General features: G+C 38.8%; 1 protein-coding gene across 4 annotated transcripts; it reads left to right on the top strand.

The window, feature by feature from the left end:
• Positions 1-32611: 32611 nt before the first annotated feature.
• On the top strand, positions 32612-122596 carry SLC36A4 (solute carrier family 36 member 4). Of its 4 annotated transcripts, XR_005257098.1 has the most exons (12): positions 32716-32860; positions 41127-41250; positions 41786-41876; positions 42884-42972; positions 44244-44339; positions 45557-45641; positions 54200-54427; positions 55123-55221; positions 69886-70055; positions 76158-76327; positions 85927-86025; positions 119622-119738. XR_005257098.1 is itself a non-coding variant. In XM_038138414.1 (11 exons), the coding sequence occupies exons 1-11, from the start codon at positions 32833-32835 to the stop codon at positions 119927-119929; spliced, it is 1488 nt and encodes a 495-aa protein (XP_037994342.1). In that variant the 5' UTR covers positions 32612-32832; the 3' UTR covers positions 119930-122596. The 4 variants fall into 4 exon arrangements, 3 of the variants coding, with proteins under 3 accessions (XP_037994342.1, XP_037994319.1, XP_037994332.1); XM_038138414.1 differs by lacking the exon at positions 85927-86025 and having other exon boundaries at positions 32612-32860; positions 119622-122596; XM_038138391.1 differs by lacking the exons at positions 32716-32860; positions 85927-86025 and adding an exon at positions 32889-33273 and having other exon boundaries at positions 119622-122596.
• Positions 122597-144179: the final 21583 nt, after the last annotated feature.

Below are 144179 nucleotides of genomic sequence, written 5' to 3'. Positions count from 1 at the left end.
ACCTGATCAGTTTATAAAAAGTACAAGAAGTATGCAGAAGTTCTCTCATTAGCTACAAATCCAGCATTAAATGTGTCAAGAGATCACAGCACTAGTGCACCACACACCACATAAATACTGACATGGATGAATATTTTGCTAAAATATACCTGTATGATTAACTGAATTCTTGAGTCCTGGGCAAACATGAACCAGAAAAACTAAACTGAAAACAAACTACCTCTCAGTGGGCAACATTGATTCTAAACATTTGGAGTTGTAATTTGGTCTGCAGATGTGGTTAAATTGGCTTAGGGAAAGTGTCTTTTGCTCCCAGGTGAAACCTGCTCTCAGACATAGGTTATCCTCATAAATTATCATTGGGAGAGATAACAGGACATTGATTTAACTTTTTAGGGTGCTTGGATGGCTACTGTGGCTGGTTATGTGATTTGTGCTGGAGAGTTGGCCAACTTTGCGCCTGGTGCTGGAAGGGAAATGGGGCTGCTCCTGTGTGAAGAGTTAAATGCTTGCTGTTTGCTGCTCTCCTTGCACTCATCACTCACTGATGGATGCCTAGAAAAGATTTCTGCACTATTTGCAGTATGCAATAAATACCAGCACAAAAACCTACAAGACAGAAGAAATTATTTTGCTGTTTTCTTTCTTAGCATATTTTCTTACATCTGTGTGTTGAATATGACTTTAAATGATGTTGTAGCACATAGAAGCCAGCCAGGTAAGTCTGCAGGCTCTGTCACTGGTACAAACAGAAAAGTCACCCTCTTCATCAAGAGGGCGATTGTGAGATATATGCATGCCCAGAGGAGGGGAAGCAAAGGGGATCATGGTGATGGTCTGAATGCTTATGCTGCACAGCAGCTCAGCTTCAGCAGCTGCGATGGGTACGCATCACTGGGACCAGCTTACACTTGTGCTCTTTGCTCAGGCGGGGGGCAGACTTGACAAACAGACTTGCCTGTCACCATTGGCTGGGCTGGCCATCCCTGGGCTGTGGCTGACACCAGTCCCTGTCCCTTTACATACTGTGCTTTTCTGACTGGGTGCTGTGAGACATGAGAAGTTGTGGATGTCCCATCCCTGGGAGTCTTCAAGGCCAGGCTGGGCACCCTGGTCTAGTGGAAGGCATCCCTGTCCTCAGCGGGGTTTTAGAATGAGGTGATCTCTAAGGTCCATTCTGACCCAAACCATTCTGTGATTCTATGATTCTGTGGTCAGGAATGGCACTGCCCTTGCCCTCACTCTCACTCTGAGACCCCATCTCTCCTGCCCTTGCTGCCCCCCTGCCTGACACTCTGAGGAACATCTCAGTCTATGCAAGGTTTTTGGTATATGTCTGTGCATTAGAAATTGCCCTGCTGACTCGAACACTTCAATGAGGATGAGTAGGTGCTCCTTTCCCACAGAGCAGACTTGCATGACTACTCACTGTTTGCCCTGTGGCACAGTCTCCAGCAAAGTATTTTGGAGGAGCCAGCTTTGCTATCAGCCACGTTCTACTGTGGGTTATCCATCCATCCATCCATCCATCCATCCATCCATCCATCCATCCATCCATCCATCCATCCATCCATCCATCCATCCATCCATCCATCCATCCATCCATCCATCCCTGCAGCCTCAGGGCGACTCCTGAGGCGTTAACACACCAGCACCCCCCAGGTTTTGAGGTGAGGTCCTTAGACTTCAGGCTGGTTTCCACTTGATGGCAGCAGAGCCCACAGCAACGGCAGCGGGCAGGTCTGAGAGCAGGGCTGCTTATTACTGATGGCGAATGGCAGACACTGAGCCCTCACAGCAGAAAGGTTGAGAAGAATATTCAGTACATTTGGATAATATGGATTTGGATCATTTGGATATATAGATAATAATATGGATTGTGAATGTAGAGTGTCAGTGGGACCAGCACTGACAAGAACTGGTGTCCTCCTGCCTGTTTCCCAAGCTGGGAGGCACAAATACAGGGTCTTTTGCAAGAGGTGAAATCTCCCGTACTGTAACTATGTATGAGACCAGGTGTCATCAAAATTTCTTAGAAAATTCAGTGAAAATATTTAATATTTCAGGTTAGTTTTGTCTACTTTCAGTATAAAAGGTTTGTTCTGAATTTTGGTGTGCTGTGTAATTAGAAGGCAGCCAGAAGTTTATCATTTATGAGGCTGAGCCAGTTTTTGGCAGCGACTTTACACTTCTTTTCAGGGAAGTGTCCACAGAAGAAGTGAAATGATAAGAATTTCAGAGAATAAAAAGAGAAGTGCAACAAGGACACAGATTTACAGAAAAAGCATTTTTTGCAAGGTAGTCAGCTGCTCTGTAGGCAAGTCAGGATTTTAATTAGGTTTACATTTGCAGGTGTTTCCTAAGAGCCTAATCATCTTCGGAGGAAAACATCATTTGGAGTAAACTAGAGGAGCTTGAACTTTTCTGAGTCCTATATCCCACATGTCACCTGACAGCTGCATAATTTACTGTGTTTTTAAACTCTTCTGGCATACTGCAAGGTCTGAAATGGAGGCTGCTTTTTTCATTCTTGTCTTTGTTCTAAGGTTACATTAACAGAATAACTATATGTATTTTTCAAATCACATCAGACACCAGTATAAAAATGGATTAAATATTATTCTCATCATCTTGGAAATGTTTGCCATTGCTATTTAATGTCTCTCCATTTTCCTGCAAGGATAAATAATAGTTTTTAAAAGACTTAGTTTCTCATTGTAAAGTTATATACTCTGTAAACTGAAGGAAAGAGCCAAAATGTCAACTCCATTGGACATCTCTTTTCTTGGATGCTGGTGGAAATGAAAGTGCCATGTTATTTCTGCTGCTTGGAAAGCAGGGCAGAAAAACTTAATGGAGGAAATCAGAAGTTCACAGAAAGCCCATCTACAGCTTTCCCTGATAAATCCATTCCTGACAATGCTTACTCTTTTTGAAACAAAATACAATATACCACCCCACTACCTTGTGTCCCTTCAAAAGAATAAAAACCCCAAAAAACCAAAGCCATGATAAAAAGCACTTTGTTACAAAAATCAAAGAGGTGAACAGGTGTGTTTATAATCCCTTGTTTCATCTTACATCTGTTTATCTTTCAGCTGAAATTCTGGTGTTTCACATACTTCAGGGGCCATAGAAGGACTTAGGAGGAATAGCAGTGATATTCAAGACTGAGTTACTTTCAAGTTCTTCCTCTGCTTATCATGAAATGACAAGGGAAATGACATAAGACCTTATAGAGTGGACAGCTTCTGCTTTCATTTTTTATTTCCTGCTTCAAGTACCCCACAGGCCTAACTTTACAGAGACAGTGAGAGGTTATGTGAGGTGGAATGATGATCAAGGGAGCTGTCAGAGACAACAGAGGCACAAAGAATGATGCTCACTTTCTTATTCTGAACCTTTTAAAAATTACTGCTTCCAAATGTCTTTCCCTATTTTATTATTTTTAATTTAATGAAGGATATGTTTGTGGTTTAGTAACTTCTGTACACTACAGGTATCTGTTACTCTAGTAAATGTTAACTCTGATTTGCTAATTCACTACTTTGAGACAGGACTGTGTGAGAAAATGTGTTCATCATCTACATTGATATGCACTGGTTTTTGACCAAAATTAATCTGTGGCTGCAGTACCTGACACATTTTTAAAATTCCAAGAATCACAATTTATTATAATCTTTGGGGAATGCGGGAAAAATGCTACAAGCCTCTGACACAACCATCGCTGCCAGGAATGTCAAAATTTTAAACTGGTTTAGATTATGTTCCTCAAAGGTTTATTCAAGAATTAATAAATTATTAACCATTACAAATATACTACAGTTGTAAATCAAGCACAAGCACATCAAAAGTGTTTCTAACCTGTAGTCATGGATAAGCATTCACTTACTGGAGTCACAAAAGAATGCTGCATTTCTTGAAATAATAATTTGAGCAAAGCAGGCCTCCACTTGCAACAAAAGGAAAAAAAACTTTATTATTACACAATTACAATAAAATTAACACACAGAGCAGAATGGAAAACCTTTCAAACATTTCTCCTCCCCCCACTCAATTCTTACAGAATATCACAAAACCTTAGATCTTAATCCAGTCCATCACCCTTCAGATAATCAACTCAGTCCATCTCCACCCTTCCGACAATCACCTCTCATTTCATCAAGGAGAGAAGGAGCCCTCCTTGTGCCACCACAGGTAAATCCCCGTCACTCCGCAACTGCACGTCGTGACTTCTTCCTTCCATGTTCAGTGCTCTCACCACTGCACATGGACCAGAGCTGCTTTTAGGGTTTCCCCTTTCAAGGTTGCCTTGCCCAGTTCCAGAAGAGAACGACAGTCTCACCTCATTTCGGGACACCAGTCCCCCCCAATATTTCACCCCCTGGGGCCGAGGGGTCTCACCAGCACTTCATCACCTGTCGTCTCCGCTCACATCACTCCTTTGGCGCAGCCTCCCCCTAAAATGCAGTCTCTGTATTACAGGAAAGGTTCTATCCATGGCTATACAAGAAAAGTCCAGCCAAAAGCCACTCCATCATCTCCTCCACCTAGGATTCTCTCAACTTCTCCCAGTCCTTCTTCACTTGCACCACTCTGCATCACACTTGCACATTCCTTCTTATCCGTTTCTCTCCTCCCTCAGCTCCCGGAGGATCAGCATTTGCAAGGTTTTCCATCGTCTCACAGAAGGGTTAAAATCACAGTCTCTGCTTATCTTGAACTCCGGGCACTCTTCCCTTGTGGGCCCCCCCCTTCTCTTCCCCGGCCAGGCCAGTGCTATCGAATTTCAAGATAGCACTGGCACCTCTCTCTCTCTCTCTCTCTCTTTGAGAAAGGGGGGCTGCCCACTACCTCTCCGAGTTCTTCCACCCTTCCGTTTCTTCCAAGGCTCTGGCCTACCTCCCTCGGCTGCGTGGTTTTCCCCTCCCCCAATTAGGACATTTATTACACATGCAGTAATGTCTGCAGCCCTCTCTTTGCAGGCAACTTTGATTTAGATTTTTTTCCTGAAACATCTGAACTTTCTTGGTGACAATTTCTGTGAAATTTCCCCTGAAGCAATCTCCATTGTTAGCAGTAGACCCCAGGATGGAGTGGTCACTGCAGCTGCACTGCTTCTGCAGCAGCTGAGCTTCTGAGCAAACACTCCACACTCTTGCCAGTGAAACAGGGTCAGATTAAAGGCAGAGCTGGTGACAGATGCCAAACAGTAACAACTGGAAAAGACTTTTTTTTTCTCATTTGCTCTATTGACAGATTAATTTGTTACCTATAAATAATTGCTTAGTGTTTCTTGCTATATCTGGCTATATTCCCACCTGAATAGTTGCTGCTTCTTGGTGAATATCCAGCTATTGTTGTGAATTTTACTATTCATTAAGACATGCAGGATTTTCATAGGTACCATTTGATTCTCATTTAAATCAAAAGAATGAAATAATAAAGATTTCATTTTCCATGCAGTATAATCTACTTTAAATGTAATTATTGCTCCATTTATAGCATCATAATACTTAATTTAATTAGATCTATATGTTCATTTATGTGGCTAGTATCTTTGATATTATTTTGAGAGTAATAGTGGAGTGGACAGATTTCTTATTCACAAAGTTTTGAAATTGTGATATGAATTGGAAAGTGGTTTGCAAAGGCATTTGGGTTTGATGTCACTTTTCAAATAGATATGCAAATCTAATAATAAAAATCAAAACAAACAGCTTATTTTCCACAAATGTTCATATCTTTTGAACCCTTTATAGTTCTTCATGTTTCTGAAATTTGTGAAAATTTGTCAAGATATTTGGAGAGGTTTTTTTTAAAATTCAGCACCGAAATAGCAGTTCGGGAACTGCGAAAAGCTCTGCTGGATCAGTGGGTCCAGGTTCTCATGGTACAGAAAGCCATCTTGCCTCATCCTCATTTTTAACCAGAAAATTGAAAAGTAGGTTTTATTCAGCCAGAGTTCAAAGACGTTCCTCCAATTTGAAGATTAAAACTTATTCATAACCTGTTAAAGCTGCATGTTCTTGCTTTACCTTACATATATTTTCTGCTCACTGTTTATCTTCTCAGCCAGCTATGTCTCAGCTCTTGTTTTGTTAGACTAAACAAGCCCATCTCTGAGTTTTCTCCTCAACTTTTCTCCTCCTCTGGCTGAAATGACCATCTTTCAAAGCACCTGTTTCTGCTGAATTTAGCCTTCTTGGCCTGTAGCACACAGGGGTTTAGACGACAGTTCACAGTGATTTCTGCAGTGCGATTACCACCTTTCTTTCCTTGCTGCCTGATTCACCTAATACTCAAGCTGAATGATGCTGGGAGAACAAAACCTGCCACGCTGCATTTGCCTGTGACAATCAAACACAAGGAATCTTGACAGGAGCTTCTTAATGAATCCACGTGAGATGGATGTGGGTGCCTCCACTGGAGAGAAGACTAATTCTGCTCACAGAGACCTCTCCTACTGTTAAGTCATCTTTTGGAGATAGATTTTTTTCACCTTGTTTTCAGAAGCAAATATTGCTGAAGGCCATGACTGAGACATTTTACCTGGGAAATGAGTTTCAGATACTATTGGGCAGCTTATTTTGAAGTGTGCTATGGAGACTGGGCCACCTGCATTTTGCTTTAACTCTGTTTTGGTACGAGGTGTCCCAGGTATTCCTCAGAGAATGACACAGCCTTTCCTGTGGAGAAGTATGAGGCTGAGTGGAAGTGGGAAATAACAGTACTTTGACACAACTTCTCAGCATCTTGTCTTGTCTCCTTGTGCCACATGCAGAAATCAAGACTTTCTGGGTACTTGTTGGCAAGTAAGCAGAGCTGCTCTAACAACTCAGTGCTACCACTCCGACAAACTGTGGTATACCCTGATGTTTATTGTTCCACACTCTACCTAACATCTGCATGAAACAGAATAAAAATGTGTAATCTGGGGCTTGGTGTGGTTTGGTCACTTTATTTACGAAGGGTTTGAAGGTGCTGTGCATGGGGAGTTAGAAGTACTTAATAGTGGATGAAAAGGTGAGGTCTTTGACTATCAGTCAGACGTGGGCTCTGAGCTCTGCTGCTGGAACAGCTCTTGAATAAAATGCCAGTAGACTTTCTACCTCCTTGATTGCTCAGTGTGACCTGGTAAAGACACTGATAGAAACACCACTGCTTAATGCATAATGGTTACCAGACTCTGGATCCCTGGTATCTCAGGGGGGGACTGCTGCGATAGAACAAGGCAAATTGAGGGTTATTCCGCATAATGGCAACTGCTAGTTCTTATGCAGGGCTTTGTTTGGCCATTTTCTCAGAGATGGGCAGAATCTGGGCTCTGCTGTCTTACAAAATCACATATTTCAAACCTTTCAAAACATTACACATGACAATCAGCCATTCAGATCTACCCAGAAAGGCAAGCCCTATATTTGGCAGCTTTTCTTTGCCAAGTATGTAATTTTCCTGTCAGACTAGAATCTTCCTCATACACATGCATGCCCACATACACACATAGAAATCCCTTCTTGTAAACTTCTTTATTCTGGAAATAATTACTTTTATTTTCTTTTTAGGAATAGCCTAAATAGCCTAAGCATTTATTTTGTCACTTACTTACTCCTATGTGGGAGGTCTTAATTATCTTCTGATTCCAGCTTTTAGGGGTGAAATGTTTTTGAAGTTTTGTATAGTGACAGAGATATGAGAAACACCTAGGTTACAGCTAGAAAGTTTTGGAGACTAAATTTCTTTATTCAGCCATTATTATGTCCAACACTTTCAATGATTTCTGTGTAGATTAGGCAAGAAAGTTTCAATTAAACATAACAGAGACTACCTTATGCTCATGCAAAGTCCTGAATAGAGCAACAGGAGGAGGAATAGAAATTACAGAAGTTATTCTGGTCAGACTGAAAAGAATACTGCAAAGAATCTCTGTATCAGCCTGATTTCCTACAGATTCAGCTGGATTCCTTCAACTGCGGGTGGGTTATCTCTCCTCATTTAGACATCTATTGATCTCAACAATTAAACAAAAACCACTTATTTTTTTAACTTTTAGAAATAAAATGTGTTAGAAGTTTTCATCATTTTGACAATATTTTATTTCTCCTCTTTTCCTCTTCTGACATGAAATACAATAGAATGAACGATCCTAACAGTTTTCAGATTTATTCTTTGCATTTTCTAAATTGAAAAATAACAAAGCAGCTTGGCAAGAGGGAAATGAAACTCTTCTGAATACAGAGAAGATAAATTTAGAGAAAACAAAAAGAAAAAGGTAGAAAAATGATAAAAACTTCCTGTGAAACTTTATTCCACTGAAGGTTTATGTCAACAAACCAAAAATCTTCTCTTTTCTCCCATTCCCATGGAGAACTCCACTCGATGTAAAAGCTGCAAGTCTCAATGTGCATCTCTCAGTCTCCTTTCCACCTGCTCTAACTTTCATGCAGGAGTGATGTAAAGTGCCTCCAACCAATGTGCAACAAATATAACTGAGAAGGAACCTTTGTTCTACTTTTAGTTAGAGAACAAGAATCCCTCTGCTGGTCTCTTCTACTTTCAAGGCTGGAATATCTGTCTGACCTTCAGCTGTACTTGGGAAGAGCAAGACAGCCATAGGAAAAGATCATTTACCATTAGAATAATAGACCTACACATGTCTAAAGATGCTCTGACAAAACTGTTCTCATGTAATTCCAATCATCTATATTTTTAGACCATTATTAGCTTTTAAGTCTTAATTGATGCCAGATGTGTCCATCATGTTACCTGTTATATCATCTGGCTGACAATTTAAAAGAAATATAATGGGACATAAAAGTTTAAAATTAAAGACTGCTTAATGGTACTTAATGTATAGATCTAAAAATAAGAAATCTCAACGAAAAAATAATACCAATTGGTCTAACTCATAAGAGACCCATACCATCAACCATGGATATGTCTAAAGAATTGATGTACTTTCACAAAGAGACCAAAGCAGCAGCTGGTGCAAATCAGTACAGGTCTGGTTAGTTCAGCAGAACAAATCTAGTACTCATGCAGAAACTTATCCTTTAAACAAGGTGTCAAGGTGCTACTAGAAATGGTTTATATTATGTAGTTCTACTTCTGGGCTTACAGCCTGGTAGGGTAGTTGTTTTCCAAACAACTAAAACAATTCTTTTTGCTGTAGAAAGCTTCACCATCTAAATGAAGAATAAGTTTGAAAATAAAATAGTTAAACTGTACAAAACTCCAAAACTGAAGATGCAACCTTAACTTAGCAGTTTTGTCATGCTTTCTGATTCAGCTGCTGTGGATCTCCTAGAGGTGGTCTACAAGTTTTGGTAGTAACTTGAAAGTACACTTAAATGTGTCCTCAGGCCATGAAGAGGGCTGCATTTCTGAGAGCTACAGCTCATTAGCATCCAGACTGTATGCTGAGGGCACAGTCACACAATTCAATGAGTGTGGCTCTTGGCACCCTTGGCCAAGCCCACCCAGCTGAAGGCAAGTTGTCTGTCAGCACCTACACTGCCTTAGACTGGGACATGGGTCTCCTCTGGATGATCTTTGGCGCCCCTGTAGCCCTGCAATGAGGTTACTCTTCTGCATATTCACATTTTGAGGTGTCTGTAATGGTGTCAGAGCTGATTCTGAATCAACTGGTGCAGCATCTTCAGCACTTGAAACTGCAGATACATGTTGCCAGTGGGACACAGGGCTTGAGGGCACTTGGGAGCTGTCAGCTTTTCTTCCCTGAAGGAACAAGGCAAAAACTGGTGCAGTCTCACCCACTCTGTGTTTTGGGAGCTGTGCTGGGGGATCTTTCTCAAATCCTCTTGAATATTGCCTGGCAGAGAGCTAGCTGGAATTTTTCCAAATATCATTGGCAGGCCAGAATCAGCACTATAATCAGAACCACACTCTTGCACACTTTAGGCTTCAGGAGAGCTGTAGAAATAAGGCTTCAAAACAACCTCAGTACTTGAAAAGGACCAAAAAATACTTGACTGTGTATTTTTTGGGCCTAAATGGAAGCTAAGCTATTTTGGAAGTCTGTTCTTGGGTAAGATGACATGCAAGTACAATTCTATAAGAACACCAGTTGCTTGTATGTACCCAGTGTCACCACTCTGACAACCTTACACATGCTTTATGGGAATTCTGAATCTCCAGTCCTCAAATCACATCTATTGACTTCCTTTACATTTTTTTATTCCAGACAATAGTAACTGAAAAAGTTATTGATCCTGTGAGAGTCAGGTCCCACCATATTTTAAAGGAAAAATTTAAAATTACCATTAATTATGTTAACTTCCTTTAAGATTGAAATTGATATTTCTAATTCTATGGGTTCCAGACTTAAAATTAAGTTCTTTCAACAGTTTTGTTAGAACAGTAAATGAGGAAAAGAGAACTGTGATAAATAAAAAAGACACAATCACTGTATATCAGATGAGTCTCACCAAGTCAAGCACTAACTTGATAAGATGTTTTCATCTGGAAATACTGCAGCTATCTTTGTTGCATTTATCTTCTACTAATTACTTAGGCCAGTGAATTTAGTCTGGTTCAGGCAAATTTGCACAGAAAAATATTACTTCATTTGCTTCCTTTCACATTGCCAAATCAACAGTTAATCAGATGGGCAATGTCTTTCCCCACATATGTGGAAAGTTCTGTTTCAGAACTAGAATCAGAAGATTTTTAAAAGAAATGGAAATATAAACCCCAGACTATTTGCCAGGGTAATTAGGAGAATAAACTGGCTCAACAATTTTAAAGTAAAATGATCTAAAGAATAAAATCTTTCTCCAGTACTGAAGCTCTTCACATTTTAAAACTTGGATGGATAGTGTCAGCTTAACTTATGAATACTCTTTGTTTGTCTTATGCAAACACTGCAAGATTTCAAAATTAGCTGTCAAAATCCAATGGCTGAGTGAGAAATGTCCTCTCATTAAGCACTGTCAAATCATTCCTGTCAGCTTCTGCCTCTCCACTCTTGGGTGATCTGATGCTGAAGCAGCAGCAGAAGACTCATCTAGCCTAGTCCCAGTCAAAAAATAAATGATACCAAAATTTCCTTCACTTTTTTATGCCAAGCAGAGCTTCACAGTTCCAGGTTCAAACAGGCTTCACTTCTTACGAAGCTCAAATCTAAACCCATATTTTAAAGGATTCTTACAGGCCTGAAAAGATAAATAACTATTTGGATCTTCATTTGCTCTTAGCTGCCTCATATCTTTTTATTGCCATGATAATTTCAAACAGCAAGCTAAGATACATAGCTATAAGGTACATGGTACATATTATGTGCTATGTAGCATATATTATATATAATATAGCTGAAGTCCAGTCATGGCTACTGAGAAATGAAAATGTGAATTGACTAATATCCTGGGTGCAGAATCTGGCCAGCCCAGAAACTCTTTCAGGGAGTAGCTACTGCAAAATTGACCAATCTCTACATAGAAAAAATACCTGCAAATAGTGTGAACCCTTCCTACAGGAGGGGAATTGGTCACACAGAACCATCTTCTGTAGTCAGTTATGATAGAGAGGGGAGGTTTCTTACGCTGTGTCAGGAGTGATGGGTTTCATGTGTGCTGTGGTGGTGATGCAGCAGCACAGGTCAGCTCCGTGTGTGTGAACATTATACAGCTTTTACAGTTTGCTTAAAGGCCACTTTCACTGTCCTTTTCTGTGATCAGTTTGTAATTTCCTTGTAGTGACTATATTACTCTTTCAGAAAGGGCATTTATACCCCAAAAGCTCCCCCCACAGTAGCACACTAGTACACATGCATAAATGAAACTTGGACAAACAATTTACCTTGTGCTTGAAGACACATTTTGGGCAACTTACTAGGGATGCTGATTGCTGTCCAGGCTTCTCCAGCCTTTTTCCATTTACCTTTGCACACTGCTGTCTCTTCTTAGTCTGCTCCACTTTCTTTGACTGCTGCAGGCTCAAACAGGGCTGTTAAGCAGTTTTTGGTGCCTCAGCTCCCTTGTTCAGAAGTGGCTCTGGTACCTCTCATGCCACTGAATTATGTTTTTGAGACCAAACCAGTGAACTCCATGGGATGGGCTTGAGCATTTCACCTGGCTGTATTACTTCATTCTAGTACCTCCTCTCTGGAGAAAGGCTGCCCTGTTACATCTGTCTCATACTCTCTAAAATGAGGACAATAAAGAGACAAAAAAATGTGTAAGGGTAAAAAGGTATCTCTGGAAGGCAGGGAGCAAGCAGCTCTTCTTTTTGCTATCCAAAAGCACTTCTCAGTCCTCACTGGACTTCTCCTGAAAAGCTCTTCAAATTAAAATCTGACCACCAGGATTCTTCAGAAGGGAACAGTATAACCTGCTACACACTTCTCTGTATCACAGAGTTATCAGTTTGGGCATCTTTTGCTGGCAATCAAATCCTTGACTTGGGTGAGTGACTTGAACTGTAGGCAGGGGTTGGATAACAAAGCAGTAGGAAGCATGAGAACAGATGATTCTCGTGTGCATTGCATACCTGATGTACAGTGAAGCAGGCTGGAGCCCTTCCCTTGTTTCCTGTAAGACACAAAAGACCCATTCACCAATATTGCCTGCCTGACTCTTTTCACTTTGCTTCTAACTCGAGGTATTACTCCACAAGGCTGTGGGCCATGTGGTATGTTCTGGCAAGGAGCACAAGCTAACCCTAAAGATTAACTCCTGGAGGCCTCCAGCATCCCTGCTCACACAGATGCAGAATTCATCACTGGCATTTGGGCTCTCTTTTTGGCTTTGGCTCTACCAGCTCAAGCCATATGAAAGCAGCTGTGCCTTCTGGGCATCAGACTTCTCAGTGGTGTTAATTAAACCCTACAGGCTAACCTATGTCAATATAATTTCATTCCATCCCATTCTAAATATGGTCAATAAACAGTGAGCAGGAAAGGATTTTTTTTTTCTCAAAGGGGTCAATTAGAAAAAATAATTTGAGCATTGCCCCCAAGAACAGCTGAGAAGGAAATGACATTGCCATTATTGGCAGATTTCCACCATTCATCCGTATTAGCCATGTGTTGGCTTTTGTCAATAAGATTTTATTTTTGTCCAGTTCTTCCTTATAGATATTGGAATTCTTTACAGCCTGCTAGGCTACTGTGAGACATATTTAGAAACACAATTAGTGATCCTAAGGCCCATTCCTCTGTCCCCAAGGGAACTCTATTGAAAATGTTTCAGGTTTAGGGCTGTGCAGCAAAATAACATGGCTTATCACATGGGGGGAAACATTTCGTGCAAATAAACAGAAATTAAAAAGTAGTCAGTGAAAACTGCATTGTCCCCAGGCACAAAGAGACAAATGATTCTGTGGCCAGTGTTGTAAGAAATGTGCTTCCAGAAAGGAAGCTAGAATCAAACAGAACTAAAATGCAAAAGCTGTATAAGAGCTTAGTTTCCACTCCATGTTAGCCTGGAAGACTGTATTTTAAAAATTATTTCTGTCCAAATAGCTTCTCACCTACTTTTTCAATGAATATTTGGACTCTATCTAACTTACAAGGAGTTTTAGAACATAATACAGAGGACTAAATAGCATGACCACAGCATGACTCCTCTGTCATCAGTGCTCTACAGCTTGTCCCCTGTGTGGCTTTCAGCTCCAATCTAAGTCACAGTACAGGAGCAAGAGCCTAGGCTGTTGTGACATATCTACTGCAGACCTTCTGTTGGTGAAAGACCAGTTCACTAAGTATTAAATAACATAATCTGTTCTAAAGCCAGGATTTTTAATTTGCAATGACAGTTCTCACTGTTTAGAGTAGAACTGGACATTTTGTCATTCATCTCTAGGAAGGGTATGGTAGATACACCAGGGAAATATTTCTTCAGATGTTTCAAACTGCATACTAAACACACTGTCTTTGCATTTGTAGAGGAGATATTTTAATTTAAAAGTAGATTCCTCAACCTTTTTTTTGTTGTTTATAATCCCCCACTTTTTCTTAATGAAAAACAAGGCATTTTTTTCAGCACGCTTGATTGTGAAATTGAAGTGGTGCTGTTCTGTTACTTTGGATAACATTACTTTGTCTATTTCCACTGGTTTTATTGATTTAAGGGATCAGTTCCTTTCATTGATTAAGAGATCATATTTTTGAAAAGATTACTTAAGAGATCATATCCTTGGAAAAAGGGGGGTGATCCTCTCAATTCCTGAAGGAGCTGAAGATGCTTTCATTGTTGTACAATGTTCCCATGCCTTCCCACGGAGCGAGATTATCTTGGTTGATGAAGTTTTTTAAAGCACTTCTTTAAAAATAAGAATCATGGGCAAATGGCCAGGGGCTGTTGCTGAGTGTGACTTATCGGCCTGCTTCTTCCTGAGTTCTGTGTTTCAGTAGTGGCGATGCTGACTTACCTGCACTCTGAGTTCAGGAAAATGCTGACCAAAGAAATACAGACTTGCATGCAGATTTGACTCTTCCCATTCAGCAGACTGGGACAATCCTCCAAGAGGAAGCAGCAGGGGAAGAAATCTCGCTAGATTATGACTGAGCTCAATAAGTTTGCAAATGGCATTAAATGACAAGTCCATTTCATGACTGCAGGTAGCCCAAATGGGTGGCTGATCCCCTGTCCTTGTTAAAAAATATAACAGAATCAGATAAAGAAAAAAAACAATGTTGTTTATTGACTTGGTAATGGTTTTGTTCACCTGCACCACATTAGTAATTTGGCATAAGCTTCCCTTGATGCTTATGATCCCATTGTAATCACACCAGATCACTGATGACAGGATAGGGTCCTCACTGCTGTCACCGAATGGCACCACAGAGCAACATTGTTACCAGCTGTTTTCTTCCACATTAGACATTCGCCATTTTGGTCTAATTTTCAGAGTTTAATTACTCTAATAGGAGCCATGCCAGTATTTCATTAGGACTGTTCCTTAACCAGGAACTCCTCGAGGAACACAACCTTAATAAGCAGACATAGCAGCTAAGAGTGAACAGTCCCATTTATTGTTTAGTTATGTCTTCACCCGGTAGGGATTAAACCCATTGAAATATTATCAAAGAAACTGGCCTAGCTATGGCTGAACATTAATACAAGCAATTGAAAAAAAAACAAACCAAAAAACAAACCACCCACTCTTTAAATAAAGGCAAATGTTTATTTAAGCAAACATCACTCACACAAATGCCATTAGAACCTCCAACCAGTCTTCTCCCAGAAAAGTATCCAGATACATGCTTTGGAGGTACTATTAACTTACTAACTTACATTAAAACATATTCTGTTACCATCCTGTCCTGCTGTAGCTAAATAGCATTTAGACGTGTGCTCTCTAACCAGGAATATTTAGGCTTTTTTCTCCCTGCTTAGAAATTCTCCCCTCTTATGAGACCAACTGGAATAGATAAAGACACTTGCGTTCATTATGAAATGGTAAACCAACCAAGTCTTACAAGCCCGAGAATGGATACAACTATTGGCATATTTATTATTGACAACTCATTGCTGAATGGAAACTAATCTCGAGATCACACAAGGCCTGAAAATTTTGGTTTTTTCAGGATTGCTTAAAATTATCAGGATGGTTATGTGTGGATATTGCAAAGGGATCTTTATGATGATGCAGAATACTTAGAAGGGTTACACTGACTAGTGCTGTTACTTGCCTACCCATTTCTCCTGCTCCAACTGTCCTGAGTTTGAAAAGGAGCAGCTCAAGACTTAGAGATGTACAGTTCCTGTACAGAGACATTCTTTGCAGAATCTGTGTGTACCTGAAGTAGTTATTAACTTTTTCAAGCAGAAGAAAGGCATTGAGAAGGGCATGTACACAGCTCTTCACACAGTCCTCATCAACCCTGTGCTGGCCACAACACTACTGCAAGCAGCACACATGAGAAATGTGCTTTGATACAAACAAGTAACAGCCCATCTCTAACATCTGCTTCCCAAACTACCCTCCGTGGACCTGTGAGCATCTTGCTGTTTGCACCAGAAAAATAAAATGGTCTCCTGTGTCAATTCCACCAGTGATTCCCAAGAGTGCAATGTGAATTAATTATGTAACCAAGACAAACACTAAGGTCATAATATCTTCATAGTGATACAAGGAGTTAAAAAGACTTCTGTGCTAATTGTTTAGAGGCAGCTATAAAGGTTATTAGAGTGTAGTATAGTGATATATTTTCTCCTCTGTGGAATTAGCATTGCTTATCTATATTTGCACTACTGTACACATTAACACAGAACCATGATCATCACTAGAAAGCTGGGTACCATTTAGACAGGCCTCAAAATGTAGCAAGTTATATGCTTTGGATACAAACTCAATGGGCTTGAGGTGCAAAATAGCTTGATAACTGTATGCTATCTTTGTGCAGGCATCACACTAAAGACCTTCATCGGCTGAAGTCTGCAAGTATCTCTTATTTTACAAAACTACTACCTGAGACAAAGACACAGCTTGGACTTGGTTGCCAGGGAGATTTCAAACTGTATCTCAGGCACAGCACCAGTCACACCACAGCCATCACTGTAGTATGATGTCTAAAATAATGCTGTTTCTAGAAAAACAGCTTATTTCAGTGGAAAAAGGAAAGTATGTTATGATGATTTTTAGCATACTTTTAATTTTTTAAACAATATCTTCTGTGACCTAGCTCTGGACATTGCCTACTACAGATTTACAGATTTGCACATCCATTGCTCAGTAGTGGAAACAGGGTTCAAGATCCTTTAGGTTTTAAGGATCTTTTGCTCGGGTACTCTGCCTGAAGCATAATTTATTAAACAAATATGGTTAGCATTTACGATGATAGTGTATTTCCCTAATCTTGCTTGATTACGCTTCTGCCTTGGATCAGTTATAATAATATTTATTCCAATGGGATCTCATTAGTTTCAGTGCAGGAAATCATTGCTAAATTAACTGGCTCAAAGTATTTTTTCAGCATGTATTTATAAAAAGGGTTGTGTTTAAATAAGTATAGAATTCTTTATTAATTGATACATCCATCCATATTAGTACTTCAGGCTTTGAGATCTGTCACTATTTAGGGCCTCACACTAAAATTATTTAAGTTATGGGAAGGTTACCATTATCTTTGTCAGACTTTGGATAAGACTGCCTATGGTGAAGCTCCTTTATATCATATTGGATGTAGAAGTGAATAAGGGTTGTAAAAGAGACTAAGAATCAGTCCAATCCGTTTGCAAAGCTGCTATTTAACTTGTAAAGCAGAAATAGCTCAAGTGAGATTTGAAAAGCGAAAAAAGGGGTGATTTTTGGAATTAAATTTAATTAGGTAATTCCTCGGGGAGTTTTAGAAATTTTAGCACATCATTTTCAGGCAGTACTTTTGTTTCTTTCAGGCTGCTTGTACTTCAGATAGTACTTTTTAAATCGGGATACCTGGAGCATTTAAGAGCCAGTAGTTAGAGGACTCTGCAAATTTCCAACATTTTGTGCTTTCACTTATAATCACTCAATATTAATTCTTTACATACCATTGGCACACTGGTAACTCCTGTAATTCTCTAGGTAAAACACATTTTTTTTTTCTTTCTGCATGGTCTTCATGATGTATACAGCCTAATTAGGACTGGTTAAAAATGCCAGACACATTCTCAGAGTTATTAGTTACAGCTCTTTGGAACTGAAATTAACTAAATTGAGCTTATTAGTTAATATTTGTTAAGTTAATATTTGTTTAAAAATTGTGCAGATTAGTTAATTAACTAATTATTTGATCTATGATTAATGCCCAGGTTGGATTGGGCTCTGAGCAACTTGGTCTATTGGAAGGTGACCCTGACCATGAGAGGGGGGTTGGAACTGGGTGATCTTTAAGGTTCCTTTCAACCCAAACCACTCTGTGATTCTATAATTTGTTGACTTTATCAAGGAAATGCTTCCCTATACCACTATTCTGCAAAGATCCAGAGCACAATTCTTAGTCAAGAATAGACACCACCAGGGAATTTTTGTATTTTATTTAAAGAACAGCAAAACAAGTAAGAAACTAATTCTACATTTAAATTTCAGTATTTCCTTGCATTCTTAGGAGAGTGGAGGATTTTTATAAACAACTGCTCCAAATACTGGTAGATCTTTCGAACTCTTGAGCTTCTTACTGAAAAAAAAGAAAGAAAAAAATCATCATGCAGCCCATGATGAGGGGAAGCTGTTTATAAAAGTTCCTGAAACTCTATAGCTTACATATTTAGGGGAACATTATTTAAACTTTTAGTCTGCTGCTTTTATTTCCCAGCAGCATGGATGTAGCCAAAGGCAATGCTTATAGTACCACGTTAAATGACTTCTTTTGCACAGGGGCCAACTTTCAAGCCCTTTTCCCCTTCAAAACAGGGAGACAATTTAATTGAGAATGATGCATGGCATATGCCAAATCCTAAATTATGCCTGGGAGCTGTTTAGGAAACTTTGAGCATAAAAATACCCCAGGCTCTATCCTAACAATTAAACAGTTTAAACAATCACTTGCTGTGTCTAAAGACTGTGCCCAGACTTTGTTTAATTTACTGTTATTGCTAGTAGAAGTACATGCTGGTAATATAAAGTATCTCAGACTTTATCAATTCTGAGCTGTGTTTAGATGCTGAATACCATCCAGAAACAGATAGGTCCTCTATTGAAATAAACTCAAAAGGGGATGTTTCCCACTGAAGTACTCCGAATGCCAGCATATTTTCACATGGGATAACACCCTGCTTTGTATTCTGCCTGCTGTATTTGTCAACAAGATGGATGATTAATATTTATGGATGTCCTATAAAAGTAACAATCCCAAATGGATGAGTTCATTATTTGCTGTCAGCTGCACCAAGGCTGCTCCTGCCCCCTAGCAACATCTCTGCTTTGCCCTCCCTTCCCCACATACAGCACTCTCTACACTACAGATACTGAGTGGCATTTTTAGCTGCTGCCTTCCTTGAGGGCACACATTTGCTTTTTGGGAGCAGTGAGGAGCCAGGCTCTGCTGTTTGGCCTCTTTCCTGCCACCTCCTTGCTGCAGCTCTGTGTGAGCCACACTCAGGTGTGACTTCAGCCCTTCAGCTCTTTGTTCAGCTCTTTGTTCATGTGATGTAGCTACAGACTCTGCTTCCTCTGGAGATGGCTTGTGCAAAACAGGAGGGGGTTGGCTCGTGGTTGGAGGGAGGGAATTCCTTGTTCACCGGAGGTTTTCAAGACATGACTGGACAGGGTCCTGATCTCACGGAGGCTCCCTGTCCCATGAAAGGCTGGACCACAGGATCTCTGGAGGACCCTCCCAGGTTCTGTGGTTGTTGCAAGATGTAAAGTCAAGAGTCTGTGCTCACTTTTGGGATTTTATTCTTCTTCTTTCAGTCCCCTAGTGTTTTTCCTTACAGGCTGCTGTTCTGGAGTTCTCCACACAAGATTTTAACCTCACTGTTGGAGATGAGAAGTAAGCTTTCTGTTTTAACATCGGCAGTGAAAGGTTTGTGAACACAGCTTCCTCACAGGGCTCACACTCACAGAGGTAATAGAAGAATTCCATGTTCAGATTTATATTTTCAATCTCCTAGCTCTGAGGGTCCTGTAGTGACTTTGAAGGAATCAACAATATTTGAGTAACTGAGTTTACTGAAGTTACTCCAAAAAGTTGCACAAAGTTACTTAGAAAATTCTGAGAATGCGGGTTAATTTCTTACTTTATTCTACTGCAGAAAAGATTCTTACTTGTTCAGTACCTTAATTAAAAAAAAAAATCTGAATAAACTATTTGCTGCATGGATGCAGCCACTAGATGGGAGGCAAGAGCTGGTTAGGAACTGGGAGCATGAACTGGGGCTGCACTTAGGGAGCTCCTAACATCTGCCACTGCCGGCTGTGACATGCCCACATGTCACCCTGGGGCTGCACACTAACACATCTGGGACCACTTTGACCAGTGTACACAGGGACGTTATTCACTGAACTGCATTTTTTTTTGTTGTTAGTTGATAGTGGTGGTGATGAACTGTTGAAGGAGTGGGATATTTGAAAAAATAACTGTGTTAATTCTTGGCCTCTAAATGGCTTTGCCATAAGAAATTCTCCCCTTTCATCTGCAGTGCTGATGGAAACGAACACTGTTCACATTAACTGATCTACATGAGGTCTGTTACAAATAAAACTGCCAAAGGCTTTTATGGGGCAGGAGTGGTATTAGCCTATGTGCTAGGAGGATGGAATTCAAGTCCTTCCAATGTTGCAGAACTTCTGCGTAGCTTTAGGCAAGCTGATTTTTTTCTCTGTATTTAAGTTCTTCCTCAGCTTCTCTTTTTCCCCCTATTGAAATGGCATATAATGGAATTTCATGTCTTTCCCAGTGGACATTAATACTGTGCTAATAATAAGACAGTGCCATCATAATACTACACAATACAGAAGTGTCTTTGAGCAATTTGTGGATACATTTTTAACAAGTAAAAGCTGCAATTTTTCAAAGCTTTGTTTGGCTTCTTATATTTAACTTTAGCCAGGATAACAGGAATCTGATCCAGCCAGCTACCTAAAACTATTTGTAGAAGCTCAAATATTTTGACAAAGTAAAATATTAAGATGTTGAATAATTTCAAACAAAGAGCCAAAAAGGGTGTGGTTTGAGTAACCAGAGGACTAGGCTGGTAATGTAAAAAACTAAGAGCATCAGATGAAGAAAGTAGGAAAAAACTCAGTTTAACCCTAGACGCTTTGCTGAAGCTTTTAATATAACGACACAATCAGTATAATTTGGACCTGTGACAAATGACTACTGTAACATCCAAGTAGGACCTGGAAGTGGAATCCAGTATGAGTGTGCTGGCATGTCCCATCTTGGGAGTTAGAGTAACTTTCTTCAGACAGACAGAGGGACCCAAAAGATCCCTCATCTCCACCTTTACCAGCTTTAGCAACATCTTAATATTAGATCTGGAGCTTCTTTTGCCTTTTTCCCTGGCTTGTACCTTTTTTGTGTCTTTTATTCTTATCTTACTTCTTTTACTCCTTTAGCCAAGAAAGTGTGTTTAGTAATGTTGCTGACAGAGTTGGCCTGTGCACAGAGCAGCTGACTGAATCATACTAGCATTCTTCAAAGAAAGAACAAATAAGAACACCAAAAGCGGAACGATACACCAAGTCCTTGTTGGAGTCTGGCTGCCTGTGCTCAAGGGCAGCTCTGACGTGGCCTCATCACGCTCAGGGCCTTGCCCTTGGTTTTTTGTGGATCCTGCCCTGCTGACTTGCTGGCCCTGCTCAGCTCCTTCTGGCTGGGTGCTGTGAGAAGGGGCCATGTCAGGGGGACACTGTCCTGTCCCTCACTGTCACCTGTACCTTATGCCTCACCTGCTCCTGCTGCTCCCTGACACTGTATTTTCCATCCTTGCTGCTTTCCTTGCTACTTCTTTTTTCTTTTGAAAATTTGTCTTGCTTTATCCTGAAGAAAACAGGACAGCAACACTAACAACTTCAGACCATCTCCCAGTGAAATAGTCTTTCATCTTCTCCCTACAAAAGATGATCTAAATGATGTCCAAATGTGGAAAGTTTCCATTTAAAAAACCCCTCTCTTTTACAAAAGAGAAATACATTAACTCATGTTGTTAAAATTAAAACTAAGTCAATATTGTCACAATTTCTCCTTTAAGAAGTTTTAATAATGTTTACCATGAGATGAAGGAAGCCCAAATCTCAAATCTTGACTGATCTTCCTACCATTTAATATTCAAACGTTAGCCTCAGGCTGAGTCTTACCAGTGCTTTTAACTTCTGTACCCATTTGGTCCACCAAAAATACCATAAAACTGATTATTTATCAAAAAACCCCAAGAACTAAGCACTTTTCCCTGCCTGAGAAGGTACTTTAACTTTTTTCATACTGAAAAGATTGGTAATAGATCGTGCATACCTGAAATTGTGCTTTAAATATGCTACATGGAGAAGGTGGATTTTGCTGTGGAGAAGTAGGAGCATATTCTGGCAGACATAAATTTGAGCTTCCAAAGTTTAATCCTCTGACATGTACAGTCCAGTCCTACACTCCAGGTATTTTAGTTGCCCAGGTGCAGTCCAGTATTAAGAGTAAGGGTTGGCATCCCTGAGATCACCCCTGCAACCCTGTTGTTCAGTGCTGTTCATTATTTGCTGCTGCCCAAATTGAGACAGGTGTGTCTGCACCCCCAAAAGGAGTAAGTGCCTTGTCTGACCCTGGAGCTCCAAACTCAAATAATTCTGTAGAAGTTAGAGCCTGATTAAGGATATATGGAGATGTCCCAAAGGGGCTGCTGTCCCCTGTTGTACCTGTGATATCTAGGACGGATGAGGCAGACACTTCTGTTACATGACCCACTGTGCTGCTAACACAGGAGCATTAGCCTATGTTAAAAAGCCTTCTGTGTCCTCAGCACAGAGTTTTAAAATCTTCATGGAGGACTAAATAGCATTTAAAGCCCATGTACTCTGACTAGGCATTTAGATATCCTTTCCTCTCTGACCCCAGGTTCTTAAACCAGCTTTATTACAGAAGGAAGGGAGGATTTGTCCAGGATAGTTTCCTATCTCATCGATATCTAGTCTCCTCCTCTGCTTCTGCCTCTTCTTTCCTACATTAACAAACAGCCTTTCACTAGAAAAATGTTAGAATCATAGAGTGGTTTGGGCTGAAAGAGACCTTAAGCATAATCTCGTTTCAATCCTACTTCTGGCTAAAATTTGACAAACTACCACATACCTAGAATACAGATACATAAATAGACATTGCTCATTTGCTTCTCTCCCCTCCACTCTGCAAGGAGTGATAGTCTTTCTCCATGGAGTCTCAGGATGCTTCCTTGGCCTAGAATATTCCTTAAGAGCAGAAGTGTTGTGCTGAATAGGGGAACAATTTACACAACACTTTAATTTGTGAAATGCAATTGAACTGCTACCAATTATACTGCTGCAGTGTGCAGAGGGGAAGCTGACTCAGACTGAGTGAACTGAGCAGAAATCACATCCATACTTCCCTTCAAGCCTCCCACTGCAGTGCCACCAGAACCAGATGGTAAATGTCAGCAGCTAATATTTCTGTTTTCATACTGTCTTAATTTGTCTGAATAGGCCAAGGAAAAAATAACTGTGTCCCATTTTCATTAGTGATTATCACTGGGTCTGGTGCTGTGGAGCAAGCTGTGACTGAAAAAGGACATTGCAGGCATTTTTACTCGGAGTGGCAGGGAGAACTGGACTCAGAAGATTCTGGCATTCATTTCTGTGTCCATTGGCTACACCAGACATGGTTGATTCACAACATTGCTTTACACAGGAAAGAAGCACCTTGCACAGCAAACATCTGCTTTCTCTCTCCCCCTTGCCCATGCTCTGCTCTTGTTCCAGCTACAGACAAGAGAGAGTCTACAACTTCTTGGTTCCATCAGGAACCACGTGCTTGTTGACCCCCTCTTCAATGCATCTACACCAGAGAACAAATTCTGTACTTCTAACCAAAACAGGGCATGATCCCTTTTTTTTTTTGAGCATGAGTTAGGATCCCATGTACTTAAGGGATCCTAACTCATGCTCAAAAAAATGAGATTGCCACATCCAGCCTTGTTGGGAATAGTACGTGTGCCAGTTGTGCCTGGGAAAATGCAAGCTCAGCTCTGAATCATGCCAGGTTTTGGATTATAATTTAATATATATGATCACAGAACACTGATTTTACTCATCATCTAACGAGCTTTCTGGTATAGTCACTCTATATGCCTATTTTTTGGGATATGCAGCTTACCCACAAACCAGGACTAGCACACATGGACCAGGATATCACCTTCTGGATTTCGAAGTCATGATTGCCCCTGCTAATCAATAGCAGTCTCCACAAAAACTTTCCTATTTAGAATATAATTTGGTGATGTAAATGGATGGATTTCCAAATCTATATCTATATCTATCTATCTACACACACACAGAGATATATCTCTACATATATATATACACACACATATATATATACACACATATACACACACATATATATATACACACATATACACACATATATATATATACATATGAACTATTTCCAGACTGTATGTAAACCTTTGATGCAAACCAACAGGGGCAGAGACCTGACCAGAAGCAGAGATCTTACTATGAGCAGCCATGGCTTCCATGAAGCAGCTCTTTGTCACCTCAGTCTCTCTTTGTAGTCACACCTTTATTTAACTGTTAAAAGTTTTGCTATTTTTGCTGCTGATATCATGCTTATCTCAGACTTTTCAGCTGAGAAAGGAGGAGGAAGGACAAATGAAAAGGGTTAGCAAAAAGGAAAAAAGGGATAATGTTAATGGTGTCATTTCTTTTTATGCTACATACAGAACTCTATCTGTAAATGGGTACCAGTACCCATTCTATTGTTAGAAGTCCACAGCCAAGTATAATACTCAACATTAAATTGATATGAATTATTATTTACCTCAGTGTAAATGTGCAGCACTTGTAAAAGATGGATATGCTCATTATTTTGAAAACGTCTTTGTGTAATAAAGAGCACAATGAACTTCTGTCTGGAAGGGGAGGTGTTCACTGTATTGATAAATACCATTCAAAGTCAGTACTCCAGAAAAAGACAACGTTGTCAGTGCATCCTTTCGTTCTGGTAAATGCTTCATTTATGGGGTTTGGGATGGAGTTTTATGCAACTGACAATTCAAAAGCAAACACGGCAGTCAACAAAGAGTTAGATCTTTAAGGAGAAAAAATGGTTTTTGTCAGGTTGTACTAAGATTGGCTTCTAATTACAGCGTAGCAGAACTTCTCCATGAATGGAAGACACCATTTCATTATGTTTAAACAGAAAGATGAAACAATGGCTGATAATTTGTGACACTGACACTCCATGAATGGAAGTAAGTAAATATTTTACTCCTCTCCTTTACCCTCATCCTGGGAGTTGAGTGCAGGAAGAAAGGAAGGCTGGGAGAAAGGTGGTTTTAGATTTTTTTTTCTTATTTCTCATTATCTTGCTCTGTTCCATTGACAAAAAATTAAATTAATTTCCCCAAGCTGAGTCTGTTTAATATGTGGTGGCAAAAGCTGACTGATCTCTTCCTGTCCTTATTCCAAGTCACAGACCTCTTATCATATTTTCTCTCCTCTGTCCAGGTGAGGAGGGTAGTGATAAAGTGGCTTTAGTGGGCATCTTTAGTGGACAGCAAAGGTCCACCCACCACAGTGGGCTGAGCATTACCTCCAACGTGTGAAGCAGAGCAGCTCAGAAGAGAGGCAGAACCCGAAACCATGCTTATGCACATCCGGTGGGCAGGAGGCTGCATGCAGTGGGGGAAATCATGGCTGTTCTCAAGCACAGCAGCCAAAGTGCAGCTGTCCCGACAGGCGATTGCTCGCTTGCACATTGAAAACGTTACACAGACAGAAACAGGCCATCAGTTATTTTCTAAACTACTCACATTGGGTTTGGTTATAAAGACAGTGTGTGTCATTGATTTTATGCTGCTCTACAGGGTGGCTCCTGTGGATGAAAGGACAGCTTCTAAATGCTTCCTGAATATGAGTGGCTGACCTGAGTTTCTAAGTTAAATGCCAAATGGTACACTTTTGTTTTCACAGACATTAAATAAAGCTCAGAGCAGATGAGAAAGACCTTGATTACCATGTTTACTGAATAAATTATTACCAATGTAGGTACTTGTATGTATACAGCAATTGCAAATTTCAGAGTAAGAAACTGATCCTAGGAAAATCCTACAGATGTCCTTACTCCAGTGCTCAGTTGTCTGAATGATCATAGATTTTATAACATCTCATGCTTTCTGACCCTTTCCAGGAGGCTTCTTTTTTTTTTTTACTGGATGTGATTTGTCCTCTGAAGTAAATTGAAATTATCTATGCAGCTATTTTTAAATTCCTATAGCTAACATTTCCTGCAGCTTTAAAAAGTATTTGCAGTACAACCTTTTAATCACTAACTGGCTATGGTTTTACGGTGTTCTGCAACTGCTTTTACCTCACGAAGCTCAAGCAGGCAGATGATCATCCTCCTCTTCACAATCCTCTTTGAACACTGCTTCACAGGAATACAAGGGCTGTACAAGCCTTGCAGCTGGTGGAGGGAGAATCCTCCCAAGATACATGAAAAAAGTCCCTGCAGTGCATGCTGCAATGTGGATTTTCAGTTGCTCTGAACTGCAGTTCTCTAGAGTTTTCTAATGAATTAGAGCAGACTTGGGAGTAAGGCTTTGTGCCATGGGCTGTACTCGTTTCCAAAGCTGATGTGAATCATAGGAGTGGGAGGGTGGCTGACAGCTACCTTAGGGCTCTGCTGGTGGGCCATGACGTTTTGTGATATTACAGCTATGGGTACCAAGAGACCTATGCCAATGGATTATATCCAGCTGTGAAAAACTATGAATGGTAGAATTTTTAAAACAGGAATGGTTTGTCTTACACCATCACAGTTCTTCTCCCCTCTCCTGTCATCTCTTTTCAGTTCTTGTGGGTATCATAAATGCACTAGAAACCATTACATGAGGACACATGAGCTGTTTGAAGGTGTAAAGCCTGCTGGAATACTATGGGGGAACTGGGGAAATTGAGAAAGACAGATTTTATACATTCTTGTCCACAGTGCTTTTTGGGAGCTGATTGAAGAGGCCTGTTCCCTGACAGTCCTGGGACATAGTCTCGGGGAAATCTGGTAAGAAGTCCAGAACAGGGCCATGACTAAGACCTCCCTGATCCTTTCATTTGTGGATACTCCAGGACAAGACACAACTGACCATAAGCTGGAGTGAGATGTCAAGATTTGACAGTGTGTCTGGTCATGAGCAAAACTACAGACATCTACCTAATTTAACAAGCATCAGGATAAGTCTATGCAGATGCTTAAGAGTATATGGAGAGTTGTATTTATTGGACACCTCAGAATTCAAGCACTATTTTTCAGACTGTAGGACTCGTGAAGTTAGGAGGATAATATGGAAAAGTGTTGTGAATCTCAGGCACTGCCCAAAATTATCATATGATCTCCTTTAGTGCAACTTGGTATGTTTACCATGCAGTACACCTGTTTTTTTATTTAAAGATAAATAAGAGCTGACAAAGATTCACAAGTATCTGAACATTTGTGACATTTTCCCGAGTGACCTACTTATTGAAGGGATGCTGTACTTTGACTTTGAAGTGTACTGAAACAAAGTTGACACTGGCAGCCCACCAAATTAAACAACAAAAGCAAACCTTGATGTTGGCAATGCTTGAATGATAAGTCCCAGCACATGCAGATCTACATGCAAATAAAGATATTTTATTTTCATTAAGTGACAGATAAAATATTTTACTTTACTGACATGAAAATGATTCATGTTGGGAAAAATCCTGGCGGCTTTCTCAAATGTTTCTGGTATTTTAAATGTGCTGATAATTTCTATTTGAAGTATGAACCACACCAGCACTTGTGACAGCTGCAGTATCCTCTATAATCATATTTATTCTTCATCAAAGCTTAGGGAGAGTCAACACACCCCAAGCTTTTAACATTTTGTTACCAAACAGCTATGCTTTATGGATTCCAGTGGGGGCCATCCAACATTTCTGTGTTACAGCTGTAGCAATCAAACTTCTGAGCAGCAGTTCTGGAGTGTGAAGCGTATTTGTTGAACACAATGTGCCTTTTGTGATCTGTGTTCTTAACTGGTGACATTAACAACATGCCTGCCGTCTTCAGCCACACACCTCATGAACAACCACAGGCACCAGTGGATGCTGGGGCCCACCCAGCTGGGAAGCAGCTTGGCAAGAGAGGAGCGGGGACCCTGGTGAGCATCAAGCTGAATGGGAGCCAGCAGGGAATTCTCAATGCAAAGGTGGCTGGTGGCATCCTGGGCTGTACTGGGCAAAGTACTGGCACCATGGCAAGGGGGTTGACCAGTCTTTCCCCTCTGCTCAGCACCAGTGTGGCCTCACCTGCAGTGCTGTGTTCAGTGCTGGGCTCCTCAGAGCAAGAGAGAGGTAAACAGACAGGAAGGAGTCCAACCAAGGGCCACAAGAATGGAGTGGAGCATCTCTTCCATGAGAAAAGACTGAAAGAGCTGGGACTGTTCAGCTGGGAGAAGAGAAGGCTCAGACAGATTCCATCAGTGTCTACAAATAACTGAAGGAAAGTTGCAAAGAGGACGCAGCCAGGCTCTCATAAGTGGCATTCAGCGCCAGGACCAGAGGCAATGGGAACAAACTGAAACACGGGATATTTTCTCTGAATATCAGGGAACACTTTTCTCATGTGAGGGTCACCAGGCACTGGCACAGGCTCTCCAGAGACACTGTGGAATCTCTGGACTCTCTTTGGAGTCTCCCTTTATGAAAAAATTTAAAAGCTCCCTGGATAGATACACCTGGCCATGCTTTGTCAGGGTGGTGGGACCAGATAATTTTCAAAGATCCCTTCTAATCTCAGCCATTCTGTGATTTTAGGAAATACAATGGAAATCAACATCTGGATCGCCTTCCAAAATTTCTTCATGGTGAAGAAAGGCAAGCATCACAAGAAACTTCATATCAAGATATTACAAAACAAGATATATACATCAAACCAAGTCCTTCTAAAAGCTTAAGAGTCTCCTATCAACTGCAATTTTTTAAAGCAGCATTTGGACACTGAGTTTTTAAGCACAGGTTAAGATGTTCAGATGCTCAATTTTTGTACCAAGAGAAAGAAGGAAAATAAGAACCCTTGGGAATGGGCTGTTACAGACCAGCATACGGATCATAAGGAACTGCTGTGAAAGGAAGCTCACACTTGTAACTAAGGAAATGAAAAGAGATAAAGAGATATACACATGTTTTCAGATTGCATAATTATAGAGTCATAGAATGGTTTGGGTTGGAAGGGACCTCAGAGTTCCAACCTGGCATGATGCTGAGTCAGGGGAGGTTTAGGTTGGGTATTAGGAAAAGGTTCTTCACCCAGATGGTGGTTGGGCACTGAAACAGGTTCCCCAGGGAAGTGGTCACAGCATCATCTGGACAGAGTTCAAGGAGCATTTGGACAATGCTCTCAGGGACACAGTGTGACTCTTGGGGTGTCCTGTGCAGAGCCAGGAGCTGGACTTGATGATCTTGACCGGTCCGTTCCATCACAGAATATTGTATGTTTCTGTGACCCCCCCTGCCATGTGCAGGAAGTCATTCATTGGACCAGATTGCTCAAAACCCCCATCCCAACTCTCCTGAATGCTACCAAGGATGGGGCATCCACAGTTTCTCTGGGCAGTCTGTTCCAGTGCCTTATCACCCTGCCAGTAAAGAATTTCTTCTGTATATCTAGCCTAAACCTCCCTCTTTCAGTTTGATCCCATGATGTTCAGGGTAAATTAACAGGAGGTATTGCTTAAGTAGTTTGCTATCCAGGATCTCATGAAATGTAGATGCCATATTCAAGGTGATTTCAAAATGTGCTCTTAGATATAAAGCAGCGACATAAATCTTAGGGGAATGTCAATCATTTGCCAATCAGATAGAATTATAGTCTACAGGCAGATGGATGGCAACATAATTGAGGCCTACCAATGGCTCATTAAAAATCATGCAAAGTAATCACCTTGCAAAGTAGTACCTGAGTAAAAGCAAAAATACAAATTATTACAAAAAGCAGGAGAGAAAACCCCTCAGACATAGGTAGAGGGGTTTTAGTGGCTTTGTATGGCTGCAGTTTGGGCATCCTCAACTGCAGCTGAACATGGGAGATCTAGAACTCATAGAAGAAGGGAATAGAAATTAAGGAAAGATGGAATGGCATGTCTATCAAGGGAGATTAAAATAAATAGTGACTCTGCAGCCTGGAAAAGATACAGGAGAGAGTATGGCAGTGATCAGTCAAGAATGACCTAGACAAGGTAAATGCAAAAATTATTTTTATGTTGCAAGACTAGAGATTATCATGTAGTAGGCTCAAAAGGCACATTTTTTTGTACAAGGCATGCGTGAATTATGGGACTCGCTGCCAATGGAGGGTCTGGAAGCCAAATATATAGCATCACAAAAGGAAGATTCCCTGAAGAAATGGAAGCCCCTCAAGACTTGAGCAGCCCCAAAGCTAAAGCTAGCCAGCATCTGTGTAGACAGATTGTATATTGAAACAGTATTTATGTATATTTTATTGGTTCTTGTATTTTTTTTCCCTAAATAAGTGTGCAAATTTAGCCAGAGTATAATTTGTATTCAGATAGACCTAGCAGAGCATCTAGTCTAACAAGGGGGATTTAAGCAGACCAAAAAAAATTTACTGAAAATGGCCCTTAAAGATTTCAGGGTTAGCTTTTAATTTAAAAAAAAATTAAAAATGGAAGAAGCTGGGTATTGTACTCCATCTGGCCTTGCTCTGAACCAACAGAAACTACATGGGTTGAATTCATGATTTCTAAGAGATGCTGTATATGCTATTCAGAAAATTAAGTCTATGGTAAACAAGTGTTTGGTGTCTGCAATATTCTCATCATAAAGTCATTTTGCTTTGATGGATGGATGTCTAGAATTTAACCAGATGCACACATTAAAGCAAATCCTTCTATTCTTACCAAAGAGAAAAGAAATGCAGATTACAAAATCACTAATTGCTATCACATTATAGTATCTTCCATGTGATTTTGAATATTCATTGGTCACCACTGGTTACTCACATGCTAGATATAACTTTGGGAGCATATTAGAAAAATCTCTTTAAGCACATAACAAACCCAGAAGAAAGATTTTTTTATGTTAGTACCAGCAAGTAGTAGAAATGAAGAGTTTTCCATTGAGTAGGATGTGAAATAAAGATGTATCCTGTCCTTAACATCTCTTCAATGTCTACACAGGATTTAGTGAGTCAAGTCCTGAGATGCAATGATGAGGTAGAAGGAATGAACACTCAACTCAATACACTTTTTAAAGATCTGTTAATTATGTATTTTCTTGAACAAAGCTTGGCATTGTTAGAAACAAAGTAGAATATTGCATAAATGCTTGACACAGATATTGTAATTAGTGAGTCAGTTCCTTAAATCAATAACCTGCAGTCATGGATAGCCTACTGGGAACCCTTTTCTAAAATAAATTTGATTATAATAGCTCACACATGGCTCATTTTTTAATGAAAGTTTGGAGGAGTATTTGGAATACACATAAATTTGACAATTGAAAATGGATGCTTTCCCCCCCTGGAAATTCTTCATCATAGATAAATTAATTAATGATGTATGTCTGAAGATGACGGAGGTTTATGAGAAGCTTCAGAAGACTGCATTTCTCTTGTGTAGAAAAAAAAAATCAAATTACTTTATCCTATATTTTCCATGAAAAAAAGTTATTGTAGGAAAGCAGCAGCTGGAAACTTTATTACTTAAGTCAAATCAGCCATAGATATAGGGAGTTCTGCTGGAGAAGTACTGGCAGGAAAGAAGAAATACTGGAAAGCAAGCAGCATAACAGTTAGGTAAAGGTGGAGATGTTAGTGGTTAATCTCCAAGCATTCCAGCTCTCCAGCTCTGCTGAACTCTCCACACTCATCCCTGTTTGCAGTCTTTGCCGATTAATTATGGCTCAAAGCTTGCCGTGCCCCATCCAAAGCCGGGCTCCCCAGCCCTGCCAGTGTGAGATACAAAGCTGTGTTTCGTGTCAGGTACATACAGGCAGCATGTGTGCTTGTGATTGTGATATGTGTGGAAACTGATCATAGGACAATTAAAGGATGAATTCCAAAAAAATAACTGAGGGAGTAAAACATGGAAGAAGGCCTTTGAACTTATCCTTTGTTTGCAATTAACTTTTATAGCATCTGAATTAAAGCTTTAAGGATGTTGCTGCTGGACAGGAACTTTTTGCACGTAGCTAAGCATTAAACAGCTTTGCAATAATAACCTTTTGAAGTATAATTTTAGAATATTGCTTGTGTAAGGAACTTTGAAAATATAAGTTTAGAATATGTAAAGGAAATATGCTTATCTCAACACCTTAGCAAAACAGTAAAAAGCAGCTTGAGAAAGGAAGATAAACATCAACCCAAGGATTAATAGCTTCAACCAAGGGAAGCTGGACATCACTGCTATGAGATTTATAGTCCTTGCAATTAAAAGGTGGGCCCACATCTGGAGTCTGGACCGCACCAGCTGGAAGACCTCTTTCTTCTTTCGGAAGTCGGACCCCACCATCTGGGAATACTCCTTTCTGGGGTACATCCTGAGAAAAACTAACTCACAATAGTGTATAGAATTGTGATGTAAAAATTGGGAATAGAAACTGCTGAAAAAAGCTTATGTGTGCCCCTATAAATATCTGTATGCCCCAACCATCATTGTGCAGTTGGAGGGAAAACTTCCCCCACTGTACCCAGCGCTGTTTTGCTCATACTTTACCACATTAATTAATAAATTGATTGCTGCTTGAATATTGGCCTAGTCAAGCTTCTTATTTATAACACCAGGGGCACCGCTTTACGGAGCCACCACAGCTGGGGCCGCAGCAAAGCCCAAGGGCATCCCTGAGGATGATAATGATGCCATGGCTAAGGAGTGTCTGGACAGTGCTCTTAGTCACACGGTTTCGCTTTAGGGGCTCCTACGTGGAGCAGGGCGTTCAACATCCCTATGGGTCCCTTCCAAGTTGAGACACTCCACGATTCTACGGGCGGCCGCTGCCGGGGCAGGATGCCGAGGAAGGCGGCGGAACCGCACCAGGAGCGGGCACCGCCTCTCTCAGCCGCGCAGGGCCCGCCTGCCCGTCGCCCTCCATGGTTCGCTCCCGCCGGGCGCATGCGCCGCGCCGGCCGGCTCCACATCGGCGGAAGGGCGACCGGAGCCCGGTGTGGCGATGGCCGGCGCGGGCAGGGAGGAGCTGGGTGAGGCGACCCGAGCCGTGCTGCCCGGCGGCGGCGGGATGGCGGCTGGCTGCGGGATGGGGAGGAGGGGGCGTGAGCGCCGGGACCGGCCGGCCGATCCCTACCCCCCCTCCGCTTCTGGAGAGATGGTTCGGCCCACCGGGGATGCGCTGCGGCTCTCGGCGCACCGAGGCGGGCGGGATGAACCATCCCACCTGGGGTGGGGGTGGGCGCAGTGCTGCGGTATCTCCGCCTCGCCGGGGCCGCGGAGCTGCCGGGGCCGGGCGGGCTGAGGGCGGCGCTGCCCGGGGCTCTGCCGGGCGGCACGGGCCGCTCCCCCGGGGCGTCAGTCGCACCTGGCTGGCGCTCGGTTTCTTGGTGAAGTCACGGCCTCCGTAGAAGTTCATGGAAATAGGTTCTCTTTGCATCGCTAGGTGATGCATTTTTCTGTCCTGGAAGGCTGGGTTGGGGTTTCCCCGGGGCGTGTGTGTCTATATGGTAGCGGTATTGTATTCGTTGCATTTACAGTATATTAGTCTTTCCACCTAGATGTTCATCGCTTACTTTTTCTGCCCGTGGGTGTACAAGTTAGCGCGTAGTAGGTTTAGTTACAAAGTACAGTTGTGGCTGGGTTGGACACGTGGAAAATTTCATCTCAGAGCTGTGTTTTCAGAATCCCAGAGTGGGTCAGGTTGGAAGGGACCACAGTGGGTTCACGTGGTCCAACCTCGCTGCTCAAGCAGGGCTGTTCCAGAGCTCGTGGCACAGGATTGCATCCAAATGGTTTGTGAGTATCTCCGGAGAGGAACAATCCACAGCCTCTCTGGGTTACCTCTTCCAGTGCACGGTCACCCACACCATAAGGAAACTCTTCCGCTTGTTCAGGGAGAACTTCTTGTGGATCAGTTTATGCCCATTGCCTCTGTCCTAGTGGTTGGCACCACTGAGCAGAGCCTGGCTCCATCCTCTTTAAATAATTTTATATATTGGTGAGGTCTCCTATAAGCTGCCTCTTCTTGAGGCTGAACAAGCCCAGCTCCCTCAGCCTTTCTTCATAAGAGAGATGCTTCAGTCCCCCCATCATCCTTGTTCCCCCTGCTGGGAATCTGAGGTTTACAGTTCCACTGTAATCTGCGGATTTTGTCCTATCCCGTGGCAATGATAGGACTTGGAAGACACGCTTCAAATTTTGTTGTCCCCAAGGCTGATCCATCTTGCATTGAGAGATTGTCACTTTGGAGAAAAGGTTGCTGAAAGAAATTTTAGAGCTTTTTTTTTTTTTTCCCCCAGAAGTTCACACATTGGACAGTTTTTTCCTGTCAGAACCCATAGAAACTGGATTTTCTATGGTATTAACTGTTTAAAAATGGAGTTCCACACCTGATAAGAATTCCAAAATCTTTTGCATAGTTCAGTGCTATTGAATATTTAATAAAACTGAAGTTTTGCCAATGTGTTGTCACTTAAGAGTGTGTTAATTGTAGAAATGTGTGGCTTGGTCTAGACAGGATAGTGGATTATTTAAGACTAGTGTCTGTCCAAATAAGTGATCCATTGTGGGTTGGGGTAAAATTGCTCCTCTGTAAGTGTGCAATAGCTATGCAGACCAGTGTGCACTTTGGTTTAATAACTGCAAGTGTGCTCGTTTTATGAGCCTTCTGGATCCGACAGTTATGATGCAAAAGCAAACACTTCCTCCTGCTTATTGTGAGGCGTTATTGACTTTCAACATTTGCTTAGAAATAACCATTCTCAAGATTAATACTGTCTACCACAAAGCTGAATAAATCTACTTTATTAAGTTACAGTCTGTAATGGAGAGAAATAAATGATCTGAGATTTATTTTCCAAAGAGAAATAAAAAGAGATGCAAATAACTGCACGAAGCATAGCTTGGAGTTCTTGACAAACAAACACAACAAAAGCTGATGCTCACTTTTACTGTTTTGGAAATGTAATTATTAGTATTTAATAGTAATTTTTAAACCGGATGAGATTTTTCCTTTTCAATTTTCAAACGGAATAATATATTTTATTTTGAACTTTTTTTTTTGTTTGTTTTTATGCCTCTTACATTCAACAGGAGTAGCTGCAGTGGAAAATAAAAAGGGAGCTGGCTTGTGCATGGTTTAATGGGGTTATCTGTTACTTCCCCCTTGAGCTAGGAAAATTTACAAAGGTTTATCCATCTGGGCCAGCATGCCTCTAGCAGTACCATTCATGGTCACTTTGTCTTGCCCTGTAATTTCTTTGGAGGTGGTGGAAGCATGTGACTTAGCCGATCATGTGTGCTTTGTGTACAAAGCTGTACTGTACCGTGAGATGTCTTCTGGAGAAGTGCTGGGAGGGTTATTTGTAGACTAAAGTACCCAAATATCTAAACAGCTATTTCCTTCTGTGGTTGAGGGAGTAACTGAGCATTACTTTGAAAATAATTAGTCACAATGTTTTCTTTGTAATTAAATTTGTCTTGAGAGCCCTGGTTCTGAATGCTGAATTGAAAAGCCTCCATCTGGCAACTGAATGCAGTTGCTGGGAGCACAGAGACTCTCCTGTTGTCACAGGTGTGGTTGCTGCCAGATATAAATGTTTCTTCTGTATTAACACTGCAGTGAGGACTCCTTGAATGTGTCTGCTTGTTTATAATTCAGTCACTTACTTTGTCCCATAAGAGCAGCCAGCCCAGGTTGGTGACAGAAGCTCTGGGTATGCCCCCAGGATCATGAATATGTGACTCTACATAGCCTGTGGGAAAATATCAGCATAAACCTGCATTTTGGGCTAGTGTAAAGATGATGTGGTGCTGATTTTCTCTTTTATGGAGCAGTCAAAACAGCTGCTTGCTAAATTGAATCTTAATCCCAATTACAGAGGCACGGGGTCACCCTCTGTTTAATAAACACAGTTCACAGTTTGTGAGTCTTGGGCAGTGTTTCTGGCCCTGTGGGCATGTTCTTGTGTAGGAGCTGACTGAGCAGTGAAGTATGTGCAAGACCTCCTCTGCCTGCTGCTTTTTGCTGAGCACTTAATATATGTGTGAAGTGTTGCTCCAACAAGACCTGTGTGTTCCCTCTCCCATAAATGAGTAAAAGCATCTGATGCAAAAGTTGTTATGCTGTATCCTACCCCAAATCTTTATATGCTTGTATGTCAAATCCAGTTCACTCCATTTACTGATGCTGACTTCAAAAACCTGAAGGGAAAAAAAACCCAAGCAAATTAAAACCAGACTGTATTGTTAAATTGGATTTGGAAAAGGGGTTTTAGACATAAATTTGTCTGGGGCATGACCTTCTCCAAAGGAACATTAGAAGATCGTACTTGGCTTTTATTTTTAATATCCCCTGTAGCTTGCTATGCCTGCCTGGCACTGCTTCATTCTTTTGTCACTGTTTCTTCCATAAAATGAAAATGATGGAGATCAGTTTTATCTCCTGTGGTGCTGAGTGGTTCAGTTAAATTTGGAAGTGTTAATTGCTTGAGCAATATAGAAAAATTAACGGAAGTTCTTGGTGAAAATTAATTTCTTTGATGAAGTTTTGAACTAGAGGATTTCTTCAGTGTGCTCGAAAAGCTTGAGAATGAAGTAAATTTAGTAACAGTTCAAAGGTTTCTTTGGCAGTATGTCCATAAGTGTTGACAAGATGCTGGCAAATTCTAGGGGATAGAACAGTACATATGAAAACACAAAATTGGGAATAGTAGTCGTAACAATTTTAACACTATGGATTTGATCTCCCTGTGTTACTGGGGGCTGATTAATGATTGAAATTTGGGTCTTTGAGGATACAGTGTTGACATTTATGCATGATTATAGTGTGATGTGTAGCTGTAATGAATCAGAGATTTCTCTCTCCAGTGGCTTAAGGAATTAGTTTCAACATTGCAGTGATAATGCTGGGAGAAGATGAAATGCACTTTGTGTTGCCTTGGTTGATAGTGGCAGTACATGCAGAGCTTTTTGGCGCCCTGCTTGCATGGGTGTTCACAGAAGAAAGCAGAAACAATATCAATTTAATTAACTGTTAAAGACAGTCAGAAGACAGCGTTTGATCTGAAAAGATTTTTGTGGCGCAAGAAGGAAAAAAGAAATTCATACTGGGCGATGGAAGGACAGGGCTGAAAACTGGCTGGTGCTTTGTCTAAGTGAAAACAAAAGGGTGTGCAAAAATGAATTTCCTTATTTTTAGTTGTGCTGTATGCTGATAATGCAAAATTTTCAGTGAGTTCCATGGCTGAGCACTGGGTTGGATTATTCATAGTGTGTTTGGCTGCAGCCAGGACAGTTTGGTGGAGCATGGATCTAATGTTGGCTGAGGTTTGCTCTGTACCGTGTGCTTTGTGAGAGCAGCAAGACAACTTCATCTCTGATTCAGGTATGACATGCATATGCTGTTCTTGTGCTGCAGTTTGAGATTGTATTTAAATTGCACATACTGGACCTTTGTAGGACAGAATTAAAGTAAATGTGGGGGTATTCAGTGTCAGTTTTCTGGCAGTGATTGTGGATGTTCCAGAAAAATTAATTTCAAGCTAGATCCAAGTATGGAAAGCTCAAGTGTTTTTGTCTCATGTGCTTTAGACTACAAGTTTGGACCCATTAAATGTGGATGTTACACAAAGCTGGATGTTACTGTGGGTGTGGACTGGGACACAGCCACACTATTCCAACAGTAGAGATCTATTATCAAATGAAAACCCGTGCTTAGAAAGTTGCATGATCCAAACCTTCCAATAATGTCTCAGTACCATTACTGTTAATGGGTTCACATATTTAGGCCAAAACTGTACAGCAGTCATGGGATGAAGGAGGAATGATAAGGAAAAGAGGCAATTCAAGAGCATTTTTATGGCTAGGATAGAGACCAGATAGCATTCTTGGAATGTTTTATATAATGCAGTATTTCAGAGGAACCCGTAGTTAGGCATAACCTGTATAGTTATGACAGTGTGAGTTGATGATGTTGCTGTAGCCTGTGTTTTAAAACTTCAAATGGACTTTATTCTCAAATGCATTATTACATTAGAATAGGAACAGCGAATTCCCAGCCTTAGTGTTTATATTGGAAGTGGATATTCTTAGGTCTAATTTAAGTCATTTCTGAGAAAGTGGGTGAATGGGTCAGTGGGACAGTGGTAACAGTAACCCTGAGATGACTAGATGGCTTTAAGCATGGGGACATGACTTTTCAGAAGAAAAATAGCTTGTGTTAAGTAAAATTTAATTACTTGAAAGATGAGGGAATGCTTGAGTAAATCTGTTCTTAAAGGACTACCTTTGTGATCGGAAGATGGGTCAGGAAGTTGGAAGAGAAAGTAAAATGGGATATCTAAATAAAGTTCAGAGTCTTCTGTGTGTCATCTGGCAGCACGGTAAACAGTGTCAATGTATGTATATACCAAACGTTCCAGTCTCAGGTTGCAATGAAAGAAGAAAATTTTACTTTCCTCCCTTGACTGAGCAGTTGCTGTTACTCACCTAAGCTGTTGGTCCTATGGGTCATGCTGGTCCCCTGCTACTGCTAAAGAGCCTTACTTGCTGTGTGTTGTCATTATTGTTTAGCATTATGAAGAGTATCCTACAAAATGTGATGGAGACAAAAATGGAAAATTAATTTAAGTATTATTTCTTTTATATGTTGTTGAATTTCATGTGATCACAGACTTGCATGCTTGTAGTTTGGCTTGTTTCTTCAGATTGTTCGTTTAGAATCAATACTTTAAAGAATGAAAATCAGCCTAATCAGTTGCTCACTGGGTGAAACTTCCTGCACCCTCTGATCCCTGAGGAGGCAAACTTTTACTCCAGAACTAGAGTATGCAGGTCTTTGTGAGCATCACATATGCCCAACAGGGACTCAGAGCTGAGGGGGAGGATGGTCGTGGCATCCTCAAGAACTAGTCAGCACAATGCTGTGGGAGCAGAGGGAGGGAACTCTGGTGATCCTTCTTTTGATCAATTCATAGATTATGTGCCATGTACAGAAATGTGGTGAAGTCCACTCTGACTTGTTTAATTAGAATATCACTGAGTATAAATTTGTTTTACAGTGTACTTTCTGGTTGAGTCTCTGACCTCTGGTTTTTGCTCTTGATTGGGTATTTTTGCTTCTGTCAACTGCTTTTGTTGCTGGCTTTCAACTTTTCAGACATGAAATTTTGACAGCCCTTTGGTGCTTGCAGGAGAGTTTGAGCTATATGATTTAATGTTAATGATTTGGATAAGCTGCCTTCTGCTTTGTGGGATTTTTACAGTTATTCTACAGTTTTTCTTTAGAAGTTGTTTAGCACTGGCTTCAGTGCTCTGCTGGTGGGTTAGACATCTCCAAGACTTCATAAAAACCTTGATTTGTTTAATGGCTGTGGTGGGTTGACCCTGGCTGGATTCTGGGTGTCCACAAAAGCTACTCTATCACTCCCCTCCTTAGCTGGAGAAAATATAACAAAATGCTTGTGTGTGGGTTGAGAAAAGGACAGGGAGAGATCACTCGCCAATTACAGTCATGGGCAAAACAGACTCGACTTGGGTAAATTAGTTGAATTTCTTATCAGTCAAATAAGAGCAAGGTAATGAGAAATAAGAATAAATCTTAAAAAAACTTCTACCCATCTCTCCATTCTTCCCAGGTTCAACTTCACTCACAATTTCTCTACTTCCTCCCCTCCAGTGGTGCAGGGAGATGGGGCATGGGGACTGACATAGTGGTCAGTTCACTACCTTGTTTCTTCTGCTTCTTTCTCTTCAGTGGGAGAACTCCTCACACTCTTTCCATGTTCCAGTGTGGTACATGTTTCCATGTTGCAGTTGGAGCATGTTTCCATGTTCCTCTCCCATGGGATAAAGTCTTTGGAAAATGCTCCAGTGTGGGTCCCCATGTGGCCACAAGCATGCCGGCAAACCTGCTCCAAACTTAGATTCTTCTCTCCATGGGGCCACAGGTCCTCTGCCAGGAAGTCTGCTCCAGTGTGGGCTTCCCTTGAGCCTTCTTTGGACATCTGCCTCCTCCACTGTGGGGTTCTCCAGGAGCTGCAGGTGGATCTCTGCTCCACCATAGTCCTCCATGGGCTGCTGGGGCACAGCTGCCTCACCATGGGCTGCACCACGGGCTGCAGGGGGATCTCAGCTCTGGTGCCTGGAGCACCTCCTGCCCTTCCTTCTGCCCTGCTCTTGGTGTCTGTGGGGCTGTTCCTCTCAGTCCACTCTCCAGCTGTAGCTGCTTGGCAGATTTTTTTTTCCCTTCTTAACTCTGTTATTGCAGAGGTGCTGCCATCACTGATGGGCTTGGACTTGTCCTGCAGCAGATCTGTCCTGGAAGCAGCTGGCATTGGCTCTGTTAACGTGGGGGATGCTTCCTGCAGCTTCTCACTGAAGCCACTCCTGTAGCCCCATTACTAACAAAACCCTGTCATGCAAAGGCTGCTTTGTAATGTAAATGTAAATGTGGTGTGGTTTGTTTTATTTAATATAAAATGTTAACATTACAGGGATTTCTCTTTTTTTTTTTTTTTTGATGAATGTTACGGAACTTGAGACTTATTCAACGTATTTTATGAATGGATACTGTGGTAGGCAAGTGTAGGGTAAATAATCTTTTTGCTCTTGGCAGGATTTGCTTTGCTTAACTGTAGTAATTTAAAATGGTTATAATTTCCTCAACATTAAACTGGCATAAGATGTTAGTTTTGCCTGAAAGGCAATTTTGTTCACTACTGACTGCTGTTACTTGGTGCTGTTACTTAGCTGGAATTTTATGCCAATTTAAAAGGTTCAGGAAATTGCAGCTTTCAAAGTGTGCAACCTGATTCCTGTATTTTGGTTCTTTCTTAAATGAATGGAGATACTTTCTGTGGTATATGCCTTGCCTCTCTGAGTGCAGATTTAGTGTTTAATTCTGAAGTAGCTACCAATGTTTAAGATTAATCTCACCCTTTTGTAATGATGGACGACTTTTCTGTTTTGCTTTATGTTGCATTAGCTTGCAAAGTGATTTAAACCAATGACATTTTCATGATAGAAATTTGCTTTTCTTAATGAAAAACTGTAGAGTTTGGCCATAATAATAATAATAATAATAATAATAATAATAATAATAATAATAATAATATGGTGTACCACTTTAAAGAGACAGACTATCCTGTGCAAACTGGTCCTCTATATATCTGCTTAAATCATCTTTGTATTTATGAACATGTTAAAACCTCGTCATATGGAAAGTTTGAATCATGTCTTACTTCTGAACTGTAAGCTTGTTTCTAATGCTAATGTAGTGTTAACTCTGTTGTACAGGCATGGAAGTAATGAAGCCTTTAATTGATGAAGAAGACTCAGATGGCATCTCAGATGAAGAGCATGAAAATACTTTCCTGCCAGTTAAGACGCACTACCAGCTTGATAATGAAGAAGGCATTACGTATGTGTTAATCTTAAGCATCAGCTTGTTCAGATTTCTTGACTCTGTCTTGTTTCTTATGAGCAGTTTTCTGAACTGTGAAAAGGTCTTCTTGGACCTGCAGAACAGTTTTGTGGTTATAGATAAGGACTTTGCATAATTCTCCCAAAAAGCAGCCCATTTTGAGTAGGTTCTCACTTCTTTTGAAGCTAACAATGTACTGGCTGTAAAATATTTCAAGGTTCCTATTTGTAAAGTGATTAGAACTATGAAAAGAACTATGAAAAGAACTACGAAATGGCTGAGAAATTAACATGTCACAAGCTGGAGTAAAGAACTGAAGATCAGACTTGTGTGTTCTATTTGAGGGTGCTCACATGTAAGGATGAATAAAAATATTATTTGAATGTGTTGCACTTCCTTTAAAATAGCTGGACCAGCGAAAATTTTAAGTTGAAACTTGAAATTTATCACTTTATTATAGAGAAAGGGTGAGGTTTTGTTTTTGTCCTCTACCCCATCCATGTGTACTTCTAATGGGACATTTTGTCCTCAGGTTTATACAAACACTGACTCACCTCCTCAAGGGAAACATCGGAACTGGGCTTCTTGGTCTTCCGCTTGCAATTAAAAATGCTGGCATAGTGGTAAGAATTCCTTTTTCATAGACTAGAAAAATCATCTAGAAAGATTTACAGATATATGTCCTGGAAAACTAAAACCTCAATGCTTATTTGTCACTACCATATTGATAGAATTGTGCCATTTCTTCTCTTCGATTTGGGGAAATTAATAATGAATATTAAGATCTTATTGTTTTAAAGAAAGTTACTACTTCAGCCATTGCGTAAGTTGCATTTTTGCTTAGGCAAAGTATTTTCCTTGTCCAAACAAAAGGTTTGTCAGAAAAAAAAGAAATATTTTGATTTACTCAGACTACTGTGATGTCTCATGGGAATTGTTTCTATGGGGTTGTCTTTTCTTTGTACAGACTTCTCTAGAGACAGATTGCATGTCTTAGGATGAAGCATCATCTTGTAAAATAAATCAAGTGCTTCTGCAGAAATAGGGTATAGCCCAGGTTGTTTGTACCTGGTAACAAACAATGCATTTCCTAAGGCAGGGTAAACTTAATCAAATGAAATTTTCACCTTCCGACTAAATAATCCTGTAATTCCATAGTACAGGTTGTTCAGTTTGAGAGTGAAAGTTGCATGTGTGTAAGGCAATTCCTTCTGTGAAGACTTGTGGTCATGCTTCTATTCTGAAGCAAATTATTTAATTTCATAGTTGTCTGGAACTTGTAAATTTTATTCTCTTTGCCATTCAAGTGGTTCAAACTACTGAATTGTGCAGTCTATCCAGTCTTCTTTCTTGACAAACTTTTTTGGCAAGTGAAACAATTAGAGGAGTGATGTACTCATTTGGTACTTACGCCTTGATCACCTCTGAATAGCCTTCTCTTAAGTAGTGAACTGAAAATAAGGGATGACATGAAACATCAGCAGCAGCACCCCACTGAGGGGGAAAAGTTTTTAATTATTACTTTATTTGCTACAATGTGAAATTTTTTCATGTAAAGATTTTTCCCCAGCATATTTCCATGAAAATTTCTGTATCTCCAGTGCCATCCCTCTTTTTTTTTCCATACCAGGTTGGACCAGTCAGCCTTGTGTTAATAGGAGTTATATCTGTTCACTGTATGCACATCTTGGTACGTTGCAGCCACTCTCTATGTCAGAGGTAAATGTGGAACTACTCATTCAGTTGCTGAGTTTGAAGTAATTTTTTTTTTTAATTCCTCTTTTCTTTTTGTGATTTTTGGTCTACAAAATACCCTGGTGCTCTAGCAGTTTCTTCTGTCAATTTAGAATCTTCTTCTCAAATTCTTAGTGTGTACCTAGTAATGATAGCTATGCTTTGTGCAACACATTGGAAAAACATATTTGTTCTCTGCTCATACACAAAACGAGGTTGGTTTAGCTTGTTTTTCCCTGTACCTTCTTCCCTGCTGGCAAATAATCAGGTCTTTCTCTTGGCAGTTTTAATTGCTTATTTTAAGTCCTTCTTTATATTCATAGAGCTTCTGAGTCTTCATAGCTTTGAAAAATGTAAATAATCTATGAATACCCAGTTTATAAGTACTTTATATGAGTAAAAGATAAACTAAGAAATGCTGTTAATGTCTTTCATGATTATATGTGAGCTCTGTCTCTGAGTTGTGGCAACTTGATTCTTTGAATTTGTAGTGCTAAAAGAATGTGTTAAAATGATGTATTGAGCAGATAAATATTAAATATTCCTCCAAGTGAGATGTGTAGTACTGTGGGCAAGCAGTTACTCAGATTTGAATGACAGAGAATTTTGATTAATAGTGACTTTCATTAAACATTTTTATTGTACTGTCAAGTGTTAAAGAGAAGCAGTGGGAGGGTCTCATGTTGCAGAGTGCAATGAACTTTTGAATGGAGTAGAATCACAAAACTATTAATGTCCCTGTAGCTGTAAAATCTATTTTACCAGATTAATATGATATTTTACTGTGAACAGACCCTGTCATTCCTGAAATTTTCCTGTGTAGTTTTGAATGGTCTTTAAAGCTGATGACTGAAATAAGATCATTGAATGAATTGGGATTAACTGCTTGTGCATCAAGAATTGAATTCTGTTTAAGTTCTTTGTAACTTTTAGATTTGAGATTAATTTCTTAAGCTCATATAATAAGAATATGATTTTGGAGTAGTTTATCCAAAAAACCCTGTGTTTTGTAAGAAACTCATTTAATACTGTTGAACTGGGGGGAAGTAACACTGTGTTTCACATGCTTGCAGAGTGGTAAATAACCCTTCCTGGGGTAAAGAAGCCCAAACCATACCTCTGAAATTCAGCAGCAGAGTGTTGCCACTGGTGAAAACCTGGTATAATCATGGAAGACCAACAGTATTTTCAAAGTAGAGATCTGGGTCATCATAGCTTCTGGTAACTCTTGTTTTTTCTTCACTTTTTGATTTCAGGATGAAGAAGTCCTCCCTGGGGTATAGCGATACAGTCAGCTGTGCAATGGAAGTGGGGCCTCTGACTGCTCTTCAGAAACGAGCTTCTTGGGGCCGGTAAGATTCAGCTAGAATTTAATTGAGTAAATTCATTTTTAAAAGTTAATGGCTACACTTGGAATGATTAGGAGATTTCTGTTTTTCTAAGATTTTGCCTTCCTTAAAAATGCTCTTATGCAGTGTTATTTGTTTTTTCCTCCTGCCACCTGGTAGTGGTGAGATGGGAGGATGTTTGACTTTATTAGCTATATCAATTTTCAGTTCTACAAGAGCTCTGAAGAAAATGAATTCAGTTTAGTAATATAGGAAGAGATGTGTTGTAACCAGAAATGCATTCTGTGTTGTCTAATGCAGTGAAGTAGTTTAAGTTTTCATTCTCTTTTCCCAACATTTCTCTGCATTGCAGGTTGACATTTGAAATGTTAATTACTTTAATGTATGTATTCTGAGGGGAAGCAAAACAATTCTTTGGTTCCTGTTTATAATATAACATACAAATAATGGAGAAATATTTACTATTTTTGCAATAATGACATGAAGATATAAATGGCTTGTTGTGGCTGTTAAATATTTTATCCCTCTTTTACAAAATACACATTATTTTTTCTTTGCCATCTGTTGCTGTTTGTAGAGTTTATGGTATGACTGCACAGTAGTGAAATTGTGAATCTGAAACAGACATGTTGCTCAGATTAATTTAAAATGGTTTTTACCTCACTTGTGGAATAATTTTTTATATTCCTGTTACTTTCAAGGATGCAGCATCTTGCTAGTGAGCTAGTGTTTTAAGATATGTTGTGATGGCTTCATTGGGATGGAGTAGAGCTCAATTAGAGGGAAAATTGGTTTGTTCTGATCTATAATGATATATAATTCTGATAGATTTTTTAATATTCTGATATATAATTTTCTATTGCACCAAAGAGTTACAAGCCTCAAATGAACAACTGAGTCTCCAGAGACTCTGTGCTAGAGCAAATCCATTCTCTGGGGCAGATCTCTGCTCTGGGCTTGACTCTAGCAGAGTTTCATTGCAGTCTGTCTTCAGGCCACCATTGAGTATCACTTTTTTCAAAAACAGTCTGAGCCACAGCGTTCTTTCAATGATCACCACCCTGTTTTGACAGAGGAGGAACCTTCACTGCGTTGATTAATGTGGCATTTGAGTCTAGCATTTTGACTACTCTAAAAAAGAGCAGTAACTGCATATTAGGTAGCAATGGGATAATTGTTTGGATCTTAAGTATAATGTATGTTTGTTTTTACTTCCTCAGGTATATTGTGGACTTTTTCCTAGTGATAACACAGCTGGGATTTTGTGGAGTTTATGTTGTGTTCTTGGCAGAAAATGTGAAACAAGTGAGTAATGCCGCCATATGAAAGCAGTTATGGGTTTAGATTCATTTTCCCTCACTTTTATTTCCTATAAAGCTTTTGGTTAAAAAGGACAGTGGGCAAGGTGAACTAAATTCAGCTCTTGTGAAAGTGTATATTTCCTTCTGACTTGTTTGTTGAGTTTAAAAATTAGTTGTGGAAATGATGGAAAATAAGGCATAAAATGGTGTAGGAGCCAGTTGTCCCAGAAATTTTTTTTTGCTAGGCTATCTGCTGACTTCCTTTTTTTCTCTCCAAACTCCTGGGCGTATTTTATCCTTTTCACATAACAATTTTTTTTTTTTTTTTTTGGTTCTTGTTTAGTCCCTTCTATTCACAGAATCCACTGTATCTAAATGAATCCTGATTTTTGTTCCAAAAAATGCCTGACATTGACATTTCTACAGCTTCCTCAGTAGTCAGTTCCAATGCTTTCTTTATCTGTAAGACAGCTGCTTCTTTATAGAAGCTTCAGATTTCTTACTGATATTGTAAGTTCTTTTTTTTTTTTTTCATGTTCTAGCTATAAGTAATTTATTCTTTTCTATTTGTGGACACCTTTTATATTTTTGAATATTTTTATCCTGTCTCCTTTCTATCTAATAGAGGGGAGACATGATATAATCTTAAAATTGTTTTTGCTCTTCTGTGAATGCTTTGCTTTTGGTCACATCTCTTTCTTTCAAGTTTTATGCCTGAAGTTGCTGAAGTCAACTAAACATTGAAAATGGATCCCCATAACCACAAAAACCTTTACACATTGCAAGCAACCCCAAACCTTTTAATAAAACCTGATAATCCCTTGTCTTCCCTATAACCATCCAGCACTGACAAAAGCAAGCAAAACCATGCCTGGCACTTTTGTGACACTGCTCCTGCTTTCTTTACCTGCTTTGTCTCTTGCTCTCCAGTCCTTCCAAGCTCTTTCTCTTTGGGGGATTCTGTTGATGGGGTCCTGGTGGGTGTTGGTCCTTCCTTGGGGTACACTTGGCAGTTGCAGTCAGCAGTTTGTGTGTCTGAGCACGTGGTCCATGGAGGGTCAGCCAGCACAGGATGGATGCCCAAACACAGGCATGTTGGGCTTGTGGTGCTCTCTCTTCACAATTCCAGGACAGTACTGATGTGCTCTGCTGTGTTTTCTGCTCAGGGGGCTATGGTCAGTCAATTGTCATAAAGCTTAATGAGTCTGAATCTCACTGGGCCTCTATCCATACAAGCACTGCTGAGGCAGCACCTCGAGTTCTGTGTCCAGGTCTGGGCCCCTCACTTCAAGAAAGACATTGAGAGGCTGGAGTGAGTCCAGGCAAGGGCAGCGAGGCTGGGGAAGAGACTAGAGAGTAAGTCATATGAAGAGTGACTGAGCGAGCTGGGGGTGTTAAACATGGAGAGAAGGAGGCCCAGGAATGACCTCATCACTCACTGCGACTGCCTGACAGGAGGGCGTAGCCAGGTGGGGGTGGTTGTTTTCTCTCAGGCAGCCAGTGACAGGATAAAAGGACATTGTCTGAAGTTGTGCCAGGGAAGGTTCAGGTTGGACATCAGGAAGAATTTCTTCATGGGAAGGTTTGTTAAGCATTGGAACAGACTACGTGGGGAGGTGGTGAAGTCCTGGAGGTGTTCAAGAGCCAACTGGATGAGGTACACAGTGCCATGGTGTAGTTGACAAGGTGATGGTTGGTCAAAGGCTGGACTTGGTGATCTTGGGAGTCTTTTCCAACCCAGATGTTTTTGTGCCTCTCTGATTCTGTGTATGATCCCGTGAGTAGTGAAGTGAGGAATAAGGTGTGGTAGGCTGCTGAGCATTAATTGTATCTATGGATCTATGGATTCTTACTCTACTCATAAGGTAGGCAACAGGTGTCTTGGCATAGCTTACCTTTATTTAATTAGGAAGAAGAGTGTCCCCTTGGGCAGTCAGCACATAGAAGATGGTTTCAGTTTTTCATCCTGTTGTGGATGAGTATTTTTATAGTGTTTAAGAAGTGTTCCAAGCTCTGTGGATGATCTATCAGAATTAGGCAAACTTGTGTATTTGGAAGCTGGGTACTCCACAATTTGTATGTTGTAAGGGAAAAAAAAAACAAGCCAGCCTTTAAAACTACACTCCTACATTCAGAATCTGTCTCTAAAGCTAAAAATACTATCTGATATCATTTTGCTGACATTTTGAAATGAGATCTTTAATGCATGCTTTGTAATGTAAATTTAAATTAAAACCTTTCTTATCAAGTACTTACCTGATGAGCTGGTTATGTATATGCTGTGGCCTTAGGCAAAAGATGAGACTGAATACTTGCTGACCTTGGCTTTTGTAGATTTGGGAAAAAAAAACCCCTGAAATGTTTTTCAGGGACTTTTTGCTTTCTTGAGGAAACATTGAAAGCTCCTACAGGAAGGCAACTTCTGCAAAAGCAGTAGCTGCAGAGACCTGTAACATGGACCCTATGGATGGGTGGATTAAAGTCATTAGCAATTCAGAAATTCCACGTCCAAATGTATTTGATTTGGACTGTCCCGTGCTTGCTCTTCTCTGAGGGAGAACTCTGGTTTGTTTCTTCCTGGCGACTTTCTATTGCAGAAATCAGTCCCGTAGAGGGCACCAAAGAACAAAAATTGGTACAGCCTAAATCTCTAATGATTTGGGGTGGTGAAAGGATGGGGAAGGTGGATGGGGGGAGCAGGGTGGGGGAGAACTGAGAGAAAGGAAAATCATAGTAAGAGTACTACTGATAGCACACCTTGACCAATACATCTGCATTCTAATCTGTACTTTGCTGGTCATATTTGCACATTGTTGTGTGCAAATTAAGCCCGTTGAAACTGGTGCAAACTTTTACTGAGATTTTTCTGCTTTACATTACAATTTCCCAGACACTGTGATGCAAGATCCTATTTTCAGTTATACTGAATAGCAAATCAAGCTTTTCCTAAGGAAAAATACTTTCCAGGAGCACCAGAGAAACTTAAACTGGTGACAAAAGTTGTGGTTTACTCTGTCAGGATGTAATAAGACTTATGGGTGAAAGTGTTTCAGACTGGAAAGAACGGTAAGGCTGGAACAAAAATCTTGAGGGCTGACTGCAGCAAGGCTAGGGAAGGAACACACAGGGTTAGAAAAAAGAACCTGTGCTCAAAAAAACATAGTTCCCTGTCATTCCATAGTTGCTTTGCATTTCCTGCTAGGACAGCAGAAGACCCTGTGTCAAGAGTCCTGGCATTTCATAGAGTCATGGAATTGTGAAGGTTGGTTTTGCCAAGATTTTTATCAAGATCAACCAATACTACCATGTTCATCAATAAACCATGTTCTCAATTGCCACATCCACACATTTCTTGAACGCTTAAAAGGGTGTTGGTTCCAAGGCTTTCTTGGACAACTTCCAATGCCTGACCACGCTTTTTAGTGAAGAAAAATTTATCAGCTTTCTCATGCATGTTCACTGAGTTCTTTGCATGAGTGAACTCTTTCATCGTTTGCTGATAAAGCTAAGAAATGAAAACATGTTCTTGCTTTTTGTGAGCATTTTTTTTGATCTTTAGCACCCTGGAGATGACCCATCAGTAGCCTACTATGTAGTGGAACTCTGATTTTTTTTTTCTATTCTTTTAGGGAAAAACCTCACAAAATTTTGAATTAATTAAAATTAAAATTGTGCTTAGTCATAAAACTGGATGTGTTAGAAATGCTGCAAAGTACAATATTAAGTTGCAGGGAAGTGCCAGAAGTAAATGAGTTGTGAAACATTTATTTGGCTTGTTCTTGCAAAAATACAGGGTTATAATATAGTCTTTATCTCTCTGATAACATAATGATTTTGTCCCAGATCTGGCCTTGAGTGTTGCCCTGGCTGTTGATCTGAGCTAAGGAAGAAATTAGGAGGAACCAGTGAGTTCAAGGACTTCTGTTTTGAGCTCACTAGATGTTGAAAAGTTCATAAAATTGCATGACCGAAAGAGTGTGGTTTGGGATACAGGCAAGGAAACAGTGGTCTCAGTTGAAGAGACTAAGGAAATGGAATTATTTCTTCCTTCTGAGATAGTTCCTGTAAGAAGGAAGCGTTTCATTGTTTCAACTGAATTTTTTGCAGCCTCTAATTGTGCATTAGTTTTCTGAGTGGAGAAGGAACTTGATATCTAGATTTGCACAATGTTTGATCTTCTTGTATTCAGCTGAAGCTGGTCAATGCTATGCTTGGGTAGTGTAAATTAGTGAAAAAAAACTTTTTCAGACATCACACCAGCGTGGTAAATTAATGCTTGAGTAACTGAAGTAACTCCTGATGAAATCTTTTGTCTGGAGGCATCACTATGCTTAGTGACTTCAGTGTCTGTGTGCTTCCTTTCTGAAACCATAATGATATTTCCTCATTGGGGAAATGTTTGACACCAGGTCATGTTGCTTTGTTCAGGACAAAGACATTTACATAGAGTGTTGGTTCTTGGCTCAGCATGACTGACATAGGCAGTAATGCACTAGCAGAGAGCAGCAGAGGATTGAAAGTGATTATTGTCCAGAATAGGAATCTGAGGTAATATTAATTCCAATATTTAGGAGACTAGGAAAGATAGAAAGTGCATCGTAGTCCATCCTAACACAATCAGCAGTAGATTTGCACGGAACTAAACAGCACATGAAAAAGTTTAAAAATCCAAAATGCTTCTTTCTGTTTTGTATTTTGGTACTTTTGGAACAGTTTTAAGTATTGTCTGATCAATTTTTCAAAGGAAAATTTAGGAAAACACTTTTGAAATCATGATGATGTTAGCCTTAAAAAGTCAGTATAATCTCATCTTCATTAGAGTTTTCCTTTGTTACTCTGCTGTCAGATCTCCCACAGCCATTGCTCTATTTTAAGGGAGAGAGTAGTGATCCTTACTTTCTATAACTTTTGCATTTTACTTTCCAACTCAGCTTTCTTCTACCTGTCAGTAACACGTGCCTGTTTGTTTAGTTCTCCCACAAGATTAACCCTTGCTGGATCTTATCTGATGTGCCTCTTCTGAGTTAATGTATAGGATCCCATTTTTGTCACATCTCAAAATCCACCTTTGCGGGATATTTTCTCTGGTCTTGCCTAACCCCATAAGTGTCACTGCTCTGACTGGTGGTGTTAAAGCTGCTCTCTTGATACAAAGTTGATTTAAAGGTGTATATATATCCACAAAACTGTGTCCTCCTGTGCATTTTTATCAGTATGACTGTGTCTGCGAGTCTGAATTTGTACGTGACGAGAAAGCACTAGATGCCAGTTTGAATTTAGCAAGTTTTTCCATGCTGTCTCTGACAATATCCTTGTATCCAAATAAGGTTGTTATGGGATGGACGGATGGATGAATGGACAGCTAGCTCCTGGGGGGAAATAAAGCTGTTTGTGTCATCAGATTCAGCGGGTAGTGGTCATGATCAAGAGCCAGCAATGTTCCCTGAAAGCAACAGCATCCTGTATGAACAGAATTGCTGGTAGTTGGAGAGAAGTGATTGTCATCCTTTACTACCTATTTGTTAGACCATATCTACTGAGTTTTGATATCCTCAATGCTGGAATGTCATTGACAGGCTGAAGTGAGTTTAGGGGAGCCTGCTGAAATGATTGGGGCTGAGGCACTTGTCCTGTGAGAGCTGCAGAAACTGGGCTTTTTCAGCTTGGAGGAGTGGCTTTTGGAGGACTTAGGAGCAGCCAGGACTGCAAAGGGTTTGTCTTGAAAATAAAGTCAAGTTCTGCACTTGGTGAGGTCAAATGGGAGGACAAGAGAAAGTTGTAAAAAAACTTGTATGCAAGTAGGTGCTGTTCCTATCTCAGGCTAAAGACAGCTGTGACTGCAAATCTGGTTAATGCAGAATAGTAATCTGTACTGAGCAGGTTAAGAATTTCATCATTTGTATAGTTGTTATTTTTTTCCTCTTACAGCTAGAATGTCTTTGATCCTCTGACTTCTTTCTTTAACTGTATTTCAAAGAACTGGACCTGCTACAGGCTCCTGCAAGTCATGAAGTTTTTGAGAATCTGTTTGGCCTCCATTTCCTTCTCCAGAGAATTCTGGAGCAGGCAGCAATGTAGGGAGAAGGGTTACCATGCTTACTGTATTGTAAAGCAGGTTATAAGGTTGTGATTTATTGCAGGAATATAACTCATTCTGAAAGGTGCAAATGGGAGGTGGGAAGGTAGGGCCAGGGAGGCACCGTCTGAGAATTTTAGTCAGCTGTGTTTTGCTGGTTGTGCATCAGTATCCATTCACCTGATGAAGGTTATGGAGAGTTGGTGTGTACCTGTAGTATGTTCTTTCTCTGGGCTTCCCTCAGTACTCTTGTGAAAGTAAAAGACAGATAATTATAAAGGCTATTTTGTATGACCACACTTACCTAACAATGTGGAGGTGTGATTTTATCACACCCATCATTAGGGCAGCTGATCACAGTCGGCCAAAATTTGAATATAATTTTATAGAGTATTGTATATTGCATTTTCCAGCTGTATTAGCCAGTAAATTCCTGTTGAATTTCTAGTTGGAATTTGTGATGGTAATAGGAAAAAAATATCTCTGACTTCAGGCACCTTCTAATGGGGTTTATGTGTACTAAGGGAATGCTTCTGTCTTTAAGAGAAGACTGAATGTTTGAATGCTTGAAATTATTTGAGTAGAAGCTGGTTTATACTGTGGTGTTGTAAAGTTTTAGAACCTGAACTGTATCTTCCCCACTAGTTTTTTGTTTGGTTTGGGTTTTTTAAGGAATTAATGTTTTATTTATTTTTTTCTAGTAGCTCATCAGGCTACAGATATTTGTATAAATTGAAGACATGCTGGGCTAAATATTTATTGTAGCAGAAGGTTTATGTGCTCAAATCACTTTGTGATTATTAGAAGTGCTTTTACGTGTCCTTGTGTGCAGAGCAGCTTGGACTACCTGCAAGAGCATGCAAGCAAGTAAACACACAAGACCTGTTAAAGTGAAAGGCCTGAAGTGCTTGTTCTGCATTTCTGTTTTAAGTGTGGTGGGAAAGCAGGAAGCTTCCACAGAGAGCTTTACTTCATGTGGCATTAGGGAAGTAATTTGGTTAGTGTTTGACTTACTGCTTGGCAAAGTCAAGTTATTGTAGCAGTGTGAATTCAATTCTAACTGTAATTAGAACTTCTTTGTAGCTTTCTAAAAATGGTATCTTAATGAAAACTACCAGATGTTAAATGTCTTGCACGTGACACTTTAGATTATTGCAAGGTAGAAACCATCAGTGTTTCCATAATGACCAGTGATGTTTTCATATAAAGTGAAATTTCTGGAAAACATGCAGTTGCAGAATTGTATCATTTAGCTTTCCCTTTTTCATTGTGGAAAAAAAAAAAGTACAGTGCTTTTGGTTACAGACAGAATAGTTTTAAGTTAATTCTCACTTTCTGAATTTGTGGGTTGTTTAAAACAATGGAAATCAAGCAAGTTAGTTCTGTATCAGTTTAGTATTTTTGTTTGTCTCTGTGCTATAAGGAATTTTTTTTACACTGTTTAGGTATGTTTTTGTAGCCATCAAGCTGAAGGCTTTATGTAGCATGAGCAGATTAAGTACAGTCATAGGCTAATTAGTAAAATGGTAAATGCAACGGTAGAGAAGGAAAGGATACCTAAGGGAAACAGCATGATGAGATCTAGAACAAATTGAACTGTTCTTGTTTTGCAGCAAGCAGAATAACCACCAGCTCTGGATGTTTTGATTGTGGTGTGCACAGCACAGACAGCTGTGTAAATTTCCACAAAACAAATTTTTGGCAGTTGCAGCCACACTGACTTTTTCCCAAAAGAAGCAATGAGAGTCATGAATAGTTCCAAACTCAGTCTTCTGATTTGCACTACATGCAGCTATGGTAATGTTATGTCGGAAAAAACTTAATGCACTTTCACATTGTGTACTACTCTTAATTTATAGGCATTAATTTGTATCAGTTTATTTGGTACAGGACTCTCAAGTCTGTCCGAGCTCATGATTTATAATGCTGAGTTAATGTTCATTAATAAAAAAGTGAAGAGTGAAAAAAAATTCATTTGAATTAAATGAAAGACAGGCATGTCTTTCATATTCTAACATTATTTTGTATGTATGCTGCTATGATGTGCATGGTGAAGGCATAAGGTCGTTAGGCACTGAACTCAGGTGCAGTAGCATTTTATCATCTAACCCACTTACTCTCCCTTGGAAAATTCAAACTCCTAAGATTTAGGCCCAGATCTGTCTGGCTTGCTTCCAGTTTACCAAACTGTCCCTTTCTGAAAGGACTCTGATCTAAACTGCGTGTGTGGATTTCCTCTTCAGTCAGTGGTGGGATAATGATGCTTTCAAGCCCTGATCTCATAATTTGCCTTAAGTATGAAACACTTGCTGGAAGTGCCTTGTCTTCCCCTCTGCACTGAGTACACATACAGGGATCTCAAAATTTCTGTCACTCACCAGGTGGAGCAGAGAGACAAATTTCCCTGTAGGAAAACAGCAATGTGACCATATACTCACTGCTACCACTGTTTAACATGTTGGCTTTGTTTGTTTGTTTTAATAAAGGTCCATGAAGGATTCTTGGAAAGTAAGATTGCTCCCATGAATGTTAGTGCCACTAGCAGCTCCTCTGAGAAAAGGAATACTGATTTACGAATATACATGCTGTGTTTCCTGCCATTCCTGGTCCTTCTGATCTTCATTCGTGACCTTAAGAGCCTGTCCTTGCTTTCATTGCTTGCCAATCTGTCCATGGCTGTCAGCCTGGTGATTATTTACCAGTATATTGTGAGAGTGAGTATAAAAAAGTTTATTACCTGTTTTTTTCAGTGTGGCAAGTTATCTTTGTTGAATGTGGCAGCTGGTTTCTGACAGATATATACTGACTGACAATTTCTGAAAGGCAGCCTTATCTCATATTTGAGGCACCTTAATTTAAGATAATGAAAATATATATTTTGATGAGTGGGAAGTGGAACATAGGGAGAAAGGCAATGAGACTACAGACTGGGCAAGGAGGCAGGAGAAATTATGAAAAAAAATGGATAATTAATATTAACAGTAATTAATCATTCTGCAGAACTTTGGCTTGTATTAAAGAGATGTTATTTTAGTGTCCCTTATGGTTATGAAGAATATCTGTGCAGTATGAAAGCAGGTTAGAAGGAGCAGTACACTAAGATATTTGCAGAAGATAAAATTTGAGAAGGGCACTTTCCCTTCTGTTTGAATTTATGCTCTCTGATACTTTGAATGGGAAAATTTCTAGTGACAGTGATAGAACCTAGAAGAAATACATCTGCAAGTTTCTGTGTGGGAAGGTGGCTGTAAAAGTGTATAAAGGACTAGGTTTGGCAGGAAAACCAGGGATTGTAAATTGCAACATATACACCACTGTCAACATGTACTGAGTTTTCTTTCGTATAACATAATGCATCAAGCAAAATTGTAGGAAGAGCTAATGCACTGTTTTGCTTTGTTTTCTTCAGGATCTAGCAGATCCTCGAAAACTGCCACCTGTGGTTGGCTGGAAGAAATACCCACTGTTTTTTGGGACTGCAGTATTTGCTTTTGAAGGAATTGGTGTGGTAAGTGCTTTTCACTGAGTCTTCAAAATCACTGTTTTTGTGCTGGGGATACAGGCAATTTTACTCCTGTTATTATTTTGTTGGTTTTGTTGAAGCACTAATCTCTTGTGGTATGAGAAGGATTAATATGTCTGGTCAAATAAGGTGAAAATTGTGGATGCAACATCCCCATGGCTTGGATGCTTAACCCTGTCCCAAACTGCAAAAATGCTTTTACAGTCCCAGATAGTTAGTGTCAGGAAAATCCGCAAACAGCTGAGGTTTATGTCCAAAAAGGAGACAGAGGAGTCCTGCAATTTTATTTAAGTAAAGGGAGAGAGTCCTCTGGGGCACACACCTGCGGAGTTTTCTCTCTCGAGGTTTCAGAGGGCACAGCCTCCTTTTATCCCAAACTCCCTGCTGCACGTTGCCCTCTTCCTTTCCCCATTGCTGAGGTACTTGGAAGGTACAGCCTTTCTGAACTGCCTACCACATATCTCCCCCTTGAACCTACTATTTTACCCCAAAGTTTAGAAGTTAAGGCTTGTGCAGGCCCACTTGGTTGTTTCAGGAGCCAAGCTGTTGGGGCTCTGTAATGAACCTGCTGCCCAGCGTTAGTAGAGACATTAAGACCTATTTCAAAGGTATTAACACCCATACTTTCATCCATCAAATTATTTGCAAAGACATTAGCTTTCCTCTCATTAGTTAACCACTTTTGTTCCACATGATACATTTTAAAAAGTAGCCAAAGAGGCTTCTGGGAATGGTAGGTCATAAATTGTTGGGGAAATTTCTGTATATACTTTATTTGTCATATATTTACATATTTAAGCAAGTGTTATGCTTAAAGTGTATGCTTAAAATTAAAAAACGGTCAACTAACCCCTCCTTCTGTCCTCACCCCATCCCCCCAAAAAACCCCGAACAAACCCAAACTAAAATAACTCCAAAGCAGCATGCAGTTAATCTGAAATGATTGTCTGTCACTCATATAACACAGAAGATTTTCAAATCTCTTTTCTTTTTTGGATTTGTCAACTCTGACTTAAACCAGATTATTTTACCTTGCTGCTGTGTTATCAGTGGCAGAAGAGCTGAATAAGAAAACCTTTTAACTTATGTTACACAAGTATGTTTTCCAACTATTTTCCATTGTTTCTCACTTATGAACTGATTTATCCAGAGGTTTAGCTGCCATATATCTGAGTGTATCTGAACTTCTTTCCTTTTGTCATCTGGAAGTTTCATTATAGGAAATCAGCTGTTTGTCTGAGATTATTTAGTGCCTGCAGATCGTGGGCAAAAAAACCTTCCCAGGCTCAGAGAATCAGACTGGACTACACTAAGCTTGTTACTTTTAGGTTATATAGTGTGCCTGGGACAGACTACCCTTGCTGTGTGCGTCACGCACAGTAGATCTGGTGCATGTCCCAGTTTTATCAGGTTTGCTCATGTACTGCATAGCACACAGGTATTTGTAGCCAGGGAATCCCAAGTGAGAGTTCTGTAAGCTTCAGGAAGGTGGTGAAGGCTTATCGTTTGGTAGCAGTAGTTTACTGAATTATAGGTAGGGAATTGGTTTATAGTAATTATCTTCTGGCACATTAGATCCCAAATTAGACAGCTCCCTAAATTTACGTCAGTAGTGGCAGCATTGACTTCTGATATAAACCTCTTAAAGAACTGCCCAGAGCATTTTGCTTGTTTGACTCCCTGGTTGTTACTAAGGTCATCTTTAATAACACCAATTTTTTTTCTCTCTTTTATTCAAGAGCTTAATGATGGAGGGTTTATTCTATTTGTACCTTTAAAATGTAAAAATGCTACTTTATATTATTAGATATTAGTGTTATGTATGCTACTGTATACTTGCAATAGTATGTATTTCTGCATAGGCTGTCTCTATTTTTTACTTGGTCATAATTTATTCCCTCTTCAAAACAAATGGAAAGCATGGTTAAGTTTTCACCTTGTTATTAGTGTTTACAAACTAATTAAATGTTTATGCTTATTATGGTTCAATACACTGTGTGTGTGCTTACATTACACAAAACCATTAATATAACATGGCTACCTTTACAAACTGAAATGAAAGTGAAAATCTATAGCTTAATGTCTGTTGATTATATGCAGCATGCTATTAAGATGCCCCTGCCTCTCAGGGGTATTTTGGGCATGCAGAATGTTTGCTGTGCATGCTTATGCTGTATTTACATTCACTATAGAGAAGATCGGAAGTAAAAATTACTTCATATATTTGAATAATCAGAACTAAACAAAGTTGTTGAAGCATGAAATAAAAAAAAAAAAAAAGATAAGTGAAGCAAAGCAAGACAAGACATTTGCTCTTTACATAATTAGTATTTCATGTAATTCTTGGTGAATGATTTGATTGATAACTAGTTATTACAGCTCAGGAAGTTGCCATCTTATACCTGTTGAGTAGCTTGCATGTGGTAACTTTGTTACCCCCCTTCTTACTGTCCTTCCTATATGCATGGTTGAGTTGTTCTGGTAAGGAAAAAAAAGCTCCATTTAATTAGATTGGCTCCTTAGTCTACTCTGTCTGACTGCAGGCACTTAAAATGGATTTACGTAATCTTGGTCTTGTTTTAAGAGACTTGATTTTAGGTTCTGTTCTGGAATGTCTTGCAAATATCTAATATTACTGTGAAGCTGTCTGAACATGGCATTATAAACAGATGCCTTAAGGTCTTAATTCTCAGAAAAGTTGATTTTGATTGCTTAATTTTATACAATAAGTTGGCATAACAGTTATGAGGTCTCATTTTTCCTTTTCCTTGAATCTGAGTGTGTGTCATGCCAATTCTCATCTTGAGAGCTGCCACATTACTGGGTATAATGAAAAAGGACAATGAAATTCTGAAGTTTTGGGCTGGTGCAGTCATCTTAAGCAGAAGGTAACAAGAGAGAAAAACTGCCCTCAGTGTGTTTGTTTGGGGTTTTTTTCATCCCATTGCTACAAAAAATATATATCTTAATTTTTTTTTCTTTTGGTTTAGCGCTTGTCATTACTTAAAATATGGTTGTAGTTCATTAGTAACTAATAAAAATTAGTGACACTAATAAAACAGAGGACCTGTTCACTAAATGGAACATGTTTCAGAGAGCTGCAGTGATTCAGCAGATTCCTGCTAGAATTTTCTTCTTGATCTTGAGAGACCATGTTTGTCTTACAGATGATGAGTGTATGAAGAAGGGTTTTGGTTAAAATCTGTCGTTATCTTAGGACTGATTAGCTGTCATAGCGTTGTAAGAAAATTAACAGTATGGATTTTGGAATATTGTTGCTTTGGCTATAGTTGATCCCTAAATAAATATACTTGAAGAACTTCAATTTTACTGACTTGAGTCTGTAATAACTCAAATGTGGACTATTTATAATTGAAATATAGGATCTCAAAGAAACCGAGGTAGTGCCTAGAAAGTAACACTTGGGTGGTACTAAGAGCTAGTTTAAACATTTCATCAGCCAGTATTATAAAACTATTTTGAGATATATTTCATTAAAATAAAAACAATTAATATGATGAATTGATGATATTAATGTGATGAATGAAGCTGTTCATATCTCCCTGTGAGATCCATCTAGACTCTTACTTGATGGCAGGTTTGAGCAATTTTGGCAATTTGCTAAAGTCTAGGCAAATTGGTTTTTTGTTGCTACAATTGCTGTAGCAGGAATAAGGTTAGTGCTACTGAAGAGCTGATTAATATTAATTCATGCTACACTCTGAGTGATGCTTGTAACAGGATTAAGAAGTGCTGCAGTCAGTTGCTTGTGCTGTTCATTTAGTTGCTGCCACTTAGAGATGTCTGTAAAAACGGGGTTACTCCAGACTGGTCTAAGGTTGCTGCTGCAAATGATGGCTGTCTTGACAGCGGGGTGGGGATCATTACTGTGTGGGAACAGGAGAAGTTGGCAGCAGGGGCACACAGTGATCCTGAGGTAGCAAACAGCAGCTGAGAACTCAGTACTGTCAGTCTTGGGGTTACCATTCATAGTGTTGAGAGTTGCTTTGGGATTTCATCACTTGTAAGTTTAGATTTTAAAATGATCAGGGTGACCTTGTGAAAATCCTACTGACTGGTGACATCGGTTCAGTTTGTGGAACAGCAGTGACAACAGAAATGCAGTACTCTTAAGTGGATGTGACAAACCACTTAAGATTTGGTTTTGTTTAAGCCTTCAAGTGAAGATTTTAGTTCAGGGGCCAGAATGTTGATTTCGAAAAATGGAGAAAATGTATCTTCAGCCCTCAGTGAACCTTTTTGAATATAGGACTGTGCTGGGGCTGGGAGATTGGGCAGCTGCTGCTTTCCTTCTGTAGTTTGGTTCTCTCTGGCTGTGGGTTCCCTGTGCCAGATGATGCTGCCTGGCAAAGCACGGGGCTGGTGTTCAGGCCACAGAACAGAAGAGAGTGCCAGTGGTACTCCTTGAATACAGGAGCTGTGGGTGATGTAGTAGAGTGAAGATGTCTTTCACAGAACATGTAACATTATTTTGTAAGAACCACGTTAGAGTTCCTCTTTCGTATTGCAGAGGTGAGTAGGCCTGATTTTAAAATCAATGTGAGATTTTCTTACTGAATTAAAAGTAACTTCAGACTAAGTTTGTCCAAAATGAAATTAAGAATCTTGAACGCCCTTTTTAGAAGGGTGTAAACCAACGCCTTCAGGCTTGGCTCTGTCTGTAGCATTGCCATGTGCAGGTAATAGCTTTGCATAATGTTGTGTTTATGTAATAGCGGTTACACTTAATGAATATTTTGCATCAAAAGTCTGCTTGGGTTACTTGTTCTATATATAAAAAATCAAATCCAAATGTGAAAGTGATATTTTATAATAAGCTTCAGGAGGAAGAAGGCTGCAATAGAATCATAATATTTAAACAAGAAATACAATTTTCCTTCTCAATTACATATAAATATGCTAAATTAACTGCAGTTTTTACAATTGAGTATGATTTTTTTCCCTCCTGTTGAGTGCTGCAGACAGATTAGGTAGTGAAGAGAAAAACATTACTTTCCAACATTAATTTCAGGTTTGGAAAATAAGACTTCTTATAATTTTGGCCTGTTACTTGAAGATGTCTATTCAAACTGCTTTTGAACTTGGATATCACAGCTTTGCAGCCGAAGATAGGGTGGTATTTGTATACCAGAAGACAGGCTCTGGAGTCACATTAGGCAGCAGCTAACCAATTCCAGAAGATTTAAAAAGAGAAAAGTAAGTGGATTATCATTTTAAAATGTCATTATTTGGATTTGGAAAGTAATGCAGATGAGCTTGTTAGGCCTGTGGCTTTGAGATAAAAGCCTCTCATTGTCAAAAACTCTTTTGACAGATTAGTACTGTCCTTAAAAAAAAAAAAAAAAAAAAAGAAAAAGAAACCCAATGGCATGCTTCCCTTGTCCTTAAGACCAGACTGGATTTATCAGAAGCAGACATTTAACAGGTAACCTGACACCATCTAAATCTACTTGCAGCATCAGCTCTTTGGACCAAGCTATATCAATTCCATTGGTGTTCTTTTTGATGATGCAAAGGTGTGTATCCTCGAAATATAAAAGGTGGGCGTTCTCTGAGGATGTTTTTGTATTTGGACTGGATTTGATGACTGTGGACATGGCCTACTACTAAACATACATGGTAAATGTGGACTTCAGATGTTGTGTCAGCAACAAGTGTGTTGTAGCTTCTCTGCAAAGTCAGAAAATGATGACCAAATGTGTTAGAAACAGAGAATGTTGTTAGATACAGCAGATAGAAAGATGTTGTATGAGAAACTGTTAAAAATATGCATCTGCCCAATTCATATGAATGTTGATAAAGTATCAGACAACTTGATATCACCTCTTTACCAAGTTAAATATTCCTTACCAGTAATCTGCACTTCCTGAGAATGGAGAAATTTGTTTTCACCCTGGAGAACCCTTGTTTTTTACATATTGTACTTTTATCACTTCTTATTTTAAAGGCAATTCTTAATGACACAAACAGAAGGCCCCTAGGATAACATTCTTTCAGGGAGCACCCCACACACATGCTTGCAACATTCAAATGTTTCTTTTTCATTAGAAAATGTAAGATACACATGCATTTACACAATTGCAGCACAAAGGCATTTTGAGTTTACTCTTTACTTGCTTGAAAGTATTCTTAATCATTATGTGGTTGGTGACATTGGATAAGGGGGCAAAGAGCAAGTGACAGAGTAGCCAAGTTGTTGTGCTCTGCCTTGCCAGCTTAGGGCAGGTGTGTCTTGGGGTCTGAGACACAGTTTCAGTGAGGTACAGAAGGTAATTTGCTGCACTGCGTCCTCTCTACTCCCCGGGCAAGGGAGGAGATCTGGCTCCGGCTAGCCCAAGACGCAGCTAGCAGCGGGGGGCACTCTCCAGATGCGCCTCGACTGGATGTGCGGAAGCAGCGACAGGCCGAGCAAAGAAAAGAGTGGATTCCACTCGGGGGCACAATCCAGAGTTTATTGCTCCAGGCGAGCCAACTGGGCGAAGACAAAAGGGGAGGGGTTACAGGGGCTTATAAAGGGCGAGTATGGAGGGGGTGTGGCTAGCAAGGCAACCAATGGGAGCAAATAGGGGTGTGAGTGGGAGCTTGAAGGACAACAAAAGGAACCAATGAAAGCAAGTTGTGGGTGGGGCCCCAGCCCTTGAACCAATCACCTGGCAGCCTGTGGAGAATGTTCTAGAAGGAAGGGAAAGGCCACCGAGTGACGGACAGGGGTCTGGAGGAGGGGTCGGGAGAGTGACTAAGTGGAATTTGGGATAAACCAACCAGGGAAAACAGGGGAGAACAAGGGAACAGGTGGGAAAGGAAACTTGGGCAGAGCCAACTATGGGGGAAACTTACATTAACGAGAATACACATCAAAATCAAAACATATCACAACAGTAATTTTCCTTTTAGATGTGAAGGAAAGACTTGTCTTAGATAGAAGACTTGTCTAACTTAGTTATACATGCAGTAGAGGTAGAGTGATGCCCATACTACTTATGCTGATGTTATGTATAATTAAGAAGCATAATTAAATAATTTTAGGCAGGAATATTTATCCAGTTTATTTTGCTTTTTTGGAGCCATATTTTTTGTTCCCCTGGCTCATTATTGTGTAAGTCTTCTAAACTGCAGCTTTTTTGAACTTAGTTGTGGTGGTTGAATAAGATTTCCTTTCTGTTATGTTCTGAGTGAGCATTTATTGGCAGTGCATGGAATTCTCCAAGTAGTATTTAAATGTAAGTCTTCATGATGTGAGAAAGGTTTTGACTATAACCCTGAAGATGCAGAAGTGTTAATAACTTTTCCTGGAGAGAGCAGCTAGCTAGAATAAACGCTTGCATCCTTGGTTTTAGACTTTCATGTCTGTCATTTAATCAGCAGCATCTTAACTTTACCATCTTTAATAGGCTCTGTGCAGGCTTTTCATTGATGAAAGCAGCATTGCAGTGTGTGCACAAGCTTGTGTCTATATGTAACAGTAAATAAAGTTTAAGTTCTAGTTTGCCTCTTAAATATTTTGCCAACATGTTTATTTTTTAAGTTAAATCTGTTGTGAATCATGAATAATTTACATTTATTGAATAAAGGATGATGGAGACAGCAGCTGCAAAAGAAATTATTATATGGCTGAAAATACTAGGTATTAATAAACCTATCATTTTGTCAAAGGAATTTTTAACTCAGTAATGTTCTTGAATGTTCACTGAAGAATGCCTTTCCTAAACCCTAAACTTTTTATTAACACATGTTCTCCCAGAGTTGAGACCCCCTAATAATGTACTGCTGAACACTTCTGCAGGCATCAGTAATGGCTCTCTAATAAACATTGTGGTTGAAAAATGATACTGATTTCTCAGAAGAAAGCAGAAGCCGCAGAAGAAAGAATCCTAAAAGAAATGGGAGAGGTGGAAAGGGAAAATGTTGCAATGGTGAAGGTATTTGGAGTGAGAAGATTATAGCAGGAAGTGATGTGGTGTGTGTCCTTCAGCTTTGTGTATTTGCCTTGTGTTGTGTTGGAGCTATGTGAGTGTGTCATGGGAAAGGTGATGAGTAGTGCAGCTGTCAAGGTACTCTCAGGGCAAGCCAAGTTTTATGGAACTGTTCTAAGGAAAGTAAAATCATCAGTGTCTTCTCTTCCTTCTGTTTGGATTGATTGGGGTTTCTTTTCAGAATTGAATGGTTATTTCTTTCGGTGATAACCACGTAAAATGTAAGATGTGACATGCAAAACACCTTACGTGTTGGGGTCCTGTTGTTTTTTAACTGGTGATCCAGGAGTGTATATGTCTGTATTTTCAGGACTCCTTCTCCCAGGGCAGAGAAATTTCTGTATTGAGTTGTAAAATTTTGTAGGTCCTTAATCCCATTTATTTCCTGTCATACTCAATAATCCTCTGTGGAAACCATTGTAATTTATTTTGTCACTTCTACAGTAATGAAATTTGCACAGCCCCACGCAGGACCTTTCAATATGTATATATTTTGTTCTGCATCCCCTTAGAAACTAAAGCAACATATGGGTGGAGGAGCATTTCAGGTAAAAGATAAAAGACCTTTTGGGAAGACATTTTATTTTAAACCATTTTCATTTAAACAGATTGAAATTTGTAAATTTTTTGCCTACAAAGAAGCAGGTAGGGATAGGTGAGAACTTAGTAATCATAATAACTTATTTTGAGGGGACTTAAATTCAATGTGAGTTTGATCATTGCCTGGCATAAAAATTTAAAAGTAGTTGCAGCTTTGGGAAATTTCATTTTTACCTCCCGAGCCAGAAAGAGTCCAGAAATACACAATCAAATCTTTATGTACAATATATCTTATGTATTTTTACATCTTTATGTATTATTGTAGTAGATTGAAATATACCCTTTAGCAACACTTGCATTTCTAAGTAGTTTTTCTTTTATCACTTACCTTGTGGAGATTTTGTAGCATAAGTTACATAGAACATGTTAGACCATAGTACTCTATAGTCTGTAGGCTGCAGTCCAAGTGGCTGGGGGCTGGAACTATCTGATAAATTAGAAATGTAATTTTCTATTAACATTTATCTTTTGCTGGATAAAACTACTTACTATTGTAAAGGCCAGCAAAGCATATAACACTTCAGTGATTTTGACAGGACAGATATTTGAAAATATTTTAAAATATTGGTGACTGAACAAAAATGCTCCTTTATCATTATCAGTTTTCATTGGAGAGAAATTTTTTTGATTTGGTCAAAGTCACATAGGACATGATAATACACAAACTTGCAGAACTTCTGTTAAATTTCAGAGCAAGCTAAAGATTAAATAAATGCAATAATAAAGTGATAAATAAACTCTTGAACATAATAAAAGAAAAAAAAAAAGAACCCCTGGAGAGTGTGAAGTTTGGACAGCAAGCTAGGTAAGATTTACACAATTCCTTCAAGTGTTGTTAAATCAAGGCCGTCAGAATAGGGTGGTAGATTGGGTTTGGTTTTTTTGTGTAGGTGAGTAATTCTTTTTCCTGGTGAAGCAGGTGGAAAGGGGCTTTACTGGAGTCTGAGGAGATTGGTTTTTGGAGTGATTGGAATTGCTCAGCAGATTTCAGAAGGTAGTGTGTTCTGCAGTGAGAACTTGCCTTCTGGATTTATTTATTTCATATAAAACTTTTACTATAAAAATTGATGTACAGTCACCATTTGGCTTGCATTTTTCCTTGGGTAATAGTAGCTGCCCTTTTGTTTGCAGTCATGAGGGATCTGTTAAGGAAAATTGGAAAATTGTACGTGTTCTAAATAGTGATGTTCTGTAGCTTAGTAAAGAGGATGAGCTTTAAAAATGTATCTTAAAGTGATGGAATAGAAGCCTGTTGCTCAAAATATTGCATGGCCTTTTTCTGTGCAGTGCAAGAGGAGGTGCACTAGGACAGGCAACCAAACATGGTAATATAATAATGATGATGTTGTTATTATTATTTTACTTGAGGTAACTGTACTTTTTCTGCAGACAGTTCCCCCCTAGGCTGTGTGGTTGTAAATCCACCTTTCAGTCAGCAGATTAATTCATTGGTACCTTCTGAAGACAAGAAGGAATGGGCCAGGATTGCGCTGCATTTGTCTGCTGGGGATTTAATATTTTATCTTTGGAGGTCAGGTAGTAGAATTTAGGTTTACATATCTTGAATACCTTTGATAACAGTTTTTTTGCTTTGACTGAACAGGGCTTTATTTTGCTGCTGTAGGGCATGATTAGAGATTTATTTTTTTCCCCTGAGTAAATGGATAAATATATTGGTTTTAATTTTCCAAAATTCTTGAGTTGTCTCTAGCTTAAGCCAGTCAAAACTTCTATATACCTGTCTACCTGATATACTTACTTTAAAAGTGCAGTGGATAAAGGATGGCCATTTTAGTGGGATTTCCTGAGAAATGGAATGGTGACTGCATGTATTTAAACATTAGGCATGTCTCCTCTTAAGCTATCCATTACACGATTAGCTTTCAGAGGCTATGAAAATTAAATAAAAGTTTATCTGATTGATTGCAGGTCGAATTCTCTTGTGATTTTTTTTTTTAGTGCAGTTGCATGAAAAGTACAGTAGAGATTTCTGATTAAAATTAGGCAGTCCCCTGCAGCTTATTTGCAGGAAGACTGTGAGTATAGCAGGATATTCAAGGCAAGGGATGAGGAGGCAATGGTATTACTGGGGATGTTTGTACCTACTTCAAGCAGCTTGAAATGAAGGGGAAAGCACTTTGCATAATGGATGATATCAGATTAGCCAGGTTATTTCAAACATTCAGTTATGATTCTTTGCCAGTTAATTATGGGTAGTTTTGAATTAATTTGGTGGATGAAAGCAAGATGTACTGTGCATGTTCTGCAATTATAAGAAACCAAAGGTTGATTGTAACTGAAAGAACCTAGTATTAAGTTTCAAGGAGTATAATAGTAGGGATGTGTGCAAATGTCTCAAAAATTGTAGGAAAAACTCAGTGAAGCAGCTGACAGAGAAAAATGATAGAGAGTTTACTCAGTGAGGAGGGAAAAAAAGGATGGAAGTTGAGAAATTATGAAAAGAATAAGCTTAGTCTAAAATATCTGATTTCATAGGTTGTTTAGGGCTATGACAGGGACTAGCATGAAGTGAAGGGGAAAGAGCTTGAAGGAAGCACAGCATGGAAATCAGAAGCACAAAAGAGAGTCATTAAATAAAAAGGTAAAAAATGTATCTTTGAAACAATCTTATCTCACCTCCTGGTTCTAGAAAGGAAGCAGTAAAACCAGAACTAAAAAGCTCTTGTGAAAAAAACCTTGTCTTCTGCCTTCAGATGAGATGTTAGGTTTTCTGAAGTCATTGCAAGAGGAGCTGTGCAGGGACTGGAAAGAAATTTTACAGTGGAGATCTATCCAGTACCTCCCCACCAGTGATTCAGTGTCAGAGCAAGTACTGGCTCACATCATATCTCCTGGCAGCCTCTGTCTCCTTGTGGACACTTCACTGATCTTTTGGATACTGGTGAGCTTCAATGGCTTAAGGACCTGGGTGATTTTGGTAATATACGTGTAATTGGTTGTTACTCAGCGTCATGCTAATCCTGTGAGTTACAGAACTTCTTAGCTTGTTTGGAGTGGGTGATATTGGATACTCTGTCAAACCTGGCTCAAGTTCTTTGCATAATTTCTTTGGGGAAGTTTTACTGAGGGAAGCATCTCCTGCAATGACGCCTGTCTTGAGATTGCTGCTGCTCAGAGAGGGTACTTGATCCTGAGAAGGTTCGTGCTGGGCTGGGCAGGGACACTCTCACCTGGACTGAGTGATGCACAAAAGGCTGCATTAACATTCTCATCTGTTCAGCCTGGAGGCCCATGTAGCCCTGATACTAACTCAAGGATAAGCTGGGAGGAGTTAGCATTTTTAAATATAATTTATTTCAAGGTCTACATATGTTAATATGTCTCTCACTGCCAGTCTTATTATCCTGTATTTCTTTCAGTGTCTCATTTCCTTGCACTCAGCAAAAATGAGAGTTGTAACGTTAAAGAGAGGATGATGATACGAGAACATGAGTTTAAATGGGTATGTTTTATTCTGATTTACCCATAAGTATACAGGAAATGATATCATTGCATTTAATGAGTAAACTTGGTTTTGTGGATAGTTAAAAAGCAGAGAGCATGTATGCTTAAGAGCATTGTCCTATAATGGTTTTAAATGGCTTTTAATTTTTTTTAAGTTTTTGTTTTCTTGGAGAACACTTGGGTGTTCTGGTTTAAATGCTAAACTGGTTGGGTTTAAATGCTAAGGATGAAAAAAATGCTGTATAGTTAAAAATTTAAATAGAAAATTTCAGTGCTTCCTTTGGACTCAAGAACATTGAGCATAGTGTGTGCCACTAATCCTTTACTTCATTTATGAACTAATTTTCAGATAGACAATTCTGTGATAATCTAGTCTGCCTGTGAAAAGAACTTTGTTAAAATATGAAAGATGTAAAAGGCAGATATCCTGGTCAGAGTCTGTTACAGACCGTGTCTCTTTCTGTATTATTCCTGCTGGTCAACACTCATTTAAAAATTGATTTAATTTTTGAAACTCTTCTTTGTTTAAGTTTTACATTCCCCACCAGATCGAGTTAGATTCCAAGTTCAGGTTCTTTTCTGAAGGAACAACATCAGCATTGGAGGCTCTGAAATATATAAAGAAGTTAACATGTATAATGCATTTTAATGGAATGAAAATTGCCTCTAAATGTGCACCTTTTTAGGGACCTCTCGGTTCCCAAGTGTAAAATTACTTTTTGGGATTTGAAATATAGAAGAAGCAGGGCCATGTGGTATAGACTGGCAGTGATGTTATGCTCCTACAAGTCAGGAAGTAAATGTCAGTGGGTGACTAGGAGGAAAGGAGTAATTACCATATAGAAAATAAAATGCCAGCAATTCAGATATATCAATTTGTTAGTTAATTAGTGGATGAAATCTGTTTTTTTCATAACTCATATTGCTTAAGTAGCAAATATTCAGTCAATTAAAAAGCAATTTTGTATGATGAACACTAGCTTTTACAGGGCAACCTTATTGCACTGAGACTGTTTGTCTGCATTAGATATGACTTAAGTGCTAACCAGGGATGACAAGCTTCTTTAATTAACTGTGCCATCATCAAATATAACCTGCATGTCTACTAAAAGATAAGCTGAACTGTGAACTTTATTCTACTGTCTGTATTGCCTTCATTAGCTAATTTCATCATAGTGATGCCTTTTTGGGACCACCTGAAAACAAAGGCCAGGAAAAATTAAGAGAATAAAAAGTGGTTAGATTTATTAAAGGGCCTTCGGGTACATTTAGGGCAGATGAAGCCCCCCACAGGGGCTACATCCAAAAATGAATGGGTCATGGGTTTCCATACTTTTCTAAGTTTGGTCCATTTGCATATTGGGGATTGATCTTCCAATTACAGCTTCAGGTAATGAAGTAATTTTACCCCAAGTTTGGTGCTCCCCAAGTCACTTTTGTTTACGTCTCTTGAGGCTGAGACAGGAAGGTGTCCTTGATTCCCAGGCATAGAGAGGAATTGTTTTGTCTGACCAAACTGGGAAAACAGTAGCTAGCACTCTATATGGAGTTTAGAGTTAAACCCTAAAGAATTGCAGGATTACAAATATATGAAAAATAGATAAGCTGAAATCCTAAGGCATCAATAGAAGCTTGGGTGTTTCACTTAGATGTAGACATACAGTATTATGTGTCTTAATCTTGGACTATGTCCCATATTCAGTATTTGAGATGACTGTACAGTTCTCCTGAAAGAGGTGAGGAAAGTGTGCTTGTCTAGGAGTATCCATGTACCTTCAGATGATGTTTTAATGATCTGTTTTGCTAGTGAAATGGAAGGTGGGAAGAGCAATGTGTGAGCTTGTCAGTTGGTTTTACTGCCTTGCCTGGAAATTTTGTCTGGGTGTTTAAAAACTTAAATTGAAACTCACTGAGAGTATTTTTCTGAATGCTGTAGAGTACAAGTAGAAGGCAATCCCCAGCCAACTTCATGCAGTAATGGTTGCAATGCATGTGTTTTCACTTTGAAGTGAAATGGCTTGACTATGTGAGGCTCAAAGCACTATGTTTAGGAAAAATAGGGCTTAGTGTGCCTGGCCCTGTTTCTGTCAGAGAGATGAGAAAGAGCATGGGACTGCATTTGGGTAGTCATGGACTCCAGATTCCTTGCTGGGAGGACTGAGGCTGTGTGCTGAGGCTGAGCTTGTGTGTCAGTAGTTTTGTCTGTGATGGAGGCTGACAGTGCAGGCATACCTGACAGGAATAGGAGAAATATCCTTGGATTCTGAAAATTTTGTTGCCAAAAAAAATTCATGTTACTCTCATTGCTTATGTATTTTCATCTCGACACCATAAGTTTCTCTTGGCAGTTTTTCTAACTTATAAATATTGCTTTATGATTCCACACTGAAGCTTTTTTCCAACCAAAATACGTGCTTTTCAATGCTATTGGGTACAGGAAACATTGTGATCATCCAGGCGGTAAAATATTATTGAAGAATAATCTTATTTTATAAATAACCCAAATTTTGGAAGTTGGCATTGAAAGAGGAGAGACAAGTAGTTTTGCTCCGAGAACATAAAATGTGATTGAGTGTCCCTGTATTTCCAGGTACTGCCATTGGAGAACAGAATGAAGGACAGCACACGTTTCCCCCAGGCACTGAACATTGGGATGGCAATAGTCATGGCACTGTACATCTCGCTGGCCACCCTAGGGTATATGCGCTTTGGGGATGATGTCAAAGGCAGCATAACTTTAAACCTGCCACAGGATAAGTGGTAAGTGCCTCTGTGATTTAAAAGCAATAACCTAGAAGGCATAAATGTTGAAAAGGTTGTCCCATGCCTTAGTGCCATCAGAGTGCTAAGACTTCTAATGTATCTACAATAGAGCTGTGGTCCTCCCCAGTCATTTCTTCCATATTAAGAGGACTTGCAAATGGAGGGTGATCAATGATATTATAAATGCTGATCAGTGATATTATAAATCATTCCATCTCTAGAAAGAGCTAGTTCCAGGACTGTTGAAGGAGGGAATACACAGTTTGCAAGAAGCTGTCACGCAGTTCTGGAGCAAGCAACTTTTACCTTGGATATCCTGCTAATATAGTGCCCTTTTTTAGTGTAATCACTGAGTTTAGCAGGTGGCCAAATGAAATAGAAGACATCAAATATGAATAGGTTTGTAGTTCAAGTGCAAGTCCATGGGTAGTGTATATGATGACTTCCTATCAGGAGAATGACGCTTATGTTTGCCAGGGTCTCGAGGACACTACAATTTTTTATTTAGCTATTTTTTTAATGTTATGAATGTTGCATGCTGAAGATGCACTGAAGATGATTTCAACTGCTGTATAGTTAATTTTGTATCTGTCTGTGGATGGATATACTCTTAACTATTCTCTAATTAATTTTTTAATAGTTTTGTCTAATAGGCCTAAAATTAGGTATATCAGCAGTGCAAAAGTGCTAAAACTGGAAAGTATTATAATGTTTTCATTCTGTTTTACAGAATGTAGTAATGTTGTACAGGTTATATACTTGTATCTACTTCTTCAATATCTGTTGTAGTAGCTTATTAAAGTAGCGAAATCTCTTATTATTGGGAAAAAAACCTGATTACATGAACTGAATGCTGACTTTTTTATTCTTTGAAAAAGAGGAGAACATATGTAAAGAATGTTCTCAATTTTTAAATGTTACTTTTTCACTTTCTTTTCTTCCTTTTCATTTCTTGGAGTCAATGTGAACTATGCATTTTTAATATTCTTAAGAAGTTTTGTTTAATTGCCAGACTGATTCCAATGTTTAATACATGAGAGTATAAAAAATATGTCTTGAAGGATGAATGATTTTTCATTGCTAGAGCTTTAATTTATTTATTACTGCTTTTTTGCTTGCTTTGTTTTTTACTGCTGTTGTAACAACTTGAGCCTTTTCCTTCCTGCCTCCCTTCCTTCCTTCCTTCCTTCCTGCCTTCCTGCCTTCCTTCCTGCCTTCCTTCCTGCCTTCCTGCCTTCCTTCCTGCCTGCCTTCCTGCCTTCCTTCCGCCACTTCCACCACTTCCTTTTTCCTTCCTTCCTCCCTTCCCTCCCTCCCTCTCATTCTGATTTTGCGCATGATACAAATTTATTTCCTTTCATTGTACATACACACACACACAAGAAGTTTAGCAAGGGAGGGCAATCCCAAGTTCAGCTACAGGCTGGGCGGAGAGTGGATTGAGAGCAGCTCTGCGGAGACAGTCTTGGGAGTGTAGGTGGATGAAAGCTCATCATGGCAATGAGCACTCACAGCCCAGAAAGCCACACGTGTCCCGGGCTGCATCCAAAGCAGCGTGGGCAGCAGGGCCAGGGAGGGGATTCTGCCCCTCTGCCCTGCTCTGCTCTGGAGAAACCCCACCTGCAGAGCTGTGTCCAGCCCTGGAACCCCTTACACAAGAAAGATGTTGACCCGTTGGAACATGTCCAGAGGACAGCCTGAGATGATCAGAGGGCTGGAGCACGTGTCCTATGACAGGCTGGCTGAGAAAGCTAGGGGATTTTCAGCCTGGAGAAGAGAAGGCATTGGGAAGACATTACAGCAACCTTCCAGTGCCTAAAGGAGACTTCCAAGAAAGCTAGAGAGAGACTTTTCACAAGGACATATAGGACAAGAGGGAATGCCCTTAGGTTAAAGGTGGGCAGGTTTCAATTACAAATTAGGAAAAAAATTCTGTAGAGTGAGGGTGGTGAGGTAATGGAACAGGCTGCTCAGAGAGGTTGTGGACTCCCCATCCCTGGAAGTGTTAAAGACCAAGCTGAATGGGGTTCTGAGTAACCTGATGTAGTGAAAGGTACCACCCATGGCAGGAGAGTTGGAACTGGATGATCTTTGAGGTTCCTTTCAACCCAAACCATTCTGTGGTTCTCTGACATTAAAAAAAATAAAAACCAGAAATCTGCATATAAATGTTTACTGTATCTATTGTGTGATGCAGCTAAAAGGAAAAATACTTCTATTTCTAATATAACATGGCAGTCCTTGTTGTTTGTAAGATTAGTGAAAAGCTTGTTTTAAATGGTAGCTTTGGGTATATTTGTGCCTTAAGAGAGGTGCTATTAAAAAACAGGGAGTGAGGGGAATGTGGACTAAGCTAAGGTTGCTACTCAATGTTGTTTTTTATTGTGCTCATGCAAGCAACAGAATGAACTTTATTCTGCATCCCTGCTGTCTAACAGAGCTGTTCACATAGGAGTTTTCAAATAGCTCTTGGCTACAGTGCAGATGTGATGATGATGATATTTGTGCTGATGGCTTTGCAGGCCTAATGCAAGGAAACAGATAATAAAAGAGATGGAAACTGGTGCTCTATAGGGTTGGAAATTGCCATTATAAGTGTAATAACCTCAAAGCTACTCAGGGCACATATCCACAGTTAACAAAGTCATCTGTTTTTGTCTTACCCTGGAGAATACCCCAGAGCACCAAACAAAATTAGGAGAAGCAGCTCGGTGGTGCACTCAGGGATTGTGATGTATGATGCCTCTGCTGTGCAGGACTGTGGGTCTACCTGATACAGTACTGAGGGACAAATGGTTGCGATTAACTGGGCTAGCAAAACAGATTTCCAGTGAACCCTAGGACAGTATTTTGCTATTTGGTCCTCACATAAAAAGCCAGTAAGTTGCCAGTTGGAACCAGAGAAATTGCAAGGAGCAGAGGAATTTTTTCATAAGAAGACAGACAGGCGAAAGACCTGGAATGTATCTGAGACTTGGCTTATGTGTTTAATTCCAGCTGGACAACCCCGTCTTAAAAATAAGCTTTTCCTGATAAAGAAAATTAAATAAAAATTCTGCCGCTTTCTGAATTTTACTTGATGTTTTCATAGATGAATTGACTGGAAGGCATATGCAGGCCCTAGACTAGTTAGGTTCTTAAGTTTAATTTAAATAGAGGACTACTTGTATTAAAAGAAATTCTGCTAGATTGGTGCTTTTGGATAAATGACTTGATGCTGTTATGTTTTAGATGGTGTTTGGGAGTACAAATTGTCACTCAGCATAATATATTACTTAGAATATGTTGAAAATTGACTTAAAGAGTAGTTTTCAGTATTTGCAGATGTAAATTATAGAAAATTCTGCTTTAGTACTTATTAGTGTCCTTGTTTTGGGTCTCGTAGATTCATAAAATAGTTTCAGTTGGAGAGGAACTTTAAAGATCATCTGGTGTGATCCCTGTGCCATGAGCAGAGAAATCTTTCATAAGACCAGGTTGCTCCAATCTCCATCCAACCTGGCTGTGAGCACTTCCAGGGATGGGATATCCACAACTTCACTATCCTCATTGTCAAAAATTTCTTCTTTGTTCTCATTTGGGTTCTTGTCTTCTTGAGGCTGAATATGAAGGTTCTTTCCACTATCTGTTCTTTGTTAAGACACAAGTGAGTCTTTATGCAACAGTTCCCTTACTGTGAATCCCAAAGGACCATACAAACATGGGTGTATTGAGGTTCGACAAGACTTCACATGGGACTAGTTCAAGTGAAGGCTTCACATAATTATTCCTTTGTTTGGTCTAGCTGTGTTGTTCTGCAAGTTTTGTTGCACTGCTTGCCAGTGTTTCTTACCCTTCAGATGGGTATAATGAAATCTAAAATGACAAATTGAAAAGAGGTTTAGCACATATGAATGATTTAGATTTTTATTAAAAGGTAGCCTAAGGAGTCATCTTTTTCTGATTGGAATATAATATTAAATTACTAGTAAAATCACCTCAGTAATATAATTTTTTTTTAATTTTGGAAGTTTTAATCCTCATAGAGCTGTAGAAAAATAGTGTAATGGAGATGCTTACTAATCTTGTTTCTGAATATATTTTAGAAATTACTTTTGCAAAGCCTTGGGGTAGTCTGAAGCCTGAGGAGTAGAGGCGAATTCTGGGTATCTGGTCAGCTAAAATTTAACCAGCTAAAATCCATCTAAACTTCTGGAATCAGGACAGTCTTGCAGAACTCTTGTTCCCTCTAAATTTGTAAAAGCTACTCAGCAGTCAAAAAGATGTGTGTCACAAAAGCAGCAGCTTCTAAACTAGCTATACCATTATGTCAGCATGTAAGTTGATGCAATAGCTTTTCTGTCTATTTGAATGTGCCTTTGGAGATTCCCTGAGTTGTGTATAGTGATGGCCAGACCTTTGATACAGATAATTTAAGACCTATTAGTCAAAATGTATTTTTAATTGAAGCTTATTTTTCTTTTCTTCCTCATATCATAAAATCATAGAAAGTATGGTGGAAAAAAACTGAGCTGTACGGATAAAAGTTTTGCCATGTCATGCCATTTGGCCACAGGATAAGGGGCCAAAAGCAGACATGGCTGGATTTTATTTACTAATGCAGATACAGACTGTGATACTCAAAGAGAGAATGCTTTAAGTGACCCCTGCCAGGCTTTGAGAGATACAGAGATCAAGGTCCTATTTGTTCTCTCCGTACTCTTGCTGGTCTTCTTTATTTTCTTATGCATTCACAGAATCACAGAATCACTAGGTTGGAAGACCTTTGAGACCTCAAAGAGACCTTTGAGATCATCAAGTCCAACCCATGCCCCAACACCTCAACTAAACCATGGCACCAAGTCCACATCCAGGGATGGTGACTCCACCACCTCCCCAAGCAGACAATTCCAACACTTCATCGATCTTTCTGTAAAAAACTTTTTCCTAATATCCAGCCTGTATTTCCCTTGGTGCAGCTTGAGGCTGTGTCCTCTGGTTCTGTCAGTTGCTGCTGGAGAAAGAGACCAACCCTCACCTGACTACAGCCACCTTTCAGGGAGTTGTAGAGAGTGATATGGTCACTCCTGAGTCTCCTTTTCTCCAGGCTAAACACCCCCAGCTCCCTCAGTCGTTCCTCACAGGGCTTGTGTTCCAAGCCCCTCTCCAGCCTCGTTGCCTCCTCTGGATGCCCTCAAGTGTCTCAACGTCCTGCCCACACTGAGGGGCCAGAACTGGACACAGCACTCAGGGTGTGGCCTCACCAGTGCCAAGAACGGGGAAAGAATGCCCTCCCTGGTCCTGCTGGCCACGCTATTCCTGACAGAGGCCAGGATGCCCTTGGCCTTCTTGGCCACCAGGGCACACTGCTGGCTCATGTTCAGTTGGCTGTTGACCAGTAGCCCCAGGTCCCTTTCTGCCTGGGCACTGTCTAGCCACACCGTCCGCAGCCTATAATGCTGCAGGGGGTTGTTGTGGCCAAAATGCAGGACTTGGCACTTGGACTTAGTAAACTTAATATTATTGGACTCTGCCCATCCATCCAACCCTTCCAGGTCTCTCTGCAGAGCCCTCCTACCTTCCAACAGATTGACACGCTCCTAGCTTAGTGTTGTCTGCAAATTTACTAATGAAAGACTCAATCCCTTCACCCATGTCATCAATAAAGATGTTGGCTTGCTTCAGTTGAACATCTTTTTAGGACTGAAGTGATGAACCAATCTGCACCCAAGATTTTTATAATGTCCATGGAAAGAAAATCATACAGAGACTAAATTTCTGTCAGTTTGCTGCAAGTAATGACAAATGCTTGTAATTAATGCAACACAAATTAAAAATATATCTAAATTTAAACCTGTTGGAGGCATGGATAGCTCTTTGTCATTTGTTTACTCAGCCACAAGTAACAGTGGTAAGGATGTCTGCCCTTTATTGGAAGATTTACTCTAGTTGGCTTATCTTCTGCAAATTCTTAGGCAGTTAAAATATATTCATGCTTGCTGGGGAAAAAAACTCATATATAATATATAAAAATATATCTCCTTAGGGCCATTGTCAAGTGGATTTTTAATGAAGAATTTGCAACTTACATACTTACATGACTGTAAATGTTTTCAACAGGTTGTATCAGTCTGTAAAAATTCTGTACTCCTTTGGGATTTTTGTGACATACTCGATTCAGTTCTACGTCCCTGCAGAGATTCTCATTCCAGTTGTCACCTCCAGAGTGAGGCAGAAGTGGAAGTTACTCAGTGAGCTTGTGGCGAGAGCACTATTAGTCTGCTCAACCTGTAAGTATGTGCAGAACATCTATTAAAAAACTTGGTATTTCATTTTGTTGGGACCTGCTTATTTAAATATATGTTTTGTTGTTTATTTTTCCGGGGGCTAGCAAACCTGAAATTTTGTTTCAATACTTCACTACATTTTGACTTTTACAAACAAATTAAACTAATGTTGTATTTGTACTTTAACCACATTTGTTTTAGTAGGGGTGACCAATTATTTGACAACAATATATTTTGCTGGCAATACCCTAAAGCTGCCAACTGGAAAATAAACCTTTCTCAAATAAAATTTTTCAAGTGAGATACACATTGTTGAGATTTGTCAGCATTTATCTCTGTGATCTTCAGTACATGCTTGTCATGGAGAAATCGTTTCTGTTTTGTTGATCTGAGGATTAAGCCTAAAGGTATGCTGGGTCTGTATCCATAAAGCTGCATTGGCAAACATGGATGCCTGGTCACGGAGTTCCTGAAGTGCCCCTTATTTTAGGATAATGCTCCAAAGTAGTTTTGCATCTCTACCTTCACTGCCTGTTACTCCTGTTGTTTTTCTTGCCTGTTCCCTAATCTTCCCTCCTGCTGTGCCCCTGCTTTCTCACAGCTGCTTGAGATGTGCTAGTAGGAGTCAGCAGAGCTGACATCGAATAGTGAGTGTGGTCTCATCCAGGAATCAATACTCCTGAAGATAATGAACTGTGGGGGAGTTCAGCTTTGCCTTTACAGTTCCCAGCCAAAGTGCTCAATAACATAGCAACCTTTTCTCAAAGACATTATTTAAAAAATTGTTTCTAATACAAAACTGGCTTCTTGACCTGACCATTTGTATTGAAATAAGCAGTTAATATCTTAAAACCAAACCAAACAAACAAAATTGATAAATAAGCAAAAAAAATGCTAAACCTTGTGTTTTGGGGGAAAGTATTGATGAATGAGAAGATACTAAGTTTATTGTGTCCATTCCCTTGATGAATGCAGTAGCTAATGTACTGGATGATACCTAAGAATTGTTGTAAAAGAAAACTTTGACATCCAGTGAGACTTTCTTAAGGTCAAGCTGTTGAGAAAAACAGTTTAATGTCAGTACAATTTAATTACTACAGTAAGCAAAGGGAAATACCATCAATCTAATAACTTGCAGCTCTGAAAATACATCTGCTTTGTGAAACTAACAAAATAAAAAGAAAACCCTAATTTTTCTTGGATGATGAAGTACATATCTCCTGAAGCATCATATAGCCTGTGTTCTAATTCAGGTGATCCAGGTGTTAAGATTTTGAGATTGAGGATAGATGAGTAGCTCTTGTAATACTTGGGAGACATCTAGATCTAAAAGCTTCAAGGATCAAAACACTTCTTAGTGTCTCTCCAGGACATTAAAAGGTCACCAGTTAGATCTCCAGTCCTAGCCACACCTTGCTGTCATGAGGCCCTCGACTTCTGCTCAATCTCTGTTGCCCTTTATGTGCCCCTTATCACCTGCCCTGGTAATGATATCACAATAGATTTGAAAAGCTAAAAGTCTTATATATCCAAACTGTTGCTTGCAGGCAAAGGCTTCAAGAATTTATAGGTGAAAATAGTTCCATGTATGCATGTGATGAGAAGAGCCAGTGCTGAACAGGCTTAAAGGCACATTTCCCTGATTAACTTGGGAAAATTATAAATGACTAATACTCAGCCATAGGTTTTTTCCTTAATTTTATCATTAACCTTTGTAATTTCTGGATAGTCTGGAAAGGGAAAACTGGGAAACAATGTCCAAGAAAAGAAAGTAGAAAAAGAAAGGAAATTAGCTATATATATGTAAAGATACATATATACAAAAGATGTAGCTATATATATACAGATGTAGCATTAGAATGCTCTGCCTTTATGTCTTTGAAAAAATATGTATAGTAAAATTGTACCTAGTGAATGCCATTGCAACTTACCTGTGATATGAACCTCTAAAATGGAGCTGCTGGACTGTTATAGGTGTTACTGGGCTATTAGAGGATATTAAATTGTTTGCTGCAAGGCACAAAAAAGTAACATTAAAAGTTTGCTCTTAAAGGTTTGATATTTGCCAAGCTGTTATGTGATGTGTTGTATTAACCTAATGGCATTTCATGTTTTTCCCAAGTGGTTTCTACAACTTGTATGCATGCAGTAGCTGTAATACTTTTTCACCAACAATTGTGTAAGCTCCCATGCTTACATTCATCTTCATTTTTCGTTGAAGCACTGGTTTTAAACAGAATTAATTTAAATAATGTCATTTTTCACTTAGCTGCACTTTGTCTAACTGGAGAACATGGTTCTTAAAATGATCCAGAAAGTGTTTCTTTAATAGAAAGTAAAAATCCAAAACCTTTTAAATTGAATTTTAGAAATTAAATGGTTTTGATATCAGTGACGGAGTATGTTGTAATGTCTGGACCATTCAGAGGTCATACACTGATTAAAGGGAAGCTGCTTGCTTGAAAGTAGCTCTTTGAGAAGAGGAACTTCAGCTGCAGTGCTAGTAGCACATTAGCTTTTTAAGAGAAGACATGAAAAATCACTAATTCTTGGGGCTTTTGCATTACTCAGAAATTATGTCATTGTTTTATTGTTGGAGTATATGAGAAACTTTTTTTGGAAGAAGCAGACCAGGAGTCTATTTTTTTGTCATTTTTTTCTCGTCTGATAAGCTTTGTTTTAAGTAAGGATTTGGCAACTGACTGGGGATGTAACATATACCCAAGAGCCATCTGTGTTGCTTAGGGCTTTTCATTACCTACTTGTTCACTTTTGGACACTTAGCATTGCAGGAGAATGATTGCAAGAATCTTTTGCATTTTTAGATTTCCCTGTTCTTCTTCCTCTGCTTTTTTCTGTTTTGTTTGCAAGAGACAAACGTCTCTTCATCTTTGCTTGGATTTCACTGTAGATGGTGTAGCAGGTTGAAAGATCCCACCACGCTTCATAAATCCTGACATAAACTATTGTTTTACAAACTAGGTGAGCTCAGTGCAGGGGTGAGCTAAGCTTGTGTTAGACATCCAGCCTAGAGCTGGAGCCTGGGTTTGGTGAATGCTGAAAGCAGGTGGGAGCTGGATGTCCAGCTAGCTAGGCAGAAATAGGATTGAAAATTGGACTAAGCATCACTGTGGTGGGCTAAGTTGGAAATTAGGAACACTGGAAGATAGAAGGAATAGGAGAAGAGTCCCCATGGCATTTGGAAAATACTAGAAGAGATATGCAGGTGCAATTTTGTGTGGGTACTGCTTTGGTATTTGTGGTATTTGAATGTCAGATAACCTCAGTGCTTTGAAATATTTGCCGGGGTGGAATTTTTATAATGTTGAAAGTATTTACCCTGATTTTAAATATTTAAAGCACATATCACAAATATAGTTAGGATCTGTGTTTGCGCCATCTACCTGGGTGAAGGTTGGGCATCATGCCCAAGGTTCAGCTCTTAGCCAAGCCTGTTACATGATGGAATTGTGTGTCCAGCACACTGGGATTAACTGTTAAAGTGTAAAGCTTTTTTAGTGTGCTTCCGAAGGAACTGGACCATCCTGGATGAATTTTTAAAAGATCATTTAATATTTTTATGTAGAAAGCTGTAAGTTTTATCTTTCCAGAGGTCAGCTTGTCTCAGAGAGCAAGAAAAAACCCCTTTATACTCAAATCAGTTCTGTTATGCCCATTGCTTGAAATAAATTGCTGTTTCATCATGAATGTTCTTTATTCTTTCTTGCTCACTTGGTACAGAGATCATGGTGATTCTGGGAGGGGAAAATTTGGAGAGGTTTTGTTCAGCTTAAGCAATTAATTCCTTCTGCATTAAAAGCTTCAAAATATGCTGAGAACTGGGAGATTGAGAGATGATCTTCTAAGCTTTAGTCAGTGTTGATGCTAAATGGCATCAGACATATTCACTTCTGATGCTTCACAGGTAAGAATTGTGGTAAAAAATTTAGGATGGGGCAAGACTTTAAGTTTCCACTAGAATGAAAATGTAAATATCTCACTGTCTAGGAAAGGCCTCCTCATGTCATCTGACTGAAGGACATTGAAATTAAATCTGCTTGCTAGATGTTTCAGAAGTATGGGAAAAAAAAAGTAGTTTTGAGAAAATATTTCATCTGAAAAGGTGGCAGCAAATCCATGAAGTAAGGAAATTAAATAGAAAGGAACAATTCTAGCATTGCTTTCATTTTTAAAGAATAAATTGTGTTTGATTTATTAAAGATAGTAGTGAAAGAATTCTTTTTGTGAATTGGTAAAAGCTGCTGAAGAATATCAGCAAGTATAATGGAAAAAACTGGAGTTGAGCATTAATAGTATCTTTCATCCACACAAGAAGTTTAGAATATTATTCTTTTAATAGCTTAATTTAGGGCTGTGTTCCTGCAGCCACGGTTTTCCTGTTAAAAGGTAAATTAAGAAATACTGCATTTGCATGTCGATGTGGAGATATCACTTGAATTGTCAGCTGTTTTGATTATTACCTTGAAATGAAAGAAATTTAATTGAAGGGCTGATCCAGCTGAGCATGAAGGAAGCTGTTACTGAGCTTCTTGCCATTAAGTCTGAGCTTAGTGTGTAATTTTACCAAGAGGAGAATAAATGCATTATTCAGTTGAGCTTATCAGTTACATTCTCTAAATATTTCTCTATTTGAACTGTACCTGTTTTTTTTCTTACCCAGGAGAGAACAGTTCTTCACACTGAACAATTAGACACAAGATAAAATTATGTTTACCAGGTGTCTTATGCCGTTTATTGACATTATGCCAAAAAATACTTGCTTAGAGTAGCTGCAGGAGAGGTAACATGAAGGAGTTTTAAGGTCTAATAATGCATACTCTTAGGATAAACTAATAATCATTTATATAGAAGAGGCTTATGTATCAGTTATTAGACACAGATTTTTTTTTAAATAAGAGTTTGTTAACTTCAGAGAGTAATATTAATGACAGAAAAGTGGAATAGTTAAATTAATGATTTAGGAAAATTCCGGATGGGATATAAAATATTTGTGTGGACTGCTAGCAGGTCCATCAGAGTGGGTTTTAACACAAAATAATTGTTTATGAATTGTCAAAGGAATAAAATAAAATATTTGATTAATTCAGGTAATTTTTCCCCACTGTTATCGGGGTTTTGTCTAGGGCTTTTTTGTGTATGGGATCCTGTGAGCATAATTCTTGCTTCCAAGTTGAAGATCTTGTACTGTGGTTTTGATTTCAGAGATGATCATTGGGTGGTTTTTTGGCATATGCTTGGGCATGAGAAATAGATATGTGAAATCACATTTTTTCAACCTTTTTGAGTATCTTTGCAAGAAGAATTAAGCTCTTAATTTCAGGATTAGTATATTCTATGAGTCCTTCCTATTGATGTGCTGATATGAATTGTCTTATCCTAGGAGTTGCCATTGGTGTAGGCATCAATTCATGGACGTATAGTAACTTACGTTCTTTTTAACAGTCCAAACATTAAAATCTTTATTTTACCCAACTTTAATATATGGATACCAGATATCTGTGGTTTATGATTAATAGTTAAATGTTATGGTTTATTTGAAAAACCATAGAAGTGTTTCTTACTGCTCGTTGTTCATGTGTGAATATGTGTTCATGTGTGAATATGTGTGAATGTGTGAATACATTTTCCAAATAAAGCTGTAGGGACTAGCAGAGTGGTCTAATGTTAGTATTCATCATTGCAAAATTTTATATTTTAAAAGCCATATATAGAAGTTCAGGTTGTAAAGTAAATTCCTGAAAAGCAAAAACAAGTCCTGCTTTATCTGTTTGGGTTTTTCTTAAATTACTTTGGTGTATGTTGGACTTCTTCTGTTCAGGTGTTAGTTAGAATTCTGAATGAATTTTGATTTTGTATTTCAGATTTTGAAGTACAGTTCTTTTCCAAAAATATTTTATGGGAAAGAAAGCAATGTATGAGCTTGAATATTGAACAGTCGATATATTCAAGAGCTGTCTGGACACATTCCTGTGCCATGTGCTCTGGGATGGCCCAGCTTGAACAGGGAGGTTGGACCAGATGACCCACTGTGGTCCTTTCCAACCTTACTCATTCTGTGACTCTGTGATTCTGTGATTTGTGACTGAGGTGAAAAATGGAAAATTTTGCAAGATTTGTAATAAGAAAATTAAAAAGTAATTTAGGGCTTGTAATGAAATTTGCTTGATTTTTGTTCTGCAACATTTGTTCCATAATTTACAAAAAAAATTAAGAACATATAGTCATTCATGTATTCTGAAGCAGTTGATTATATTCTGGAGCAATAATTATTTTCATTGTTAAATTATTTGCATTAACTTTATTAATTTTTTTAAAACCAATTTATGATTCCTTTTTGAAGACTCCTTTGTAAATTGTATTCACTTATGGTGAAGTGCAGGTTCCTAATATTATTGACAGTATAAACCGACCTGTCAGCCACTGCTCTGGAGATTTGAGGTCACGCCTGGCATAAATTGCAAAGTGCTCCATGCTCCTTGTGTAATTTAGCATGGAGAACTCTCGTCTGCACCTTTACAGCTACAGTGGTTATCCAAGCTAGACTCCTTGAAAGCAAGAGAGAGGAGCAGGTGCTTGGATTGGCACAGTTTGTCTGATTTGGTTTACATATTTGCTTCTGGACAAGTTGAACTGGACCACAGAAGTTCTTATTCCCTTCTTTGGCATGTTTGAAGGAATATAGGTGAGAAATACATCCAGCATTTGGTATGATGAATTCTTCTCAGGAGGAGTGAGAAGTGATGCTAAATATCGTGCTCAGTTGCCTGCAGTTAAATCCCATTTTCCCTTTCTAAAAATAATTTTAAAACTACTCAAGCCTGCTTTTATTTTTCCATCTGTGTGCTTACAAATATATTGAAGTGGTGATGTGAAAATTATTTGTCCAAATAACAAAATATATATATATATATATATATATATATTCTCTAGTTCATAGAAAGTGAACTTTATTTGTAATATTTCAATAATTCATGAATTTGTGTTTCTCCATTATTTTAGCCCATTATATTTCTATGCATGAACTGACTTAAAAGAGAAGGTCATTTATCAGGTTTCTTCTTAAATGTCATACACGAGCCAGTGATTTTCTGTCATGCTTATTGAATGGAGCAGCTATTTTTGTATGTACCCCTTATGCATTTTACATCTATTCAGTGCTTCATAGACTTGAAATTTCCTTTAAGATCCAGAGTTTCCTAAGGGGAAAGTAAAGGACTCAGCAGATGGAAAAACATCCTTTTCTTAGTGCACAGTTAAGAGGAAATAGATAACAGTGCTTGGCATTTTAAAAATCTCCCCATTTTTTCCCAGGACATTGGCATTTGTCTTCCTTCCAACATAGAATTGAAAAGTCGATTGAGTTCATGGACACACCAAAAGTAATAGCATGTCGTGCTTTGCTTAGTTGGTTAATCTGAGTTGGGTAGTGTTGAATATTAATCTGTGTGTTTTCCCTTGATAAGGTCCCTCAGTGTAGATGTTGTGATTAGGAGCAATATTAATTTATTGCTGCAGAAAGTCTAAGGAACCTGTAGCACAATTGACATCCCAGTCACTTTTTAATCCTTTTGTTTTCAACATCATGTTCAAAGATTCAGTAGTTTGTTCCTTCCTGTTGTATCCTGCAAACCTTTTTCTATCGAGATTTTTTTTTAAACCTGGAAGTTTTCCTCGAGCTGACTTGCAATGTGGCCCCAGACCTTTTGTCCTGGCACAAACAGAAAAGCTGTTTTCTAGAGTTTAGGGGATGGGAAGAGAAAGAGGACTACTTTCACAATATATTTTATGATATGTGAGTCAAATTAACATCTTACTGCGTACAAATGTGGAATATCTTCTCTCTTGTCTTTGGTTTTCTGCATCCCACCACAGCACATAATTTCATATTCTTCATCATGCTAGCTCTAGCATTCAGTCAGAAAGAGCGGATTGGCTTCACTGATCAGCACATTCCCCTTGTTCTCTGCTTAACTGTTTTGTGTATTTTTTCCTTCAGCAAGCAATGGAACATTCTGTGTTTGACTTGCAGTAATGCTCACTGATAAAACTCTTCTGTTGTCACAATAATGTTGTTTTGATGTCAAAAATTCTATATCTTGTCCTTTGAGGTTGAATAATGTTCTTATTGAACATGTGGTGTTGTGGTAAGGTTATCTCAGCTATAGTACTTCCTTCAGTAAAAGACACCTTGAATCATGTTGCTGTCCTACTAAACAGGTGTGAACCTCCTTACTGAAGACTCCTTCGTTGAAAGTCAGATCTCCAAAGGAACTAGGTGTATACAGTTATTCCATCAACATTTCCCCCCACAAGTGGCTTTGTCTTTGCTGGAATAAGATCAGATGCCATATTTTTGTTCTTACTGCTTTTTTGTTCCCCTCACTGGTACCTCACCATGACCTTGCTGGTTGCATCTTCTGTGACCTTTCAGATTTCCACCTCCCATTTCTGCTCTTTTTGTAAAGCCTCTCACTGTCGTGTTCTGTGTTTATCCACTACTTATTCAGTAACCATAAACTTTATATTATGTAACTTTGCTGCACTTATTTTTCCTTTTTTATTTCTATGCCTTTCTCTTTATTTTATGTTTTAATTGTTGGACATAATTCATCTGTGATATCAGAAAAGAAGCCAGAGGATTATTAGTATAAATGCATCAAATGAGCCATTACTATTACGTGACAAGTAATCAACTTGACACGACGTAGTCCAGATCTAAAGTCTAAGTGGTGAAGGAAGCTTTTATGTGGTTTATGCAATTATGTGGTTTATGTTTACTTTAATTATCCCTATTTCATAGCTACACACTACATTTCTTGCTGGAAGGCAAAATTATTGCAAATGCTTGCTGCAAAGTGCACCACTGAGAATATGGCAGGAGTTTAATTTTAAGACCTGGTACTTAAGCATTATAGACTAGGCTAGAATAATTTACTGTTCAGTTAAATGTACATTCTAAGTGTATGTGGAGTGTGATTTAACATTTTGATCCTGTTTCAAGGTGGCCATCTAGGAGTTACTTACTTTGTGGAAGTGTCCAGTAGAATTAGGATGCAGTTTAGAGACATGAATGACTTTTGATTACAGAAGCACAGATTCTAGATTTATTACTTCTACAAAAAAGGGGTAGCAATTTTGGACTTCACTGTGTTAATTAACTGTTCCTGTCCAGTTAGCTAAGTTTTAATAAATTCAAATCAAGACAATGTTTAATGAGCTAGAAAGAAATTGCAAGGCAGCTAGCTGAAGTTAAGGAAAGGTTAAAGTATCATGAATGAAAACTACAATTATTCATTTTTGTGGCTCTGTTGAGCTGGATATCTAAGATATAATTCTTATTCATCTTTGTGCCAAATAAGTTTTGGAGTAGTGATAGATTAACCTGCCTTCTGTGGATATGAGAGTCTGCTGTAGAATTAGGAGAAACTATGAATTATTTGTTAGTGTTAACTGCCAAATACTGTTTATTCAGTAGGAAAAAATGTAACCAGAATCCTTTATGTTTTGGGTTATCCCAGGTACATTTCCATGAGTCACTGTTTTAGAAACTACTCTATATCTTTTTTTTTAATTGCTGAAAGGAACTACTGTCCCATGTAGCTCTGATGGTGTCTTCTTCAAAGCAGAGAAGAGTACCTGAAGTGTTGGTCATATCCATCTTGATTGTAAAGGTGAATCCAGTAAGTAACTATCCTTGCTCTTTTATCTGTGTATTTAAAATTTGCTTTTTTCTGTGTTGCATTTATCAAGCTGGAGCTTTTAGCCGTTCAAGCCGTTCTTTTGTCTGCTAGTTTTAAGGATCCTTTCCTGTACATATTTTGTTCCACCTATTAGTACAAGCAGGCCATAATAAACTTGCAGTTGGTGTACTCTTTCATAAACTAGAAAGACTGATGTTAGGAGGCATTTTCCAATACTTCATATTTAGGGTAATTTTTTATACCCGGTATAAAAGAATGTTAGCATTCATGCAATCTCTTTCACATCTGTTTAGGTTGGAAGGGACCATAAGGATCATTCAGTTCCAGTCTCCCTCCCGTGAGCAGGGATACTTTACACTAGACCAGCTTTCTCAAAGCCGTGTCCTGCCTGACATGGAGCACTTCCAGGGATGGGGCATTCACAACTTCTCTGGGCAACTTCTTCTAGTGCTTCACTACGCTCTTGAAGCATTTCTTCCTAATATCTAATCTAAATCTACTTTGTTTTAGTTGAAAACCATTACCACTTGTTCTGTCACTGCAGACACTTGAGAAAAGTCCCTGTCCAGCTTTCTTGTAAGCCCCTTTTAGGTACTGGAAGGTGCTATGACTCTCTTCTCTTATTCATCAAGGGGAAAGTAATTTAAATTGTGCTTGCAATAGTGCTGGGCTTAGAAATACACATTAAAATTTGGGAAGGTATCTTGGAGTCATTGTCCCGAGATTTCTGAAGCCATGAACTCAGTATCCACTGGCAACCAAAAGGACAGTGAAATTGTCAGAAAGCAAGACAAAGGGCATTGTTTTGCTGCGATGTAAATCTTGGCTTTCTATGGTTTAAGTGTCGGTGCAGTTCTGGACTCTATTTTGACAAGGACGTACTGGGGTGAGAGAGAGTATGTGGAGAAAAAGAAGTGTTCTTTGACTTCAGCCCACATTCAGCTCTGGGGGAGTCAGTTTCTTATTAACACATGCTGGTAAATATATATGTCTTTAAAAGCCATTCCTTGCCAAAAGAAAAAAAAATCTGATAGTTCAATGCAAAAATAAATAGCACAGTAGCTATTTTCCCATGTTACTCTTACAATTTTCATTGGCAATTATCAGAGGAGTAAGAAGATAACTTATTATTTTCATTTACTTTTTCATTCTATGCATAGTTGTTGTGTTTTGTTTTTTCATCAGTAGTTGGTTGAACCCCAGGGAAAAGAACAGCTTAGTTATTAAATGGTGCATATGCATAATGTAGAGTGCTCTGCTCTTTCCATGAGAGAGCTGGAATGACAATAATCACAATGAAAATAAACACACATATTGTTGTGAGCAATTGTTTTAGCTCAAATAACTGTCATTCTGTATAACATAAAATTACAGGGGATAAGCACAACAGAAATAATGGCTATGATTAAATACAAAAAAAAGTGCTTGATAGCAAAATATAAGGCAAGAATATAGTATTACTGATTTGGTTACCAAAGTCCAGGGTAACATTTTAAATTCACCAGAGATAATCAGTCTTCAACTAGTTTGCAACAAAGGACTGTGTATAATAAAAACCATGAGGAGTTTTCTCAAAAGAATTTTGGGTCCTGTTGTTCTTGATTTTCCAACTTAAATCTAAAAGCCATGAATGTAGAGCAAGTTCGTGGAGCAAGTTCAAAATCAGTTCTCAGTGCTGAATATTGCCCCTCTCACTTGCCAGCACATGGGACTTAATAACAAGTTATGTCCTTAGGCAGTCAAGGTTTCATTTCTACTTGTTATTCAAGGTTCTTTCTTAGATAAAAGGGAACAAAGAGAAGTTTTGGCTAACTTTTTTGGTAACTTATTTATTCAGCTCTGTCACTTAGAAGAGCTACACTTTGCAAATGAAGATCCTAGAAAAACTGGTATGGTTATTTTCAGAATAGTTCATCTAAAGCTGGTTTTCTGTGTTGTGTTTGCAAACACTAGACATGCTGAATCTCCTTTGAAGTTTTAGAGAAGACTGGAGAAGGAGTTTTGATGTAGGATGTCATTAATATTTGCTGTTCAATGTTTTGGAAAGGCTTAGCATTTCCATAAAGCTGCCTGCTGCTTTATGTACAGCTATAAAGTTATCCCACAAGTTGATAATCAACATAATTTTCTCTAATAATATCACAGAAAAAACATTGCAAAATGCATTATGCAAAAAAATGGACTATTATATGCCTGTGTTTTTCTTATGCAGACCACAAAACATTAGAGAGAAAATTTATGAGGCAGACCCTGACCATTCTGGTATAAAGTCAGGTTCATTGAGTCTCTCACAGCAGTAGAGAGTAGGTGAGCATTCCTTATACCATAGGCTATAATGTCTGACTAGAAATGACCAAAATAATAGCTGGGATCAAAAAACATGTATAATAGCTAAAATCCTAGTTAGCCTTTTTCACTGAGTGGTGGTGAGTCACACAGCAGCTTTTCAGGCACTAAAGCACCAAGGCACTTACTGCATTTCTCTTCCAGTAAATGTATTTCTCCTACCTGCACACCACTTTCCTGTGACCTGTTTAAAATATCTATTGTATTTATATCAATAAATTTCAAGAAAACCACTTGTTAAATGCCTCTAACAATATTTTTATCTGATACTGGAGAATTTGGATGGCACATGTACTAATATTATGTATGTATAAAAAAAAATTGAAGTTAGATAATAGGGAGTAAAGACATCAAACATATTTGAAGTCATGAACAAGACCCCATGTAATTTCAGTTTTGTCTGAAGGAATGACCCATAGCTTTTCTTTTTTTCAACCAAAGACAATTTAGCATACCTCTCTCCTTCCACAAATTTCTTGTACTGGAAAATGGCACAGCATGAATGGATAGTGAGCAGTGGATACTGGACTGGATATTACAAGTAAAAGAAAAAATCTTAAATAGTAAAATACTGGCACAAATAAGTTAATACTGTATTTTACTTACTGAGGGGATTGTAGCTTAGTCAGTTCATTGAGAAATTCCTAGCTGTTGGGCATGTAGATGGTGCAGGAAATATTTTGAGGAAAATCAGCTGAGAAGTTTATGTTCTGCTTCTTTAGTCTTCACAATCCAGAGTGCAGCTCTGCTGCAAGCCAGTGGCTGGTGACAGAGCTTCTGCAAAGGTGGTGTATGAAGTTAAAGTGAAATTCTAAAACTGACTTTAAAAAATCTGCAAGTAACAGAGTCCTGATACTTATGCTTATAGAGAGAGTCCATAAAATACATCCCTTGCTGGTGTCAATTCCTTGGCTGAATCACAAAAGTCATGATACTGTGTTTCTCACTAATGCACTTCAGGTAACTCTGAAATTAGAGGACCTTGAAGAGACTTTATAGAAGCCAGTGGTTGACAGTATTACCAAAGAGGGATATGCATATTTTGTAGAGTTGGATAATGCACAAGGTGTCAGTAATCGCTTCAAAAATCACTTCACTCCTCTTTGTTTGTGAAAGAATAAATTCTGCATGGGATACTGAACATTAGGAAAGTATTACCTGGGTTTTGATGCAATTCACTGGACCACAGGAAATGAAAAGATAAGAATTATCTATTGCTGAAAACACCTGCTCTTTTAAAAAAAGCTTTTATACTTTTGTTGTCCTCTATTTGGAACTCATGCTGTGATCGTCAATATTGCCTGGGCTATTTAAAATTTCAACTGGCTACTTGTATGTGTTGAGAGGGCCTGAGAGAGATTGTGCTTGTATGTCCTTTCAGGGTCTCTTTTTATTACTAATTTCCCAGTTTCTTTTGCTATTTTCTCATCACAAAGTTCATTTGTTTGGAATCCTTACACTGTGCCAGCAGTATTAAATATTTAATTTCTTTCATGTGCATAGAACCGTGGAAAATTGGAGTTTCATAGAAATGAAATAGTTTCCTAAGGTAAAATTTCATTTTCCTAATATAAAAAATCAATGTTTTTGAAAATACTGTCATAAATACTGTTAAAATAAAGCATAAGAAAAAGTAATTTTGAAGGAGAAAGACTTTTAATATTTATAAGGATTTCACTTGCAGCAATATTAACTGAATTATTGGTAATAATAACGCATTTTGAGAGCATAAGAATTTATAAAAATAGACATAATTTTCAGGTTTTATAGCTGAACAATTCTTCCAACCTTAGTACCAGTAGGTTTACAAAACAAAACTTAACTATTTTTTTCTTTTCTCCATTTTGATAGAAGTTCTTCTGTGCTGATTTACTCCTGCATTGGAGTACTTTTGAGCATGGTGTACTGTTTGAATTTTGGAGCAAAGGAATTTATTAGAGTGTTGAAGCTTTTATTTATAGATGAATATGAACTTTTTGAAGTTGATAATTTCATTATCTAGTTAGTTACTTTTTGAACCCCAAAGTTGCACTAGAATCTTGAGACTTGTTCAAAGACCAGTGAGTTGTTTAAAATGTAATTTAGTTGGACCTTAAATTGATCTAGTATGTACAATGAAGTAATTTACTACAGCTCATGATTTAGAATTGAGTTTCTTAAACGGCAGCTTTTTAAAATAACAGTATTGGGTAATTGAGTATATCATTCTAGTTCCCTTTATTTCATAATTCCATAGTCTTTACAGAAGGTTGCAGTTTGGTTTTCATCACAGCTTTTTTAATCAGTGTAGAACTGTAATGGTGTAAACTATGATGCAAAGGGGTGAGATGTTATTTGCTCTCCTGTGGTGGGTGCTGGTGTTGGCTGCAGCATCACTGCAGAGAGCTGCAGAGTAGGTGATGTGTCTGCCTGGCCTCTGACTCAGTGTAGAGGGATGATGGCAAAGCTTAAAACCATCCTCATGGGATATGGGAGTTCCTGGAGCTCATGCAGGAAAGGCATGTTTTGCAGGGAAAGGTTACACAAAGTAGGGCCAAACAGCTGAATGGCAGGAGTAAGATGATACCATCATTTTTTCCTGGAGACCCATTGCCTTCAGGAATGAGAGAGTGCTGATGATGCTGGAAATGTTTCTTTCTGATTCCAAGGAAGTTCCAGTTAACAACATTGGAGAGACTAGAGCAGTTTGATACAGCTGTTAGTAGTTTATGTTCTAAGCTGGTAAGTGCATGCACTGATTATCTCAGATGGATTTAGCTTCTTTCTTCACAGGATCAAATCTTTCGTTGTTCTGAACAAAAATTGATTTTTGTGTGTTCTTCTACATTCCAAATTTTAATTGCATTGTCTCCTATGTTTATTTGGAAATTAAGTGGCAAATTGTATAATCTGTTTCAATGTTGTACTTATGCTTTTGGGAACAAACAAATTCGGACCTTTAATTTTGCAACTGTATATCTCATTTAGAAGTCTAGCAGTCAGGATCTGAGATTTCTATAAGTAGGAAACAAATATTCTAAAGCAGTGTAAATTTCTTCTGTGATCTTTTCCAATAACTTGTTTTACAGATACAGACAATAGCTTCTCATCCTTCTAAGAGGCAGCAAAGAATTCAAAACCAAGCAAAACTTATCCCTTTAACAGGCATTTGAATTGATTTTCCAGTTGTTCATTTTGGGAATGGGATTGAATTTCCTTTCCAAAGCATTTGAAGCAGAGGCTTTCTGCTATCAGAGTCATCAAGTCCCATCCATTCCAGGATTTTCATGGTGTATGTATGGTGGTTTTCCACCTGGATTTTGAAATGTCAGGCTTTGCTGTAGTGTTGTACTAAAGGCACTCCATGTACTTCTAGGGAATGACTCCCAACCATTACGTTCCTGCACAGTACTGTTTGCATCTCCGTCTTCATAGTGTGGGGATTTGCTCTCTCCTGAAGTTTGTCTGTAAGTGGTGGGGTACTCCTACAGTCCAGGACATGGGAGAATATTTTTTTAAAGGAGAATTTTTTTTTTTGGTAAAAAGTGTATTTCAATATAAAATGCAGAGTCCTGTTAAAGACAGAGCCTTCGCAGCACAGAAAGAAGACAGAGACATTAGTCAAGACCAGGCTAACACTGTGCATTGCTGGGAGTGGCAGACATGCTGCAGCATCTCAATTAAGTCTAGTTTAATTACCCTGCTATATAATCAGGTAGTAATTCTGTCTTATGGATCAAATTGCAATTATTTCTCTATTTCCATTTTATTCCAGTGACCTTCATGTGAGAAAGCTGAAAACTATTATGTAATTGTAGGGATTTTTCTGTTCTATAAATGCTGATGCTTATCAATCAATATTTAGTAAAAAAACCCCTTAAAGAATTGAAAATTTTAATTAGATGTTTAGTAAAAAAAAAAAGAGAAGAATCTTCCTAGCCATTGACCTGATCCCAAGCCAGTGAACTGAGTGAAGTGTTTGGGACTGAGCCTTCAAATATGTGATTTTTATAGAGCCTGAAGGATAAGATACATTAACAAATCTGGGATCTGTAGTAGTTTCCTGAAAACTGATGGGAAAAGATGAATCCTTGTGTTAGAGAAGTGAAAGACATTCATGGTTATGAAGGGAGAAGAGACATAGTGTATGTGAGTGAGATGGTGTGTCAGGAAGAAAAATGTTCAACAGCTACGAGAGAAGATGTGGAAGTGGATTAGTACAAATGACAAAATGCTGTTGATGAATATCAAATAATCTGATGGTTTCTTCTGAAATTGGCAGTATTGTAACTTTTTTAAAGAAACGGTGTATCAAGTATATACAGTGCATTAAGACTGAAGTTCTATGATCTACATCTTCTTTATTGTGATACAAGAATAGAGAACATAAGAATGCATGTGTATGGCTAGAATCTCAACTACAACTTTTTCCTAAGTTTGTTGTTTGAGTTTTTTTAATACAGAGTTTTGCTATGGGCTAAGACAGAACACATTACACAGATGCAAGGTTTTATTAATAAAGCCTGATATTATGTGAGGATAATTCAAGTACAATGCGGTTGTTAGTAGTCCAGTTACAATGACACTAACGTTCATAGCCCAAGTCAATTATGATAGAAAAGCTATATGCAATGTGAATTTGCTGTACAAAATGGAAGATTGCTCAGTGGGTACATGAACTTAATGGATTGTTAAGATGTACCTTAGTCTCAGAACTAAGCTAGGCAAAAGTCAGTTTGACTGTTTGATGGCTAAAGAGTTGTTCTCACAGTTAAAACAAGCTAAAATCAGCTCAGGCTAATACAGGTCCAGAAAAATCAAAGCCTGTGGACTTTTTCTGATTGTGGCAAAATAATATTTAATGGCTTACATGTTTAATGAAGTTGCATTTAAAAATATTTCTATGGATGCTGATAAATTGCATGCAAAACTATTGGAAAAAATTACTTGAAGTATATCAGATATTTTAAAGATGACATACTCTATTTACAACACAATTCTGTACCAACTTTTTGTAGCAACAGAATCTTCTCTTTGCTTGGATAAGAAACCTTCATTCTGTCAGTTCCCAGCTTGTAAAATGTTCTCCCATGTCCTCATATTACCACGTGCTCTTGGGATATGATGTATTCATGGAAGAACTGAATATGACATTCTACTGTCAGAAACCAGATGTTAAATCTGAGGCTTCATCAGCATTAAATCTTTTTTTTTTCTTTTTCATCTTTTTCTCAACATGGACAGAGAGTTATTTCTGTTATCCTTGATCTACATCAACAGCATCTTTTCTGCCTGAAATAGCAGTGCTTGTGTTTATGTTTTTGTCTTGTGGAGCTGTAAAACATGGTAGTTATACTGTCTGCATTGTGCCTTATCTTCTCTGTAGAGGATGGCCACTGAGCTTGTGATGCATATACATACTAGGATAATTAGATGTTCCTTTGTTACCATCTTATGTTCTTGCCACCTACTTGCTTGTCCAAGTACTCTCAAGAGATGTCCTAATCATTAGGCACTTCGGAGCTCTGGAGAATTGGTGCCATTTAGCACATAAGTGACTCATTGGTGGTGTTCTCACAATGCAGTTAATGACCTTGGAAGGTTCAGGCTCTAGAGAAAAAGAAATACTCTTTGGTCATTTACAAAGAATCTCAGTATCGAGATAATTAGATACAGGGTATTTAGGACAGTATAAAATACAGACTTGTATGTTGTTAATAATGCTGGTATTCACAGTGCCCGTCTTTGAGAATTGCACATAATTTACAATCATACAAGCTTGGAAAGTTTTCTAGTTCTTCTTGTGTGGTGTAAAATCCATTATATTAATAGATTAAATGGTTTCATTCTGTTTATTTTATAAGTATACAAAAATCAGGTTAGTGAAAACATGCAGTCCCTTAAACCTTCATTAGCTATAATGTCACACTGAAAAAGGTAAATGCTTTTTTTACCAAGTTCATGCAAGTACTTATTCAGTTTAGACTTTATCAAGACAACCTTTATTTTGTCTTACTTTATGCTCAGTTTTGCCATTTAAATATTCTTCTAAGCTGTCCGTGCAACTCTGTGCCCTTTATGTGGTCAAATTTTATTTATTTATATATTTTATCAACTTCAAATAAAAACATATGAAAACATATTTATGGTTTTTTTTGAAGCTGATACGGGTTTCTTTTACTTTTGAAAAATACTGAACTTTTGAATTGTTCATATATCTATTTGTGTATACAGTATGTGTGTTATTTTACTCACATTTCCAGGCATTATTTCCAATAACAACAGAAAAAGTAAAAAAAATTACTGGAAAAAATTAGATAAGTAGTACCTGTATATAAGCAGTTCCATTATACAAATAAACAACAAAACAGTCTTTTCATGAAAACATGAAAGCAAATCTAGAGTCATAGGACAGTGGAGGTAGGAAGGAAGGCACTCTGGAGGAGCTTATCAGCCCTGTTGTCCTGCTTAGGTGGTTTTTGAGTACCTCCAAGGATGGAGACTATGCAGCCCCTCTGGGTGACTAGCTCTGGTGTTGACCACTGTCACAGTGATGTTGTTTCTCATGTTCAGGAAGAAATTCTTGTATTTCAGTTTGTGCCTGCTGCCTCTTTTCCTCTGACTGGGCAGCACTGTGAAGATTCTGACTCTATATTCTTTGCTTACTCCCATGAGGTAAGTGTACACAATGACAAGGTCTTCCTGAGACATCTCTTCTCCAGGCTGAACAGTCCCTGCTCTCTCAGCTCTCTCATGAGTAATACTCAATCCTTGAGTCATCTTTGTGGTTCTTTGTCAAACATGCACCAACCAGTATGTTCGTGCGCTAAGCAGGTGTACATCCTTTGCATCTAAAAATACAATTTTAAAATGCATTTAGGCATTTTAAGAGCAAACTTTCTTTGTATCTCAGTTTTCCTTGTTCTTAAAGCTAATGCAATGCTTTGAAAATTCAGTCTAACTCTTGGAGACATTTGAAATAAAAAAAGGATATGTTCAGAAGAGTAAATATGAGATTTAGTTGAAAAAGCAGTACATTTTAAAATCCTAGTATTTCCTGTATAAGATTATGAGTCACAAGTCAGTGGAACATTTGATAGATAGAGCGACATAGAAGCCCTTAAGACATCTTTATTAGTGAAAGAGGTGTAGGACACAAGATAGCCAGTGCCTTAAAACTCCTCATATAAACATAAAAGGTTTTTATATTTATGGCCAGTCAAATAGTAAGGTATATATGGTAGAATGTGACTAAATTATAAATTCTCCTTATTTATTGCCCAGGTTTGTAAGATGACAGCAGTTTAAGGAATGAAAGCCTGCAATTAATATAGCCTAGATCTAGACATTTATCTCATTTTCTGAAGTGCTGAGCCACACAACAAATGTAACTGAAGAAAAGTGGTGATTGCTTGGTGATTGACATTTCTGACATCCAGTAGATGTTTGAATATTGTTTTCACCGTTTAGTTCCTGATACCTGTCAGTGAGGAGCATTACCAGTGTGAGGTTATTCAGCAAATTTGAAGCATCCACCCATAGCTAACAAGATAGATTTGATCCTTCAGCTTTGCAGTAATTTGGAAATGTTTTCAAAATCAATACATGCACTGAACAGCAGAGATAATAAAAGGATTTAGCTCTCACAGAATGCTTGCAGGTGTTGGACTCATGTCTATCATGCTTTCCATGTGCTTGTAGTTTCTGAGTGGTTCCTGCTAGTGAAGAGTGGGTACACACTGCGTGTACATTCCTGTGCCATTAGATCTGGAGCTCCATAGCACTGGTCTGCTCTAGGCTGCTTTTTCTCTTTCTCCCAGCCTCTTAAAGAGGGCAATGCTTTCCCCTTTCCATAGAATATTTTTCCTTTAACTGCTGGTTCCTGTTGCCTTGAGACCTCCATAGGCAAAAATGAGTTCTGGAGCTGAATCCATTAGTTGCTATTTATGTAGGCAGTAGAGATGCTGTTGCAAGAGTGAACTAGAAATACTTTGCTACCAGAAAATGTTACAGCTTCCTGATGAGTTGCTTGTTATCTCTCAGAAAAGACTCAAAATTGCATACATAAAAACTTTTAAAATTTGCTGTTTTGGTATATGTTAGAACTCCATAACATTTTAGCTTAATTTTTTCTGAGTCACACAGATCTACCCTATCTAGCTTAAATCACAAGACCAGACTCATTCAGTTTCAACAGTAGATACTTCCCTGTTACGCTAAAATTAGGAGCATCTCTGCCATCAGCATCCTTTGGAGGGGACAAATGCAATTTCAAATCACAGAGGAGCTCAACTCTGCTTTGAGGGATGTGACCTCTCACACAAGCAAAGCAGTGGTTGCAGCAGAAAGTTGGAGAAACAAGATAATAATTTACCAAAGTAAAATATATGACTGCAGATGGAAAAATGCACAAACATTTCATTTTAAATATACACCTAAAGCATTCTCAAGGTTGTTTTGTTTACATAAACATTTTTCGTGAAATATCTGATGATGATGCAAATGGTATGTAGAGGTGCTTCTTGTGAGTGAATCAGTCTTCCAAATTCACTTCACTTAAACTTGGTACAGGAATGTACTCTCAGGCATATGCAAACTCCTTTCATTTTCTAGTGGTGTAACTAGATCTTAATGTGGTCTGCTTTTCATTGCATGAAGAGTCAATTCAGCTATTTTTGCTTTTCTAGTAAAGTGTCTGGATTTTAATTCTTTTAACAGTCACTGGGTTTTGTCAGATGGTCATGACAAACAACAAGAGGATAGTTGGTCTTGTTGGTGAGGCTTGAAGTGCCTCAGTCACAGATTACTGAGTTCTCTCTACTTTTGCAATACTGTGATGAAATGAAATTACAATTGCGATTTTCCAAAGGCAATTCCAGTGCGGAAAATTGATGCTGGTGCTTCACATGCGTCATGATTGTAGAGCACCTTGCAACCACGAGTTAGGTAAACATCACTTTTACAATGGATAAAGGATTTGTAAAATACTGTTGGGTTTGCAAATTAGCCTGCTCTCAGAAAATAGCAGCAACAAGTTTCTTTGACCCAAAATAAGTTACAGTACATTGTTTAGTAGTTAGGAAAAAAAAACTTGATGCAAAAATCTAAGTATGGTGATGATTTACATCTGATTGCTCAATTTGTAGGAACACAAAGAGGAGAAGAAACCACAGAAGTGAGATGTCTGATAGTGTGCTGAAGCAGAGCTGTATTGGGAGTTTTAGGAGCAGAATGAATTATCAATAGAAGTTCTCTGGGGAGAGATTTTCAGCAATTCTGTGAAACTATTTATTTCAAACCCTTGTTCTCCAAATGCTTTTGTAGTATTTCATACTGTGATTTTTTTTTTAACGTCGTGAAAGTCTTCATTGGCATCACTTACACCATACAGAAGTTTGAAAAGACATTTATTAGAGATCATTTGTGAGATCTTTCATTTCACTCAAGTTAGGAATTATTATGCTGCAAGAAACATATTATGTACTGAGATCTATGGCATCATTGCTGCATTTTTTAATTCAGGCTTTTTAAACCAATAAATGAAACTGAAAATCTTCCCAGGGATTTCTTACTCATAATCAATCATGTTTTCTAAGCATGTCTACTTTAGCTGATAAAGGACATTGAAATAATCCTGCACAAAAAGAAACAAAATATAATCAAAACTAAATAATTCTCCTATCTTATCCTATTCCAGAGGAGCTAAAAAACTGATTCTGTGAAGTTCTGTGTCTTGGTAGATGAAATGAGCAAATAAAAGGATGAGAGAGAAACAGGTGATATATGTATCTACCCCAGTCTTTACTAACTATAATGCTTCTAAAAGCAGAGACGTTTCTCGAGTAGCTTCTGTAAAAAAACTTAATGATAAACAGAAATAGATGTAGTATGCTTTGTATCCATCACATTCCTGTTGAGAGAAGATCCCAGAACTATGGCATCCTGAGGGAACAGGTGTGTATTATTTGTGTATTAGTTATCACTGCATTGATTTAAATTGAGTTATTCAGGAGGCTTCCATTTACATTGGACAATGTGGTGGAAACTTCATTCTTCTTATACTAAGATGAGAAGGAAATGTGTGATTGCCCTTAGCACTGGCTATTCAAGGTACCTGTGGAAGGTAGAACTTAGTGCAAATACCTGTGGAGGACTAAACTTTCTAAGGTTGATGAGGAAGTTATTTAAAGCTAGTGTGCATAGTGTGATGATGGGAGATGTCAGTATGGATGCTTACTCAAGTTGGAAATGGAGCATGGGATTTTAGTTTTTTTTTTAATTGAAGCAAAGGGGAAGGAAAATGATAAATATGCTACACTTCAGTGTTTTACATTTTAATCAAATCCTGCAGCTAGAAAATGAGCATTTACCAAATCGCTCTCAAATAAAACTTAGGAATCATGATTTTTCTTAGTGTTTCTTCCAGCCTTTTTTTCCTGTTGATTAAATATATTTTTGTCAATATGCTAGTGTGAATGCTGAAAACTTGCATGGATTTTGACCTGGAAAATTTGGTATTATTTGAAAACAGTCAAGCACATTCAATATGCAGCATGCAGTTTTGTATTCAAGTCTGGTCTCAAATTGTGTTATTTTCCATTCCGTAGTTTTGCTATGAAGCTTTGACATTATGAAATCATGAAATCAAGGTTGTCTGTACAGTCTTGATCCTTCCTGTTATCAAAAGAGCAAATGATATTCTATATACCAATATATACATTGCCTTCATACTCTTCTGGTTGTCAGAGGTTTGTGAAAAGCACTTTCATGAAAGATTTAACATAAGAGCTCCCACTCTCACAAATAGACCACTAAGGCAGTGAAAAGCATGAGATTGTCCATATTATGATTTCGAGACCAGGCCCTTTAACATTCATCTATACAATAAGAATGCAGAATGCATTCCTTCCTTTATTTTGAACTTCTGTAGTTTGGGAGTCCTTTCATGTGTCTCTGGTACAGCTAACATAGAAAGGGGGGCTTGTTTTCCTATAAAAAGTATTGCACATTTATTGGAATACCTTTTATGGAATGGGACTAATACCTTAACCCAAGTCAAAATCACAAAAGTCTATTGGAGTAAGAAGCAATATTCTTTCATTTTAAGCAAATGCTTATGAGCCAAAATAAATAGGCTTATCAAGCTTTATTTTTCATTTCCTGCCCAATTCTGTCAGGATTTTAGTCATTGAATTTTTGAAACATCATCCTCCAGAAAATCTAACTGTATTTCTACATTTTCTTTTCTCCCAGTGCAGACTAATCACTTTTCATAATGTTCTCATCACCTGTCTGATCTGCATGTTAATTAACTCTGTTGTTTAAATGTTCACTATCTCTACTTCAGCATTTCAAGTTTTGACTTCATTACTGCTGAATGAAGTGTTCCAGTTCCTTCATTTGCCTACTCAGCCAAAGATTCAACTCTCTAGAATTGGGAAAATATACCTTTGAATTTGATCTCCATAAGTAGGCCAAATATAAAAGTTTCAAATATTAAAAATGCAATTGAAAAAGTTTAGATGTGTATGAGACGGGGTTTTTTCTTAGTGCTTTTCTCTTGCTATCCTTGGATACTGCAGATCTTGGAGGATTTATTTTTGTTCGTCAAGTCGCGCTGCTCTGTGTCTGACACGTTAAATGCTGTCATTCAGACACTTGTCGTGAATTATCCTTGTGCTGATACATGTAAGTCATCTTTAATTTCAGTTTATCCATAGGAAGCAATTTAGGGCTTGATGAGGTGCCTAAGGAGTATTTAGCTTTGACTGTATGAAAACATAGCAATGTTCAGATTTACACAGCCTGATACTTTGGTGCAGCATGTCAACAAAGTTTATCTCATTAGTTTGCCTTAAACAACTGCAGATGGTCAGGCTGTGAGGAAAGAAGTCAGATTATTTAGGTGCCACAACACAGAGATACAATACTGGGGAGGTTTAATGCTGACTATTTTTGAAGACCTGTGTTGGAAAAATTTGGCCGCAGCAAATCGACTGCATAAAATTGTGTTGCACTAATTTCAGTCTTTCTGCAGTTGAGTATACATCTGGGCCAACTGTGAAGTAACTTTAATCAAATTTCTTTGAAAGTTCCTAGTATTTCAAATTTTTATTTTGAAATTATCTGTTAAAACAATTATCAGTGCAAACTGCTGTGTTCTAAGGTCATACTATCATGCTTTTGATTTTGTCTCACACTTTGGGATTTTTTGTTAGCAAAACTGAGTAAGGTCAACCATAAATAGTCCAATCTGCATGATAATGTGGTAACATGAAACTAGGTAAAGTTTAGACTATTTAATATCCAGTACCATAAAGTATTTGGTTAATTACAGGATGTCCATAGAGCCTAAGGAATATACATGATTATGAAGGGCCATGGCCTCTAAGTTTGTTTATTTTTGTTTATTTGAAATAGGTGAAAGTATTTGATAAAAACAGCTATTAAGCTTTTAGAACTTTTGAATATGAACCGGTTGAGAAAACAAACAGATTGTGTCTCTTAATGTGCAGAAAGATTTCTCTGTTGGATGTGTGTGACAGCGTTCGGGCTATTGGCAGTTGTGTTTAGGCAGACTTCTTTTAAGGTACAGACAGGATAGTTACTTGAGTTGAAATTCAGTGTGATCTATGAGGGAACAGAAAAAGCAGGATCAGTCTCATCACTAAAGTAATTCTCAAGCTGATAACTAAATATTGAATTGGATTTTGCAAGAAAATTAAACAAGTTCATTGAGCTTTGTGTTTTTTTCTGTCTTTAACACGGTAAAAGCTTGATAGATGACCAGAACTTCCAAGTTCTATTCCACTAGTTTTACAAAGAGTTACTGTGTCAACACTTAGGATGTAAGAAGTGTGTTTATGTGGAGAGTGTTTGACTGTGAGCATTCTGCAGCTGCTACATCACACATTGCATAGTCAAGCCTCAACTAAGCAGTGCTACGAAGTTGATTGCAGCTTGTCACACATTGAAGGCTGCTCCTCTGTACTTACTGAAGTAGGTATTTTCTAAAAGTATGGGTTTCCAGCAGCACCACTAGATTTCAGAAGTTTCTATTTTATACAATTTTAAATTGTATTATTATACAGGAAAAGCCTTTCTTTAAATTGAATTTTGTTTTCTTGAATGGAGAAGTGAAATAATTTTGGATCCTTTTCAATATCATTTCTGAAAGGTTTCATTTTTAGGGTACAATTTTAAATGCAGTTGAACAGTAACATAGAGTAGGCTGCCTTTTTATTTCTGACACTATATTTTGTAAGACTTGTGCTATAAAAACAGTTCATGTTGAAGTAGGCAGCCATTTTTGTCCTGATGTGCAACTACTGCCTCTAATATGTAGCTTTTTGTTTGATTATAAATTTTGCATGGCAGAGACTTTTAGAATAAAGGAACCTGTGCAAAATAACACAGTTCTGCATCAATTTTATTATATGGTAGAATTAAAAATAAAATTGTGTCCTCCTCACAGTATTTCCATGTTTCTCTGTTGATACCTATTTACAACAAAATTGTCTGAAGTCAAAAGTGAGATTTTTGTTCACTGAAGGCATGAGAAATTTTCTGTAAGGAAATAGACCCGTGTGAAATAAAATTGAAAGCTTTTTTTTTTGGCATTTATCACAATGAACTCTTTCCACAGCTATATTATAGATGTCCAAATATTTATCATTGCAGTATCTTACCTTATTACATTTATCATCACTCTGGCATTTTCCTTCCTTGAGAATCATTACTTTTCCTTTTGTTTCACCTCTTTCCATCTCCATTTCTTTTAGTGTAGCTAATTCAGGGTTTTCAGAAGAGCAGTAGTATGGCAACAACCGAATCAGCTGATGTGCTGTTTTCAACTACTCATCCTGATGCAGCTTTGTAACTGTTTGACACTCATTGAATTGAAAGTGACAAGCCTGCCAGTAATAAAAGTGTCTGTTGAGATCAAAAAGTGAGCTATGTTTCTCTCAGGAAGCCATTTAATCTGCACTAGGACTACATGATCCAGTGCTCTTGATGGCCTCCATCTGGGTACACACACTTGAATGGTTTGGGTTTGGGACCTTAAAGACCATCTGGTTCCAGTCCCTTGCCATGGGCAAGGACACTTTCCACTAGAACAGGTAGCTCAGACTCCCATCCAGCCTGGCCTTGAACACTTGCAGGCGTGGAAGCTGTGCCAGTCTCACCACCCTCACTTTAAAGAATTTATTCTTAGTATCTAATATAAACCCACTCTCATTCTGTTTAAAACCATTACTCCATGTTCTTGTTCTTGTTCACTACATGCCATTCTCCTCTCCATGAAAAGTCCCTCTCCAGCTCTTTTGTAAGCCCCTTTTAGGTATTGGAAGGTGCTAGATGGTCTCCTCAGAGCCTTCTCTTCTCCAGGCAGAACGACCCCAACTCTCTCACCAGTGTCTTGCCTTTTCATCGTAGGAGAGGTGTTCCATCCTTCTGATCATCTCTGTGGCCTTTTCTTGGACTTGTTCAAATAGGCCCACATCCTTCTTGTGTAGGGGGTTCCAGAGCTGGATGCAGCACTGCAGGTGAGGTCTCTCCAGAGCAGAGCAGAGCAGAGGGGCAGAATCCCCTCCCTGGCCCTGCTGCCCACGCTGCTTTGGATGCAGCCCAGGACACGTGTGGCTTTCTGGGCTGCGAGTGCCCATGGCTGGGTCATGTCCAGCCTCTCACCCACCAGCACCCCCAAGTCCTTCTGGGCAGGGCTGCTCGGATCTCTTCATCCCCCAGCCTGTGTTGGTACCAGAGATCACCCCAGCCCAGATGTAACACCCTTAACAAGACCTCCTGAGGTTCCCATGGACCCATTTCTTGAGCTTTTCCAGGTCCCTGTGGATGGCATCCCATCCTTCAGGAGTGTCAGCTGTACCACCCATCTTGGTCTCATCTGTAGACTTCCTGAGCATGTGTTCAATCCCTTTGTCAATGTCGTCATCAGTTAAAGAAAACATCTTAAACATTGTAGCAAAGATTAAAGATATTCTGCAACAAAACCTTTTTGTGGCATTTAGCAGAGCTAAAGCACATAGCTCAGGAATAAGTTGTGCTGAACTGATTTTGATATGGAAGTTAAAGATGAAAAAACTTCAGTTTTCTGATGGAGAGGCTTTGATGCAAATTGAACTAACATGTTTGAACTAGAATTAAGTATAAAATGACCATAACAACGGAGGTAAAACCTATGAAAGAATAAAAGAACTGTTTTCTAAAGATAAAGCTATCATTGTTGTAGTATAATTTGCATAGTGATCTTTCAGTAGTCTCTTAGTGGAGCAGCCAGCTGAAGTGATTGCTTTTATCATAGCCAAAGCCCCTCCTGTATGTTGGGTTTGAATTTGCGTTGTTACTAATTCTCAGTGTATTGGTATTCCATTGTCCTTTCAGTGGTTACAGCTTGCACTTCAGAAATTCTTTAAAAATCATTTACTCTTCCTGATCTGTTGCTTTTCTAGCTTAATCCTAGTCTACACAGCCCAGGATAAACTCTAATCAACAGTGAATTAGTAACATAAAAATGAAACTGAACTACTTTCAGGGCAGGGGTGAGTCAGCAAAGAGAAAACAAACTTCTGAAAGTGTTGTGCAGTGTCCGATGGCCTAGGGAAATGAAGTCTCCCTAACATTTGAAAACCAGATTAGATGGCTTCTGTGAAGAGTAGGAACTTGGGACTCAATGATCCATATGGATTCTTTCCAACTTGACATATTTTGTGATTCTGTAACTCAGAACAGATTTTCACAGAATGTGCCTGTCTTTTTGTGGAAGCCACTTTACAGCAAAAGAACAAATGGGTCCATTACCCAGGGGATGTCTTCTCTGGTTTGCAGCACTGAATAAATAAGCTTACTTATGTGAGCCATCTCATTAAAGAAAACATACATTTCTGAAGTTTATATTTATTTCTTTATATTTCTCTGCACAGCAGAAAATGAAGTCTGAAAAATTTACTCAATAAAATCTTGGGAATTTTAGGCATTAGAACTCTGTCTTAGAAAGTTGTATCTTGTAATCTTTACTCTGTCCCATGGTTGTGTTGCTGAATTGATCTTTATTTCTTACAAGTGCGGGTTAAGGAAAGGCATTATATATAGGCAAATTTTCATACAACTGTCTAATTTTATTGTTTTGCACAAATTGTTTTCCCTTTCCTATAAAGTTCTATCTGTATCTTCAGTGTCATCAATCAGCCCAGAGTGATGTGAGTGTTTGGTCAAGTGGTCTTCCCTGTGGCTGTGACTTAAAAGAAGAGTGGGATAGTCAGTTAATCCCTTTATTGATTTTGCTGTTTGCAGACAGGATATTTATGTTGCCACTAAAGATAAGCAGGCTAATTAGTAAGTTGGGAGATGCTGAACACTGTCCTCTCCAGAGGAGCCAGCTCAGTAAATATTTTAGTTGGGGAGTGGTGCAGCTTTGAGGAAAAATAGATACAAAAAACATTGAGCAAAACCAGCTAAGCACTCTTTGCTCAATGATATTCCTCTGACTAATTGACAGTGAAGTCTGAGTACTTAATGGGGAGAGTTAAAATCTTACTTAGAATACTTTTGAAAGTCATTCAGATGCATTTCTAAGCCATTTTCAGATACATGCTGTAATTAAGACCTATCAAACATTCTATTGAGCAAGGGAGTGAATATGACTGGGGAGCTAGGTAATTCTATGAGAAAAGGAAGATGAAAGTTATTGTCAAATTCTCATCAAGAACATATGTAAAATATGGAGCAAAATGCTGAGAGATATTGTTTATAGTCAGGTTGTTACCAGTCTTTGCAACTTAGACACAGGAGCCATTTCTCCCTTGTAATATGACTTCCTAACTCAAACTAGGAAACAAGACAAAAAGAGAAGCCTGGCTCAGCCGTGGCCTATGGGATTTCATTTCTCTTTGGTTATGCTGTGCTCACAATAAGCTGGTAGAAGAAAATGGTCTAACTAGTTCAGCTAACTGATCAGGGACCTGTTTACAGCAATGATGTGCACACTTTCATGTTTTAGCCACAAATGCAGCACACAGAAAGATTTGACTGCTGAGCAAGAAGGAAATAATTCAGCTGAACATCTCCAGGTACGTTTTACGTTTACACATTGCAGACATTTTGTTTAGATTTTCTTTTGGTAATTGCCTCTAAGTAGACCAGCAAGATACTGGCTCTAGTGACAAACTGTGGTCCAGTGAATCCCCTGCTATGGCCTCTGTCCATGTGGAGAATTCACTGGAGAACTGACATGCACTTCTGTGTGCCATGTTTGTGGCTCTCTGGAGATCACTCAAGTGACAGAGGGCTATTAGGTAGGATTTTATGTAAATTTAAGAGTGACAGGAAGTCTGGTTACGTTTCTGTAGCAGCACTTGTTGAAGAGCAACCTCTGCTTTCTCCGGGGAGGCAGGGGAAGTGCAGTCAACATCACACAAAAGGTATGAGCTCATGTAAAAAATGAGAAAACTGATCTTACCTATTTGCATTTCTAGGTTAGGATGAGAGAGCATTTAAAATTTGAGTAGCTAAATACCATATTTAATGTACACTGAGTGAAAAAGAAAATCAAAAATTGATTGTAAGTCTCTTAAAATGAGGTCCAGCAGAACACTGCTGCAAAGTTGGGTTGCAACTTATTTTAAAAATACTTTCCTAATTTATTGATGAGGAAATGCATTTTTCCCCAAGCATAGATAGATTGCTGTGCAGAGAGCCAAATGTACAGAGATTTTTCAAGATACCACAATTGATAAGCAGGTTGCAAGTAAGCATTTTGAAAATTGCAAAGTAGCAAGAGTATTCCTTGAAAATGTTTGAGAGGTTTTCACCTCCCAAAGGTATATTGAAAACAGAAATAAATCAAATACTCAGGGCCATCAAAGTATAACTTTTGTACTGGTTTGTGTATCTGCATCCTAGTGCTTCTTTTTCTTTTCACTTAGCGTGAAACATTGCTTTCCTTTCAATTGTCTCTTACAAAATTATTTCATAGCTGGAATTAGTCACTCCAGGCATTTTCTTTGCTAGTGCTTCAAATAAGCAAAAAAGCTAGAATATTAATGATGCCTGAGTGTTAGTCATGATTTGTGGCTTGATAAGCTGATCTCACAAAGGTTTTCAAATTTCTGCCTTGTTTTTAAAGGATTGGAGAGAGGTTTCTGAGTGGTAGCAGCTTGTTGTGCTTTCTGGACTGCATTCGGTCAAAATTAGCAATTTTTAAATCTTTGTTTTGTTTCATCCACCCTTGCCATGTGTAATAAGCAGCAAAGTCTTAGTCTTGAGAAACCAATGGAACTGTATGAGAATTAAGTCCTCTGTGGATTGATTATAATGACTGCACCAGACTGCAGAGCTAGTACTTCAGAGATTGCTTGTCATAATAAAGGCAGCTTTAAAGTGTTAGAGCAAGACTAAGGAAAAATTTATAGCCTATTTAAATTAATTAAATCCTTGTAGTGTTATGGTTCTGGCATTATTGCTTTATTTTGGGTTTTTATGTATTTTTCCTTCCCCTGGCTTACTGAAATACTGCAACGCACTCCAAAGAGGAGGATGCTTAGAAATGGCTGTATGACCTGCTTGTATGGATATACTTGCTAAACTCATGCCGTGAGAGGAGGGATGGATAAAACCTTGTCATTTTCTCTTTCTTCTTGTTGAAGGACTTTCTTTTTTACACTGTAATTATTGAGTGATTTGTGTCATCCAAAAAGTATCCCTTTTCTTGACAGTGTATGAAATATCTTGTGATAACAAAAGCAAGGGATAAAATCAGAATGTTCCTTAGCACGAAAACTGTTCTTCATTTCATTTGTAATAGATCCTTCAAGGTCTTTGGGAAGGGATCTCATCGATGTGTTCCTAATCTGTCAACGTTTGGTGCTGTTAAATACAGAATTTCTTCCTTTACCTTTTGGTTTTTCATACAGTATCTGAATTATTATTTTTATAATGAATTGTAATCAATATTATATAGTGCATGCAAATTATATAATTTCATTTTATAAAATTAAACTATTAAAAATTATTTTTTGAGTTAAGTATAATTACACAGTAAACATACTGAGTATTTCCATCCATGGGGTAAAACACTAAACTTGCATTAAAACAAATACAGAGCATTACACTGAGGTCTGGAGATTTGTTCGTGACACTGAGAGCAAAATTTGGACCTGCTGTGTTGTCTGACCATGTTAACAGTTCTCCATATTCTCCATGGTGTTCAGCTGTGCCTAACCTATGCAATAGGGTTTCTTTCTGTGACTTGATGTTTACATTCAAGATGATCCGACCATCAGTTTTTGTTTATGCCCAGAAACCAACAGTCAATACTGATCTACCTTATCATAGCCCCCTTTTACTTAAATGCAGATCTACTATAGTTTTTTGTTCCTTTATTTATGTTGGAAATCCTCCTAGTCCATTCTGATACCCTTTGATGATACTGTTCTCCTGTGAGTATTTTCATTGTTCCCTTTTCGTGTTTCTTTCATCACTTTTCCCAGAGGGAAACTAATTTAATTCTTGCTCATCTGATTTATAAACAGCGGTATTATCTCTTCTAATTGAAAAAACTTGTGGCAGTTTTGTGTTTCACTTGTTTTCTAAATTGATTCTTACACTGAAAATGGGTAGATCAATATTCTAACTCCATGGTTATAATCACATCCTTAAATCAATATTTACAAAGCTCTTGGCAAGGAATAAAGTGGTTTAGGTTTAGGTATGTTTAGGTTGAGAGTAAAATACTGGTCCAACATTCAGATCAGTGTTTTGGGAACACCAAATTAATGTAAGATCTTTCCTATACTTACCCCTCAAGGTGAATTTTGTTTTACAAAATTACTCTAGATTTGAATATTACATTATAAATAACATTGTGGTCTAGAACTAACAATGAAATCATTACAGGAATTTTTTGGATAGTAAAAAGTTAGGGGTTTAATGAATTTCAAAAGTACTGGAATTTACCTTTTTTCTTTGCTAGTTTACAAGTATTTTTTTAAACTGGTTTACAATTAATTGCAAATAATTTTTAGTAATATAAGGACCACAGACAGCAAATATACATAATAATTTTCACAAGAATGTTCCAATAAATTTTAATTAAGGCCAGTGTTTGTATCAAAGTATGGAGGTAGTATTACATACTGTGATTTTTTTTTGGTTGGCTTTATTAGTTGGTATGGTGGCTGTAATATCTGCTAGTTAAAAAATGACATTATTAAAAAGTAATATCTTATGCTTGATATTTAGTATTGCCTTTTATTCTGCAGGAGTTCATACTGCTTTATAAAGAATATTTACATATAATCATTTCACTGTCCACTTAAAAACATTACCAAAGATAGAGTTGGTATGGGAAAAAAAAAAACACCCCTAAAACAGAATGCAAAGCATTTGAGGATAGCCAGAAAAAAAGTTTATGCTCACCCAACACAAGCTCAGTTCCTTATTTAGAAAAAAAATAATTGAAAGGTAATTTTGTAGGTGAAACCCCAGTATTTGGGACTTAAACCTCACTCCTTCGAGGAGCATGTCCAACCTGATTCCCCTATTCTTGTGTAACTGCTGTAAGCACTAGGTTATAATTTCTTGTTTCCCATCAAGGTGAAAAGATGATGGTGAGCTCTTTGAAAATTACAGATAAAGGATAATATGTGTTGGTAGAGGCTTCTGATATGCAATCACATATTTTTGTTGGGTACTGATTTACATGGGTCACAAAAAAATAAGGAGGAATGCCTAGGAGGGTGCCCCTTCCTGTGGGCATGCTGAGCATGCAGTGAGTGTTCCCAGGCACGTGGCAAGGTGTGATCCCTGCAGGGAGCCCCAGCCTGCAGCAAGCTCAGCTGATGGGGTGCTGGGAGAGGACAGGAGCTGGGCTGGAATTTCCCTAGGCTGAGCCAGAGGCGAGGTCACCCATGTGATGAAGCAAGCTGCTCTCTTTGAACTTCATTTTGTGAGGTGAAATACCAACAAATTAAGACTAAAAACATCTGCAGATGACTGCAGTTTTTGATGGATTTGGACTGCAGGCCATAATTCAGTACTGTCAACACAGAGAGCTGAACCTCAACCAGCTTCTGCACGTGATCCTCCCCAGGAAACCAAGGCTCTTGGCAGCTTCTTGTTTTTATATCATCAATCACCACAGCAGGCTTTAACTAGCCCATGCCTGTGGCACCAGCTGTTGCAAAGCATTGTTTTGGAAATGCATTGGTCATCCCACTGCAGTGTGGTTGTTAGTGATCACAATCTTTTTAAGTGCATTATTTTTAAATTTACTTTTGATATGTTGCAGCAAGCTCACAAGTTATTTATTACTATGTCAGTAATAATAGAGTACATGCCATATGCTATAGCTGCTAATCATACCCAAAACCTCTTCTTTTCACAGCCCATAATAAGTGGGCCAATTCAGATACTTAAAAACAACATGAGAATCCATGTATTTGCTTTTTATGAAAAACTTTTAACATTGTGTGAAATCAGCATGTGGCTTCCCCTTTGAAAATGGCTAAAATTTCTCTGTGGAATAAAGCATTTTGTCTTGTAAAGTACTGCTGTTATTTAAATAACATGATGTGTAATCTGAAGTTATCAATAATCAGGAATTAGTATATTTTTAGGCCATTTTGCATAGGTACTGTGAAGTATCACTGTTGAAATATCAAATTTAATCCAGTTTTGAATCAGGATTAAAAATTAATGATGTAAATTAATGTTTACTTAAATGGGATGTCAGCTCACTTTCAATACTAGTACTTTGTGATACAGGGACATATTTAGATATTAGTGTTGTGGTGAGTGCATTATCATTTTCTAGGTTTAAAGAACATAATTTGTGTCATTTTAAGTGATCATTTTGTGTTTTTATCAGTTACTGGAAGCTTTTCCTTTCCCTACTAGCTGTAGGATTTTAACTAGCCTCCAGGTAGAGCACAACTCATTAACAACTACTGTTTGGTCCATTGAAATTTTTTACTTATCTGTTTTCCCTCTGTTAAGACACAAGACTATTGTGTCAGACAGTGTCAAAGACCTTCTGTCCTAGGGTGACGTTATGATGCTTGTATCCCCATTTGTGTGTTCTGTTTATGCTGGATATTATGTTCTGTGCCTTCAAGACTGGCTCTGAAGAGTGAATGTTTTGTTTTGGGTTTTGTTATCAGCCCGCTCCCCCACGGCTGGCGGGACACAGAGACAGGGAGTACATAGTGCGGCTTTTGCTTTTTGCTGGGCTTTTTGCTTTGCTCTTGCTCTGGCTTCTGCTTGCTCCTGCTTTGCTCTTGCTTTTGCTTCTGCTTCTGCTCATTAGCTAGTTTAGCTAAGCAGTCCATTTTTTTTTTTTCCCTGGACTGTTTTTTTTTTTTTTCCTTTTTTCCTTTTTTTCTTTTTTTCCCTTTTTTTCCTCCCCTTTTTGGAACTACTTGAACCTGCTCTGGACTGGGACCTGGAAACACCGAGAGCTTGCACCTCGTGGCTTGTAGCAGCCATCTCCAGCGCCGGAGGGACTGACAACAGAGCAACCACCCCCCAAGAGAGACTTTCTGAATTTGTCATCCTTTTCAGAGTGGTGAAGGAGTGTTATCATCTGGTATTGTTCATTCTGTGTGCTGGGGGGTGCTGTGCCTGTTAAATAAACAGGTTCTTTCCCCTTCTCTCCGAGGAATCCTTCCCGAACCGGTTGGAGGGAGGGGATGTGTGGGTTTGCTTTCTGGAGGGGCCTCCTTTTGCAGATTTTCTCCCAAATTTGCCCCAAACTAGGACACCTTCCTAAAATTGAGGTAAATATCTACTGCTCTCCTCTCATCCATAAATCCAGACATTGTATCAAAGAAGGCTATCAGGATGGTCAGACATGATTTCTCCTACCATTGATTTTCCATTCCCAGATACCCTTTTCTCCTTCATGTGCCCTGAAATATGCTCCAAGATGACTTTGCTCCATGATTTTTCAAAGGACCAAAGTAAATATGACTTGCCTGTATTTCCCTCTATTACTCTTTTGGCCTTTCTTGTCAACATTTAATTGCCCTTGTCACCAGGGATTTCCCCCAGATTCCATGACCTGTAAAAGACAATACAGAGTGGTGTTAGAAGGACACTGGCCAGTTCTCTTCAACACTCTTGAATGCAACCCTTCATGTTCTGTATATCCTTATGGTTTGAGTTGTCTCAAATAATCCCTGATTCAATCTTCATCTCCTAAAGGAAATTATTCTTATTGAGGTCTTTCACTGACACCAGGGGCTGGGAGGCTGACTGAGGCCAAGGCAGCACTGGATACCTCAGCCTTTGCTGGGTGTGCTGTCACTAAATCCCACACTCCATCCAGGAGCAGGCTCACTTTCCTCCTTCCAGCCTATTGTTATCAGTGTGGTTGTAAATGCTTTTCTTATGGCCTGTAGCATCCCTTAAATGTGTCTGTTTAGTAGAATTTCCTGAGTATCCAGACTTCTCCATGTGATTTTTCTAAATTTCTTTTACAGTATGTCCTCGCTTAAATCTCCTTTTTGTGGTTTTTCTTAGTATAGAGCTCTGTCATGAATTCTCTGATTAAGCAAACTGGTCTGGTGCACTTCCTTGTTTGGAAATTTTACAAAATAATGTTTTCCTGCTGGTGGAAGCTGTAGCACATATAACCAATCCCTGCTTCCCAAAAACATGGGTTAGAGACTCAGAAGTTTCTTAAAGGCTATTTAGAGCATAATCTCCTTGATATGTTATTTTTTTAATACTTGGTGAGAGGAGGGAGAGCTAACTTACTCTATTACTTAATAAATTGTTTAGTCCTTAGATGGTGATTAGAGAAGATAATTTACCTGGCATGATTGTTACAATTTATGGCACCGTGATGGATTCTAGTACCACAAAAGGATTCCAAAATAACAGATGCTTCTTGTCATCTTAATCATCTGTTCCTTCAATTATCTTTATTAAAGAAATGTAAAATTTTATTATGAAACAGGAAAAGAAGCCTGAAGGATAAAGATAAGTAATTTTTACTATTCCTAAAGGTGTCTTTGGCAATGTTTCTTCTTCATATTTATGTATTTATGGAGCAAAGTATATTAGCTTGAGATTAAAGCTAAGTATGTTCAATTTCATCTTCACCACATTATTTCTTGCTTTATGTAGTAATCAAAAGGCATGTAATGAAAATTTCATTTTCAAGGGTAATCGCAAGACAAACTTCTTAATATAAAAATTTTAATACAAAATTATTGGAATTTATTATTGGTTTTGTTATGAAACAACAAAGTAGCAGCCATGTATCCCGGCCTACTTTCCTGTGGGATGGCTTGATATATACAGTACATCCAAGAGAAAGCTTGGGGAGTATGGAGTGGTGATGGTGACAATTGGAAAATACCACTCTTTAGCATCTTTGGAAGCAGTATGCCTGGCTCTTCAAGGCTTAACCACTCCTCCTGACTCTTTTCTTCACCTCTGCTCTCTGTAGGAAAAACAGTCTTGTCCTTGGATAAGCAAACATTAATTTTTGCTTGCACAGTTCAAAACCTTTCAGCTGTCTCAGAGCCACAAATTATTTTGAGAGAGTGAGACAAAGAGGACAGAAGTTCAATTGTGGACTCATTTCTGGTGAGCCTGTAAAATCAGAAGGAGACTGTCAGTGGGAAGTGTCAGTACTCTTATGGTCTAGGATCATCCATTTGGAGCTCAGTATTACTGAGTTTTGCTGTATGCTTTGCATTAATTCCTTGAATCCAGAAATGTTAACAGCTGGCTGCATTATTTCACTGGGGAATGTCTAAAAAGATTTTTTTATGATAGAGTGTCAGCAGCAAAGCTCAAATAAATTTACTTCAGAGACAAATTAATAAATAAAATGCTTCAGATCTGACGGCCTGAAACAGGTGTCATTTCTGATCACACGGATTGTAGTTAACTAAATGGTCAAATACATTTACACCTAATCTGGTGTGTGCTGTGCCAAGCATGTCTGCTTGCTGGTTTTGTGAAGATCACTTGGTACTGCAGCTCTGGACTAACTGCAGCAGTGAGGACGTTCCTTGCCCTCTCACAGTCTGGTTTTCTTGGTGTGTCGCCATCCAAGGGGGGTGCTTAGTAAAAATACATTAATTCTGAAGATCTGATGGGGACAGCCAGAACAGAATGAGGAGGCCAGTTCATTGACCACCACTTGGACATTTGGCTCAGAGAGGGAAGTCAGTTTGGGTGATCCCAAAGAGGAGAGTAGGGGAAGAATTGCATCGTAGCTGTGTCACTGCTGCTTCATCCCTGTCCCTGTAAAGCCACACCTGCTCACACAGCCTCCTCCTGCGCTGGATTGTTGTGACCCTGGATTTTGCTTTAAATGGGTGCAGGTTGTGGAAGCTGAAATCTGAGCTAACTGCACTGCCTGGATTTTGGGGTTATATAGAACACAACTTGAGGGGATTGATTTTATTAGTGGAGCAAGGGGGGAATGCTGCCTTGAAACAGGTGTCTCATACCAGTGGTATGTGCCAGTCCTTTGCCCTGGCTCTAGGTATTTTTAGTAGCCTGGTAAGAAGACTGGACTCAATGCTGCTGTTAAATTGCTTTTTGATCTGGTGTCATTCTTCATGTGTCTTTCTGCTTAAGGAATAAAAATAATAAAAACCCTTTTGATAACAGTTTTGAAATCTTGGATGCAAAGTGTTGTAAAAACTGAGTTTATTTACGTGTTTGAGAAAAGGGGGGGCCTCTGGGGAAGGGATGGGTCTGCCCATTCCCTGCTATGTGTCAGGGCAGTGTCCTGTGTCACCTCTCCTTAGGATATTGAAACCATCTTCTCCTGTGTGAGTCTGGTCTTTCCTACCAACACAGGACAAAGCAATCAGAAATGTGGTGATGTATTGTGGGGGCAAGTGATGTGAAGTACTTTATGTTTCTGTCTCTCATAGTGTGTGTTGCAGGAAGATAATGATGAAGGAGTTTTTCATTCCAAAGGGAACAAAGCCAAACTAGATTATGTGTGTGGTTGTCCAGTGTGCAAGCTGTCCCTCTTTCTCTCCAATGTGCAAGTAGAATTTGTCACCTCGTAGTATAACTGCAACCTGTCTTCTGCTTTGTTCTTTTTCCCATTTAGTTTTGGTTTTGAGATTGAGCAAATTTAAAAATATGCTTTTTAGAGAACTGGATGAAGAAGTTTTTGTGAAGGCAATCTAAATATACTTTATACTTTTTGTGAAGGCAATCTAAATAGATTTTAAAAAAATTGTCTTCTATATATATCTTTAGCAAATAAGGTAAAATGATTTTAAATAATAAGGTAATATAATTTTTAGCAAAAAATAAGGTAAAATGATACCAGAATCTTTAACTAAAATCCTTTTTTTTTAACTGCAGGCATCAGCATGTAAATTATTCACTAATATTCTGAAGTTATTATTTGCATTGGTTTATCTGCAGATAGGTAGCAGTTTCTGCTTGGTCTCATATTCCTTTGTACATATGTATCAAAACAGTTTGGTGACCACTGTGGAAGGCATTCTTTTTTATTAATTTACATGAGCAACTTCTCACGGAAACATTAGATTTTGTTAGACTTCAACATTTATTTTGAAAGGGGAATAGTTTTAATTGTGATGTAGGACTTGAGCAGATGATTTTATCTTGACTTGCCAGTTGTCCAGCCTGCATGTATGCTCCTTGCAGCCAAACTGGCTGAGTGTTCTGGGGAATTCCATATCAGAGAAATGTTTTTCCATTCTCACAGGAGATAAAGGAAATAAAACCTTGGGCAATGTGGAGGGAAGTGTTGCAGAAAAGGAGGAGAGAGTTGGAAGAAAATATGCAGGTGCTGCATTAAGGAAAGGGATCCAGGAAACACTGCAGTGGGGGAAGGGAAGAAAAGGATGCCACATTGAGTGTCTGAGCACTGCTGTGGTAAAGAAAGATGGACAGAGAGTGCAGCCTGGGATATTAGATTAGGAAAGAGCATTCAGGCTGATATTTTGAATTTCTATTTTACTTACAAGCAGAATTCTTGGCAATTTTAACTCCCAGAAGGCACCCTTTCCTTGCCATATCATAGACATCTGTGTGCTAAGAATTTTGCTTTGTGTTTTTGGAAGGTCATATGGATTTCAGACACCCATCTTTAACACATCAGTGTCACAGTCTGCTCTCTGGTCCTGGAAAAGTTGTACAAATAGAAAGTTTGGTGTATGCTGACTTCCTGCAGGACAGGGGCCTCCTCAGCACTGTCACTTGCCTTTGAAGAGAACTGGTTGTGTGTCACTTGAGAAAATTACTTTGCTTTTCAGTTGTGTGAAGTTACCATTCCCTAGTAATATCCAACATGTTTTGTACTTAAGAAGCCCCCAATCTTTTTGACTATGCCCATTTATAAAACCTGCTGTTAGGACAATTTGCTTGGGCCATATTACTGATCTGGTAGTGTATGTACTACTTCTTTTTTTCAGAGGCAACATTTGAATACCACTGATCTGGTATTTTTGTCAGAATTATATTTGAATACCTAGATAAAATCTAAAATCTGGTATTATCAGAAAAAGAATTTCTTTTATTGAAGAAGTATTAAACAACTTTATTATTGAGCTAAAGGAAAATATAGCACAAATTATTATTAGCATTTTAAATTTCAAAATTGGTTTCTGGCTTCCTAAATATGCTTATAATTTTATTAATTCCTACTAGAAATATGGAAATAAAGGCTTTTTAAGTGAGCTCTGTGATTAAAGTGTCCTGATGAAGTCGTAATATGCTTTGCTTTTGAACTATTTATGGATAGGACCAAAGTTATATTAAATCTTTACATAGATCCATAGATCCTAATTACAGCTGTGCCCATCCTGCTCAAGGATTTAGCATGGCATATGCATTACTTTCTGATAGAAATAAGGTAGCTCAGTATTTGATTACTGGAGGAAGTATTGGAATATGGTCATCACCTATTTGACTTCATCAGCAGGTATAATGCATTTAGTTTGGGCAGAAAAGGCAAAACTTAGTTTTTCCCCAGCAATCTCACTGGAATTACCTCCCAACAAGCAAGTCTAGCAACTAATGCACTGATTCTGTAACAAAAAGTTGTAAAAGAAGCAGCACGACAAAATAAAGATAATAAAATCCAAGAACATCTTCCCACTGGGGTATTTTGTGTCCCATAAGAAAATCTAAATGTTGTACTATAGCATTCCTCCCCTCAAAAAGTCTCAGCTGACCCAAATGTGGAACTACATAGCTGAGAGAGGCTGGAGAAACCATGAGTTGTAGGTTTTGAGATTAGGCTGCAGAGTTTAAGGTAGAAGCAATATGATTATACCTCTTGTTATCTCTCTAGAATGCTTTGTTCATATGTCCCCCACTCTTTTATTCAAGCCTAAAGACATATTAACTGTTGACCAAAAAAGAAGTGTCTTATTACTAATACAGAACTTAGATCTTCAGCTGAGCTTCCAAACCAGAAGGTTTCATGACTGCTGATAAAGGATCAGAATTTCTTCTTTATATTGTACTTTTGAAACCTACAAACGGTGGGAAAATCAGGCTTCCTACCTGTAGGAATGCCCCTTGTTTTCTTCTGGAAAAAGAAGCCCTTTCTTGACTCTTGAATACATTCTTTGGTAGGTAATAAACATGCATTGTATTTCTCTTGGCTTCTTAGGGAATAAATAAGACACTAATTAAAACCTTGGAACACTTTTCCAAACCTCCTCCCACAGCAATATCCAGATTCATACAAATTTGTATGAGTCAGACAAACGTTTGATGAGATTCAAATCAACACTCTGCATTTTGTTTTTCTGTAACTTGAAGCAATTACAAACTAGTTGGATTTTTTTCCAATTAAAAAATATGAAACATAGTCTCATTAATTTAATAAAGCAGAGTGTTGGAATCAAAACTATGAACTATAAATTAATGAATGCCTTCTAAACTCTGGACACATGTGGAACTGAAAGAGGTCTATTACAGAAGTTGAAAATCTATATTTAATGAATACACCCACTACATCTATTGAATTGGCAAGATAATAAGTGTTCAGCCCTCTCTTTTACTTTAGAACAACACATTCAACATAGTCATTAGCTGAAAGTTTTACCAGACACTGCAATACCCTTCAGCTGCACTTTTCAATTACTTTTGGACTCTGAATGGCTGTGTAAGTATCACACTTAGCAATCTGGTCTGAGTGCTCATCTTGTACTGTTTGTACATTTATGGTGTCTACTCTTGTGGCGTGAACATTTATGGCTGCAAAAGTTACGGTGGTGGGTATTCAGTGACTTTTATTAACTTTGGCACAATTCCTTTCGCACTTCATTCAGCTTTGTCCTGGATAATGCATAAACATGTGACATTTCCAGTCTTCAAATGTCACATCATGTAACGGAAGAAATTGTTTGGCATTGAGTAGGTCCATCCTAACAGTGGGATAAAAAACCTGTCTTACTTATTTTTGAGTGCCAGGGTGTTTCTAAGGTTTCCACTTCTGTCTCTGCCCAGTTTTTCTTTGACCAAACAGTGCCTCTCATATCTCTGTAGAATCCCAAAGTGTTAATAAACTATGGTCATCTCAAGCCAGGAGCAAGTTAATTATGTTTTTTTTTCTGGCAGATCTGTGCATGATATGTTCCTTTCAAATAGGATGAGCTAGTGAATCCACTCTCCCTCTGCAAGTTTATACCTTTTAGTCTTAGCTCCTTTTTATGTGAGAACTCTGTAGTTACAAGTTTCATTAAGATGTGTAGCAAACAGTTGCCAGGTAGCAGTGGACAACTGTTGCGTTCCGTAAATGAATTTTGAGTGTATTTTCCAGTGCAGTTTTCCCAAAGTTATTCTCGATGGAGAACATCAACAGGAACATCATTTGAGTATGCTGCCTTTCATCATCACAGTGTGTCAGAATTGATGCAGCTGGTGCCATTCAACCCACAGCAAAGACACTCTGCAAATAGAAAGCACAACTTCATGGTTATTCATTATAAAGCTAATACACACCTTTTGGTTTTCATCCTCCCATATTTTGTGGAGATGTCCTTCCGGCTTGTTCCATTTGTTCATTACCATAAACACTAAATAACATGGTCAGTGAAATTGCTCTAAAACCAAACATGCTTTTATTTTGGCTTCAGAGTGAAGAAGGGAGATACGGAAAAACCAAAACATATTACATGGTATTTTTGTGTGTGCTGGTGGCATTTACATTGCTTTTCCCCTTCCCCTTTCTTTATGATTGCTTCTTTGTCTTGATGAGATGTGGTGGAAGGGTGCAAACAGGCTGATGCTGTGGATGTTTACACTAATGTCTGATAGTTAAAAGGCAGTATATTCATGGAAGGAATAAAAAGACATTTTTAAAGACATTCAGCCCCACATACAGGGGTCATATAGAGGCTTTTGAAAGCTGTTTACTGATCCAGGACTGAAAACATGACACAACTGGTGTATCTGAGTTAATACCAGGGGACCTTGCCAGCCAAAGCAGTTAAAACCAGAAGTGCTTCTGGTCCAACATGACAGATTCTGTTTCTGTAACTGTTGTAGATTCAGGAGGTGACACTGGCCAAGCTTAAAAGGTTACTGGGCCTTGTGTTCAGACTCCTCTTGGCAGAGCTGAGTTCTCATTTAGTTAACTAGGCAGTTATTACAGGGGCATTTTACAAACTGAATGCAGTTGTACAAACCAAGATTTTTCAAGTTTGTAGGTAAAAGTCATTTAAATGACTGTGTGACTGCCAAGCCACACAGGTTTGATCATCAACAGGTTTGTTCATTTTGAATAATTTTACGTGATTTTTAGATTATTAGTTATACAAATTAATAGACAGTAATAAATTTTTCTCCCTGTCTCCTGAGCAGCATGCAACAGCCCCTTCTATTCTTCCTCAGCTTTTAATCTTTCATCCTAAAAATCTACCAATGACCAACAAAGTAAAACATTTCCTTGCAATTTCATATCATTCATTTCTCTATGATTAGCTGGTCAAATCTCTTTGCCCTGTAAGTACAAGAACACTTTAACTTGATGCTCTGCTAGCTCATGCAGAAATTCAGAATTGAAGCTGGGTCTCAGAGATGAGCACGAAGATGTGGGTTACTGACAAATACGTGCATTCATCGGTATAGCGCACACCACATGGAGCTGGAAAAATACTGAGTGATGGAGCTTTGTAAAAAGCCTGAACACTTGATTATGTGTTTGTTACAGCTTTGTTTCTCATGAGGACATTGAATCTGAAGCCATTGTTTCTCCTGTTGTGCTTTAGGTGCTGTAGCAGTTCTGATCCCTCGCCTAGACCTGGTGATTTCTTTCGTTGGAGCCGTCAGCAGCAGCACTCTGGGACTGATTCTGCCACCTCTGGTTGAAATCCTCACTTTCTACAAGGAAAACCTAAGTTTATGGACAATATTTAAAGATGTTTTTATAGCTGTTGTTGGATTTGTTGGATTTTTAACAGGGACATATGTGACGGTTGAAGAAATCATTTATCCTGCGTCCACAGTTCTTGCTAATGCAACAGGGAGCTTTCCTGCAGATGTAAATGCTACAGACTTGGTGGTTGGGTTAAAGTAATTAACCAGGCACTGTGAACTATTTCGTTCCTTAAAAAGAAATTCTTGACTCAGGACCTGCTTTCAACTACTGGTACTGTGTAAAATGGTACAGTTTGTAAGATGTAGGATATACATGTGAAAATACATTATTTTTTTAGAAAGTAATTATATATAGCTTCTGGACTTTGAATGAAAAGTTACAAGATTTTGTTTTGTTTATCAAAGCAATATTACTTTCATGCAAAAACATTCAACATCACACATGATAAGCAGTTTATTTTTGTACATTTTGGTAACTGTTACCCTGACCCATTTTTTACACAATTTCTTTATCTTTGATTTCAACTCTACAGAAGTATGAAATGCTGTATTTTTTATTGCCTATGGCTTGAAGTCTGTAGACTACATATCTATATTTCTATTGGAACATATAATAATTATTTTTGCATTCTTATGTTCTGCCTTATGTAGTACCTAACATGCTCTTTACCTATTTTTGCTTCTTTTGTCTTTTTTGGAAGAAAAAAATAGTAAGTTCATAAGTTGGTATCTGGGTAGAAATCAGTTTCGTTTAGCAAGCCTGCATGCTGAGTCCCTTTGTACCGTCCTGATTTTCAGGGTTCATATTTGACTTTCTGTCTCACACTTCATAGATGACTTTCACTCCAAATGTTGAAGCACTATTTTTGGTCTTGTTTTCTAAAAACCCTATAGTTTGTGCAATAACATAACTATTTATCCTACTCATTCCTGTTATGAAGAAACAAATTTTTCTACAGAATATTTTTAATCATAACATTCCCTCAAGAAATATGTTATGCCAAAACCTCTCCACTGTAGTCATACAAATTAAGATAGAAATATATGTAATATTTTGCCTGCCTTCAGTATATTCCTCAGAAATTTACCATTTGGTAATCTACCATTTGGCATTACAGTGCTAGAGTAATATACTGCTAAATATATCTATATTTATATTTTCTCTTAAGAATATTTCCACTGTCATCTACCATCTGGTGACTGTAATGTGCACTTTTATCTTCATGTGGATGAGGGCATTTCTGATAAGGATTTGTTACAGCATGTAGTTTAAACTGCATGTATTTGTTCAAGCAATAGTTCTGAGTAATGCTCTAATTTTGATTTTAGCATGGACAAAGTTAAATACTTGGCAGGCACTTGGAAGGGATGAGTCTGCCTGTGTGATACCACAGATCAGCCTTTCTTATGGAAGTGCCACAGTGGAGCAAACACGGGTAGTTAGCAGAGAAGAAAAAGGTAACTTCAGCTTTTCATAGTGAAGGTTTTTTAGTCTTTAAGCTGTTTTCAAAGATATTAAATCTCAGTGTTTCCATCTGTTTCATAGTGAATCTGTTACTTAGCTAACCCATACAGTACACACCTATAGAATATATTTCTGTGCAGCATATTTTACTTGACATAAAATACTTCTGCAAGAAAAATCTTTAGTAGGACTGAGAGGATTTAAATGCAAGTTACTTTTCCTCTTGGTTTTTCATCTTTCTGCTTGTGTATTGGGAGAATAAAGGGCTTTGAAGTCCATTCATATCTGTTCTGCTTCAGTTGTGTCCTGGTGAGCAGCTCTGATTAGGTGCTTCTACCAGGGTGCAGAAGGACTGGTCCAGTTCAGAGTTTGGTGGTGATTTTGTCAGGTGCAAGTGAATACTGCCACGGTTCTATCAGTGAATATTTGCTGAGCTGGATACCTGCAGCCTACAGAGGTGGCCCTGGTACCCAGTGAATGTAACATATCCTTGTGAAAGTCAGATAACTTGTTCAGAAGCTTGATAGGTTTGAGGGTTCTAATCTTAGCCATCAGACCTTGGAAAGGCTGGCCAAAAACAAAGCTATGCACATCTTCCTGCTCTGACTGCAGTGCAGCCTGTCAAGGCACAGGTTTCCAGAGCAGTGAATGGCCACCGACTGACCAGGTATGAAGTAGTGTTTTTATGCAGTTGGCCAGTGTAGCCAAGTCTAACAATGTTGTATCTTTTGAATCTTTAAAATGTTTATTAATGTATTTTGCACAATGTCAATTTTCTCCTACAGTGTAGGATTTTTATAATTTTAACACTCATACATTTGCATGGCCTGCTCTTTCAGACAGAAAGAGTCAGGAATCAGAGTGTCCTGCTTTGGATGAGATTAAAATGTCATGTGGTAAAAAACTAAGTCTGACTAATGAGAGTGTCCTGTAAAGCATTGCCAAAGATTTAAGAGAAAGGACATACTGACAGAAACCTCTTCTGACTAGAAGAGGGTTCATTCAGCTTTTAAAGTGCTGTAATATTAGTTGCAAGTTAAGAGGCAGGGAATGAAATGGAGAGATTTCAAAGGTATGGTTTACATTAAGGTATATATTTAAGATGGAAATGTACCTTAGCACAAGCTAAATTAAACTGCAAAATGTGTGATTAGCTTATGTTCCTGACAAGGAGCAGAAAGCCTTTGTATTTATATACTGTATATGAACTTATACTTTACAATATAATATTGTTAACAGTTTTAATGTAATTTAATCATTAGCTGCACTACTGGTAACTGGATAATTTTCTTGTCTGTAACTGTTCATCCTCAAGTATTGGGCAGATAAGAGGAGGGGTTTGCCTGATGTTCTGTAAAACTTTAATCTTCTGTATCAATAAAACTACAAATTACCCTGCAAACTCAGTGTTATCTTGCCTGTCTCCACTACTTCATCACTAGAAGAAATAGCTGTCCTAAGGCAGAATTTACCTTTGAAGTTGTCCAAGGAATGGTGACTGACATGAGACTCACATACAAGCTCTAGAGCTGATTTTTCATTGATAACAAATCTCATTTTAAAGTCACATAGGCAGTCCTGAAAAATCCCACCTTTACTCCAAGGGTTTTCATGAGGGCACAGTTAATTTTAGGCTTCTGCATCTTTTTAGAGGTGCTGTAGTAATTAAGTTAATTTATAAATGTAAAAAGAGAAGCAGGTGTTCCCACTGAAATTCCAGTTCCTATTTAGAAAACCACATAGAAAAATCCAGACTTTTTAAAATTGGACAAGCCTATATACATTTGCTGTGGAGTTGGCCTTATCTCTAAGGATAGAGTACTGTCTCAACATGTTGACAGAGAAGGGAAAGTGTTAACTTGTAAAACTCTTGACTAGAAGTGAGGAATGAGATTAGTTGATGGACAGCCTAAGAGATTCCACTCAGTTCGGCTCAGGGAGAGTAAAAGGCAAGAGAGACATAATAGAAAAGTGATTATTTTATTAATTCTATATAAAATTGTTACCAGATGAAGGACTAGAGAAGCTGTATACATCACTCTCTACCATTCTATAATTGCTGGAATGTGTTGAGCCTTGTCAGACCTCCTGTTCTTCTGCTTTAATTTATTTGGTTCTGTATGGATTAATCAGTATTTCTGCTGCTTAGAGATTTCTCAAATGTCAAAGTGTTCTCTGGTAGAAAACAAGCAATATAGCTAACACCAGTTGAAGTTCATTTTTCACATGCTGTCCATGGGAGAAACGACTGCAACATCTTGGTGGATGTTGCAGGAAGGAAGGAGAACCTTCTCCATGGTTTTGTGTGTTATCTACAGATGTTTTGGTCATCCTGGACATTCTTAACATGACATAAGAAGTCTGAATCTTGCCCACAGTTAGCTGAGTTATCCTCCAGACTCCCACATAGTTCTGATTAGTGTAATGTAGGTCTGTGAGCTGACTACACGCCTGGACATACATACTGAGACTGGTCTAAATATTAGTTTGTACTCAGTAGCTCAGTGGTTTCGTCTCCACGTTTAGAATACTTGGATGAGTAGCATCTGATAGCAGTAATTTTTTTTTACTCTTGGTTTAATTTGTTTTTTCCTAAAACGCTTCTTTAACAATTAGCAATTGATCTCAATTTACAGTTCCATAGATTCACTCCAAGCAGGCAGTAGCTGGGGTGTAGAAAGCAGCATCTAAGTAGACATTCAGTTTGAGTTCAGCAAAAGTTTCTCTGCATGCAAAAGGAGGTGCCTCTCAAATTACAGAAAAAGAATCTGCAAGGTTATGTGGCAAAGCACTCATCTACAGAGGCTCAACTGTGAGTGGATGAACCCCACATCAAATAAATTCACCTTGTTTTCTGTTCCTACTGGATAAGGGTTAGTTTCAAAGGAGCAAATTTCACAGGTTATACCAAATGATTAGGAGCCTGTCTTGTAGCACAGCAAAGAAAGGGAAGAGGGGCCACTGGTGTGGCTAAAGACCAACCTCTGTCAACGCAAAGAAATGGGGGAACCAAAATATCATCAGCGAAATGGAGCCCTAACCTGGCTTCTTCTAGGGTTTTCACAGCACAGCAATCAGTCCATGGTCCAGGTGAGAAAATCACCAAAGAGGGTTGACTGGGGAGCATCTCTCAAGATAACTCTATAAACTGAGAGCGTTACTGCTTAAAAGGGCAAGGAAACACCCTGTAGGACATATGGGAAGTGTATTCTGGGCATGTACAGGACTTGTAATGGAAATTTGGAGTAGCAACCAAAAGTGGGAGAAGTGATAAAGTGTATTGGGAAAAATGGAATTTTATTATTCTGTGAATGTAGAGATAAAAGGGTCCAGTCAATCCCATGTGAGCACGGAATGGTCAATACAGGTGTCAGTCTGTCCATGCCCTGTGCCTGACCATTGCATTCTCTCTTGCCTTCTCACTAAACTAGGACTGAATCCAGCTGTGCCTGGGCTCCTCTCTCTGAGAAGGAGTTTAGAAACCAAGGGGGTCCTTTCTGTACCTTGTGACTCAATGGTAGGTCTTCTTTAATTGACTTTTTCTGAAGCTTCTGCTCCCACCCATGATAATGTCCCAATACCTCCCCTGGAAGGGATGTTCCACTCCTGAGCCAGTTGTGTAAGGGAGAACATTGGCATGATAAAAAGCATTATCCCACCTTGCAGGATCCGCTTCTTATTGGCCTCTTCCCTCACCTGGCTCAAACCCTGCTTGGGCTGTGCATACACATGGTCATGTGCTTATCCAGAGTATGTGCCCAGCCTCACTGTGTGCTGGACATGGAGCTGTGGCAACCTCACTTCCTTCCTGCTACCAGCTTTGATAGCTCCCGACAGACCCCCCCCCCCCCCAATCATATTTCCTGAGAAATCTGGTTTCTCTGGGGCTCAGCAGCATTGCCTCGTACTGCTGAGCTTTGGGTTTTCTGTCATCTTGCAGGTAAAAGGTACATGTGCCCCCCCCCAGCACTCCTTTTCCTTAGGTAATAGTTTCTTTAGTGGTTTTTAAATAGCTCAATTCCTTCTTAGAATTTGTGGATGTGGCATTTTGTGAGGTGTTTTTCACGATGTCTCTGGATAATTTATGCTGTACAGTATTTGTCTCTTGACCTGATGGATTTATTTGACTTGGAATGAGCGAGCTCAAACTACTGAAGCCAGTGAAGTCCTTTCAGTTTTGTTCTTACAAATGCACTCAGAAACAAAGTTTTGTTTTGGGAGCATTCCCATTTGTATCTTAGATACTTAGGGAGAATTGATTGTTTTACATTTTTGTTTTCAGCAACTTTCCAAAATTTAAATAATCTTTAATGTTGTATCCAGCCCTCTAAATGTTGACATATAAATGCCATTGGAAGTTTCAGAGTTTATTGATTTTTTTTGACCATCTTCATATCTAATATAATCTCCTTGTAGAACACAACTTTTTTTTGTTGGTTTCAGTTGCCAGCCCAGAGACCAAAGTCCTGGGAAACCAAGCCCAGAGCTCTTTTTTCATACTTCCCCAAGGTTAATAAAATCATTGTGAGGATTTGTTAGTCTTTCAGCATAATTTGTGCTACAGCATCTCCTCCAAAGCCTATGACATTGTTACTGTTAATGGATTCATACTGAATAATAAATTATTGGAGCAATTTTTGCCCACAAGATAGACAATCCATTTGTTCCTACTGCTGGGTAGGCTCCAGAGGGTGTCAGCCTTAGGCTCAGCAAACTTATTATTACTAAATATGACCCAACTATATACAGGAATAAGTCTGTAAATGGGAACTTAACACTTTCACCTCATCAGCCTTACAAGCTACCCTTCACAGAGTACACACACAGCTTTTATAACAGAGGTACTACTTTACTTTAATCTCCAAAATTTTGCTGAGACTATTTGCATGGATAGTTGGATCACATTCATCTCCTTTCTTTCCCCTCACTTGGCAACTCTTTGTTGTTTCAAGTTTCTGTTAGAACCCATGGAACATATGCTACCTCTGCAGGGTTATTGCATCTGAATGCTCTCTCTCCTGAGTCTGATCAGTCCATAGATAATTTTGTGTCTTCCCAACCTGATGTTTCACCCTATCTGTCACTGAGGGATTCCTTACTTTTCTATTTTTTAGTGAATTCTCTGCCATTTAAAGTCCTATATTTCTATTTTAACTGCTGAACTCATGTCAGCTTGGTTGAAAGGATCTTTTTATATATAAAAAATAAGTACATTTCATATACATATTTATTAGAACTACCCATTCTCTTCCTACCTAAACCATTTTCATGGAAGTCACTGCTATGCCTTGCATCCAGCGATCTTTCCTGGCTCAGAATGCAAGGCTAGCTCTGTCCCTGGCTCTCAATTTTAGACAAAGTCATGCTACTCATCATCGTGCTGTGAGCTGTTGTTTATGCTCTGCCTTGTTCATTCAAAACACCTCTATATCATAAATGCATATCTGAATTATATTTATTGTGAATCTCAAATTGCTGCTTGTTTTATTGAACCCAGGTGTCGCAGCTGATTTTAAAAGGTGAGAATATGGGGAAGTTCAAGGATTAAGTTAACAATGATTCTAATAAGCAAATGTGCCTGTGTCCAGTGGAGTCATCCAAGAAACAAAATGAGGTCTATTCAATTCAATTCAATTCAATTCAATTCAATTCAATTCAATTCAACTCCATGAAAAGAAGCCTCTCAGGTCTGCCCTTGGTAAAATCTCCTTAAAATAGCCATGGTCTTTTGACTGCAGCACAGACCCTCAGGTAAGCTCCAAAGGTTGTTCGCAGGGGCACTCGGGCTGTGTCTCAAATACGTGGAGGTGCCCTCCAGTCTCCAGTCATTCAGTTCAAACACCTGGCCAGGGTGGGCCTTGGCTCTCTTGTGGAAAACATAACCATTTGGGCTGGGGCGGTGGGATGAGAGCAGCACTGGTGTGGACCATGTCTGAGCAGAAATGCAGCTGAAAAAGCTGAGATGAAGATCCAGGCTGGAAGCTGGGATCCAGCTGGGATCCAGGCTGGAAGCTGGACTATATCCTTCTGGATATAGTCCATGTGCATGGGGACATCCCAGGGAGACCGTAGCTAACAAGACCTGATCCGCTGTTGAGCAAACCAGCAGCAGCAAGCAATGGCCTCAGCTCCTTCCTCAGGCCTTTACAGGTGACTTTGGGACTCACCATCAGTACTGCCTATTTTCTACAGCCTCAGACTACACACTGAAGGTGTGCTTTGTTCACAAAAATCTGCACCAGTCGAGCTTTGTTCTTTCCGATATTTCCTTCCCCCTTTATTTAGCAGACAGTTTCTGTTTCCATCAGATTCAGCCAGCTCAGCTGATCATCTCTCCTCTTTGCAATTGCATTTCTGCCATGTTAAATTTTATTTCAGTAACATGCCTTGCCTGCACTGTCACATGCAGTGCCAGTTGTTATCACAGTTTCTATGGTTTTGTCCTGTAAATGTTGGCATCTTCTTCTGGAGGCAAAGTTATAGTTCATAAGAAGCTTGTCAAACATTTTATAACAGAACTTTTTTCCTCTGTTAAATCATAAGTGCTACATTTCGTAATTAAAATGGAGCAGAGTGACCCTTCTCAATGTCCTAAATTATAATGCTCTCTTTTTATATAGAACAGGGCTATGGATCTTGTGACTGCCAGAGGCCAGGCTGGCATCACAATTCTCCTACAACAGTCATGTTGTTCAATTCGATGACAAATGATCCCTTACAGACACTGCAATGCCAGCAAAATTTGCTGCAACAACATTATTTTACCAGTGTGGTTTGTTTCTTTTGGGGCTTAGGGGAAGAAATGTGCAGTTTGTCCTGCAGTGAGGTCAGCTACCCTGTGGCAGCAAACAAGTCTCTGGCTTGCCTGGAGACTTTACTTTAAACTGTGTAACTTCTGGCTTTGCAGTGGTTGTTGACTGCCATTTTTCAGCCCTTACTCTCACATCTCTGTATTTGTGAGAGAAGTTCGGGGGTTTAAAATTTTTTTGCTGGGACTGTATGGTTTATCTCTCCCTTTCCATGTTATTTTAGAGTTAGCTGAAGTGATATGGCAAGAGCAGTAGTGATGTTTCATAAAAAAATATGAATCAAAAGAGAGAAATGCATAAAGCCATCTCAGTATTCTGAAATCAAACAGAAAGCAAAGTTCTTACTAGCACTGAAGACAAGGTGCTGAGCTCGACAAGCAAACATAGCAAATAAATCTATTTCCCTCAAGAATGTACCTGCCATAAAGTCTGCAGTGTTCTCACTCACAGACAGCTCTAGCTCCCTGTGAACTACCTCAGAAGCATCTCTGTAAAATAATCTCCAGTGTTCAGATTTGTATCTGCATCAGCAAGGGTTTAGCTCACCATGGTAGTTAAGCAGGTGAGAATAACTGATTCCTGTTTTCCTGATTTCTTTCTTCTTTCCCTCCTTTGCTGCTGAAGGATGACCCTTCAAGAGCAATAATACAAAGCACTCCTATCAAAATATCAAAACTGGAGGGGCAGTTACCCAGAACTGTCTGCAATACAAATTCTTTTTTTGCAATATCTCAAGTCAAGCATGCAAGGGAAATCCCGAGGTCTGACAGCTACTTCAGAGAATCTTGGCTCATATCATTCATACTTAGGAAGGGACCATCCATCAGGGAGTTATGGCAGATGCTCAGTGCTCCACACACATAGATGTGGATATGGGTGGCTCACTTTGGGCAATGTTTGCTGAAAGTTACAGGTATTTATTAGCTGCTGCCTTACCCATGCAACACATGCTCCCCTATAGAAAAGTATATAAGAAGTTATGAGGGTACTGCCGTCTCATGTTCAATTACCTCCATCAAAGTTTGGCACAAAACAGGATTTTCTTTTTGATTGATCCATGTCATGAGCAAATGTAATTTCTCTGCATTATGAAACACCCCCCCTAGCATTTATTTTTATTTTCCTCTTTAGTTGTTTGGAGTTTTTTTGTTTGGTTTTTTGTTTGTTTTTTGGTTTGGTTTTTGTTTGGTTCTTTGTTGTTGTTGATGTTTTGGTTTGTTTGTTTATTTTGGCTTGGTTCTTTTAATAGAAAATTACAACATCATAGAAACTTTTGGTAAGACTCTCCTAATTTTTTTCCTGAACTCTTTTACTGGTATGGGGTCACTCTGCCATTCTGAGTCTGGAGGATTTATATCTAGCAAAGAACAGTGTGCATCTCAAACCTCTATGTCCCTTTGTCTATATCATCTACAAGTGTAGCTTCACTCTTCCTTTGCTAAATTCATGAATAATCCCTACTCCCTGCAGCCATGTGAGGAGCTCTGGGATTAACTGATTTGAGATTTCTAAGAATGCTTCAATTTGTGCAGCAAAACCAGTGCCATGCAACAAAATGGGCTCCATGCACAGCCTTCAGCTCTGTGGGACAAACACCTACGGATCTTGGCCTGTCATTTCCTCTTCTTTCCTTGCCAAAATAACACGACAGGCACACATACATGCATTAGGAAACCCCAGTCTTTCTCCCAGAGCATCTCGAGGAGCCATCAGCTCATGCTTGTTTATCTCACACATCCCGTTCCAATGGCTCTGGTGCTTTTTATAACCCAGCTATGAGTCTCAGAATTTTCATTTTTGTTTTATTGCACTGAATGGAGATAACAGAAGAAGGTATCTATTTGTTTCTAGCTATGGGTAGATGAATAAGTAGGTACCAACTTTATATGACACAGGCTTCAAAACATTTTAATTTAAAGACTTTCCCCTTTTGCACATTGCAGGACACTCCAGACCCTAATGTACTGGCCAAATGCTGAAACACTTTAAAATGCAGACTTTGTAATGTCTCATTTCTTGGGCTTTCTGTTCTGGAGAGATATGGGGAGAAGACTCTGAAACTGAAAGGTGAGATCTAATGATAGAAAAGACTAAATTTCAAAGTCAGTTGTAGCGTCCATTCAATACACAAAGGAACAAATTATGACTTCTTCTTGACTTTTTTTCTATTTCCTTTCTCCTTTCTCTTAAATATTTATGGTCTTCTTGGCTATTAATTTTGAGAAAGGTAAATTTATTACCTTGGAGTGAGTTTAATTTTCATTTACTTTGCAGTTATCTATGAATAATACCTGTGTAAATGCACTCACCATGTTCTCAAAGGCTGCTCTTGGCAAGCCACAAACACCTTTACATTTTCCCCTGCATCATCAAGTGCCTCCAACAAGATCTTCACAGCTCTGCTCCTGAGATACTGGATCCACAGCCTCTCTGGGCAGCCTGTGCCACCAGTGCCTCACCACCTCCATAGTGAACAGTGCCCTCTTTGTGTTTAAAGCCATCCCCCCCTTGTTCTGTGACTAGACACCCTTCTAAAAAGTTTGTCCCCATCCTATAAATCCCCTTTAGGTACTGGAAGGTGCTATAAGGTCTCCCTGGAGCCTTTTCTTCTCCTGGCTTGGGAGCTGTTACACAGTCCTATACCTCTTTCTGTCAGCAGATCCTGATTAAGGGGGGTTAATTGTTCATGGGGAATGTATTTCTCTTTTGAGCTGAACTTTCTTTGCCCCTTCTCATCTTGTGAATCTCCTGCAGCCTTGCTGAACACTGCAGTTACCACGTGTCTTTTAAATGGTGTTTTAATTGGACCCTGAAAAAGGTAAATGAGTTCCAATTTTCCTGTAATAACTGCATTGCCTATAGCTCACAAATCTGAGAATTTAATTTTTTTTCCTATTTAATCAATTTATATTGGACCTATAATATATATAGAAACAAAATAAATATCCACAAGAAATCATGCAGTTTGGGATAATGACATGCTGCTGAAAAGCCTCACAGGCAATAGAAGAAGAAACTAGCAGAATATATTTTGCAAAATGCTGTATAAATACACCAAAAAAATTACTTCTACATTGCTGGTTTCATTTCATACTTCACAGCGTTTAACTGGCATTTGGAAAAAATATGAAAACATCTATAGCCCAGGAATATAAGTCTGGGATTAGGGCCTTCTTCAGCTTCCTCTCCTCTTCCAGCTGTTGGAACAGAAATGGATATGTATTAATAAAACATGGACTGATTCTAGTTAGGCTAGGCAAAAGATTTTATATTCCTTCTCAATTTGGCTAGAAACTGAAACAAAAAAAAAGGAACAGCTGTGGAAGTATAAAGACAATATTCATATATATTCATAGAGCTTACAAATGAAAAAGGGCATCAGATCACCAAACCTGAGTCAAATGCATTACAGACAGTTTGCATCCAGAATCTCAAACCTGGCACAAAAAGTCATCAGGTCATTGTGCAACAGCATCAAGAGGCTGAATATCCAACACTTTCTCTGGTGTTTTGCTCAGGAGTTTAGTCTTCCTCACTGCTAGAATTTTGTTTGTATTTTCTAATTTAGATTTCCTTTTTGCTTCTAGACATCTTGTTAAATTTTTTGGTTTTATTTCCCACCAGATTAGTGCCCCATTCAAGACACAGGACACTGTGTTTTCTCCCATAAAAGTATTCCAGCATTTGAATGACACAATTTATTATCTTTGAAAACTAATTCAACTCAATTCTCTCACTGAAAAATAATCTTTTGTCATCTTTTTCTGTCTTTCCTGGCATTTCTCCAGTATGTGCTCACTGCCCAAGATAACCCTTATTTTACTGTTGATAAAATCCCTTGATGCATAAATATTGCATTTCTTTTCCCCAGGAATATGAATTTTCACTTATTTCTATGAAATCATTTCCTCAACACCAGCTTACTCTTAATAATGTTCTGTCTCTGGTACTATTTTTCTCTCTGCTCTTTTTACATCATCAGCTCTACAAAACTTACCTGCAGTGATTTTATATTTACTCCTAGTTCATTGATGAAAATGTTAAAGAGTGTCAGGTCTTGCATTGATCTCATTGGTCTCAGTTCCAACAGCTAAAACATTTTCAAGCTGAGAAGGCAGTGAGCTCTGAATTGTTTGGTTGAAGGTCCAGGCCAGGAGATTTTTGGGGGGCATGTGAAGATGCTGGTGGCAGACAGTCTTGGGCAGTGTTACTTGGCAATATTGCTACCAGAAAAGTATCTTTGTAACAGTACTTTTTACTATTTCAAAGCTTATATAGGGACTTCACCTTCTTAGCACCTCTTCTACTCTGATTGCTGCTTCAGTTGCTGGTTTTAAGTTGCTCCTCACTTCTTAAAAACTGCATTTTGCTTCCAGTCTTATACACCTAGATTTAGTCTACAATCTTCGTGCCTTTTTATGGCATTTATCTATTACAGAGGGAATTCTTTTCAGCCACTCCTCAAGGAGGTGTGAAACAATCACACCTGAATTATCACTTCATTTTCTCTCTGGTAGAAAAAACATGTCAAGTTTCTGTTCTATCCCTGCAAAGCAGATTGCATATGGATCTCACTGTTTTCTCCTTGGTGACATTTTATTCTGGGAAATTTGAGATTTTTAGCCTGATATACCAAGACAGTGAATAATGTAGTTGCATATTAAGATCTTTGCCTGTCACATCACCTTTTAATGACCTTGACACATTCAGGGCTATTCACCAGGCTGGCAGAGGGCATAGATATCACCTTGAAAATGTTGTCAAAGATACTCTTTAAAGTTTTCTCAAAACTGTGACTTGGGGAAATGCATTCAAATGAACCCCGTGGAGCTGTCAGCTCCTCTGATTATCACACTTACTCACGGAGCTGCTGCTCCAGCAGCAGCACTCCCAACCCTTGCAAGCAACCACAGCGTGCACCAGCTTTTAGCCCTTCAGTTCCTAGGAGATGGATGGGGAGTTTTGCTACAGAAGGAATGGAAAGAAGAGGCTGTAAGCATCATCAAGCAGAGATCTGTGTGATTCATTAGATTTATTCTTCATGGAGGAACCTGTTTACACAGGGGACACTCTGTATTTTATTTGATTTGAGTTTGGAAGACTTCTCTGTAGTTTTGAAGTCTAAGAGCCATTCATAATTGAGGAGGAGGATTCAGAAGACCTGTGTTGGCTGGTTAAAATGGGAGAAAAAGTACCAGATATGATATCAACTTCTGATCCCTTGGAGTGTAAACTAACAATCACAGCTATTACTGGGTACATTTTGCCCTTCTACATGACCTACATGGCACCAAAGTGTAGATCATGTTTTGGGTCAGGTTTGTATTGCAGAAACCTGATCTTGCTCATGTTCCTCATTTCAGTGATTTCCCCTGGGACAACAACTCATCCTGAGTCTGTGAAGGACAAGGTACAGAAGGATAAAAAATGCTATTCTATGTGTTAGCACAAGTAATATAACCACAGCTGAAGTGTAGAACTTTTCAATAATGTAAGGAGAAGGAAGAAAAAATTAGTTCATGTCTATGGAGCTGTTTACCTGTATTTGCTTTGTTATTTGCTGTTTTCCTTATTTGCTCAAAGTATTTGAGATCTTAAGTTACAGTGACATATTCTTCCTCATAATTTGCCTGCAAGGTAGAGAAACTGTATTTGCATTTCATGGACAGTGGGAATGGAGAAATGTTACTGGTTTTAAATTTGCTAAAACTTCTGGGTGTCTAACAAATAAAGGTGTCTGTGTGCTTTCAAATGAGATCCAAGATGTCTCAAAATGAGCAGGCAGCCCCAAACCAAGAAAAAGTCTACATGGTCTTTTTGAAAATTTTAGTTAAGGTTAGTATCCAGAACTCCTTGCCTCTAAAGAAGAGAAATAAACTCTGATAAAATGCCTAGTATGAAGCTAGCATAATGTTATTTACTTTTATGGACATTTTCCAGCTTAGCAGAGAGATAGATAACCAGCCTACTGGTGAAAAGGATTTGGTCCTCAGAAGCGTGAGGAAAAGAAATTACCATGTCTATAAAGAATAAATCTTGCCAGATTTTTTTTTCATAGAATAGCTAAGACAGTCATTGAAAGCAAAGCAGTTGATCTAGTTTATTATGCTTTTGGATTAGAAGACATCATTTCCTTAAGCAGTGAGCAGGAACTGCAGTGGTTGAAAAACTCATACTCAGAAAGAATTCAGATGAGCCTGAATACAAGCTCTCCTGGGACTGAAAATGAAATTAAGAACATATAAGGTTAGCACTAAGGGTAATATTTTTGGCAGAGTGAGGTGGCAAACCAGGGATCTTTGTAATTACTGTTGTCAAGTAGCTCCTTCAGTAATGATGCAGAAGAAAAAGAAGCTTGTGTGTTAATGCAGTTGAGTGCCCTACTCTGAGAGGAGTCAGGCAAAGACAGAGATGTTGGGGGTAGGAGTAGAGCAGAAGGAAAACTAGGGACATATTGTGGAGGAGGAGGAAAGTAACCCTGGAAATAAAACTACTCAATGTTGAAGATCCAGTGTGAAGTGGTTTGGGTCCCTGACATCCAAATCTAACTGCTAAAATAGAAAGAAACATAAAAAATGGAACTAGAGAGACTAAAAGAGCAAATATTTGGCTTAAATTTGCTAGCTACAGAGGCCACCAGCCAGTCTGAAGAAGCTCTTGGTTATCCTTGAGGCATAAAGTAGCAAATTTTGTTGTTTTGGGAAAATCCATTGGGAAAATAAGGATTTAGGTATACTGGAGTTTCTCTGGAGTTTACAGGTGAGAAGTATCCAGCAAAAATCCAGGCATTAACAGGAGGTATCTCAAAAGGAGAACTCTAGTGAAGATGTGTAATGATACAGCGTAAAACTTTAAAAATGGTGTTCATAGTTCACAGATAATTTTATAGTCGGAGCATTTAAAAAATGAAGTCTTAAATCAAATTACAAATTAAGTATCTAGTAAATTGTGAATCTTTCCCATTTGCTCTCAATGTTTGGAGTTTTTTTTTTTTTTTTTTGATAGATCTTAATAAAATTAATGTCTACATAAGGGAATTTAAAATATTTAAAATATTTTAAATATGAGCTCTTGTCTACATGAATTCTGACCTTTCACCTCTGAATGTGTCAGTGATCTGCGATCTGAATACAGGAAAAAGAAACAGGGTGCCATGAGGTGTACCAGTCACTGCAAGATCCTGAGAAGGAATACAAAACATCCACTCCCAAAACTGCAGAGAGCCTTCTGGAGGGATAAAAGAGTGTGAGGAGTCCTGCCTGTGGGGAGGAAGAAGCAGCACAGTGTGTGATGAACTGACTGCAGCCACCATTCCCCATCCCTCTGTGCCACTGTGGGAGATGAGGCAGAGAAATCACCAGTGAAGCAGAGCCCAAAAAGGGAGGCCTGAGTGGAACAGGGGTTTTTAGTTTTGTTCTTATTTCTCATTATCCAACTCTGATTTGATTTGTAATAAATAAAACTATTTTCCCCAAGGCAAGCCTGTTTTGCCCACAATAGTAACTGGTGAGTGATCTCTCCTTGCCCTTGTCTCCACCCATGAGCCTTTTGTTATATTTTCTCTCCCCTGGCCAGCTGAGGGGAGTGATGGAGCAGCTTTGGTGGGCACCTGGCTTGCAGTCAGGGCAAGGCCCTGGTATACATGCACAAGTTCCCCAGTCTGCCTTCTACCATTCTGCAAAAGAACAGAGTTCTCCTAAAAACCCACAAAGGCTGTTGTAAGCATCCTCTCTTTCTTTTTCCTAATTTCTTTTTTATTTCTTCTTTTTTTTTTTCCTCTTGTTTTTCTAGACCCTTAAAATTTGAAGTTTATCACTGTCAGAATTTTCTCTCATAGAGGTCAAGGCATCATCAAGTTCTTCAAATTAGCAGAAAGGGCTCCTAATTTGCTTGTTTCATGTGCACCTGATTCTTAGACCACTTTCTGATGCAGATGGGAAACTGGTTACACTGCCTTTATGTAGTGAAGTGCCCCTTGAAGGCTTTCAAAAATTACACAGATTTGGATCCTCCCATCCTACTGGACATAAATACAGCTTTTTTATAAATGTAGCTATAGATAGAACTTGGAATAATAGCTAGTTATTAAAAACAAAAGAAAGCAAAACAAACAGCAACAAAAAAAATTTAAAAAGCAGTAATAAAGCCCTGTCTTGCCACTGAAAAAACTACATTAGATACATAGAGCACCTTCCATGACCATTTCTGGGATGAGTTTGGACTACTCTAAATCCAGTTCTAATGGTTTCACAGCAAAACCACCCTTTTGCAGTGGTGTGCAAATGTTTTGTGAATTTCCTAGTCTTTTCTGACATCCTTTCTTGAAGAATTGCTTTCAGTGGACTGCATTCTTGTTCAGATGTTGTAGAGGTGTAATTTCTCATTAGCTAAGAAAAAGTAATTCTTTATTACCTGGGGGCTTGTGGCCAAGTAATATTGTTTCTTTTAACTAAAATAATTAATCATTTCCTGTCCCTCCTCTTTAGATCCCTTCTAGCTGGAGTCTTTTGGTCTCACTCTCTAGTGTGATATTCACTGCAGCAGGGAGAAACAAGAAGCTGATCAGACCCTCTCCTTCCAGTACTGCCTATCCCTTTCTCCTCACTGAAACCTTCTTGCCATTGCAAAGGTATTTGTGTATAAAATACCTTCAGTGTTATCCTGCATGAAATACTGCATACTCAGTATTAACACCTCAGCAAATCTCTCCAGACCTGTCAGAAGGCATGGAGAAGTACAGTGAGATGTGTGGTGCTTTCAAGGGGCACTCGGTGGCAGAATCTTAGGAGTCACAATCTTGAGCCTAAATTGAGAACAACTTCCTCACGGGCAGCGTGTGTTCCTGTGACAGAGCAAAGAGGCCATCTGAGTCCCAAAGCACACCCTGGGATGTGGCACTTTGATACAGCCCTAGAGGCACTGGGACAAGAGTAAGAGCAGAGAAAAACTCAAAGAAATATATCACTTGGCAGCAGGTCAGGGAGTTGGAGTGACCTGCTCATACTGACCTCTGTAGTGTAAGTGAAGGGAATGAAGGGCACAAGTTATCAGCTGGAGACTGTAAGGGGTTTGTGAGTAATATTTTCCCCAATAAATTCCTCCCAATACTTGTGCAAAGGATTTGGATGTCCTTTGGATTGCTGCAGTGAAATGGTGATCTACTGTGGAATTACTGTGCTGAGCAGTATTTCAGGAGGGGAATTCAGGAGGGGAAACAAGACGTGGGAACATAGTTCTGTCCTTGTGATGGAGGCACCCAGGCTGGAGCTTCCCTCAGCACTGCTCTAGGAGACCCAGCCTGGTGCAAAGGGAAATGGGCCGGGGGTGCCCTGCCTGTTTTACATCCCTGAATTGCAACATAGCCACGGGTTATGTACCCAAAAGCTGCTTAACACTGAGAAAACAGGACAATTTGGGGATATTTTCCCCCTTAGATATGCCATATGACTGTTCTGTGCCCCACAAATGGAAAAGAAATAGTGAAAGGTCTCATGGGATGCTTATAAATTTTGCAACATGCCACCTCATTTTGTGTATGGACTCAGACTGGCTGCTAGGAAAGGTTTCAGTGAGGAATGGTGTAGGAGTTAATATGAAGGAGCCCTGAGAGCCCAGATCATTGCCCTCTCTGCTGGGAACAGCTCTTTGGATGCCAGGAAGTGTCAGAGATATTGGCAGCACAAAGGGGAAACAAACTGCACATGAAAACTGGAGTGTGCCTGTAAGTCATGTCACTTTTTGTGTCTGGGTTAAGCCCTTAATTTTGGCTTCCGTGGCAAAATATTAAATGTATTTTTTTGTCTGACTTTGACATGAGTATCTTTGTTTTCCAATCTCTGCTTATGGAATAAAAGGTCTCCCTAGGCAGAGGAAATGGAAGATGTCATCCTGAAAAAAAAGCAGTTGGAGTGACACATGCAGTATTTCTTGTTATAAACTTGCATAAAAATGTGACAGTCAATCCTGTGTAATATGCAGATTATAGTGGATTAGTTAGTTCTAATTTGACATAGCCTGTTATCCCTGAAGTAGAGACTATTCCAGAGCATTCCTTAGTCCTGTTTCAAAGAGTAATCTTGATAATATGACAGCGGTCATTGGAACAAAAGAAGAAACATATCAAAAATTAACTGCAATTTTAACAGATAAACCATGTTTTCACTAAATATTTGTCATCCTGTTCTCAAGAAAACCTGCGGTCTTTCTGTGTTCACTTATTTTCAGCCTCAGACAATTGTGCTGTGCCCTGCTAATAGCAAGAGTTTGGCTCCAGTTGTGCAACTGTGCACTAATTGCCTACAAACCAGAATTAGATGTGAAGATGCCAATGAGTTTCCTTTTAGGAAAAAAAAAAAAAGTAATGAGAGTCATTCTCTTGCCCCCAAAATTACTGTCATTCAATTTGACTGAAATATTCCCTCCTCCACCATGCATTATGCCCAACCAAGCAGGAGTTAATAGCATTCCACTGAGATAGCAAATTACCTTTTACTGGGGATGACACAGCATGCTTAAAAAATTTTGCCCCCACTTTCATTTTTTCCTATTCTTCCAACATGATTCACCCTCCTACACCTTTCTTTCCATTGCCTTATGAGTAATTTCTCTTTATCTGCATCAAGCAAATGTAATGCTCTATAAAAGCTGGAAACAGCTGCTTTTGTACTGTAGTTACTATTAATAAGTCTCTGGTGTTAACAGTTCTCTGATGAACGCATCCTGATTTTTTCCCTTGCGAAATGCAACGTTCAATTTGTAAAAAAATGGAAAAAGATGCAGCTCAGACATAAATACTTGAGCAGGATCTCAGATATGCACTTTCCTTTAGTCCATCATTAGTGAAAGTAGATTGCAAGTGCCCACCCTTTTCAAGGTAAACATCATTCCTGCTATTAAGTGATATTGCCCATGTAGTAGAAGCAGTGTGAGAAAACCTACCAGCTGACACAGCATGTAAATTGTCAGCTTTCTCCACAGTGCAGGACTTGAAAGGGATGTTCCATGGAACGAGGAGGTGCAGAAGACTGGGATGATCACAAGGAAAAGACATTGGAGGTGTGTTCAATGAAGGCAGGCAGTGTGGTAACTGTGGCAAAGGAAATGGAAGCCGCCCATGGGCTCTTTTCACTTCATACAATGGCAGACGTAGACAAATGAATCAGTGGTCTCCCTTTGTTGTCAATGTTGTCAAAGCAAATCATGGAACCCATGGGTAAGACCATCTGCAAATCATGGAACCCATGGGAGAGAAACGGAGGTGACCATTTCTCTCCCTTCAGGTTGGACAACTGTGGGAATATGCACAAAGTTAGACAAAAGGAATTTGGCTTTGCACTGTACTAAAGTGAGAAACATCTGTGGGAATTTCTAGACCCACAGTCCTGACAGAGAATAGTTTATGTAAATGCTCTACCGTTGCTCGACTAACTGGATGAATTTGAGTGCTTCAGCAGCTCTGAGGGGAGCACTATCCCCCTAAAGTTTCCCTTTTAACCAATGCTGATGAGAGACAGGGAAAGCTGGGAAGTATATGCAGCTCACATTGCAAAGCTTTTTATGCAATAGCCAAATACTTTGAATGATACAGATGTACATGCCTTGGACTGAAGGCCTTCATGATGAGTTGGAAATGAACATTTAATTACTCTCCATAAAAATGAGTAACTAAGTGCATTTAAGTTCCAAGACCTTTGTACTGAGATAACAATGTGGAAGGACAGTCAAATCAGAAGAGCAAGTCAACAGTTGCCATTCCCTGTTATTGCCATGCCCTTGTTCTAAGCTATTCCTGCATACCCTCCAGAAGTCTTCCACCACTTGTTTAGTTGACAAGCAAGGGAAGTAAACAGGTGCTGCATGCATGTTTTAGGCAGTTTTCACTGACTTGAAGATGACTATCTTCAAAAACAGCTCAATGTTTCCTCTCTGGAATAGAGGACTAATCCAGTGGGATGCAGCAGTCTTTGAGAAAAGTCAGCCAAGGCTTTGTGGAACCACATCAGTTACACCAGCACTCAAGAACACACATTGCAGGCATGGGAGAGAAGAGTAGCTCCAGCAGGCTTCTAATTCAGGTCCTTTGCAGCACTTGGAAAATGGTTCTGATGCTCCTAGAAAAGCCTTGGAAGCAATACTGATGTTGGATTGCAAAAGATTTCTACCTTGTTATTGAATATAAAAACAACAGGAGGATTGTAAATGTTATAAGATTGGGTTATTAGGAGGGATTAAACTTCTTCACGAGCCTTAGATTTTTTTTTCTGATTCAGACTTAGCTGGCTTATTAAAGCAACTGCAGAAAGATCAAAGGTCCACCAAGTAACTCTGAAGATGTGGAAGGGCCATCTGCGGCTAGAAGTTCCAGATACTCCTTCCAAAGTACAGCAGCAGGGATTGCAAGCAAAACCCCTTTTATTTATTGCTCTGGAAAGTTTTCAGAAGAAGCCAGGTTGTGGCTGCCAGACTGAATAAGGGATGTATGAAATCACCACTGTACTACAAAGCTACTTCTGCTATATATAAAATCATCACTACACACCCTTGTCAAAAGTCCCTCTCCAGCTTTCTTGTAGGAACATTTAGGTACTGGCTGGAAGGCACCTAGAATGCTTCCCCAGAGCTTTCTCATCCCAGGGCTGAAGAGCTCCAGCTCTCTCAGCCTGTCTTTGCATTAGTGCAAAGGAAAGAGCTAAAGGGCTGGTTAGAGAGAGCTGAGCTGGCACTGAGTGAGTTCCTGTATCTTCATGGAAAAACCCAGCGTGTGCATTTCTCCCAGAAGCAAGAAAGTTCTGCTGACTTGTTCACACACCTTCCTGAAATTAGCTTAGGGGTCTTTTGCAGTGTAGGATGTGGAGAGCTCCTCAGCATCCTAATGTCCCAGTCCCTAGCTTTAATTAGCCAGGAGCAATCTTGTCCTGCATTCTATACTGCATACAGAAACCTAAGCATTGCTTTTGACCCCACTGGAAATGAAACATATTTCCCAATTTTACGGTCTTGCAGCTGGTTTGCAAGCATAGATAAGAGGTAAGCAACAATTAACATGTCAGATGGACTTGTATTGGTTGTATTTAGGGCTGATATTCATGGTTCTGAAGACTGAAAAGCAATTTTTGAGGCTGCTTATTCAGTTGAATTCCTGTTCCTTATGCAGGATAGAGACTAAACAAGGTGGGCGTTATATCTAAGAGCTTTGAGGGACTGAGCTGAGCTGTATCACAAAAATAATTGAGGAAAGTACGAACATGACTAAGGAAATAAAAATTAAGTGATAGAAGTGATACAGGATAATAATTTATTATCCCAAAAATGTGTGTAGTCTTCGGAAAGATATTACATTTATGTGAAAATAGTCTGAATGTAAATTTTTCTTTTGTTTTTACATTCATATATTACACTATTTAGAAATACAATGTGTATTAAAACATTAAACAGATGTTTTGCAGAAGCAGCATTTCAATAAAATGGAATTTATTTTCTCTTCCAAAGTTTTTGGAAAGTATAAATGTAAGAAGTGTACTGAAAAGATGATTCGTTGATAAAAACCAATAAATAATGACATTATATAAAAGCAGTCAAAAGGAAAAAAAGAACACAGGATGGCAAGGAAGGTAAGACTGAAAAATGTAGAGGAAAACAGAGAAAGATGATGAGCAGGTGAAGTGAAATGAGAAGAAAACAAAAGAAAAGTGAAAGTTCAGGAAAAATATAACATGTAGAAACTAGCAGTGTATTTTATACTATTGCAGGGAGTATAACAAGGAGGAAATGTCTTCCAGCAGAATGGCTTGTGGCTTGACTACAGGACGCTGCTTATTTCAAGGATGACGTACTGTGATGCAATGTGTACTTTCAGGACTGAAATCTCCAAAACTATTTAACCTCACCAGAATTCATTGCTGATCTCTCAGCCAGAACCCACTGAGCCAATGCAAAGCCCAAGAGTGGAACACATTTGACCACATCTGGCTGGTCACAGGACAGTGCCTCTGTATGCCATAGACAGGAATGGGTCCTGCCTGTTGGAGCCATGCATCTCAAACTAGAGCAGATGATCAAAACAGGCTCGAGGAATCATGATATGAAAGACATCTGGCTGGAAATCTAGATACAGGTAAGGTGAACTTCATCACCCTGACTTCAGCAGGCCCTGGCATGGTTTGAAGGAAAAGCTCTGTGTGACATTTTGCTAAAGCATTGTTAGTCACCCCTGCCTTCTGCCAGGGCTAGTGTAAATGAGCTACTACTGCATATAATCAAACCACAATTAAGCCTTTGGGGAGCATGCCTCTGTAAAGAAATGATGAATGGCTTACATTCTCTGTCTCTTTTCTTCTCATATGTCCTAGTATGAGCATTGCAATCAATTTCTGTAATAGATGATTTTTTTTTTTTTTAATGGAAATGCACTTGTTTAGTCAAAATGGCTTTTCCATTAGGTGCAAAGCTCTCTTTCACTGACTTTTCTTAAGAGGACCACTGGCACTTCATAGGAGACTTTGGGTAACATTTAGGAGAGACACAGTCCACATTGGCAAATATTGAGGAAGAGGGAGTTTCTTTCTTCCATTTCTGCTTTTCTGTAAATCTTTAGTGAGATCAAGTTGTTGGCTTCTTTTCTTTGTTCTTTCTTGTAAATCTGGAGATAGATCTGCTGGAGGCAGATGGACCTCTGATAACAGTAGGTTCAGAAGCACCTTGGCCACTTCCAAAGAATGTCAGCAAGCCAGAGGCTGCAAGCAGACTCTCCCAGTTGATCCATGCTGACTGTGAAGCTGGCATTGTTGGCAAGCCTGTGTTACTAAACTCTGTCTTATGAGGATGATAAACTGATGTGTGGATGAGAACAAGGGGTTGCTAACTCCAGCACAGCGCAGGGCTAACTCTGCTTTGCTCTGTGTTTTCATGGCCCTGTGTGCCTGCTGACTTGCAGCTTTCCTAGGTTAGCTATCCCTATCACTTTCCTTTTCAGAGGGTGGACAAAACCCTTAGGCATAACTTGAGGCAACCATCAAACTGTGTCCAGAGTCTCTGTCAAACCGTGTTGGGTGGGCACTGCATTTTGCATCTGAAGTTACATTCATAATTTATTACCTGACTTCAAACAAAGAAAACACAGACAGGTAGTGAAGACTGTTGAAGACTCAAATGAAAATCTCTGGGTAAGGAGTACTGGACTGTGAAAAAGCAAGGGGTATTTTCAGCTCATCTTCAGCAGCTCATGTCTGTCAACAGCTGCTGGCTGCTGGCAAAGTGGCATCAGCGAAGGGACCTGCAGTGATCCAAGTTTCAGGAACAGGGGGTGATTAGCAAACCTTTTAAAAATACCTTCTCATGCAATCAGTACTGTTGGTGGTCACTGATTTTTGAATAGCCAGCTGAAGGCATGCTGCTGCTATTTGCAGTTTCCTCCTAAGACTGAATTGAAATGTGGCTGATGCCAGAGTTGTGCCCCAGTAGCCATTTGCTAAATTCAACAGGAACTGATGAACTTGGATCATTCTGAGAACCAGGCAGTGCCCAAGCACAGGTGGGAAGCAGTGCTCTTACCTAGAGAACAGAGAAGATTTAAAGCAAAATCAGTCTATACTACCCTAAAATGAAAATAGTTTAACCCATGCTCTCTTACATTGAATATCTCCCTACCCTGGTAGAAAAGTAGCTTTGAAACCTGTATCAGAGTTTCAGAGACTGATCTGCAGTGTTTCCTAACCACTGAGCATCTCTGGCTCTGGGGTGAATTTACAGAGCTGAGGGACAGACAATGCAGAGAAGAAAAATGTGCTTGCAATCCCACTTACACTCTGAACATCAGATTTCTTGAATGTATCAGTGTATTTCAGGGAGACTGAATGTTTCCTGTAATGTCTCTAGGTCTAAGCAACTACCAACCTTTTAATTATGGATAGTACACCATCTCCTCCCTTTCAGGAAGGTGAGGGCAGTATTTGCAGTACCAACCTTCTATGTAGTATCCTTAGTGAGTAAAACATAGCCAGACATGAGGGATTTATACTTAATAACACCTGGTCCTGACAAACCCCCTTTTATAATGGATAAACTATTCTCTGGAGGGTGGAAGAAGGAAAAAGAAATAGGAATGAAAATCATGTTGGCCTATCTCTGGTATTTGAACCAAATTACTGTTTTTTATTAATCTGCTCATTAGAGTGTCA

Source organism: Motacilla alba, chromosome 1 (genome assembly GCF_015832195.1).
Source record: "Motacilla alba alba isolate MOTALB_02 chromosome 1, Motacilla_alba_V1.0_pri, whole genome shotgun sequence".
Taxonomy (NCBI): domain Eukaryota; kingdom Metazoa; phylum Chordata; class Aves; order Passeriformes; family Motacillidae; genus Motacilla; species Motacilla alba.
This window is presented reverse-complemented; position numbering and strand designations above follow the sequence as displayed.

Excerpts from the sequence above, each read along its gene's own strand:
- SLC36A4 (XM_038138414.1), top strand. The coding sequence starts at position 32,833 with ATGGCCGGCGCGGGCAGGGAGGAGCTGG. Across the intron at positions 32,861-41,126 it reads CGCGGGCAGGGAGGAGCTGG|GCATGGAAGTAATGAAGCCT; the intron begins GTGAGGCGACCC and ends TCTGTTGTACAG. Across the intron at positions 41,877-42,883 it reads TTAAAAATGCTGGCATAGTG|GTTGGACCAGTCAGCCTTGT; the intron begins GTAAGAATTCCT and ends TTTCCATACCAG.